Source organism: Onychomys torridus, chromosome 4 (genome assembly GCF_903995425.1).
Source record: "Onychomys torridus chromosome 4, mOncTor1.1, whole genome shotgun sequence".
Lineage (NCBI taxonomy): Eukaryota > Metazoa > Chordata > Mammalia > Rodentia > Cricetidae > Onychomys > Onychomys torridus.
In genome coordinates, this window is record NC_050446.1 from 123,170,704 (window position 1) to 123,284,974 (window position 114,271).

Sequence of the window (114,271 nt, forward strand, 5' to 3'; positions counted from 1 at the left end):
GGCGCCAGGCAGTTCAAATCCAGCAGGAGAGCAGCTTTGTGGGGTTGGTGCCTGGTTGGAGGGGTGGTTCTAGGTGGAGGCAGGCATTCTAACAGTTCTCACTTAGTTTCTAAGATTCACCAGCCCATCACCTGTGACCCAGAATCATGGCCCCAACATGCTTCCTACAAGATCCTCTGCAACCTCTGCAAAGGGGCAGTGAGGGCATGGGTGACCTCTGTGCCTTCCCCCTCTGGAAATGTCCCTACTTACCCCAGGATCCACTCACTTCCAACTTCCAGCCCTTGTATCTTAATGCTATACAGACCCTGCCAGCATTAGAAGGGCATGTCCTTTTCCCTTTAAAATTAGCCTAATTTTGAGTATTTCAGGAAAACTAAAAAGCCAGAGTTGAAAACCTAGATTAGTTAGAACTGAGCAGACCCTCCTGGAGAGTCACTTAGAGTGACCATGCAGGAGCCAGCTCCGTGGCCTGTAACCAAAAGGACACACCAAGTTATTAGATAAGAAGCTCCTTAAAATTTAATTGACTGCTTGTATTACATTCAGTATCTCGTGGGTTTCTTGTGGACGAAGGACAGGCATAAATACGAACAGCTCTGCACCTTCTTCCCAGGCTGACGCAGATTCAACACAGGCAGCGAGGGACACAGGCACACTTTCATATTTACATCTCCTTTACTTTACAGATCAGTGGCAGAAATATTTACAGAAAATACAATAGGAAAAAGATCCCATCTTGGCAATATACCGAAATTCATACAAATTGTAAATATGGTTTCGAGCAAATAATGATATTTAATTTTTAGCCACAGTTGCCAAGCCCTTCAGAGGAAGATGCCTTGGTCATTGTGGGGACAAAGAACTTGATTTGCTTCAACAAATAGGTATTGGGCGCCTACTGTATGCAAGGCACTGTGGAATCCCAAATGACACATTTTCCCTCATCACTAACAAACTTGTCTGAAGAACAAGGGTGGCTATTCTGAGAAAACCCTACACAGTGCATGGCTCTGCCAGCAGCGAGACCAGTGACTCCACTGTCCTGGTGGACTCCTCGGGAAGAGGGGATGTCAGGGAGTGCTGGGAACAGACCAGTGGATGCCAATGGTCACTGTTAACACAGAAGTTCCGGCCTGAACAGGCTTTTAATAATAAGGGACAACTGTTGCCAGGAGAGTGTCAAATGACCTCCAAGACAGTAGTCTCCATCTACCCAGCTCTGCCCAAGGCTGATGGTGTGTGTGTGTTGGGGGGGGGGGGGGGTGATGGGGAGGTTGTTCCACTTTTCAATAGGAACACTCCTGGAAAACTCATCATTGTAGAGGTCAGTCTGCAGAACCTGATTCTTCCCTAGCTCAGACAGGAAGCCATTCTTCCGGGCTGTCCTACTACCTGTGAGCCAGACACCAACAGGGCCAGCCAAAAGTGTAGGTATTTTTATAGGTAAGCCCAGAGATGGAGTTACCCTAAAATCGGGGAGCTAGAAGAGGGAGATGCTCATATACACATGTGCATGGCACATGCATCTGTATAGCTGGGGGAGGCGCTGCCCTGCTCCTGTAATGATTCTTTTCAAGGGGCCAAAGCCCAGGTCTTAAGAGGAAACTCTAGACAAATGAGAAAGGTGGCTGCCAGGTTCAAAGAGGCTAAGAGTCCTGTTTCTCGTCTCCCAGTCAAAGGAGCAACCCTCTTCCCATCCCCAGCTTCAGAAGTAAACAGGAGGGGCCACCAGCCCAAACAACCTTAAGAAATGTTTTCCTCTTTGAGATTGCTTCCAAGTATGGCAACTGAACAGTTAAGCCACAGTCCATTTTGATTCCAGTGTTTCCCCAAGTGTCTGAACCTATGTAGCAAATGTATCAAGTGAACGACTAAGACTATTGTAGGAACCAAATATATGTTCCTCTGACAAGATTCTGTTCAAAGTGATCTTAGCGCAGGCAGGAGGGTGAACTCAGCGGGCAGGATTCCAAACCATACTCTGAGGCCCAAGGCTCTTACCTCAGTGAGCAAATGGTGTGTGGAACAGAGGGAACCAGTGAGGGGGTGCATCCCAAGTTCTGATGGTTGTGCACACTAGGACTTCTCTGCCTTAGGGGTGTGTAGCCCTCCTTCCTTGGGGAACCACCACGTACCCCAGATTTCAAACTGCATCTGCCATGGTTGTTCTCTTACCAAAGTCATCAGAATTACAAAGAGTTAGAAATTAGAACCAACTGAAGGGGAAGGGCCAGTAAGCTCACCCCCAACACATATATCCCATACATTATCCGTTCTAGTATCATTTAAACAATATCCAAAGTAAAAGTTTTTCAGAAGAATCACAAGAAGGAAGTACATCTTTATATCAGTTATGTGTAGCCTCTGGAATGTTCTAAGTTGCACGTGTATGTATAGATTCTTTTTTCACCTCAGAACAAGAACCCATTTTCCCCATAAAGTGTCAATCTGGAAGCATCTTAAAAGTTGTTCAATTTCACCTCTTCTGAGTTACTAAAATATTTTTAGGGCAAAACTCACTACTAATTTTTACCATTCCTCACCCCATGGTATCACCTAGAAACCTTAGATTATTGCCTGACTTAAAAACAAACCAAAGACAGAGCACTATGTGCCTTGAGTGGAAACTGGACTCACAGCAGGGGTTCGAGGATGACACGAGGGACAAGCAAGACGAGGGGTGTCTGTACCTGAGCTGAGAAAAAGGGGGTGGTGGCAAAAGCAGACCACAGGCTGCTCCACCCATGGTTCTTGCTCCGAGACGGCAGAACACACACTTCTAGAATGGAGGTACCTGCACAGGGGGCAGGTCCAACACTGCCCAGATAGCCTAGGAAAAGAAGAGAACCTCAACCCAAACCGTGGAACCCTGACCTGCAGACTGTAATGACAACAGAGGGTCAGTGGGGGCACCCCTGTTCAACTAGGACTCTTCTTTGGACTATAAATGTCTCTTGTTTTCTAAGACAAATAATCTTACTGAAAGAGAAAGAACATAAAAATACACTGAGCACTGTAACAGGAGTCCTTCTAAAACAGTTTGGTTCTGGCCACCTCCTATGCGTTGTCCTTGGCACAAGAGACGCAGTCAGGTGACAGAAATAGTCCAGAGTCCCGGCAGGGACTTGTGCCTTCAGCTGGCTAAGGCCAGAGAAGAACAGCAGGCGCCACCTAAGGAAAGGACAGTGGTTCTGTGAACTGTGAACCAGGTGCTCTCTGAAAGAACTGAGTGAGTGACACTTCCTCCTGAACCAGGAACAGAACCCTCCCTCAACTACTGCAGCTTGCTGCTTGGTCCTGAAATAAAGGATGGATAAAGCCAAGTAATTTCCAGCCCCTGTTGTGAACTCACATTTTTTGGTATTTAATGGAGGAACCACGTCAACCTATCATCATGCCATCAAACTGAACAGTAATGGAGAAAGGAGGCACCACTGCTCGCTCACAGCTTTTAACCCCAAACATGACTACTATGCCATGAGAGAACACAGCTGTGCCTCCATTTCCATCTGTCTGCAAAGAAGCTGAAGCCATGTAACAGATCTCCATGGCAATGAGAGGGACAACTTGCTTAAATATGGAGAGAAAATAGGAAATATTTTAATGTCAGACTTATCTGAGCAAAACTCATTTATGTTTTACCCTGTCGGTGTGACAGGCGAGAAATGGATCAAAACGTGAGGACAAAGCTGCAGCCTCTTTCCTTCACGGTGTCAACTTGAGCCTTAAAAAGTTCTAGAAGATTCTGAGACTGATTTTAATTTTGAATACACCCTCCTAAAAAGCGAGGTATAAACTATCTTCAGCTCTAACTTGCAAGCCTGTTGACACTACCAATGCGTGTATTTAACTGATGCATACAAGCCTTCATCCTCAAAAGGCTTGCATTTTACTAAAACTGTCACTTTAAAAGAAAGTCTATGGCTAAAATGCTTGTCACTTTCAGCAGGAGTGTGACTGTGTGAGGGCCGTTCATCAGAACGCTGGCGCTCCTCCAGCCAGTAGCTTCACATCGTATTTCCTCTGGTGATTCAACAGTGAGTTCTTGGGAGTGATTTTTCAGGACTGTCGTGCTTTGATGACAGAGCCCATACTGCCGTCCACTGCCCTGGACAAACTGTGCTCTAGGAACTGCAGTTTTTCAGTCCAACCTCCTGGAAAAGGGCCGTATAAAACTCTGGCTCCAACTGCTTATTCCGGTACTTGTTGACAATGTCAGTGATTTTCTGTTTCCGTCGCACATGTGGTGGACTGTAGGAATCACTCTCCAGTCTCTTTCTTCTACAAATGTTTATTACAGTCTGCCGCACCAGAAAGCCTTGAAAACAGATAAGAACATCTGTCAATAGACTACCAGGTGAGCTGTGTTCAGGGAACCATTTTCTGAATCCTGGGACTCTTTCACTGCAATCCCATGATTTCCCACCTCAGAGATAAAACTGCTGAGAGACATTAGCACAGGACCAGAGCCAAAGCCTGCTTTTCCACAGCCTCTTGTCCTCTGTGCCAGAACAGCTGTTTTCCTCTTCAGTTAGTTCACTCAGTGAAGGCCACTTGTATCACCAGATTAAAGCTTAAACAGATGACAATACTACCCACCCACCCCCTTCTTTTTTTTCCAGTTTTCTTTTTCTTTTTCTTTTTTTTTTTTTTTGGTTTTTTTGAGACAGGGTTTCTCTGTGTAGCTTTGCGCCTGTCCTAGAACTCACTTGGTAGCCCAGGCTGGCCTCGAACTCACAGAGATCCACCTGGCTCTGCCTCCGAGTGCTGGGATTAAAGGCGTGCGCCACCACCGCCCGGCCTACCCACTCCCTTCTTATTAGGCAGGCAACATTTTCTACCTGCAGTGACTATTAAGACCACTTCCTTACTTATCTGTGGTTTATGAAACTGTTAAAGAAGGCATTCAGTGGTATAACTGCTGTTATTCTATGCTACAATAACCCCCCCCCCCAACATACACACACATATACAGGGAGCCCTATCTAAATTCAGTGAGTCACACAAGACATGAAAGGTTGGCAGAGCCTCAGCAGAACAAAGGGGAATGAGGCAAGATACTGTGAAGTGAAAATACATGTATCAGATTGTCAAAGAATAAGAATAAACTAAAATTTAAAGGTGAGGGAAACAAAGAAAGCTGGGACCACAGCCCTTCGGCACACAAAGCCCTTACCAAGTGCTCGCCGGCTGACTATCATCCCATCAACAAGGGGGATGACCATGTTAAATTTTCCAGTGGCTCCTTGGATTTTTATCCGGAACAATCCAGTGTTTAAAGGGTGGATGAAGATTACTGGGACTTCTTTTTCAAGAGTTGTAGATCTTAGGAAAGAAAGTCTTTTTAGTTCAGTCACAAGAATCTTTCCCATGAGGTTTAACAACACATACCAGGGCCTGGGGAGCAGAATCTGCCCAGAGTCCTCTTCCTGGAACCTGTGCTGCCTCGGCCTGGAACCACTGGCTGTAAGCACTTATTCCTGGGGTTAGGCTTTTTAAGTAAGAAATAGTCTGAAAAAAATTCTTAGAAGACCACTTCTAAGGATGTGGGCTAGAAAGACCAAGCAAGTATATTGCAGAAGGCTAAACATCTGGCTGCCAAATACATGACTTTCGCTCAGTCTACTGTTGCAGAAGTAGAAGCATGGCTGTTACAGTGTCAAGGCAGAGCCGGGAGCACAAGCAGGAACAGCAAAAGCTCAATGTGGGATATATATATATATATATATATATATATATATATAAATTTTTTTTAACAAGATAGGGGTTGGGATAAATCTGGAAAACAGTATGCTAAGAGAATTAAGTCAGGCATAAGAAGATAAATTCTACATAATAGCACTCCTCTGAAGAACATAAAGTCAGAGAGTACACCTTGCTTAAAGATGGAGACAGGAAGGTTTTTATTGGAGGAATACAAAATGTCAGTTATGCAGAATAAGTAAGTCCTAGAAATCAAGTGTCCACTGTACCAAGTAAGGCTATAATACGGCCTTGTGTTAAAAATCTAAGAAAGCAGAGCAAATACAACAACAACAACAAATGACACCATGGGTGGCAGAAGACTTCGGGAGATGATATGTATGTTTACAGAATATACTGTGGTGACGGGTTTATGTGTATACTATACCTCCAAACTTAACAGATTAAACTTGCCAAATATGTAGAACTTTTTTTTTTAATAACAACTGTATTTCAATAAGGTAAATTTTTAATTTTGTTTTTTTTCTAAGCATCTCATATGCTGGCTTTCCCTCCCCAGAGCTCCTGGGGAGACTGAGAATTAACTGGGAGACAAGTGGAACAGCTAACAACTGTATTCACTAGTCTATCAAATGTTCAAACATGGAAAACAGGGCCACAAGTGTGCTATCTTGCCAGCCCTTTGACTCTTTATTTAAAATTTTAATTTATTATTTCTATGAGTATTTTGCCTGCATGTAAGTATGTGCACATGTGTGCCTGGTGCCCTCAGAGGTCAGATGAGGAAGGTGGATCCCCTGGAATTGGAGTCACAGGTGGTTGTAAGCCACCATGTGGGGGCTGAGAACAAAAACGTGTTCTGCAAGAACAAGTGTTCCTGACCACTAAGCCACCTCTCCAGCTCCTTTAACTGCTGTTTGATTATAATCTTTTATCCTTTATTAAGCTGTAACCAACAGACAAAAACAGACATGCAGATGGACTCGAGCAAATGAGAGGCGATACCTCAGAGAAGTGCTGCTATTTGCAGTGGTCTCCACACCAGTGCTGATCTCTGTCATCAGATCTGAGAGGGGAAAGTTTTCTGGAAGAAAAGAACATGATTGTTACCACCACTTGATTCTCCCAAATTCATTTCCTAACCTCTTCACAGACAGCAACAAGTACCATCTGCACTACACCACATTGTAGAATCCTAATGCCTCCCACATAAAAACAATCGTCTTTTCACAATGTGTTTTGGCCGAGTTCACCTAAAGCAGAGGCTTTCAGAGAATATAAGCTGTGGCTGGGAGGGCTTGGTTAGAAGCAGCTGTAACACCTTCCTACAAACTCTGAGCTGGATAGGGTTCTAGGCCAAGCGTGCATTTCTGAGGTTCTTAAGTCACATATAAAAAAAATCCTAAGAAACTTTCCATTCAGAACTTTTAAGGACAAAGGAAGCAATTATATAAAAATGAGACAGCCTGTGCACATGGAAAAGGTGGCCCAGAGCCTCTGGGGAAGACTGGGAACATTGCTGGGAGACCAACGAAACAGCTAACAGCTTTGTATCTATTACTCTATCAAAACTAGAAGACAAGAGCCACCATGCCCAGTTAACAGGATTCTTGAAAATGGGTAGAGAGGCTGGAATAAAAACCCAGGTTTATGAATTGCAAGTCTCTGTATCTACCCTTTTCAGACATTTGGCAAGTCACTGTCATCTTAATCATTCTGAGAGAAACCCTCTTTCCTCATACAGTACCTATATCATCATAGCGTTCCACCCAGACTACAGACACTCTTGTCTCAGGTCCAAGGGGAGGCACAGGACGACCCTGAGGCAGCTTCTTCATTCTGGAACTGGGACTGAGCTATATGAAGAAGAGAGGATAAAAAAATTTTTTAAAACTACCTGGTCAAACACTTACTAAGATGCCTAGTGACATGTCTATGTCACCAAAGCCACTTGGGAAAAAAGTGTGAAATAAATTTGCCAAAATAAGCTCTTTTTCATTATCTCCACTTAGGAGCTAGAAAGGGAAATGAAGTTTATCAGCATGAGAGGAGGAGCCAGGGAGATGGCACTTGCCATCAAGTCTAATGACCCAAGTTCTAGAAGTCAGTTGTTCTCTGATGTCTACACACACATAATGGCATATATGCACACATGTGCAGATGGGATACACACACATACCAAGTAAATAAAAAAAGATACAACTTTTAAGTATCAAAGGAATACTAAACAATTACAATTTGCATGAATAGCAATAAACTTTGCATGTTTTTTTTGGTTTGGTTGTTTTTTTGTTTGTTTTTGAGATGGGGTTTCTCCATGTGGTTTTGATCTAGATCTCGAGCTGTAGACCAGGTTGGCCTTGAATTCACAGAGATCTGCCTAACTCTGCCTCCCAAGGGTGCTGGGATTAAAGGAATGCATCACCACTGCCCAGCTTAACTGGTTTATTTTTAATGAACTATTTTTGGTGTGTGTCTTAAGTCAATATTTTAAGGTGCATTTATTATTACGCATGATGTTCTTAGTACATAAATTTTATTATTTAATGATCCATAAGCCAGTGGCCATTGGGATCTTTTACTTTTTCTCCCCACTTCTGTTTGTTCCTTTTGTTGCTCCACATAATTTCATGTCTACTTTCTTTTTTATATACATACATAATTTTATGTGACTATTCAAAATCCAGAACCCACAAAAAAGAACATGTTTTTCTGAGACTAGCTTAGTTCTTTTAGTTGCAGCCATATTTTTTTTATTTATGTATCTGTGTGTCTTTGTGTGCCCTAGGATGACAGAGGAGTGTAGTAGTATCTGCTCCGCCCATGACCTTGGGCTATACAGGCCTGAAGGAGGTGGTGCTTCCTGCTGTTGTATGTGACCTCTTAAAGGAAAGGAAGAGGGTCACAAGCCCCTTCTCCCTGCTGCCTGCTTCCTGGTGTGATTGAACTGCCAGGTGGATTCACTCCCAGTCAGATCAGAAGATGACTTCAGCTGTCTACTCCATTCTGTATTGAGTATTGTGAGTGTATTTCCTCAATTTACCCTAACAAATTTCCCTAATACTCAGAACTTAAATGTGGATTTATCACATTAGAAGAGAGCACTGGATTCCCTGGAGCTGGGGTGATAGGCTGTTGTAAGGTACCCAACATGGATGCTGGGAACCAAAGCCAATCATCGCAAGAGCAGTAATTGCTTTAATCTCTGAACCATCTCTTCAGTCCCTCTTCAGGGCTTTTATCATGAAGGGATTCAGATCTTGTCATAAGGCTTTTCTCAATCTATTGAGGTGATCATCTGATTTCTATCCTTGAGAAAACGTTTATGTAGTATATTATTACATTTATTGATTTTTGTATGTAGAGCCATAGCTAAGTCTCTAGAATAAAGACAACTTGATCAAGATCAATGATCTTTTCAATGCAGTCTTGATTTGGACATGTAAATATTTTGTTGAGAATTTCTGTAGCTATGTAGCTTGGTCTATACTCTTCCTTCTGTTGTGTCTGTGTCTTGTTTTTGATATCAGAAAAGACTCTGGGAGTGCTCTGTCCTTTCCTGTTGTTAGCAGCCTGAGAAGCACTGGTGTTAGTTCTTTCAAAGTCAGTGTTTTCAGCAGTGAAGCTAATCCAGGCTGGCTCTCTTTTAGGAAAGATTTCTTTAAGTCTTTCAACAATGTTGCTTGTTCTAAATCTATTAAAATGATCTTACCTTGATTTAATTCTGGTATGCCTTATGTACCTAGAAAATTGTCCGTGTTTTTTTAGATTTTCTGTGTAATACACATTTTTAAGACATGTCCTGATGATTTTCTGAATTTCATCGTTATATGTTGTAAGAAACCATCTGCTTGGCTTTCAGTTCTAGTTTTATTCATTTGTGACTTCTCTTTCTTTCTCCTTTCTTCTTTTTCCTTTTTGTTTTTCCAGACAGGGTTTCTCTGTGTAGCCCTGACTGTCCTGGAACTCACTCTGTAGACCAGGCTGGCCTCAAACTCAGAGATCTACCTGCCTCTACCTCCCCAAGTGCTGGGATTAAAGTTGTGTGCCACCATCACCTGGCTTTCTTTCAGTTAGCTTGGCTGAAGGTTTGTCTATCTTGTGAAAGAACCAACTCTTTCTTGTAGTGATTCTTTGTACTGTTTTTCTATTTCCATTTCACTAATTTTTTTTTTTTTTTTGGTCTTGTTTTTTGTTTTTCGAGACAGGGTTTCTCTGTAGCTTTGGAGGCTGTCCTGGAACTCACTCTGTAGACCAGGCTGGCCTCGAACTCACAGAGATCTACCTGCCTCTGCCTCCTGAGTGCTGGGATTACAGGCATGCACCACCACCGCCCGGCCATTTCATTAATTTTTGCTCTCATCTTAATTTTTCTGTCTAAGGATTGTAGGTTTGGTCTGTTATTTTTCCAGGATCTCAGGGTAAAGTGTTAGTTTATCTGAAATCTATCTGATTTCTCATATGTGGGCACTTAACAGCTATAATCCTCCTCTTAGGCCTGCTTTCATTGTATCCCATATTTTTGGTATTGGTGTTTTCATTTTCAGTTGATACTAGGGATTTTTGTATTTCCTTATTCTTCAGTGACTTACTCATTATTCAATTGCCATTAGTTTTTATACCTGTTAAAATTTGCTTTAATATCCTATTAGATGATGTTTTCCTGTTTATTTTTTGTTTTATTTTTTGGGATGACCTGTTAAATGGTGAAAATTGGATACTTTTACTATGCTAGGGTTAATGTGTGAATTTACATTTAGTAGTATTTGCTTTATGAAACTGTGTGCATGCATTTTCAATGGATGTTTTAGAATTACAATGTCCCCTTAATGGACTGTTCCCTTGAAGAGTATGGAGGGAGTCTTCTGACTAATTTTGGTTTGAAGTGTATTTTTATCAGATTTAGAACAACAACAAAGGCTTTTTTCCTCATTCCATTTGAGTGGATTACCTTTCTCCATCCTTTAACCCTAAGGTAGTTAGTTAGTTTTATCTGTCTTTTGTGGTGTGTTTCTTGGCAGCACAACATTCTCTCTTTAAAATTCAATCTGTTGTCTGTGTTTTGATTGGAGAAATGAGACCACAATACTATTGAAGAGTATTATTAATAGGACAGCATTAAATCCTGTCATTTTGTTGGTCTTAGAATGGTGTTTTTGTATTTCTCTTTTGCTTAACTAAAAGTCTGCTCGCTCCTGTATCCTTGTAGATGTATTTAACTTTCTATTTAGCCCAAAGGATTCCTTTCAGTATCTTCTATGGAGCTAGTTTAGTGGTCATGAGTTCTTTTAGCCTGTTTTTACCACAGAAGTTTTTCTTTCAAATATGGCCATTTTGAGGCGTACACTAGTCTGAGTTGACGGTTGCCTTACAAAATACATCATTCTTTATGGTTTTAAAAAGTTTCTGTTGAGGATGGAGAGAGAAGTTAGCTTTAAAAAAAAAATGCCATGAATTTGAAAGAGAGCAAGGAGGGGTATTTGGGAAGACTTGGAGGGAGGAAAGAAGGGAAAATGATATAACTATATCATAATCTCAAAAATGAAAGAAAAAGAGCTGGGTGTTACAGCACACCCCTTTAATCCCAGCACTCCGAGAGGCAGAGGCAGGTGGATCTCTGAGTTTAGGCCAGAGTGGTCTACAAACTGAGTTCCAGGACAGCCAATGATACACAGAAAAAAACTTGTCTTGAAAACAAAAACAACCCCCACCTCAAAAAAAGAAAGAGAAAGACAGACAGAAAGAAAAAGAAAACAAAATTCTCTAAAAAGATCCTGTTGAAGAAATAAATCTGCATTTACCTAATGTTTCTTCCTTTATACATGATGTGGTGATTCTCTCTTGATGCTTTCAGTATTTTCTTTGTATGTGTATACATGTACATTTGGTTAGTGTGCACATGTGTGGAGGCCAGAGTACAAGCCATCGACTGTTACAGTTTTACTCTTTGCTTTCCGATTTTTATGTTTTGCCTTACTTCTCTGTGTTAGAACTCCACTCCTCCACCAAGAAGCAGGAGAAAGAGCAGACATCTTGGAGCTCCCCTCCACCTGCAGAGAGGACACTAGCTGCTCTTTATTCAGAGTACTTTATCATGTTTTGAGGCTTACTTCTGTTCAGGGTTTGCTGAGACAGTCTCCTCACCAAGTATTAAACAGTTTTGTTTTTTCCTTTATAAAAGATTTATTTATTTAATGTATGTCTGTATGAGGGTGTCAGATCCTCTGGAACTGGAGTTACAGATAGTTGTGAGCTGCCATGTGGTTGCTGGGAATTAAACCTGGGTCCTCTGGAAGTCAGTGCTCTTAATCTCTGAGCCATCTCTCCAGCCCAGTTTTTTGTTTTCCCTAGTCTGAAAAGAATACATAAAAAAAAGCAAGATACTTTAAGAGCTGTCACTCTGAGTGTGAGGGCACAACCGTTAGCACTCAGAACATGGAAGTTAGGGCAAGCAGCCACCACATGTCTGCATTCCTTACTCCTTTCCAACTGTGTTCTGTGAGGCCTCTTAACCTCTTCAAGTTTAAAATCAGTCTGTTAGTAGGAGTCATATAACTTGATATTTTTACTAAATAATTTTAATGGTGGAGACTTTTCTTTTTTCTCTTTTGTTTTTGTTTTTTTTGAGACAGGGTTTCTCTGTAGCTTTGGAAGCTGTCCTGGAACTCACTATGTAGACCAGGCTGGCCTCGAACTCACAGAGATCCGCCTGCCTCTGCCTCCCGAGTGCTGGGATTACAGGCGTGTGCCACCACCGCCCGGCCAAGACTTCTTATCATGCTGTGGGATGTCTTTCTGCTGTGAATATGTGTTGCTCTGACTAGTTGATAAAGCCGTTTGGCCCATGGCAGGGCAGGATGGAAAATCCAAGGGAGATAGTGAAAGGAGAAAGGAGGCAAAGAAGACGACATCCCACAGTCCAGGGAGCAGCATGTAATGGCACAGAGGTAACACCGTGGAACATGTGGCAAAGCACAGATTAATAGAAATGGGTTAATTTAAGTTATAAGAGCTAGCTAGCAAGAAGCCTGAGCCATTAGGTTATACAGTTTTTAAGTAACATAGGCATCTGTGTGTTTACTTGTCCAAGTGGCTGTGGGACCAAGCCGGACACAGGAAAACTTCCGACTACATTAACATGTATCTATGCTAAAAATAATCTTCACAGTTACATAGTGAGGCAGCTGAGGCAGGAAAACAATGCCTGAGCTACATAATGTGTTCCAGGTTAGCTGGGGCAACTTAGTAGATCCTGTCTCAAAATAAAAACAAGAGGACTGGGGTTATAACTTAGTAGAACATTTGGCTAGCATGTGTGAGTCTCTAAACTTAATCCCTAATACTGGGGGGCAGAGCGGAGGGGGCAGTAACAATTTTTGCTGTGTAAGGAACCAAACTAAAATCCCATATAAATTCAGGAATGACTTTGGTCAGGTTTACACTTCATCTTCTTTAGTATTTGTTTTAAATCAATCCTATTATTACAGCCTGATCATGAATTGTTACCACTTACTTGGTCATTTTTCAATAAAGATTAAGGGGTAAACACAGATAAAGAGATAACATTTGCTGATAAGTATAAAAGCAAAAGGCTCTTCCTATGTAGTAAGAGTTGTGTGCATACTTAATAGATTTAGCCATAAACAGTAGTACCCCCCTTATCCATGGGGGTACATCCAAAGACTCTCCATGGGTTCTTGAAATCACAGTTACTACCCAATACTATACATATTTTGTTTCCAGTGTACAACTACACACACACACACAGAGAGAGAGAGAGAGAGAGAGAGAGAGAGAGAGAGAAACACCCTTGAAATAAATGTAACAATAGTAAAACAGAACAATTACAGTATGTCTCAGTAAAAGCCTATGTGGATTTGGTCTCTCTTTCCCTCAAGAAACCTTACCATACTATATTCATCCCTCTTCCTGTGATGACAAAAGGTGATGCAATGCTCACATGAGACACAGTAAAACACTATGACAAAGAAAATAAGCATTGCAGAACTACATTCCATGACACCAAAGCAATACTAAAGCGATAGATGAGGGTGGGGTAGGGTAGCATATACGGTATACAGATACTGAACAAAAGGATGATTAACATCCCAGGTTGGAAGAAGCAGCATATTGTGAGATTTCACCAAGCTATCCAGAATGCTACATTATTTTAAACTTACAAATTGCTTATTTCTGCAATGCTCCTTTTAATGTTTTAGACCACAGTTGAGCATGGGTCTTAAATGGCTGAAAGCAAAGCACCAGACAAAGGAGAACTGCGGCACTGAGCCCCCCAGTGCCGCCAGCTTTGCAGTCAGTTCCTAGCTGAATAGTGTGAGATTACAAAATCCACAGACAGCTCCTGCTCTAATGCTTGTGGATACAGAATACTCAGCTTAAACAGGCGTGAGCAAGAGAAATGACCACGACACCAGAATGCCAAATACAAGGAAAACACTGTCTTAGAACCAACTATTCATTATAGATTAGAAAAATGAGAACTTCATGACTTCATTTTAAAATACTTCAGTTAATGAATCAGTACTCTTGCTACAACACCTCCTCCATTATGACAAATGAGAGACTTTCAGACTTGGTCCTACAATTACTGCCACTTCACCACAAAATCTGGGGTGAATCAATACAACAACTTACCCTCTGTGAGGAATTAAGACTGTCTGTGTGGTTGGGGACCAGCTCAAGTGTCAGGGGTGGCTGCTTCAGAATTCCAGGCATGAGATCCATATTTGAGTCACTATCTTGGTCTGAGATATTACTTTCCAAAGAATCAGCTACAAGATAAAGAAAAAAATATGGAGCAGAAGTTTAATATGTTAACTAGTCTAACTACCCTAAGTAACTGAAAGCAAAGCACTGTTTACATAGCAAGTCCTGGCAGACATCCTATGAAGGAGCAGGTGACCTTATTGTAGGATTTGCTGGTCATAGAGGTCTTTGCAGCATACTCTTCTTTGCATTTTATAACACTTGAAAAAATGTAAAACTTGAGACTGAAGAAACAGCTCAGCAGTTAAGAGCAATGGCTGCTCTTGCAGAGGAACTGGGTTTGGTTCCCAGCACCTACAAGGTAGCTTACAACCATCTTTAACTCCAAGGGATCCCTACCCTCTTCTAGCCTTCAGGGGCACAAAAGGTATGCATGAGTGCACATAATACACACAAGCAAAACAATCATACACATAAAAGAAATATCTTAATCTTTTAATAACCATAAAGCTCATCCTTGACGGAATCTGGTTTGTGTGCTATAGTTCGTCATATCCTGCTCTACAGGGTAACTAAGGTAAGCCTAAAAATCTACGAATTCAAAGCTAGCTGTTATTCTCTGAATTACTTATATATTCAATCAAAAGCACCATCCTAAGTAGACACTGAAACACCTGAAAGCCACAAGGACCTAGTCTGAATTTAAAGAACAATCTGGTGGGAGAAAAAAACAAACGAAATGAACAAAACCCCCAGGAAAATAGAGATATGTCATTTTATGCAAACAAATGTTTTGCCTGCACACATGTATATGCACTACATGTATGTTTGGTGCTCAAGGAAGTCAGAAGAGAGCATTGAATTCCCTGTAACTGGAGTTATAGATGGTTGTAGGGCTACCACATAGATACAGGAAATCAAACCCAGATCATCTGAAAGAGCAACAAATATTCTAAATCAGAGCCTTCTTTCTAGTCCCAGACTATGAATATGAATATTAACAGAAGCTGAGTCACAGCACACAAATGGCAAGTGGCATTAGGCATATATCATGATCACAGGCTAAGACCCAACTGTGGGAAGCCAGTGTGAGCGAAGGTTCTAGGTCTGGGAAGACTTGCTGGAGCAGGCTGTTCAACCAAAGAAACCAGGCAGGTACTCAACCCACAAAACAGCTGGGCCTCAACTGCTGGAATAAGGAGGCAGATCACAGCTTTGTATGGAAGGCAGATTAAACACTAAGATACTGATCATGGAAGGCCCATTCTATGAGGGACAAAAATGAGAGAGTATGAAACATGGGAACTTACAGTGAGAAATCAAGGTCAAGTACAAGTCTTTACTCTGGAGATGAGACTATCAAGTGTTATGTATATCTCACATTTCAAATGGTCTCAATGGAAAACGTGACATTTTCTACTTACTGTCTAGCCAGACAAGAAGAAATGGGCTTAATCTGCAAAAAGACCAATATTTTAAATTTATGTGTCTGTGTATATACCCAGAAAAGCCAGAAAAAGCTGTAGGATCTAGAACTGGAGTTACAGGTAGTTGAGCCACCCAGCATGGGTGCTGGGAACTGAACTCAGGTCTTCTGAAAGAGGTGTGCTTAAAGGCTGAGCCATCTCTTCAGGCCCACACAATATTTTAAGCAAAATAAACCTGTTACTTTAGATTAAGAAAGAGTAATCATACTTAATCCATAAGAACAGTGTGTGTGCCATTTTTTCTAGGCTGCTGAATGTCCAAAAATCATCATGATGTCATCATGAAGTCCTGCTAGCGGTTAAGTTTATATGGGGCTCCATATAAAAGTTCCCACATGGGAACCAAGGGCTTCATTCATAATCTAAGAAAGCAAAGCAGAAAGCAAAGCCTGTACAGACTAAGTTAGATGACAGACAAAACTAGGGCTGAAATGCGGTTGTACTTAAAGAATATTTGATACCTATCATTAGATGGATGCATAAAGAAAAATGAAATTATGCCACATACAGGAAATAAGATGGAATTAAAGATTCTGGTGTCCAATGAAATGACTACTAAAGACAACCATCTAATTTTCTCATGATAGCTAAACATACAAAAAATCTCTGACCTGAAGAACAAGAGAAAGGAATAAGCCTGATGTGAGAAGGGAACAAGAGAGTGTAATGGGGTGGGGGGAGATAGACAAGCTACAGCATGTTTTTTTCTCATGCTGAATTTCAAATTAACTATGTATATGGAGGGATATGCAAAAGGCTGGTAGGGAAATATACACACAGCACAACATATATTCATGAAAATGTAATAGCCAAAAAATAAGTTATCCTATTTAAGTATGCTCTGCTATGTTTTCAATATGTAACAGCCTTCACAGTCATGTTTGGAACCCTTCTTCATCAGTGGCACTATTCTGGCAGGCTGTGGAAGGGGTGAAGCTTTGCAGGGGAGACTAGGTCATTGGGAGCGGTCCTTTGAAGTACCTAGACATTGGTTCTGACCCTGCTGCCTGTTTCCTGATCTGCCATGGTGAGAAGTCATCTACTTGCTCCCATGGCCATAGAGTAAGCCACTGGGTCATGCCATTATCATCATGGGGATGAGAATTTCTGAACCATCAACCAAAAGTGAACCCTTCTCCCTCATTCCTGTCAGATATCTCTGTAATGAACACTGTCTAGGTTAGCTTTCCTCTCCACATGTCTGGGAAGAGGGAACCTCAAATGATCAACTGCCTTGATCAGACTGGCCTGCGGGCATGTCTTTAGGGTATTTTTAAATTGCTAATTGATTCAAGAGGGCTCACCCCACAGTGGATGTGACACCTCTCCACAAGTGGGCCTGAGCTGTTTAACAAAAGTAGCTGAATAGAAGCCTGGGATAGAGCCAGTAAGCAGCATCCCTATGTGGTTTCTGCTTTAATTTAGCACTGATTCCAGGTTCCTGCTTGAGCTCCTGCCCCGGCTTTCCTTGATGATGAACTCTCACCTTTAAGATGTAATAAACCTTTTCCTCCCGTCTTGATTTTTTGGTGTCATGTCACAGTAATAGAAAGCAAACGAGGTCAAACAAAAAACTATTACAGAAAACTGATAGCAAACAAGTAGAGTAGCTTCTGTGACCAAACTTGACCATGTGGTTCTTAGGACTTAAGAACTCATATGCAGGGGATGTTTGGAGATGCTCAAATGCTCTAAGTAGAGCTTAATGGTCATGTCTAGTAGGATCAGAAATGCCAACAGAGATTCAGACAGTAAGGACTGCTCATTGAGTTTCAGAACAAGGATTCTACTAGGGACTGACCAGAGGCCATTCATGTTACATTCTAGCAAAAAAAAAAAAAAAAAAAAAAAGCCTACATTCTATCCATGTCTTGAAAAACTCAATGAGACTGAAATTAAAAAATGGACTAATTTACTTGGCAGACAACAATTCAAACCAGCACAGCATCCGGTGGCATAGGGGTTAGTGCTGGCTGCTTCTAGCTAGATTACACAGGAACTGAGAGCAGAAGTAGTCAAGACTGGGACATGGTACCGTTCAGCCAGGAAAGGAACATGAATGTTATTAAAATCGTGGACAAAGCAATGAGAACAGCAGCACTAAGAAGAAGCTGTCACGTTATATGGGAGCAACAGGAGGAATGTGCTGTGAAGATACTCCAGGAAGGGGTCAGACCCCACCTAGCGCAGGCGCCAGTGTATGAAACTGAAAGCTCATCTGAAAAGGTTTTGTGTGAGAGGAGTACTGCTGGATGCCTGCTGGAAAAGGCCGGCTAAAGAATTTTTTCCCAGCCACCTGGTCCTTCAGAAACCACTGCATCTACCCTTGATTAGAAGCTAAAGAATGCCTCTGATGACTTCAAAATCTCCTCCAATGCATAACACACCAAATAGTGAATATACAAACAGATCCTAAAATAGCACTATGCAAAAGCATGCTCTTACTTAAGGACTCCACAGGAGAAGGAACCACGAAAGCTATTTCCGTCAGGGCATCAGCATAGTACAGCACCTTCTTCTGCCCATTGAAAATGCTAGCCCCAGCGTCTTCAGAGGAAGTTACTTCATCTGGGAATAAGGAACAATGTATCAGTACTTAAGAAAAGCTGGGCACCTTCACCTCCTGTTTATGAACCCCAGCCAGTTAATAAAGCAATGACAGTTCCAACGAGAACCAATCTGTAGGTGAAAAGAACAAACCATGAGTGTCATTTAAGTGTCCATACAGTAATTTTATATAATAATTTCCTAGTTTGTGAAATTACAGCAGACCTGGATACTCTCCCTTCTCTGGTAATCAGTGATGTAAAAACATACAGGGAGTTTTAGTAGGCAGAAAAAATGAGTTACAACAGTCTGAACTAGTCTAAGTATCAGTTAAAATGAGCATATAATAACCACAGTATGACATAAAAGACCAGGACCTTCACAGAAAGATGGCACATAGATTTTGGGGAAGGGAATAGTAGAATCAGAATCCACCCCTGGTGCATGAGGGGCTTTTTGGAGCCCACTACCTATGATGAGACACCTTATGCAGCCTTGAGGCAAGGGGAAGGGCTTAGACTAGCCTCTACTGGATGTGCTTCCCCTGGGAGGCTTTGCCTTCTTGTGGCGGGGGGAGTGGGAGGTCGGTTGGGGGAGAAGGCTGGAGGGGGAGAAGGCGGGAAGAGGGGATCTCTGATTGGTGTGTCAAATGAAAAAACAAAACTAAGAAAGATTTCACCTAACATATCAGAAGATACTTAATGCTGGTGAAGATGTGGAAGGCAAGAAATTTAGAGCAGAGGTTGACACAATTCTTTCTGCAAAGGATAAGATAGTGATTTTTTTCTGCAAAGGACCAGAATATCTACTCTGCCTGATCCTACTCTGGAGTAGGCCTGGAGCTGAAGTGTACTCTATCAGAGTCAGGGGTTAGGGAGAAAAGAGACTGCAGCCCAGCTATTCTCCTCTTCTTGCTATGGTGGTGTATGCATGTAAAGTCTGAAACTGCCATTTTTTTTTTACCTTTTAATAAAAAAATAACAATTTTACACATCAGCCATGGGTTCCCCTGTCCTCCCCCCTCCCGCCCCCACCGCCTTTCTTTACTAAGAAGATAAGTAGGGACTAAGCAAAAATTCAGAGAACAGATCTAACAGAAAATTGCAAATACAATGCATAAAAGACTTACATAAAACACTTAACCAATTTGGAATTTCTTCAAAATTTAAGCCAGGGCCCATGAGATTGGTTTAGTGGGTAAAAGTGCTTGCTGCAAAGCCTAACACCCTGAGCTCAAGCCCTAGAACCATGTGAAGGTGAAAGGAAAATTGACTCTACAGAATTATCCTCTTATCCTTACCTGTGTAGTGTGCCACGCATGTACACATGTACACACATATTTACACACACACACACACACACACACACACACACACACACACACACACACACACTTTTTTTAAAACAAGGTCTTACTACGCAGCCCTGGCTAGCCTAGAACTCTCTATAAGAACCAGGCTAGACTTGAACTCAGAGAAATCCACCTACTTCTGCCTCCCAAGTGCTGAGATTAAAGATATGAGTCACCATGCCGGGCCAATATTTTTTTTAATTAATAAAAATCTCAGGTAGTTTCATTCATGTTTTCTGTCACTTAAAACCATAAGTGTTAGAAGGACTTATTTATAAAATGGTGCAAAAAATTCTACTCAGTGGTAGTTTGCCTAGCACATGTGAGGCTGTAAGTTCAGCTCCCAATACCATATATACAAAAGCCCCACCATGCTTAGTGACCTATTTATAAAAATGAAAAATGTGCATATTCTTAATTCTACTTATAGTAATTTAATTTAATGGGTACATGGAAATTAAAATTATGATATATTCCAAAATACTTTACTCCAACTTGAGTAAAAATTAGAAGAAACTAGAGATCAGTTTACAATGAAGCTGAAGGGAAATTCTGAGCTAGTATATCTTGAGATAAGAATGCTGAAGATTGTTCACTTAACCTAAGGAGCCTAGGAACAGTGAGCTCAATTCTGCCTCAAGTTTCAGTCTGTACTGCTCCTTGTTAGCCTGGTTACAGATTCTCCAAAGGCTGTGTGGAGATGGGTAGGAACCTGAGATAGATTCAGACTACAGTGTATCAAACATTCTTTTTTCCCAAGACAAAGAGACACAGGCTGACCCCTCTGAGCTCCAAGCTAGCCTGGCATACACAGGGAGTCTCTCTCTCTTTAAAAAAAAAAAAAAAAAAAAAAAAAAATCCAGTAGCAAAAACCATTTATTAAACAGAAACTTTTGTTTATTAGACATATCTTAGGCTTATTAACATTTTATAGGAAGCTGTATTTATTTGTTCACATATAAACTGGGACACATCAGCACAGTGATAATTAAGAAGTTAATTTTGGATTAGTTTACCCTACCATTACAACTTTCACACACACAGAAGAAACATCTATAGAACAGACAAATTAGGGGTGGCAAGAAGGCTCTGAAGGTAAAAGCTCTTGCCTCCAAGCCCATCGACCTGTGTTCATACCTGCAACTCACACAGTGGAGAGAGTGAGCACTCCCTCAGGTGGTCCTGACATCCACAGGCTCATGCACTCCCCTCCTTACCCAACCCTCCTACACAAAATAGGTAACTTTAAAAATGAAGAATATACAAACTAAACGTGATCCATGAAGACTAGGACTGGGGAAAGAAGACTTTTCCTCCATATCATCTGTTTAACATGTAAAGGTTCATGGGAAAGGGGAGGGGGAGAAAGAGTAACCAAACAAGAAACACTTAACAGCTATTTACGAGCTTTACCTTGTTCCGACCCTTCGCCATCATCACAACTATTAATTGACCAACTGGTGGACACATGTCCCGTCCAACCAGGGTGTCTGCCCACATCTACTGACCAGCCAAGGGATAGCAAAAATTCTAGGAAATGTGGCTGAACATTTCTGGAAGACTCCACATTCTTTAAAATCTGAAAGGCATAGCAAGCATCAGTTATGAGGGGAATACAAGGACATGTTAAAAAACAAACATGGAAACTAATGAGCTTTGATACTTTTGACAAATCAAGGCCCAGTTCAGAGTGAATTTGGGAATACATGAGCACAGTGAAAATGCGTGTTCTGGAGTTGGTTGGCTGGACTGGCTGGCCCTTGCTTGTTTCTCCATAGCAAAGTAAGGATAATGACAGTTGTGAAGATTATACGAGACGATGTAAGCTATCCCTCTGGCAAGACAATTACTGAGGCAGGCCTATTTATTAAAAATAAACAATGTACAATGTCCTTGACTTCACAGTTAGCAGCCTACTAAGAAATGTTAATCATGTATGTGCTAACTGTTGTATTTTAAAAACGGTGTGGAGCGGGAAGGAGTCACACCACACAACAGGCCCACATGGGAGGTTTATTGAGGGGAGGGGAGAGAAGGCACAGAGACCAGTCCCTGGAGACGAGAGTGAAGGAAGAGAAAGAGATGGGAGGTGGACAAGGCCTTCCTTTTATAAGGAAGTGTAACTAATACACACAGGGGTGCTCTTAGTAGCTGCAGCTGAGGACATATCCTGTCAGGACCCTAAGGGTAGGACAGAAGATGCCTAAATGCTAACAGTAACAGCCTTGACAAACAGAATAAAACTACAAGTCTCCTACAAATTCAGTAAAGATTAGGTATACCTAATAAATGAATATGAAAATGCCGTTTCCTTAGTCCAAAGAAGGGAAGACAGGCAGTACAGGAAAACAAAGTAATCAGGAGGGTCCCTCTCCTACTGGCCACAGACAGGGGAAACCCTCATTCTCAACAGATTTTGAGGCTGGCAAAATGGCTCAGTGTGTAACGGAGCTTGTTAATAAGCCTGATGACCTGACTTTGATCCCAGAAACCCACATAATGGAAGGAGAGAACTAAGTCCCACAAGTTGGCCTCTGACAGCCATCTACATACCACGGCATGTGGATGGGCACATGTACACAAATAAATAGACAGGAAACCATGAGAAAAAATTAAAATAGTCATTCTCACCTGGAGGTCAAAATGACAATGGTAAGCCTAGAGACATGTTTGGCTGTCACAGTATGACGGTGTTAATTATCAACTTGACAAAATCTGGGAAGAGAATCTCTCTCAGTCTTGGCTATCCGGGAACTACCCTGTAGACCAGGCCTGCCCTGCCTCTGCCTCCCGAGTGCTGGGATTAATGGCTTGGGAAGAGAATCTCAATGAAGAACTGTCTAGATTAAGGTGGTCTATGGGCATGCCTATAAGGGCTTTTATTTATTTGTTTGTTTGTTTGTTTGTGGGATGGGGTTTCACTAGATAGCCCTGGCTATCCTGGAACTCATTATGTAAACCAGGCTGGCTTTGAACTACCAGAGATTCACCTGCTTCTGCCTCCAGAGTGCTGGGATTAAAGGTGTGCATCAACACCACCAACAAAGTATTTTCTTAATTGGGTTAACTGAGGTGGGAAGACCCACCTTGAATGCAGGAGGTTCCATTCATGAGCTCAATTCTGGACTGATGTAAAGGAGAAAGAATACAAGCCTGCATGCATTCATTGCTGGTTCCTGAGTATGGGTGAGATGTGACAGCCCCTTGTAGCCTGTCTGACTTCCTTACACAATGGACCTGCAACTATGAGCTAAATAAGCCCTTTCCCCTCACATTATTTCTGTCAGAGTATTTTATCACAGTAAATGGAAAAGAAACTAAGACACAGTGATAGACCAATGCTGGGATCCACAGCCAAAGACGCTGCTCAATGGTCTGAAATACACTAGGCAGCTCTCACAATAAACAAACAGCTGCTCTTAAGCGTTCTGTTCTAAAAGTAGAGAAAAAGGGATTCTTTTCCAAATTAAAAATGAGAAGAAAACAGGGAGAATGTGCCAAAACCATTTGGAGAATTATCTAAAAATAACTCTGTTGGCTTGCCCTAGGCCTACAAAGTTAGCAAAAGCAAGATCCTAAAACTGCCTTATTTAAAGGCTCTTTACAGATAACTAAAGCAGCTCATCCATAAATCTCTAGTCATTTATACAATACTAATTGATGGCAACACTATGCTCACACACATGGAAAAGCAAAAAACAACAACAACAACAACAAAAAAACAAAAAACAACAACAAAAACCCAGAGAAGTTATAGCCATTACATCTCAGTCTATTGTATGTCACTGCCACAATTATCTTTTGTACACAGAATTAATCTCTATATTTGTTTTATTCACCCATAGCTCTCAATTTTTTTTGACATTAACTTATTTATTTATTGTGTCAGAGAGCCAGAGAGCAAAAGAGAGTGAGAGAAAGTGCAAGTGTGCAAATTGCCACAGCAAGCATGTGAAGGTCAGAACACAATTCTGGGAGTCACTTTCTCTTTCCTGTAGGTCTAGGGATCCAACTCAAGACCACTAGACTTGGTTAGCAGTAAGCTCCTATATCCAAGACTCCATCTCACTAGCCCCTCCTTTGGTATCAGGAAACAGGGTCTCACTATATAACCAGGTTTCTTTGAAGTTTTGACCTTACACTGTAGCCTGGCTAGATGTGAAGTCTGTAAATAAGTAACTTAGGAAATTTAGTCAAGAAGCAGTAAGTGATTCAAATATATCTTGCAGCTTACCTGCTAGCATCCAGAAATTAATCTCCACTGACTAGGAAGAGAAAGGTTTCAGATATTCTTAAGAAGTCTCCAGAAACCTTCACTGTTTCCTGATCACCTACAGTTCCCAGAAGCTCAAGGAAACTAAAAGGGATTAGGAAGTGCCTCAGGGCCTATGTCTTTTATAGGCAGGAGAAGAATTACCTCATACTTTCATGTGAGCAACACCCTAGTCTTACTAATCCAATTTACTGGGGTTCTAACAAATTAACACAAAGTCTCATTGCTTGTTGCCACCATCCTCCCTTCTCAAAAGCTCCAAGCATATTGGCACCATGATGAATTTCATAAAGATGCAAATATTCTTTACCTCTGGAGAATTTATGCTGTGGTCAGTGTATATTCAGAAAATGCTGAAATGGTCTTGTCTCAGACCTTAAAATCAGGCTAGGTCTCTCAGGCTTCTAAGGCACAATATTACACCCCTGCTAACCTGCTAAACTATGAGTGCTTCTTCAGTGTCTGCCTTCCCTTAGATAAGTCTATGGCCTCCTTCATGGCTTCTGTTTACCAGTAACCCTGGAGCCTACCAGAAAGCAGAAACTTAATGAGTGTGTGCTGAGTCAGTAAGAGGATGAAAAGAACTTTCTCATGAACTCTTTAGCAGCTCACTAATGCACAATTTGAGACAGTGCTTCTTATGGAAACACTCTGTAATGCTGGTCAATTTCTACAGGTATTATTAATTTACATTAATAATTTATTAATGTATTAATACAATTTAATGACTTAGGTTAATGATACTGCAATTCCAATCCTTCGATCACAGCACCCTAACTAATCTTCCTTTGACCCTCTTCTCGTCACAGCCACCGTCTAGCCTGTCTCACTACTTGCTTCCAACAGAAACTTCAGATCCCCTGCCATTCCTCTGACTCAACGGTCACCTACATTACACATCCCTTCTTCACCTTCATAGTCTTTTCTGTAACCCACATCCAACTGTGTCTTCCTTCATCATGTTTTATGCTTTACCTCAGCTGAAATAGCTCAGTGTGAAGTTACCTGTAAGGAGAAAGCCTGTTGCTCACTTCTACCTGGCAGGAGCCCCAGGGAAGATGGTCAGGAAGTGTTTAAGGCTGCTGTCCTACTCTGAAGCTTCGGGCCTCGCTCTGGCTCCCTGTGGCTAACCTTCAGATGTTTTCGTTTCCTTTGCCTAGGAGTATGAATTCCTTAAGGAAAAGGACTGACTCCTACCTAGCCATGCTTCTGGAGGGTGGAAAGGCTCAGGACACTAGGCTTCAGAATCACGAGTGTTCAGTTTTTAGATGAAACAAGTCTTGAGCACAGAATAGAAAATTCTCATGTCAAGTACAAACTGCTGACATAAAAGTCTTGTATGTTTATAACACAGATGAGGGGGGAAATTTAGAGTTCTTACCTCTTGGTTTGTTTTCTGACCTGGTTTCATGTAGAAAATAAAAACTGTGTCAAAAGGACGACATGGCAAGAGATCCAGATACCCAATGTCATCAAAAAACCCAGGTATGGTAGAATCGAGTGCAATGAGGTGAGGAGGTAGACGACTATTTGCAGGTTCCTGTTACACAAAAGAGGAGCAATTGTTATCACATTACTCCAATCATAAAGCAGCATTTAGTTTCCATTCTAGTAGAGTGCCTCAGTATAGCTTGGCAGCCAGGGTAGCCTCCAACTCTCTTTGTAGCCTTGGATGTCCTTGAACTGGCACTCTTGCTTCAGCCTCTCAAGTACTAGGATTACAGATGTTTGTCATCATACCCATCTTTTCTCATTCAAATCAATCAATCAATCAATCAATCAATCAATAAATAAATGTAGCAGGGGTATAATCATGATCCTAAAGAAACTACTTAATGTGTTTATACTTCAAGGTATTTTTATTTGCTTCAGATAACTGACATTACAGTGTGAATATAATTTGAGAGCCTGTTATCTAGAAGATAATACTTTACAAAATGTAAAAAAAAAATTTTTTTAGATTAAATTATTTTACATGTGTTGTTTTGCCTGCATATATGTATGTGCACCACATGTGTGCCTGGTGCCCATGAGGCCAGAAGAGGGCATAGGATACTCTTGAGACTGGAGTTGTTAGCAGATGGTTGTTTGTAGCCATGTGGGTGCTGGGCATTCCTATCTGTGTCCTCTGTAAGAGTAGCCAGTGCTCTTAAAAGCTGAGCCATCTCTCTCCAGGCCCTCTAGAGCTTTCTAAAATGTATTTTAAAAACTCATCCATTGCTCACAGAGATGCAACACTACAGTTACTTTGGAAGATAATAAGTGACAGTTTCTTGCCAACATACTGTCTTAAATACAATGTAGCAACTGCATAGCTTGGTATTTTTTCCCCAATGAGAGAAAAGCTTAACCACAGAAAATGATGGACATGAATTTTATAGCAGCTTTATTCATAACTGCCAACATATACAAGCAGCCAAGATGTTTTTCAATAGGTGAATAAACAAACTTGCTTATTAATGAAAATAAATGCATAATAAATCCTAAAAAGACATGGAAGAATTTTAAATGCATTGTTGGTAAGTGAGTGGAAAAATAACAGTCTGAGACTGCATTTACAGGATTCCAACGATATGCCATTCTAGAACAGGCAAAACAACACAGAAAATAGCAGAGACCAGTGCATACAGGGATCTGTGGTGGCAATGGGGACTCTGCACATGATAGCATGCACATGCCAATACATGCATACACACACAAAACCTATGATATTTCAAGAACCTAAAAGTTCTTGAAAAATACAAAATCCATTAACTTTCAAAATTCATTTTTGTTTCATTTTTCTTCTAATCCCTTATCTTCTTTGATCTTGCAAAACAAAATTTTAACAAAACAAAGTTTTACTCACAGTTTATGACTTTGTTGTTATTTTAGAAAAGCCAGTCCCAGGGGAAGTAAGAATTACTCTTTTTCACACAGTAGAGGTTCTGAGCTTGATCTGTTAATATGATACTTAAGGGTTGGGAAACACTGACCACAGATTTTATCTTCCTGATATAAATGGAAGACAAGTAGTAGTAGAAGATTACAAACAGTTCCACGCCAATTCAAGGCAGATTTTTTTCATTTTGATTTTTAGGGATGAGGTCTTATGATGTGTCCTTGCCTAGTCTGGGTCTCTCTAAGGTGGCCTTGATCTCAGAGATCCACCTACCTCTGCTTCCCAAGTGCTGGGATTAAAAGTGTACTCAGATTTTTGCCACTCAATGAATTTTCTTGAAATATAATCAGAGGGCTGGAGAAGATGGCTCCGAGGTTAAGATCACCAACTACTCTTCCAAAGGATCCTGGTTCAATTCCTAGCACCCACATGGCAGCTCAACTATCTATACATCCAGTTCCAGGGGACCTGACACCCTCACACAGACATACATATAGGCAAAACATTAATGTTCATGAAATAAATAAAATTTTAAACAATAAAGCTAAAATATATATATATAGTCAGACCTCCCAGTTTTCCTTTTACTTTGAAATTGTAGATGAGGATCTGTGGGTGTTGGCATGCTGTAGACACCATGTGAGCAGTGTTCACATACCTGTGTTTTTCTGTTAAGTTTCTTCCTGTAGCTCTTGCACAAAGTTTTTTTTATTTTTTTTTAAGGTAAATGTATTTTGTGTTAGTATTTCAGTTGCAGATGGAGTATTTTCACATTCCTTGGGTTGTGTGTGTATTTGTTTTGTTGTTTATTTTTGAAACAGGATCTCACTATGTAGCCTCAACTAGGACTGAACCATGTAGACCAGGCTGGCCACAAACTCACAGAAATCTGCCTGCCCTTGCCTCCAAAGCGCTAGAATTAAAAGTGTACACTGCCACACCTAACTTCACAATGAAGTTAAAATTTTTATTTTTATTTTTTTTATTTTGTAAAGTGTATGCATGCACCTATGTGACAGTCAAAAAAGAACTTTTGGGGGTCAGCTTTCTACTACCCCTGTAGGATCCAGGATCAAACTGTTTGCACAGGCCTTTGCACATGCACCTCTCCCAGATAGGACATTAAGAATTCATCAATTACATTGTACTTTGAGGTGGATCTTACAAATAGCCATTAATTTCTTAACACATTTATTTTAAATATTTTAATGATGGTTACCTAGTTAAGAAGTCATACTCCCTTCAAACTGTCTCCTTTCTAATGAAATCTCTTATGTAGTTTATTTTCATTTTTATTTCTTCATTTTCCCATTGTAGTGTAAGATGTTTCCACAGGGGGAAATCTTCCTCAACATTTATCAACAATTACTTTAGGGCAAAAGTTAAAAAATTCACTGTCTGAAAATTTCTCATTGTTATATATTGCCATACGGTCAAGGTACAAATTACCTTATTTTTATAAAAGGTACCTCTAACTTGTTAGAGGGACTGACACTTCAAAGACCTTTAAGGTATGGACCCATACTACACATAAATTTGGGGGTAATTTTAAGATCAGACCAATATTGTTCTACAAGATCTTGATTTAGCCGGGCGGTGGTGGCGCACGCCTTTAATCCCAGCACTTGGGAGGCAGAGCCAGGTGGATCTCTGTGAGTTCGAGGCCAGCCTGGGCTACCAAGTGAGTTCCAGGAAAGGCGCGAAGCTACATAGAAGAAACCCTGTCTCAAAAAAACCAAAAAAAGATCTTGATTTACTTTATTGTTTGATGGAGTCAAATTATTTTCTTAGTAGTTTTACTAATATTTCCCAATAATCAATTCTCCTTACATCCTTTGACAAATCATACTACACTGTAAGAGAATTCATTTCACATGCTACTGACTCATAATTCAATTAGTATTCTAATACTTTTGTATATATATTCATAAAATTGGTTTGCAGTTGCTTTTTAAAGTATCTAATATCTTATTTAAATTATTAGAAATATGCTAAGATTCATAAGAATAAACTCTGGTAGAAAAATTTTTAATGAACATTATTTTTTTAAAACCTTAAATATTCTAAAATATTAACATGAATAGAACAACTATACTCTCAGGAACAAGGCTATTGAAGGATTTAATAATTTTCATCCTAAATATTTTGATTTACTGCTTCTACTATGATAATTTACTCCACTAGGAAGATCACTAATCATTTGTAGGCTGGATCTTTGTTTTGTACCTTCCTTATTTACTTCTGTATCAATTGTTTTGTACTAACTGATCATTTATTGTGCATTTATTTAATTTATTTGAAGATGGTCACACTATAAACTGGTTTGAAACCCACTTTGTAGATCAGGCTGGCCTCTAAGAGATTAAGCTACCTGCTTCTGCCTCTCAAACACTAGGAAGATTCAAGGCGTGTGCCATCATGGTTCTTTCCTTTTCCATTTTAAGAGGTTTTATGTTTACCACATACATCTCAAACTATTTTCTACATTATAAAATATATTCTCTCTACATGCTAAATCAAAATCGAACACCAATGTCTTTCTGCTTTCCTAAAAAAAATTAAATGACCTATGGCCAGGTCAGATGCACTTTTCAGGTAAGTTTTGTCTACCTACCTATCTACAGTACTAGGGCATACAGCCCCAGTCTATTTGAATTTTCTTTAAAAACAGGCTCTCACTATGTAGCCCAGGCTGGTCTTGAACTTTTGTCTCCACATGATAAGCACAAGCCACCATGATTAGCTAATCTTACCAACTATATAACATATAAATATGGCTTGTGTTACAATAGTACAAAATTGGGGCTGAGGGTGTAACTCACTGGCAGGGTGTTTGCCTAGCATGTGCACGACCCTGTATTCAATCCTTAGAACTATAAACCAAAGACCAGACATATTAAATTAACAGATGAAAATTTTAGAGTACTACAGAATTAACTTCATTCTTTTAAAGAGTACCATGAAAGAGCCAATTCGGAGCTGGACTTATCACTGAAGCAGTCCCTTCACAGGTGCCCTGTCCTGGAGCCCATACTGAACCCACAACAGCAGCACAGAACTCCACTGACTTTCATGCAGAATAAGTGTAAGCTGGGTTTTTTTGTTTGTTCACTTGTTTTAAACCATTCTTCATTTTGATAAAAGTATTACAGCTCGATGGTTAATTTGTGAATACATTTATTCATAGAATTTCCTAAAAATTACCTTTAATGCCTCTAAGGACAAAAATCCAAAGTGAGAAAGGAAAAGGCGGGCTGTCTGGAATTCCTGGGCAGGAGGTGGAGGCTTACAATCCGTAACAGGGTCAGGGAAGCTTCTCTTCTGCAATTCTCCCTCGCTCTGCTGTTCCAGGTGTATTTCATAAGCAATCTGCTGGGCCATACCACTTCTTAATTTTTCATGCCTCTCTTCTAACTGAAAGAAAGAAGTCCGATATTTTTAAAGGATTCCCTTACAATGAAGTAAGTTTCTTTTAATTTTAAAACAAAAACAAAGTAAAACACAACAAAGAAAACGCTAAGTTTTATTGGTCAACATTATGTTTCAGTTAAACATAGAGCACAGAATTAAACAAACATGGTTCAAAGTTAGATCTATATCCGAAAATTCTTCCCCAGACCCCAACCAATTGCTTCTTCATCTCCTGGCTGTTAAAGACACTAAAACTCTGCTCTTGGAGGGGCAGAGTTGTTTTCTCACTGGAGCCTGAATGGTTATCTGCACCCAGCAGTATCTATCCTTGGGTTTTAAACTTACCCATATGATTCCTTACCTTTTGATCAATCCTACTTTAAAGTTTCACCCCCTAATATGTGAAGATACTTCTAAACAAACTGGCTTAATTATGCAACCACCTCAACCTTAACTACTTAGATCACACATGAGCAAATGCTTCTGGGTCTCAGATGTGAGCCACTTTCAAGGGTTGTATTTCTCTTCAATCCCAACCACACTTCCTGTACTATCCAAATGTATGCCTTTACTACCAGAGTTTGGCCATGTTATCATATACTACTGAAACCTATTGTAAACAGCCTAGGCAGCCAAGGACCCTATCTCTAAAAGATGTTTAGTTCTTATCAACTGCCCAAATCTACACATCCATCCTCTGACATGTCAAGGTCCAGATGACAGAGACTCAAGTAGTCTTCTTCCTCTCCTCCCTAACACTAAAGGCAATGCCTCACCACATATACCATCTAAAAATGTTTACATTTATCCTTTTAGAAAGAGCTAACAGTAACTTGTCTTACTTCTTCAGTGACAATTTCATGTAAATCTGGAATGCTCAAATCTGCTTTTACAAAAGGAATCTTGTCCACCTCTTCAGGAAATGGTCGATGTTTCACAGAATATTTAAATCCAACATCATTTTTAGGAACTGGACGAGGTTCTGGCACAAAAAGCTGTTAAAATAACACAAATGACATTATGGGTATTACACATCATCCAATAACTACCTGTGATGATGTATCTTCTAGTCCTGGTTCATGTCGCTGGTCTGCTTTAATGCATCTATTTTCCTAAGCAGGCATATCACCAATGCTCAGCAAGAATCTGCACATGCTGTACTAATGGTACAAGTAAGAAACCTATATACTATGTACTGAATTTCATTTTTCTAAAAATGTTTGTCAATTTATAGATTTCATGACTAATAAATAGCTTGCAGACCTCTAGTGCCCAGGCCTCAGTCATCCACATTCAATTCTAAGTTAACGACTAAGGCAGTACAGAGTTTTAAGACTCAAACTTCCAGCCTGGAGTGGTGGCACATGCCTTTAATCCCAGCACTTAGGAGGCAGAGGCAGGCAGATCTCTGTGAGTTTGAGACCAGCCTGGTCTACAAAGCAAGTTCCAGGACAGCCAGGGCTGTTAGACAGAGAAACCCTGTCTCGAACAACACCCCAACCCCTCAAAAAAAAAAAAAAAAAAAAAAAAAGTAATAATTTAAAAAGCAGTATACCAAATGCTTATTTCTTTAAGCTGTTCATTTTATACAGAAAGAAAAGTGATTTGAAGGAAACTCAGTAAAACATGAACTATCAAACTATGGCTAGCTCTCACGGAAAAGTGACTACAAGTGTTTTAACATTTCTTTTCTTATCTGAACTTTCCAACAAGCAGAAAATAGCCACATAATTTTAAATACTATGAAATATTGCAGTAAATTGTATAGCATAGTAGCAATTATACAAAGTGAATCATGCAAAACAATGTGAAACTAAGTCCTACATGTTAGACCTCTCAAATTTTCCCCATATATGATGTGCATCTGACTTTTAAAGCTGCAAAGAAATGCCTGGGACCACTGTTTAGAATAGTAGTCCTTATTCCTAATTGAGCATCAGCATCACCAGGAAAACTTTGGAAAACTACCCTTGACTTACAGGTACCTGTAAGGAGTTAAGTAGTCCTGGAAGTCTAGGTTCCTAAGATGATTCTTAAGTAAATTCATTGACAGAGGACCTCGCTAGGGATAAGAAACATGTAACCTTTGACTTATTGTTGGTCTGTTATTTAGCCTTTAAATCACTCCCACACACGGATGCACACACACACACAATCAAATGCACTCATGTATATGTACTCTTGCACACACTGTAACTTCTGATGTACCTTCTGATTTGCTTTTGCTCCTCTGGGTAAAAGGCAAAGCTGCTGAGCCCAAGCAAGTCTTCCTGACATTCCCCGGACCAGCACAGTGACAGAGGGGAAAAAATCATCTAGAATAAAATGGATGTGTAAAAATTTTTACTTCAGATAACAACCATTTAATACATAACCTGCTATCACCTGTAGAACATTTCATGATCAAAGCCCTAGCACAGTGCCTCCTAAACTGCAATGCCACAGCAAAGTTCCACGAGTACTACTATCCCGCTCTGTACCAACCACTTTATTTTAACTTTCCTAACATCCTCACATACCTCTACACATGTTTTGGTGAAATGGTATCTATCATGGCAAACACTCTTAAACTTCCAGTGTTGAAGAGAACTTTGATGAAAGAAAACAGGCTGGTTATGTGCAGTGTTGACATACATTTGCTCACTGATTGGGGTCCTGCAACTACAGGGAGACACTGTTTCCTCCCAGCAGAAGTTTAGGGATGGAGACATGTAAAAATTCAGGATCCTTTTACTTTCCTTTCTTTGTCTCAGTTATGGGAAATAAAAATGGGTCAAACTCTTTCATTTCTTCTGTGATTAACTATTTCAATAAACAGAATGTTCTTAATTGTATAAAATTGTTAATTTTTTATTTTATTTTATTATTATTATTATTTTATTATTATTATTTTTTTTTTGTAGAGTACCTATGCAGTAAAATTACTTGGAATAAGAGTAAGGCAATCCTAAAAAAAACTTGCAAGAGAACTCAGAAGCTTAAAGGGATTTGAAGGATTTGAAAGGATTTTGCAGGCTGTTCAGCAGATGGCTTAGGGGTAGGAGGGTGGTGGAATAATGAAAAGAAGGCAGCAGGGAGAGAAAGCCAGGCAAGCCTAAGCTTGGGGTAAAGAAGGTAGAACTGACAGTGATGAATAGTGCCATTCTATTTCATATTATCGTCACTAAACTTAACCATAACATGATGGAAATAGTATCCTTCTATTGTAATCAGTTAGGTCTCTCTCTTTGTAGAATTATGACATCCTGCTTATAGTCAACAGAAGCTGTACAGCACTCAAAGACTCTGCTTATCTTTGCATGTGGCTTTAGTCACTGAGGAAGTCCTACTGTGGTGGGACAACAACAGAAAATAGCATTGTTTGGAAAACCTGAATTTGAATCCTAGTTATATACTTCTCAAGTTACCCTAAGCAAATCACATGCCCTCTGTGAGCCTCCTAACTGTGGGATAGTGCGTGTCCTGTCAATGAACAATCACTGAAGGTTTTTCAGCAGATCACATCTACATGCTTAAGGATGAACACTATGGTGCAAGGAGAGCAGTGGTAGGGCAAGCAGATTTTGAACTGCAAATGGGGTATCACACCAGGTAGAAAGAAAATGTAACAAATCAATGTAAGAAATTAATAAGGCCTTGCATTTAGATGTATTGGAAGGAATCCAGAGGGAAGATTCAAGAGTCACTGGGGCAGTAGAGACACTAAGACTAATGATATGAGGAAGGAACAGGAGGAGGAAGCAAAGATGACTTCTCAACTTTCTAGCTTGTGTGGGTAGTAGTAACCGAAACAGAACAATGATGGGTGAAGGGAAAGGGACAGAGGGGCAGGATCCAAGGTTCACAAGGAAAGACAGAATGGCAATGATTTTTATAAACAGTAAAAATAAAATATCTCACTAAGGTAAACTTTACATAAAAGTTTGAGACACTTTGCTATTTCAATCACACAAAAAGAATCTTTAAACAGTTCTACTTCATTTGCACAGACTATTTTTTGACCTCTGTTTCTCTAGTGATGTTATCCTATAGCTTCAAGTCTTTCTGACAAACAGTTATCTGGAAGTCACAGTCTTGGCTTCCCTGAGAGAACTGAGCACACACTACCTGAGCAGTAGAGAGAACCAAGAGTGCTCCAACTTACTCTGCTCATTTCCAAGCGGTTGCTCCAGCATTGCCAGGATGACACTGTTATCCAAGACAAAGTACCGGAAACTATGCTTGTTTATGGTTGGCAGCCTGGAGTATTTGATCAGAGTGGTCTCATTCACCAGACTACAAGGAGAGGCAGGACCACTGGGTGAAGGAAATGCGCCAAGCAACTGCATGATACTACGGAGAATGGAATAAAGAACAATTAATTCCCAAGGAAAACTCCAACTTTACCTCTTGGATCTATGTATCCTTCTGCTCCTCTGAATTAAGTAAACACAGCTATGCTTCCTGTTCACAGGTCAGATTTATTCCCTATGGCAAAAAAATTCCCTGGCATGCTGAGTGGAATCTGTACCCCAAGAATGAAAGGCCACTTTCCCAGATGCTGGGTAACAATAGCCACAGCTTTCAACTGTCCTAGGAACTGCCCTCAACAATGGATGCCTCACTAAGGACCACTCTTCTTCTTGGGACAGGCTACATCCAACACCTGTTTAGTGCAAGGTTCCTAGGTCCCAGTTCCCTCCCACTAGAAAGAACACTCAGGGTCAAGTCAGCTTGAGCATTGTGCTGCAACTGCCTCTATTGTCCAGCAGTTTTGTTCTTCTGCCTGCCCAGTCCTGCTTTGTCCCAACAAAAAACTGAAAGCAAATTTCTTTTACCCAGGAAATATGACTAACTATAACTCCAAATCAGGAAGCTCCTAAAGACACATTTAAAACTCTGCTTGTGTGCTCCAGGTTTCGGGATTATGATAGCCAAAGTATCTTAGGCCTAGAAAAGGACAAAAAGATCAGCCAGACCCCATCACATTTCAGGTAAGGAAACTTAAAGTTCCAAAGAGCTAAGTGATTGTTAAGAGGCTAAATCCCAGGGCATGCTGCCTTCTTCCTGCATGTCCAGGACTAGATAGATTCTCATTTCAAGTAAGGAATCTGAGGCACTAACAGTTAAATCTCAAAACTGTCATAAAGAAATCTATGATACAAATACTTTATAAAGCAGAGTTCCACTGATCAAGACTTACCATTCAGCAATGTTTGCATGTGTATACAAGGTGTGTATACACTTATGCACACACAGAAAGGGAATAAAGATTTATGCATATAAGCAATGAATTTAATAACTCATCTAGCTCTTTGTGTCAAGTACTGTTCTAGGCACTTTATATACATTTTATCATATAGTTTCATAGTAACCATATGAAATAGGTACCATCATTATTTCCATTTTTTATTACCCTCATTATAATAAGAAATTGATGCTCAAAGAAAAAGCATTCTAAATTTAACAGATTTTTACCATGTAATATCAACATGGCCTTTCACGTGCATCTCATACAGAAAACTATTTCTCAACACATTGTGTTTATATGTACATACATGAATGTGTGCTGCATATGTGTTGCATGCATACATGGGGGGTGCATATGTGGAGGGCAAGAAATGTCCTGTTCTATCATTTTCTACCTTAATCTCTGGAGATAATGTTTCTTGATGAATGTGGAACCAGGCTAGCAGCCAATAAACTCCAGTGATCCTCCTCTACCTGCCTTCCCTTCTAGCACTGAGATTCCAGGTACGAACACAGACAGCCATGTCTAGTTTTTCACATGGGTACAGGAGCTCTGAAGCCAGGCACTCAGGCTTGTACAGCAAGTGCTCTTACACAGTGAGTCATCTCCACAGCCCTCGACACCATTTATCCACCACTCTTCAGCTCTCTAAGCTCTCTGATGATGGAAGGCACTGTTGCCCAGCAGATGGCTTCCTCGCAGTGCAGGACTGCAATAACTCAAGGAGTGAGGGACTCAGTAAGTTCAGTATTCTAATGACTGTAGAAAACAGGAGCCAGCCCAGGAGACTAGCACTGAGAACAGAGAGAGATGCCACAAAGCACACAGGCCTGGTAAGCTTGTTGTCTTGTTCCATCTAAGATCTAGGATGTTATCAAACAGGCTTCTGGAAGAGGTTAGGCCAACTAGATGAAATCATTTCCAGCCTCACCACATTCTTCTCTTCCCAGAAGTGAGTAGACTGGAGTCTACTGGAGTCATTGGAGTAAACATCTCTAAAATTAAGACAAGTACTTGACTGTGTCATGATAAACCTGTAAATAAAGATTAAAAATCCTTGTGAACCTGAAGGAGTCTCTGCTAATATACTCTGAGGTTCAACCTCTGCTTTCTATAAGCAGTGTTCTGACAAGAACATAGAAAACAAGCTCAAAATGTTTGTTCATGCCTGTAATACCAACATCTAGGAAGCTGAGACAGGAGGATTGCCATGAATTTGAGGCCAGCCTGGGCTAAAAAGTAAGAATCAGCCTCAAAAACAAGGAAGTACCAGTAGGATGACTCAGTGGGCAAAGACTATTGCTATCAATCCCAACAACCAGAGTTGGATTTCCTAAAACTCACATGAAAAGGAGAAAAAGACTCTCAAAAGTTGTCTTCCAACACCCACATGCTCATGCACACGTTTTGCTTTGTTTTTTAAAAGAGCAGGTTGTGGAAGTGCATACCTTTATCCAAGCACTCAGGAGGCAGAGGCAAGAGAACTCTGAGAGTTCAAGGCCAGCCTGGTCTACAGAGTGAGTTCCAGGACAGCCAGGGCTACACAGTGAGACCCTATCTTAGGGAAGGAAGAAAGCAAAATAATTAAGAAAAAAAACCAAAACCCTACAACAGACTAAAACTTAACCTGCAAAGATCATATATCAGAATTAGAGTTAGGATTTTAAGACTACAGATAATGTGGAATATCCTACAAAAAGAAATTTCAGCGTTCCCAAACAAACAGGCACAGGATGAGAACAAGCACAGAAGAAAAGGAAACACGCAAAGACCCAAGAGTCCAGTTAACGTAATGTTTGAAGTCTTGCTGCTGTCTCCCAACAGAGGTTGATGAAATACACTGTTCTACGGAGTCTGAAGACATTCCGATCCCATGTAGAACACTGTACTCAGTGATCTATCTGTGAGAGATACACGCTCAAAGCTATACCAGTTGAGTGACAGTATGATAAAGGCATGCAAATCCATGTAATACGAAAACCACATGAAGGCACTAGCAGAAAGGAACCAGAGCAACATAAACATTATCTTTGTATACTGCTGCTGCCTGGAGAAAGAATTACTACCAAAAGTCTGAACAAGAACCAATGAGAACAAGTTAACATGAGAGTTTGATATAGAACATCAAGCTTTTAACAATTAAAACGAAGTGGGAAATCTTAGGGGCTAGACTCTAAACCCAAATTGAAGGCTAAGCTTTTAATAAATGCATCTTAGGCAGCAGGACCACTGAAATGACTTCTAAGAGCACAAATTCTGAATTTATACTTTAATATGCCATGGTCTAGAAACCCAACAAGTTAATATGTACTTTATGAATGTTATTGAAGACAGACTGGCATGTACCAAATAAACTCAGTATGACTGTGATAGTGTGGAACACAACACTACGTGAGACAGGCAGACAATGAGTGTACAGGTAGTGAAAAACATTGTCCTTCAGAAATCAGAGTAACAGAAAGAGGATTATACAATGAGCTAGATTTACCATGAGCATGGAACAGTATATGACGCTGCCTGAAATACAGGAGAGATGCATAAGCAGGTATGAACACGCCCAGTTCACCACTACAAGTGTCCAAACTATGGCAAGGGAGTACTAGGGAGCAGTGGTGGGAGCAATCAGATCATACCTGGCCCTCCACCAGAATTCAGACTTTGTAGAAAACAAGAGATCTACTCAAGGTTTTTAATCACTCAAACAGTAGGATGAAATAGTGTTGAAGAAGAGTTTAACCACAGAGAGTAAGACAAACAGGAAGAATTAAAAGACTAGAAACAGAAACCATGCAAGAAGTGAGGTGACCTAGTACAGAATACTATCTAAGGCTTCAGGGGACAGTGGGAAGTCCTTACAACGGTAAGTGTATTTCAGGCAGCGTCATATACTATTCCATGCTCATGGTAAATCTAGCTCATTGTATAAACCTCTTTCTGATATTCTGATTTCTGAAGGACAATGTTTTTCACTACCTGTACACTCATTGTCTGCCTGTCTCACGTAGTGTTGTGTTCCACACTATCACAGTCATACTGAGTTTATTTGGTACATGCCAGTTGCTGCTGGTCTCATGAGGAACGACAGAGACAAATCCGAGAAAAAAACAACTGAAAACAATGGTAACAGCATGCCTTTAGGAGGCAAAAGCAGATGGATCTCTGAGTTTGAGGCCAGCCTGGTCTATATAGTGAGTTTCGACAGCCAGAAACAGTGAAACCCTGCCTCGAAAAACGTCAAAACAGACCAGAACAACCAATGGTGATACTGACAAAAAGCAGTAACTGAGAGAGAACAGAAAAACTGGTTGGGAACATGCTCCAAGATGGAACTCTGCACTGTTCAAGAGTGGAAACCAAAGACATCCTGACGGACTTGGTAACAGAGACAAAACAGCAAAAAAATAAAATAAAACCAGAGCCATTCAGAGAACTATAGTCTGAGGGAGAAAGAGCCCAGGCACATAGCCAGTCCCCAGCAGTAACTATGCTCTCACAGGAACAATCAGGCTAGAGTGGAACAAACTTCTTGCAATACAAAGAACTCAAAAACTCCTAGTGAGCAAGATTCTCCCCGCTTATCTCCTAGCCTTCTTCCTCTTCCTGATACATTTGGCACTTCATGGCTTCCGGAGCCCACGTGCTGCACACACACACATGCTGTCATAGCTATCCTCATCAATTTTCTAGCTATTAGTTAAAGCTCAACATAGGTACGGAAAGTCTAGCTGTTACCAGAGTGCACGGTTCTAAAGAAAAGCAAGCATCCTGAAAAGTATGAGCTAAACCCAAGAACAACAGAAACAAATCCAACTAATCTGAATATAACCCAAAGAAAGGACACTGCACTCACAAAAGATGTCAGGATCTTAGGCAGAGCTGGTTTACACACAAATCTTCAAGCCAGCCCTTACTAACCTGACACTCTTCCTTCCTATGGCTGTTTTCCTAGGTTTTCATTCATATTCATCCTCGAATGAGCCACATAATCTATGACTCCATGCAATCTCTACTTATTCAGTCCCTTCAATCTGCAGATGGGCCCAAACTCAGTCCTCTTTCCAGGCCCCGATCCACCAAGTACAAAGGACTTTCTCAGCTCTTTCAGCCATTCTTTCAAAGAAACCACCCCTTGTTCCCATGTGACATACATTGTTAATTGCCTGCAATACTGCTCACAGCTCAAATGTTGCCCATCCTCTCAGTCGGGGTCAATGTGGCTCCATAAGCATGTTACTTTGCTTTCACTTTATCTCAAAGTTCTCACACTTCTTCCTCCCAGGTCCCTGCCATTTGATTTGTATCTCTTCTTTGGGGGCATTTATATCCACCTGATATTGAAGGACTTCGTGTTTCTATTCATCTCCCTACTCAACCAGATAATATTCATTCAGTAACTGAATCGGACTTATCAGTATGATTCTATTACCAAGCTTTGACAAGGGAGTTTAAATAAAAACAATCTTAGCTGAATAGAACATAAAAGATGTAGTAGAGACTGGCACTGGGTAGCAGATCTGATGCCGTGACATCTCTAGGCTTAGCCACCAAAGAAGGAGAAGAAGTAGCTCCAAGACAATGCCTGGCTCTAATATGAGCTGATCTGAGTTAGTTATCAGCCAGCATGGAAATACAAAGATCCCAATTTTTTGGTTTCTTGTTGGTCTAAGAATGAATACAAAAAGAGTATTTCATTCCATTTTGTGTTTGGAGATGTAGTACCCTACAGGGGCTATTACTCTGTGCTGGACAAGGAAGACAGAGCAACACAGACCACTGCTGTCCTGTCTGTTACAGCTCAGTCTTCAACAGCTGCTTCCATACCATGTTAAAGTGGCTTCTGCAGCATCCTTCACCCTCATGGATGCAGGGTTTGGCTCTTTATCACCTTTGTACTTGACCTCTTGCTCACTGTTCTTGGACTTGCTTCCTGAGATACCCAGTTCTACAATCTCCAGTACTTCCTTAAGGCAATCCTAGAAGGAGGAAAAGACAGAATGAGTTTTTAAAATGAGAACAACTCTGGAGAGTTGGTTCTCTTCTCCATACCATATGGGACTCAGTGATCGCACCCACATCATCAGACTTGGTGGCAAGCACTTTCACCTGCTGAGCCATCTCACCAACCCCAATCAATTTTTATACACATTACTTAAGAGAAGACATGGGAGCCATAACAGTGGTTATGTTTTGGGGCGGAGCTCATTTCTAATGCTCTTTAACAGATATGTTTGTACCATAATATAATAAACTTAAGCCTCCATCAAAAGAACTAAATTTGTGTGTTCAGAAGGAGACTAAAGACAGGTTTTAATTTGATCAGTTACAGAGCTCAGAAAATTGCCATGGATTGTCACAAACCCTGAAAGGCTAATAAGTAAAATAGATTTAGAAGTAATTTCGCCAAACCCAGATGGTTTAAGACACATCAGATTACCTAATATATCAAAGAGGTTAATTAATTATTTTTTTGAGGCAGGATCTCACTATGGAGCTCAGGCTGACCTCAAACTCACTATGTAGACAAAGCTGACACTGAACCCAAGACCTCTGCTTCTTCTTCTTTTCTTTTCTTTTTTTTTTTCTTTTTTTCTTTTTTGTTTTTGTTTTTGGTTTTGGTTTTTGAAGACAGGGTTTCTTTGTGCAACAGCCCTAGCTGTCCTGGTACTAGCTCTGTAGACCAGGCTAGCTTCGAACTCAGAGAGATCTACCTGCCTCTGCCTCCCAGGTGCTGGGATTAAAGATGTGCGTTACCACCACCGGGTCTATCTCTTTTTCTTAAGTGCTAGAATTGCAAGCAAGTGCCACCATCCCCAACAATTGACATCTTAAAATAATTTATATTTAAAACTATTTTGTGGGGCTGGAGAGATGGCTCAGGGGTTAAGAGCACTGTCTGCTCTTCCAGAGGTCCAGAGTTCAATTCCCAGCAACCACAGGGTGGCTCACAACCATCTGTAAATGAGATCTGGCGCCCTCTTCTGTATACATAATAAATAAATAAATCTTAAAAAAAAAAAAAGCCGGGTGGTGACAGTGCACACCTGTAATCCCAGCACTTGGGAGGCAGAGGCAAGCGGATCTCTGTGAGTTCAAGGCCAGCCTGGTCTCCAAAGTGAGTTCCAGGAAAGGCACAAAGCTCAACAGAGAAACCCTGTCTCAAAAAAACAAACAAACAAACAAACAAACAAAAAAACCAAAAAAACCACTATTTTGTGTAACAGATTTTCCTATGGCCCAGGCTGGTCTCTAAATCATTATGTAGCCAGGGATGACCTTGACCTTCTGCTCTTACTTCTACCTCCCAAGTACCTGGAATTACAAATAGGCACCATCATAGCCGCTGATTAATGTAGTGCTAGGGATCAAAATGAGCACTTCAGAAATGCTAAGCAAGCATTGTATTAAACTTGGCTACAAGTCTAGTCCTATAAACAATTTTGATATCATAACTTTAAAAGCTACAATGAAAATAACTCGCATCAACAATATTACTTACAAAGATCTCTATCTTTCTAAATAGCCAGTGACCTTGGGAAGCTCGCTGTCACTGAGCTCATATGCCTGCTTCCCTGTGAGGTACAGTGGCAGAGAAAACAGACTAGATACCTGTATCCATTTGAAAGTGCAGAAACCAGTGAGAAATACAATGTTTCAATAAAAGCAATGTTTACAGCTAAGCTGTACCCTCCCTTTGCAGATTCACAATTAAGTGCCCTTCTTTGTTTGATAACAGGAAACCAAGTAGCTTTAATAGCTATCTCCAGTCTGCCATCCTATCAAAAAAAAAAAAAAAAAAAAAGACTTTTCTAGATCCAGCAGTTGTACATATGGGCTTACAGCAACTGTGAACACATACAAAAGGCTTGAGCTTGCTCAATCAAAACTCCAGCACTGAGGTGTGGAAATAGGCAAAAATACTATCACTAGCTGGGGAGCTATTGGCATGTGTGATCATATATGATAACCACTGGGAGAGATAGAACCAACTTTCCGCAATGACATGATCAGTGGTAGGTGACTGTACTCCAGGGCAGGACCCACTTCCCATAGTAGCTAGGAAATACAAACTGGACTCAATATAGGGACAAAAGAGAGAGGGGAAAAAAATCTCAGAATTGGGTAGGTAAGGAAGTCAGGGTAGATCTTGGTAAGAGGTTGAGTATGTTCAAAATACACTTTGAATTTTTACAAGAATTAATGAGAATATTTTTTATAAAAGAAGTCTTGCTGTTTCAGAAAAATTAGGCAAGGTCTTTTCTTTCATAAAGCATTTCTCTGTGAGATTGTTTGGAAATAAATCTAAGCATTATGATAGTTTTCAAGTTATGCTCAAAAGAGAAAGTGTCCTACTGAAATCAAACAAGCACATTCAAAGTATATGACACTGTACTTAAATTCAGATATTCTCTTTTAAAAGGTATTTTCTCAACAAACCATTTTATTCCTACTTGGTGTTTCAAGACTGAATAAGCTCACCTTTTCATCCAGCATATCAGGGTGCTCTGTCAGCCAGACACAGAGACACTGAAATGCTGCCACTATCATGGAGTGCAGATCCCGGGAATGAAGAGGAGCTGGCCGACTGCACTGGTATACAATATAACTGCACACAGAACTGATGGCACGCTTTCGGTCTCCCAAGTCAACCATCACCTTCACCTAAGCATGTCCATTTAAGGAACAAAACCAGTTAGTTAGGAACCATTACACCAAGCATTTGCCCTGCAACTGAGCCTATCGGATAATGTGATACACAAGAGGCCTTGTTTTTAAATATTATTTATATACAGGAACAGAATATTACAGATAAACTACAAAAAAGCGGCATTCTCAAATCCTAAAACAGTACTTTAGCATGGTTGTTCACACCTTAAAACCTAAAGCTCTTGGATGCACTTACTCACATTGTAAAATGTGCAGGAATAGCCAGCAAAGGAACATGTGTGTGTTTTAAAGTCCCAAACACAACCTCATAGTGATGGTTTTTGCTCTGAACAAAGTCTAGAACAGCTTAGAAGGCTCAATTATCTATCACAGTAAGTTACACATGTTCAAAGTATGTAACCTCCAAGAACTGTCACTACAATCAGATAATAAATATAAGCATCACCCCCAAATGTCCTCATGCACCTCTGTAAGCCTCCTCCCATCCCTCTTATTCCCTTTTGTGAGTTGCTGCTTATCTGCTATATAGTAGATCAAACTATATTTCCTAAAATACAGTAAGTTCTATAATATCTATTTTGGGGAAAGGTATTTAGCTAGCTTCTATTTAGCATAATTACTTCCAGATGTATCTACTTTTTGTAATTTTTTTTACTTTGTATTGAGTGTATTCCAGTATATGAATACAGAACAATTTTTCTACCCAGTAACCTGTTAATGGACATCTGGGTTATTTCCATCCTGTGGATATTACAAATATAGTTGCTATGAATATTCACATCATTGACTAGATGTATGCTCTCTTATATATTGGGACTGGAATGACAGGGTCATTAGATACATGTATTATTAAATTTTTAAGGATCTGCCAAATTGTTTTCCAAAATGGTTATTACAATTAACATTCTCATTAACAGTTAGTTTCCCTATATCCTGATCAACATTTGACATGGTCAAGTCTTTTTAAATTTAGCCTGTGTTTGTTTGTTTGTTTCTTTCTTTCTTTCTTTCGTGTGTGTGTGTGTGTGTGTGTGTGTGTGTGTGTGTGTGTGTGTGTGGTGTATGCATATACATACATGTTTCTATGGGTACATGCATTTGTGTGCATGCGGAGGCCACAGGAGGACGGCTGGGTGCCTTTCTAACACAGTGTCTCTCAACCTTCCTAATGTTACAACCCATTAATACAGCTCCTTACGTTGTGGTGACTCAATAAAATTATTTTTTGTTGCTACTTCATAACTATAATTTTGCTACTGTTATGAATAGGAAAGTAAATATCTGTGTTTGCTGATGGTCTCAGGCGACCCCTGTGAAAGGGTCATTCAGCCCTCAAAGGGGTCTCAACCCACAGTTCTATTGCTTTCTACATTATTCCCTAGATGGGGTCTCTCACATGACCTAAAGCTTCTTGTTTCAGCTAAGCTGACAGGCTAGGAACTCCTGGAGTCTGCCTATTTCCACTGCCACTCTGAGGTCCATGTGGTCGTTCCTGGCTTTTTAAATGGGTGCTGGGAATATGAATTTAGGTCCTCTTGCTTGCACAGAAAGCACTCTTACCCTAAGCTATGCTTCTAGTCCTCAATTTTAGCCATTCTATTGCGTATATAATAGTATTTCAATGTGAATCTAATTACATTTCCCTAACAACTAATGATAGTGAGGTAGGAAAACTCACCTTAAAGGAGAGTGGCACTATTCCCTGGGTTTGGGTCCTGGACTGCATAAAAAGGAGGAAGCCAGCTGAGCACAAGCATTCATCTGCTCTCTTCTTCCTGACTGCAGACTCAATGTGACTAGCTGCTTCCAACTCCTGCCACCTTGACATCCCCACCATAGCAGACTGTACCCTTGAACTGTGAGCCAAAATAAATCCTTCTATCCTGAAGCTGCTTTTGTCAGGGCATTTTGTCACAGCATGAGACAAGTAACTAATACATTTTTACATTTAAGTCTACAATCCATTTTTAGCTGATTTTTGTACCTACCATATACAAAACAGCTATGAAACCAAGTTTTCTACCAGTACCACTAGTCAAAAAGACTACCCTTCTCCTTGCAGTTATCTTTGTACCTTTGTCAAAAACCAGACAGCCGGAGCTGGGCAGTGGTGGCACACGCCTTTAATCCCAACACTCGGGAGGCAGAGCCAGGCAGATCTCTGTGAGTTCAAGGCCAGCCTGGACTACAGAGTGAGTTCAAGGAAAGGTGCAAAGGTACATAGAAAAACCAAAAAAAAAAAAAAAAAAAAAAAAAAAAAAGCCAAACAGACAGCCACATAAGTGTGGTCATGAAGTCTCAATTATAGAACACTGATCTATTTATTCAACCCTGTTCTAATACCAGACTGTTTTAATCACTTTATCTTTACAGAGAGTCATGGAATCAGGTATTATATATGATAACCCAGGTCCAGAGCAGTGCTCCATCCAAGCTAACTGCATCTTAAACTGAAAATAGATCACAAGTCACAGGGAACAGCACCTTGCTCTCTGTATGGTTTACCATGTCTCATGAATGGCTATTCTAATGTTTAAATCAGCAATTGCTCCTCACATATCTATTACATTTGGGGATTTTTGAGTTAAGTTCCAAGTAGTGTTCAAAACACACTAAGTTTTCTTGTCTATTTTGTCTCTCACAGTTTGTAAAACAACTTTGAAGTAAAGGCCTATGCTTTATCTCAGACACTACCACTTCTGTGATGAGTACCACTATATGAGCACAATGTATTTTATATTTTCATCTCATCTGATCCTCACAATACCAAGTGGTATATGGAAAATAATCTTTTCCATTTTAATAGTAAAAAGTACTCAGATGCTAGTGAGGATATGGAAAAATTGGAATCCTTGTATGTTGATGAAAGGAACGAAAAAGAACTCAGTAGTTGTGGAAAACAATCTGCAGTTCTTCAAAAGCTAAACAGAATTACCATAAACCCAAGAATTTCACTCCTTAGTCCATACCCAAAAAACTGAAAACTGATATTCCAAATAAATACATGTTCCCATACACCCACAGCAGCTCTACTAGGAAGAGTCTAAACACCTCTCAATTAATGAGCAGGCAAACAGTGATAATTACTCAGGATGGTGCTGTGCAATCCAAAAAAAGGGCTGAAACTCAAAAAATGACACACATTACATGATTTTCCTACTGATCCCTTTCAGTGAATGATCCTGCGTAGGTAGAGCCAAAGAAACAAAATGAAGATCAGTGGGTGTCAGAGGAGGTGGTGGCCGGGAAAGTGGGCAAGAAAGCAACTGCTGTGAGTCTCAGGGATTTCCCTCCGAGGTGACAAAAACATTTAGAAATGGAGATGGTAGGTTGCAGTACACTGCAAATGTACTAACAGTCACTCAAGCACCTGCTTTAAAATGGTTAGTTTATGTTACATGAATTTCAGAGAGAGACTGAGGCTTAAGTGCAAGTGAACCCCATTTCTAAGGTTCCACAAAACTGAAATAACTGTGAGAGAAATATGAATATATAGTCAATTTTTGCTTAATACTGATAACAGAAAATAGTAATCACAGAAATACTTATGATAAATGCTCTTTATAAAAGCAATAACTACACCATCATGTGCAAAGAGTCATCAGTACTGAAATGTTTTCTGTACAAACATCCTTTGCACCTATTTTTCATTTTGCAAAATTTCACTTGGAGGCTCGATTTTATATACTCTGGATGTAAAATATGCACATGTACTGACAATCCTAAAATACCTACACAAAGGGGGTGGGTGTCAAAATACAAAAAAAAAAAAGGCATGACACAAGCCTGCTGAACTAAACTATGGGACAGTCCTCACCTTTGCCAGGCCAGAGAGGAGTTCTAGAGCAGCCAGGGATATGCTCATGTCTTGCCGCCACTGAGAGTTGAGTCTTTGGGTGACGAGATGAATGCTGCGAATCAGGAGCCCAGCAGCTGAATCTGTATTAAGAGCTAGGATATAACCCAATGCCACATCCACAGGGAGGGAAAACAACTAAGCATTAGTAACAGAAGCACAGCATTCCACCAGGCACAGACCACAGCAGCCACAGTGAGCACAATGGGCACCCACACGGAGCTATGCTCCCCACCCACCAGCCTGAGCACCAGGCCTGACTGATGGTGTGCAAGGCACACATGGGGCTGGACCAGCTTCTAGCTCCCAGTCCACACTCTGACAAAGAAAACTATGGACTTGGCAGTTTCAGTACCATCCTTATAATGAAAAATGGTGTCTTTAATTTCTAAATGCATAACTTGTAGAGTTTAATTTTCAAAAAGAACAGTGAAAAGGCAACCAAGTATTTCCTTAGAGTTTTACAGAGGCAAGAATTCATCCTGATAGCCTCCTCAGATGCTAGGAATTACCTTAAAGCATCTCTTGAAATGATAGGGTTTAAACCAGTAAAAAGCACATGCAATGCCTTTTCAAAACCCATGTTTACATTTAACTCTTAACCACTATTTTAATACCTTTAAAAAGGTTAAATAACCAAGTCACTGTTTTTACTTGCACTTCAATTTTATATTTAAAGTAATTATTACTTAGTTAGGAGTGAGTTCCAAGAAATTAAAGGAGGACAAATTAAATTGTAATTAAGGGGGCATTATACCTGTGGATCCTATCAGAAAGAGGGCAGTGACAACAGAAAAAGGAAGGATCATTAAAGAGACAGCCATGCGACACTGACACAAATCTGGATCTTTTAGTAAAAACTATGACATAACAAGCAGAGCTCACTGTTGGAACAATCAGTTCAAACACTAATATACGACACATGCGGTAACACGAAATAGCTTTAGTTTTAAAATGGCTTAGAAACAAGAATCAGTTCAACCTAGAGAATTCCTAAATCTACACAAGGAGTGACAATTTAAATGTACTGAATAGCCACATAATGACTCTATGTATTTGACATGTTGACAGGTAATGTATCATAAATTCAATTAAGAAAGCATGCCTCATGAACACGGCTCATGGATTCCCCAGATGATTACAAAGTTAGGCTCACATCTAGGGAATCAGATATTCTAATCTCAAGGAATAAACACAGATTCAATCACTATCAGCATTTGTGCATAAAAAACATTATAAAGTGCTCACTTTTATGTGAGCCTGTAATCACCAGCACCTGGTACAGAACTCAAACACCTCATGACCTCTCATCATACACATCTGTAAGATCTAACAAACTCCAAAATGAGCTACAAGAAATCATAACAATACTTTTTCCTTAGTTTTTTTTTTTTTTAAACTAACATCTTCTGTCAATTATACCTAAGTAGATAAAACTTTTATTTTTTATTTTTGTTTTCGATTCTTGGAAAGTTTTAATTTTGTTTATTTAGTAAATAGAGGATTAATACACGGGTACTGCTAACAGACTATTTTAAACACAGCTCACCGTAATCCCTTAGGAGAGCTTGAGCAGGTCTCTCACTATCAGGCGTCGTAGGTTCTGTGCTTCCTCCACTTGCTGAACTAATGCCACTGTTAGTGCGACTATGACTCTTCAGGTTGTTTTCTCCACCACCCTAGTCAAATGAAATGAACAGTTTACAAGTATAAAAATAAGTTATTAAAAATTGGTTAGATAGCCAAGTGTTGCTGGTGCATGCCTTTAATCCCAGCACTTGGGAAGCAGAGGCAGATGGTTCTCTGAGTTCAAGGCCATCCTGGTCTACAAATCAAGTTTTAGGACAACCAAGGATACACGGAGAAACCATTTTGAAAAATCAAAACAAACAAAAACTGTGAAGAGTTGGGGCTGCGGCTCAGGAGTACAGCATTTGCCTCACAAGCATGAGGCCCTAGGTTCATCCCAGTAATGCAAACCTAACAGGCTAGCTAGCACAAGGTGATACATAGAGAAACAGACAAGAGGTTAGAATCACTGTGGGGTTGTTGCTCTAATGCCATCTGTTAAACCGGTGTACAGGTTTGATAACTACAGGTATCTGTACTGGGGTCTCCCATGCTGTTTTTCAAAGGGCCACCTAAGAGCCCTTTACATACACTACAGTTCACTAGTTAATAACTCTGAGTCACTAAAGAAAATACTTGAAGTGCCTCTGGAGAAAAACCTCAGAACAGGAATATAATAAGACAACATGGGGCTGGGAGATTATCTCAGTCAATAAAGTGTTTACCACTCAAGCATGAAGATCAGTTTGATCGACAGAACCTACTTAAAAAAATTTAAAAAACAAAAATTAAAATAAAAAAAAAATGCCAGAGGGAAGGAAGGGTAAGGGAGACAGCTCAATGGGTAAGAGCACTCGCTATACAAGCATAATAACCTCAGTTCAAATCCCCAGACCTATGTAAAAAGCCAGTCATGGCCACCTACATGCCTATAATCTATAATGACAGCACTGTGCAGGGGGGAAACAGGAGCATCACTGGGCTTGTTAGCTGCCAGTTTAGCTCCAGGATCACCACAAGATGCTGTCATAAGGCAATAAGGCAAAGCAATAGTGCAGAATACCTGACATCCTCCAAGGTCACATCCACCTATACCCATTTGGACGGACGGACGGACATACCACACACACACACACACACACACACACACACACACACACACACCAGCAACTTTTAAATGTAGTTGTACCATAGAGTACAAACAATAAAATAACTAGTTAGTATAAATTCCCATACACATAAGAGCAAATAAACCCATTTTTTAAAGATTTCTTGCAACTTTCCCCATATAAACAGAACCTGCTGTATCCATCTACTAGAACATTAATGAATTTCCTGAATAATTTTTTCATGGGCTGGAGAGATGGCTCAGAGGATAAGAACACTGGCTATTCTTCTAGAGGTCCTGAGTTCAATTCCCAGCACCCATATGGTGGCTCACAACCATCTATAATGAGATCTGGCTCCCTCTTCTGGCCTGCAGGGATACATGCAGACAGAACACGGTATACACAACAAATAAATAAATCTTTTTTTAAAAAAAATAATTTTTTCATTTATCCAGCTCACCCCATTATACCTTATTACTTCCCCATACCTCAACCTACCCCAAGTATAATGATCACATATCTAGAAGGAAGAAGCAAGAGACACTGTCCATCTCTTGGGAGATTTTAAGTAATAGTGCTTTGAGCAGCTGTACACTTCTGTCTACAGGAACTACTGTAAAGACAGCAGATCTTACAGGTAGTCCTGTATCTGTTAGGGATAGCAGGAACTAGGAAGGCCTTTCCTAGAATATTCAGACAAAACAATCCCAGGTTGTTTTGGGTTTTTTTCATGCAGGATTACCCCAGGACCTGATGAGGTACTGAACAAGCAGAAATCTCAAAATGTGTGATGTTTTAAAATAGGACCCTTCTGAGTCTATAAGCTGAAATTTATAAACAAAACACCTTTAAAAACCAGGTGTGGCTAGTGGAAGTCCATGAACTGTAGACTGGTGGCTGTGGAGCCCCCATGGGACTGACGGGACTAGGCCCTCTGGATACAGAAGACGGTTGTTTGGCTTGAACTGTTTGGAGGGCACCCAGGCAGAGGGGTCAGGATCCATCCCTGGTGCCTGGGCAGGCTTTTGGGAATCCAGTGCCTGTGGTGTGATGCCTTGCGCAGCCTTGGTGCGGTGGGAAGGGGCTTAGACCTGCCTAGGCTCAGTGTGCCGGGCTCTGCTGACTCCCCATGGGAGACCTTGATTTGGGAGATGTGGGGATGTGGGGATGTGGGGTGGCTTGGGAGGGAGGGCTTGGGGGTGGGAGGAGGGAGGAAGTGGGATCTGTGGGTGGTATGTAGAGTGAATAGAAAATTTCTTAATAAAGAAAAATGGAAAAAAAAAAAAAAAAAAACAGGTGTGGTGGTGCACACCTGTGGAGACAGAAGGACCAAGAGTTTAAGGTCATCTTCAGCTAAATACACAATTTGAGACTTGCCTGGGCTACATGAGAGACTGCCTCAAAAAATAAAAACAATGGGTTGAGGATACAGCTCAGAGGTAGTTTGGTTAGCATGTGTGAGGCCTTAGGTTCAATTCTAGCACTGTTGAGTATGATTTAGATAAAATCAGAAGCAGATATTCTATGACATTATATAAGCTTCTTACCATCTCCATTTGGCAACCAATGGCTTCTAAAAGTGCAGAATCCTGAACAATATTTAACATTGCTCCTGCAATAACAAAACAAACAAGGCAGTTTACATGACATGTAATTACAGTCAATAGCTCAGTCAGAGCAAATATTTGGAGCCAGGAATGGTCATACACATAACCCTAGCACTCGGAGGCCTGAGGCAGGAAGGCTGCTATCAGCTAAAAACACTTGGGCTATACAAGACACTGTGTCTCTTCCCTCCCCCTAAAAAAAGAAAGGAGAAATTTTGGCAAAGCATTCCTGAAATTCTCTGAAGGTTATGAATAAATATATTAATGGGTTAAAAAAAAAAAGATAATGCTTTATAAGTCCCCAAATTCCCATATGCCTTCAAAGATTTTATTTTTTAATGGGTGGGAGGTGCATGCATATGCACGCCACAGTGTATGTAGATGTTAAATGACAACTTTGAGGAATCAGTTCTTTCCTTCCAAAGTAGGATCTGGGAATGAAGCACAGGTCATCAGTTCTTGCAAGACAAGAACTTTTAACCTAATGAACCATCTTGCTGACCAACTCCAAAGCATTCCCTCTCCCCTAAATGCACTGGATTAAACTTTTTACGTTCTTTTATTTCTGACAATGCCATCCATGTGAACATTTTTTTTCCCCTCTCTGGTTTAAAATATTCTTCTAACATGCAAAATCTATATGCACTTCCCAAGTACTGAATTTACATGGCTCAATTCTCTTGCATCCAGTTTTCCTCCTTGGCTTTTTTCCTGCTTCTACAACCACATGAGCACTAACACAAAAAGGTGTATGATTTAGATAAAACCTGTTCCTTCAGCTCCTTGCCAAACTAAACAATTCACAATCACTACTGAGTCCACCTTCTCACTGCCTACGTACCACACCAGACTTCCTAAGCACTCACCCCAACTACTAGAAGGAAAAAGGAAAGAGAGGGAAGAAAGCTAAGACAAAGGGGTGGGGAGGGGGACCATAAACAAGACAACTAAATGCTTTCTATCCCTCATCTCATCTCCTTAAGTCTTTTTTTTTTAATTGCTTACTACATTTATTTATTTATTTACTTATTTGGGGGAGAGAAGGGCTATGTGCATACCATCTCATTGTGTGGAGGTCAAAGGACAGCTAGAAAGAACCATTTTTCTCCTTTCACCATGTAGGACCTGCAGATCAAACTCAGGTCTTGGTGGCAAGCATCTTTAACCACTGAGCTATCTTGCCAGATCCCCTTAAATCTCTTTCTATAAAAAGCAAAAAATAAAAACAAAAACCCTCTACTTCTGTCAGAATCCTAAGAGTTGCATCAGGCTTAGGCTCCTCTCACTTGTGTCCCCAGCATGCCTGTGGTCATCAGTACCTGGGTTTCACTTAGCAAAAAAACAAGCAAGCAAACAAACAAACTGAACACAAACCTAGTATCATTTGGGTGTTGTTAGGGTCCGTTTCTGTTTGCAAGGCACCTATTAGTATATTCACAAGTCTCAACTTCAAGGACAAAAAAGTTATTGGTTTATCATAAGAAGAGCTGTCATCATTACTAAACTTTCCTTCTAGGACCACCTGGAGAAAAAAACAAATACTTCACATCAGCTCTTGTACATGACGCCCATTTAGAAACAGCAGGAGGGGACAGAAGGTGAAGAGGCTAATGATCAAAGCTTCCAGTCTAATTGTAACTCCCAGTCAACACCTGTAATCAGATGTCATTAGCTATAGACACATGAACAGTTAAGTCAAGGCATGTTGGCACTTCCAAAAGAAGAAATACCCAAACAGGAAAACTTCATTAATCTATTAGGAATATGTACTTATCCAATGAAATGTGTATTTTAAAATATTCATTTATTTATGTAATGTGAGGCAGGGTCTCACTGTATAGCCCTGGCTAGCTTCAAACCCACAAAGCTCCATCTGCCTCTGCCTCCAAGTGCTGGGATTAAAGGCCTGTGTGGCCACGTAGGGCTAAAAAGTCACTTTTCTAAAGCCCCTGTTCCATTTTGTTAAAAGTGCAATTTGACTTAAATTAGCATACAAAGACAATATATAGAATACCAAAAAAATGTTAATAAAGGTTGGCAGGATGCCGAGACAAAAGGGTTTCAAGTTTGCAACCAAACTGGGCGTCCTAGCAAGACTGTGCATCATGAAAAAAGGGGGGAGGAGTATATTTAAAGAAACATTACCTCAGATCTGACTGTGCCAAAATGATGAGGGAGGGGCAACAAAGAAAGCAGGATATTAATGGAGGATCTTCTCAATTCTGTTGGATTTACATAGCTTTTGAATTTTGAGAGTTCTCTGCCAAAAAATAAAAAGTTATTAGTAATTTTTAAGCTAAAGAGTATTTTTACCTACTGCCACATATATACTATGCCATTTTTTTTCCACAACCCAAGCATATATGAGGACTTCTATGTTACACTATTACTTGTATATATGAGAACATCTATGTTATACAATTACTGAATTAGGCTAGAATTTGACTGACAATGTAAGGCCTACATTATAACAGTAGGATCTCAGACTGGGTTTTTTCTGACCCATCTAGACCAAGCCAGAAAGGATCCAGTAAGCCCATGGTCATATCAGAACTGAAGGCATTCAGGGATTGGGAGGGTTTGGATGCTCTCTACTCAATTTAATGTAGCCTGGGTCCCACTGGACTGTGAAAACAACTAGATGGGATAAATTAGCAAACCAGAGGAAGTACAACAGACCAAGTCAAACTAGACAACTAACATGTAGTAGAAAATGACAGCTTACCTGTCAGGCAAAATGGTTTCAAGAGCTGAAATAAAGTAAGGAACCACAACATCAATCCCTTTCAAGTCACAGCAGAACAAAGGAGGGGAGTTTAGAATAACGCTGGCCAAGACAGGATGGCACACATAATCATTTATCTGCAAACCTTGAATTAAAAGCATGTAAAATCTAGGAAAGCAAGAAAAAAATTTTCAACAAACTGCTGATCAAATATTTCCAGAATTATTAATATTTTCTATATAGTGATCTGAAGAGCCTCTGTCCACTCTTCACTCTAGTATATAGACTTTAAAGGTACTACTAGGATTCAACAATTCAGAATCATAGATCTGTATCTATTACACTTTTTTAAAGTTTTAAATTTTTGTAAAACAAATTACAAGTGCCTGCAAATGAGGCACCCATAACAAAGCAAATGTCTGGTTACTTATCAATAAATTGGTGAATTCTAAAGCAATAAATTTTTGCAGCATTCACAATCCTAGGAAACAGAGGAGAGTTTGTATCTTTTCCTTCCTCCATCCACTGCTTCTGAGGGGTTAGTGAGAGAAAGGAACCACACTAACTAAACTCTGTATTCATCATAATATGAAAACTGTGCAGAGTCCTTCGAGGAATCTACCTGCACATATCTTCCTGACCCTACAAGCCTGAACCGAGTCACTAAGCATTAAGAGCAACTGCACTTCTGTATCTTCTTACCACTAGATACTACTTTCTTCTCTGCGAAACTCTGGGGCCTATTCAACTCATTTAAATCTGTACATGCATAGAATTCAACTAAAAACAGGAAACTTAGCGTGCAGTTCTGGATAAATATCCCACAAGCCCTTGAAATGCAAGACTGAAACTTAAATGCATCGCTTGTCCTCTCACAGATCTGCTTAGTTTGTCCCATGACCCCTCACCCAGTCTTCTGGACGAGACAGAAAGCTCATGTTCATAGCTTTCTCCTTTTTTTTAAGACTTATTTATTATGTATACAGTGAGTGTTCTGCCCGCAGGCCAGAAGAGGGTAGCAGATCTCATTGTAGATGGTCATGAGTCATCTTGTGAGTGCTGGGAATTGAACTCAGGACCTCTAGAAGAACAGCCAGTGTTCTTAACCTCTGAGCCATCTCTCCAGCCCATAGCTTTCTCCTTTATTGCTACTGATATAATTCGAGATATCTCTCCAGCCCAAGTTCTCCCTCAGAGAAACAGGTCCTCCTCGTGAGCAGTAAGCTCAAGCACCCTATGTGACCTTCCCTCACAGATAAATGCTGCTAGAGCAGAGATAGACGCCTAGTTAATCAGATCTTCTTTCCCAAGAATCTCACATGATTTCAGAGATATTAACTGACCCCACCAGTCTTAGACCAAGGCTATGACAACTAGGAACTTAGACTCACACTGTAGTATAAGGAAAAGGATCTACAGAGAAGAGTGAAGCACTCTGAGGAGACAAGCGGCACAGGAAGCACAAACTGCTCTGGTCCCTCAACACTTTCCAGTCCCTGGTTCCTACTTTTTCTAGTCTTTGTTGTACTACGTGATCTTAGACTCTGTTAAGTATCACTAGCATCTTGTAATTTATTCACTGACTCAAACCAGATTTAAAGATAAGAGCCCATGGTCAAGGTTGTTCTGACCAGTACACACCATGTTTTTCTATGCCTTATGTTTCAGATGTGGTTCCCTCTGCTGGAAGTCAATTTACCTAATCTTTTCTGAGCAGTACAGGTACCTTAATGTTCTACTTGAGTGTAACCTTACTTAAGCCGCTGTGTAAGTAAGTAGTGGAGAAGACCAAAGCAGAATCAAAAATTATAAATTTAGGAAGAATAACAAAAATCTGAAGTGCCATGGTGAGAACAGAGTGGAGAGAGAAATAAGAGAGTCAAATGCTACAAGGCAGGAGTTGAATAATCAACTCAACCTAGAGTAAGCAGAGGCTAATGATGCCTAAGCAGCTAAATGGACAACAGAGCCACTCACAGACGGTGGAAGCCAGAGATTTGGAAAAGACAATCCTACCCAACCTCCAAAAGTCTAATAAACACTATCCAACCTTTCTAAATCCAGCACAAACATCTAATAATATGCAGAACTCTTTACTGAGCCCTCTAGGCCAAGTCTGAGCTGCTACTTCCTCCAAACACTCAAAATCATTTATCTGTGTCTCTCCCCTGCCAACTTCTGGCTCCTACTGAATCACTGTTATTTTTGTATGAACCTATTCACCAGTCACTAAACTCCTTAAAGATTCATGGCTGACTATTTTTGGACTGTATACAGAACCTAATGTTGTGCCAAAAGTCTATTAACAAACTATTGTGGTGCTTCCAATCTCTCCAGAATTTATAAATGATAGAGTAAGTAATAGTTCTAGAATAGAACCTTAGAAGTCTTTACCAGATCTGATGAGGCAGATAAAATGGAAGAATTCAAGCAAGTTTCAATTATATAAAGACACTGGCAGGCACTTCAGACCAGTAATAGCTTATTGAATTAGCCTATCAAGCCATGCCACAATAGTGTTTCACCATCAAATGATATAAATGCAAAAATAAACAAAAAATTCTAAAACCTGGATAAATAAGCTGGCAGAATCTCTTCTCCAGTCTTCTTGCTACAAAAAATTCTACATAATGTCCCACAAGCCTCAGCTCTTCCTGCTTCATAGTTATCAGGAAATTCACTTGCATCAAACACAGGATTGGAAACCATGGTGTCTGTGGACATTTGGGACCCTTTTCGTCGAAACTCCATGCTAGCTTGTGTTGCAATGGCTGGGGAGAGAAAAGGAGCATTTTATTACTTTTGTCAAAATGCCAAATAGGCTCATGGGACCCTGGACACAAAGATCAAATACTAGTGTCATTACATAACTACTTCAATAGAATTCAATAATGCTTTTGTTTAGCAACTATGTCTTAATTTTTTTAAAAGGGCTCTCTGGCATCTTCTTTGAAATGGGTAACAATTTATAATAGCATTGTCAACTTAACAGATTCTACAAAAAGGATTTTTTCATTGAGTTTCTAGTCAGAAAACTACAATTGTATACATCTGAATACAGATATATACAGAATTTGCCTTTTCTATTATTTCTTTTCTGTTTTTTCCTCCTTCTGTAGAATGATGCTTAACATTAAGAAGAGTAACAATTACAATTTATACAATTAACCCAAATGGACAAAGTAATTAAGAGGGCAACTATATGCCAGTTTGAATACGGAGGGTAAGGATGAGAACTGAGTAAAGGAGGAAGAGAGGGCATTCCCACTCCCCCACCCCCAACACACACCAAAGAGCTGCCCAACCAAGCAAATGAGAATGAGTTTTAACAACCACAGACAGCAGCAAACTTGAGGCTGATAAGTCAGGAAACTGGGTTGGTAAGGAGGATCATGGTCATTCGTTGTCACCAAAACAGTAGCCCTTCGAAAGTTGCTTTTAACAAAAGATTTCATAGCACACAGATCATTCTGAAATCTTTTATTACTCTACATAAAATGTTTAAATTGTTTTGTAATGATAGGAGGCTTAATAGATGCAGAGTCAAGCATAAATCTTTATGCAACTTCCCATGAGCCATTTTAGTCCTGAATAAGCTATCCAGCAATAATACATTTGGAAAACACTACATGCAGAATGCATACAAATCAAACACTAAATCTGTATAAAAATAAGCTTAAAGCTTAAAAAAAAAGAAAAGAAAAGAAAAGAAAAAAAAGCCAAAACACAGTTAGTGCAAAGTCCTGGAATTCATGACATGACCAGACTAGTATACAGAAATAATGGGATTGATTCAGGCAGATTAATTTGCTTTTGCCAACAATCTTCCCCATTCAAAACACAGAAAAAATATTTTTCTTCCCAAGTGCAAAAACTACAATAGACAATGACAATCAAAAATTTTAATGGAATTATGGAAAAAATAAAAACATGACTGCAATTAAGGAGAAGCTTCTGGTTCCTACTTACAAGATTTATAAGAAAGAAGAATTTGGATAAAAGATGCTGCAAGATAATAGAAATAAATGGAAACAAATCAAAGGACAGCAGTAATTATAAAATACTTTAAAGATGGTGAAATTTTACAATAAATTAAGAAGCTTTTTAGCTTTTTAAAAGTTAGATTTAAAGTTTTATGATACCACAAGCTAGTTCAAAAGCATAGGAAATTGTGCATTCAGGTCCAAAATTATGATTTTGTATCATGCGAAACAATGAACAAAGAAAATTACACAGCTACAAAGAACTGAGGTTTTGAACTGCCCATAACGTGCACTAAAGTTTTTAGTTCATTAACCCTTCCCAGCTCAATGTTACTTTTATAAAGCATAGTGCATCAGGTAAATTGAAAGCTAACAAGTTCAAAGAAGCAAATATTTGAGGTAAAGGTGAACTGCATGGCAGAATTCCCTGATGGCAGCCAGTACTTAGAAAATATCCGAACCCCTCCACCTCCCATCCAAGACTTCAAGACTGGCACCCAAGAGCACTCTAAATTCACTTTAACTATTTGGACACCTCAAATGTCCTGTGTAATGTAACAGCCTTTAGCAAGTCTGGACATAGACAGGAGTGTCTCTCCTTCTTCCACCAGGCAGAAGGCTAAGAATGAAGGGAGAGTGAGATGTTACTCACTCGCCATTTGAATTCTGGTTCTATCTTCTAGTGCAATGAGGAAACAACGCTGTTACAAACTCCCCAGAGACAGAAATCTCTAGATTCTCATTATACAAGCCCAGCAGAAAGCAGCAGATTGAGCCATGCTAGACTCAAGAGATTACAAAGCCAACAGCTCCACACTCAACAGTTAGGTTGCGTTTTAAGAATTATACCTTACCAAAAATAAATAAATAAATAACAGTCTGACTCACTCTGGACAATACCATATAAATTAGTAAACATGGTTCAGAAAATTTAAAATATATAGCACATAACATAATGAAAATATACCGTGAATGGTTTTTAAAACTTTTCATTTAATCAAGCTCATGAATAAAACCATAATGTGGAAAATATAAAGTGCCTGAATCTGAACAAAATAAAGCAAGCAAAAGAATCTCTAACTCATTCATGCAACCTCACATCCCATAACATCTTCATACTTAAAATTTTTCTAAATTATTTAAGATTTGTAAAAACATCCAAAATAATTACACTTATAAAATATTCACAGGCATAAACCTAGCTGTGAGTGAGTTTCTGAGAAAAAGCAGAGACCCCATGAACACTGTTAATTTTATCAATGAATTCAACAGTCTCCCTGGAGACTAATACTATCAGAAAGTAATACTACCAGAAATCTTTTTATCTCATCTGTCTCCAACCCCTGTACAAAAGTATTTTTTAGAAAACAACTAATGCACTCATTAATGCATAAACATGGGACCTGGCACATACTAACAGCAGCTCAATAAATGCCAGCCACTATTATTATTCAACTGTGTAAGACAGATGATAACTATTCAAAATATTCTGCCCTGCTTCATCCATCCATCTGGCACTCGTTCCAAGCATAACAGTAAGATGACAAAATAAATCCAATTTCATTTAGACAATTTCATTCTATAGTAAAATCTAATGAAGATACTGGGGTTGATTTATTGATTCTCTGCAAATCTTACAAAGTTACAGAGCAGACATTTTCTCTATACTAAAACCTGAGAGGTTAGAGTCTACCACAAAGAAAACAGAAAATTCTTGATATTTACATGCAATGACGATTATATGGCTGTGAAAAATCTAAGATAACATTTCAATGAGTAAATTTTTACTCAAAATCTTTAATTGTCCATATATCTATTATTATCCTGGCTGACATGAAGGGAATTTCCAGATCACCTACAAAAAGGAATTTGATTCAACAAAAAGAGGCTAACCTGAAGTGTCCCTAATAAAACCAGACAAAGGGTCAAACTTCTAAAGTATACATAAAAAGGACAGATAGGAATGCTTCACAAGTTTCTACTGGTTCAGCTGGAAGGGGTTAAGCACAATATATTGCTTAGTGAGAAACAGGGTGCTTTTCAAGAACCATATTAATCTTGCAGGTAGGAAAGACTAAGGAGAAAGAAACAGAAAGGGAATAATGACTACATGTTTCTGGGCATATTTACCAGTCATGCTGCTGTCTCTGTTTATTCCATTATGGAGTTTGCAGTGAACAAATGCTGCATCGAATAACCACGATCCAAAGAGATTCAAGATGCTGTTAACTTTTGGTCTCCGAGGGGCAGGCAGCGGCCTGGGTTCTGAACTAGTCTGATTCGGACTTGACAGAGGAGAAGTGGAGGATGCCTGGTGCTGGACTTTTGAGGTGTGAACAGTAGTAACCTACCAGAAGAACACAAGTAAGTGTCCATACTCATGAAAAGTTGGAGAAAGTTGAGGGCTTGTCTCAAAACAATGATGAAGGTTCTTACCGCAGTCGTCTTCATGGTGGCCTTGTTCACAGTAACAGCCCGGTGCCTGCGGTTATGTGGTGGTGTGGTATTCACAGCAGTGCTCTGAGGCATACTTAATCTATTCACGGGGGTTGGGGGAGCGCTGTCTGATCTTGGTCGAGAAATGCCTTTTGAAAAAAAAAGGTTTTGTTTTTGTTTTTAAGAAAGATAGAGCTGCCCCCTAAGATTCACATACCTTTTCTTCTGAGTAACAGAACCCTATTTCAGTTGGACGGGGAAGCCAAAATAAATGACCACATTTTCAAGCTTCCCTTACAACAGGGGGTGGCCATGTTTAAGCTTAGAGAAGCAGGTGACTATTGGATAGTCTCCCAGAAAATCTTACAAAAGACAAGCAGGTTTCCCTGTCCTTCCCAACCCCTGGAGTAAGCTGCTGGGCTCCTCATGAATGAAGGTCCATCAGGATGTGCACAACAAAATGGACACCCACCAGAGAGAAGGGCCTCGACCCATGACGGCGATGAAACTACTACAGCAACCACACTGCCTGGCCTGCTGCACACATGTGCACACAAACTGACGTGTCAGCCATGGAGAGCTTAGGCTGTTATGTGGCAGCAATCTAATCAGAACAAGTATGTTTTTACTATTTTTAAAAACTTTAATAAACTTTATTATTTAAAGCAGAGGCAGAAGCTCTGTGAGTTCAAGGCCAGCCTGGTCTACAGAGGATGTTCCAGGACAGCCAGGGCTACACAGAGAAACCCTGTCTCAAAAAAACAAACAAACAAAATTAACCTGAAACCAAAGTCTACACATCTCAATGACCATCTAGCCATTCTGTACAATCCAGTCTACAGCTTCTCACTATATTTTACATTTTCACTATCAAACATTTTAGTGCACTTATTCACCACCAAAAACAAAAATTCCAGGACAGAGGAAAAACCCTCACCTGTGCGATACATTTAACACATATACATACCAACTGTTTTAGAAAATGACAGCTATTAAACATCACTCCTTTTCAACAGATTAAAAATACACAAAAAGATACTGTTTTTGTGTATCAACCCTAAGAAAAACTAAACACTGGTTCACAAAAGGTACAGTTTACCAATGATATCTTTGAAAAAAGTCAATTGAACATTTGAAACTATTTTTGTGGGTAACTCGTGGAATGAGTTTTGCAATTTACAATCTGTTCTGCAAATTATTTGTGTCTTTTCTCCATCTATCTTAGCTTACTGTCCTTTTCATGATGTTTTTGTTTGATTTACAAAAAGACAGTAGCATTCTAGCTATCACTATTTGCTGAAAATCATTTTTCCTAAATTGTTATTTGCCAGGAAGTTTGTTCCTCTTTCTCCAGACTTTCCTAAGAGCTTCCAGCATTAAACTGTAGAAGAAAATATCTAAACAGTTCTTCAAACATCTAAGAAACATACACAAAATTCACCTAAGAATGCATCCACCAGACAGCTGATTCCACGCATGGCACGAAAGAATATCTGAGGCAGATGTTTAAGGCAGGGGTACTGGCTCAGTTCCTGCGGCATCCCACTCACACTCAAGAACTGTTCCTGAAACTTGGGGGTTGAGCTTATAATGGCTGGGTTACTCAGATCCACAGGATTACTAGTGAAAAGGAGAAAGAATTAATTACACACTTAAAAATGTCTATAGCAACAAAAATGCAAGCAATCCAATTTAAGAATTAGGACTATCACCCACACATGGTGACGCACACCTCTAACCCCATCACTTTGGAGGCAAAGGCAGGCAGATCTGTGAGTTTGAGGCCAGTCTGAGCTATACAGTGAGTTAATTCCAAGACAGCCAGGACTCCAGAGGACAACTGTCTCAAAAAACAAGAAACAAAAGAAACAAAACAAGAAAAAAAGAATAGGACTATTTGTGTCTGTTTCTTTGACGTGAAGAGGAAACTGAATTTATTTGATCTGTTAGGGATATTAATGCTTCTCTACAGGCCAGCCTGGTCTACAGAGCGATTCAGGACAGCTCGAGCATTACACAAGATAAACTCTCTCAGGAGCAAAAAAAGAAAGGAGAGAGAGAATTTTTTTTTCTTATGTTTGGAACTAATATAAAACTAAAGTCAACAAGAAGTTCACAGAGAAAATTTTAATATAAACATCTATTCTAGCTGAGCTGTGGTGGCACTTGCCTTTAATCCCAGCACTCACTTGGAAGGCAGAGGCAGGCGGATCTCTGTGAGTTCGAGGCCAGCTTGGTCACACAGTGAAACCCTGTCTCAAAAAAAAAAAAAAAAAAAAAACCCACCAACAAACCTGTCTGTGTGTTTGGACATACCAACAAATGCAAGTAAGAATAACATTGGTAAAAATCAATGGAAACTGTGGTGTTTTCCAGGAAAAAGATGATTCTACCATACTAAAGATTCTGTTTACAGCCCTCTTCCCAGGAAATCTGCCAATGGATAGTGGCCCCTCCTGAGTAATCCTCACTTAAATAAAGACATAAAACTTATCCAAAGGGAGTCCATCCAAAGGTCTGTGAGAAACCCATGACCACTTTAGCCTAAATAACAAAAGTAATTTGGTCTAATGTATCTCTTTTTGGGAGTCTGAGCAAAGGGAATGCCCCAGTAACCTAAAAGAGCTAGAAGTGGAGCTACACAGTGTTCACAGCTATTCATACTGAATCACATACTCCTGAAAGACACGGGGATCCAGAGACAGGGAAACAGTCTGCCAGAGATAGTATATATGTACAAGAGAAGTAAGAAAGCTGAGAAAAAGAAGTCTGAGTCTTCTTGATTCAAGAATAGGATTAAAGGCTTGACTTTGTGTGTGTGTGTGTGTGTGTGTGTGTGTGTGTGTGTGTGTGTGTGTGTATGAGAGAGAGAGACAGACAGACAGACAGACCAAGGTTTCTATTATTTATAAGGAAACAACCCCTGACTAAAATATCAATGTCATCCCAGGAACAAAGCTAAAACCTAATAGATCAATAAGGAATGGAGAAATTAGAAAATATTATGCAACAATTTTTTAATTAAAAGAGAATATTTTTGGAAACAGGGTCTTAACAATGAAGTTATAGAATAGTGTGAAACTCACTACATAGCCCATGCTGGTTTCAAACTTGTGATGCTCCTGCCTCATATAAGGATATAGCTACATAAAAAAGGCTAGCTTCCCACTATCTTAGCAATGCGTAAAAACAATGAAGTAAGAAATATGCAAAATTTGTGAATAAAATGCTTCTGTTAGCTATGTAAGAGTCTTATAAAAGGGGAATGCAGGGTAACTGAGCATAGTGGCTCAATACCCAGTACTCAGAAAGCTAAGGTAAGTATGGTTAAGTTCAAGGCCTGCCTGAGCTACACAGCAAGGCCCAGTCTCAAAAAGATAAATAATAAAGGAAGGAAGTATGTCTCAGTAGTAGACTACATGCTTAGCATGTCAAACCCAAGTTCAATTCCTAGCACCAAATCAACAAGATGTTTGAAAAGAGGCTAGAAAGATGGCTCAATGGTCCAAAGTGCATAATGCTCTTCCAAGGACCTGAGTTTGGTTCCCAGCATCCACATTGTGACTCACAACCTCCTGTAACTCCAGTTCTGTAGATGTGATGCTTTCTTTTGCCATTTAAGGATCCCCAAATACACAGCATACACTCACACACAGAAATACATATACATAAACATAAATAAAAATATTTTTTTATTTAAAAGTGGATCCTACACATACCACAGTTCTTATATTTGGTAGAGGCTAGCTATCTTCTACTTTCCTTTTCTTCTTCTGTTCTCTTTCTAAAATTTTTATTTTATTGAGCCAGTGAGATGGTTGTGGGATAAAGCACTTGCCACTCACTGGATGACGCAAACATGATGGCTTAAGTTCAAGCTACAGAACCCATGTAAAGGAGGAGAGAACCAACTTTACAAGGTTGGCTTTGGGGCTCCACACATGTGCCATGGCACAGGTATCTGCATACACACACACACACCCCTTAATACACACACAACAAATAAATGTCATTTTTAAAAAAGAAATAGCAGGAGGGGAGGGAGATTTGCTCTTCGGTGAAATTTAAGGTTTATTTTTCAGAGAAATTTTAAACAAAGCTGCTAGAGAGTACTGAGATCAAGACTGATGAACCAGTACTGACAGAGAGGAGCATGGCATGGTGACATGGTCTCTAAAGAATGTGACAAAAGTCCTGGGAGAAACACCATCATCTACGATGCAGCAACAAGCAAGAAAACAAATTTCTAGAGAGGGTTCCAAGAACAGCTGAGGGAACGGAGAGAGCAGGAGACGTACACTGCAGATATGCATCACAATGGATGTTGTCATTCAGCTCCCTCCAATGGACTGTACTTAGCACTCACATGTCGCATTCCAACAGAAGCAGTGTGGCTCTTGTCCTAAGACACTTATTGGGTAAAGAACACATGAAATAACATGACAATACCTTAACATGTGCAAAAATCGAAACCATGTTTGTGCAACACACTCATTGTCCATTTCTGGAGGGATCAGATTGGCATCTTCATCAGGAACTTTAAACGGAGGAAATGAAGGGCCGTATGTAAAGCGGAGCAATCTGTAAAACAGAGCCACACACCACTAAGTCCATTTCTCTTTCAGGTTCTTGTTTTGTTTTTCTTTTGATGGTATGGAGAATTGAACCTAGCTCCAACGTTCTAGGCAAGCACTCTACCACTGAGCTATTTTAATTTAATTCAATTCCAGCCCATTATAATTTTTTATTTTGAGATAAGATCTCACTCATTTGCAGAAGCTAGCCATGAACTTCTAATCCTACTGTCTCTTCCTGATGAACAAAGGGATAGTCCTATACCATTAGGTCCAGCTACCAAGTCCATTATTAACAAAATTAAACATATATCCAACTGTTATATGAGAAAATAGATTAAACATACCTTAGCAAAGTAAAACAGCTGTATGAAAACCCTGATTTGTAAAACTGATAAACTGCAAGGGATGTCCAGCTTTTAAAAGATGATTTAAACTTTTATCTGAAATATTCACACTATTTACGTTAACTTATTATTTATATTACTTGCAAGTAATAAATTATGTATGTTTGTTATTGTACCTCTATAATTACATCATTAAACATGGAAGTAGTACATAAATTATTTCTTTCCTGTTGTTTTGTTTAGATGGTAGTGGCTTTTGTGTTTGTCTGTTTTGAGATAGGGTCTTACTATGTAGCTCTGGTTGGCATGGAACCCACTATGTAGACCAGGCTGGACTCAAACTCAAGAGATCTGCCTGCTCCTTCCTCCTGAATGCTGGGATTAAAGGTGTGTGCTATCACACTCAGCTTTCTATTATTTAAAAAAAACTGATAACACTATAAATCCTTCAATAAACTAAGGTATAATTTATTCAGAACAACTTCACATGAAGTTCAGAATTTAGTATTTATATGTTTAGAATACAGTAAATTTTCTGATGTACCATAAAAGCTAACTGAATTCAACAACTTAGTTATTTACCTAATAGTAATATTCTACATGTACTAGTACTTTTCAAAACCATTTGACTCAATTACTCTGTATCTAAGAATTTTATCTTAATAAAACACCAAAATATATATAAAACTGTATGAAGTATTCCTTCAACAAAATTTCTAAAGTTAAAAAAAACTCAAAACAGCATATTTATCAAAATAGAAATTATTAAATTATCTGACTATAAAGCTAACTAAAAATGCAACCTCAAAAATTATTTACAAATAAATACAGGTAATTAAAATGACTCGAGTAGGGCATCAAATAAAAAAAAAGGTTACAATACTATCATAAACTGGTTTTTTTTGTTTTGTTTTGTTTTTAATAATTTATCTGTTTTTATTTATATGCACTGGTGTTTTATCTACATGTATCTCAAATATGTCTGTTTGAGAACGTTGGATCCCTTGGAACTGGAGTTACAGACAGTTGTGAGTTGCCATGTGGGTATGGGGAATTGAACCCAGTCCTTTGGAAAAGCAGCCAGTGCTCTTAACTGCTAAGCCATCTCTCCAGCACCATTTTGTTTTTAATAAAAGGAAACTAGATAGGGGAACATTACATTAAAAAACATTTCTGTACATTTAAAAACTTTTTTATTTTGGGTTTTTTGTTTGTTTATTTTTTTTAAACACAGGATTTCACTGTGTAGCTTTGGAGCCTGTCCTGGAACTCACTCTGTAGACCAGGCTGACCTTGAACTCACAGAGATCTGCCTGCCTCTGCCTCCCGAGTACTGGAATTAAAGGCACGCACCAGCACTGCCTGGCTTAAAAACATTTTTAAGTGATGGGATGTTTCTTTCACTCTACATTTTCCAACTTTTCTATTATCAGTACATATGGCTTTTGCATCGAAACTAATTAAAAGACACAGTATTAGCCATCACTATGACATACCACAATGTAGAAGTCAGAGAAAACTCTGGAATCTGTTCTCTCCTTTCACCTTTTACATGGGTTTTGGGGATTAAACTCAGGTTGTGAGGCTTGGCAAGTGCCTATACCATGAGACATCTACCTGAGTTCTTTATTTCTTTTAAATTGGCTTAGTCTATAAAGTACAATAATCATAGATCCAGGCTTTTCAAAATACATTTCATCAACCCCATAAAGACACAGAACCAGAGAAGAGTTGCCCCAAGGTCAGAGGGATGAGGAAGACAATGACCTACCTGGAAGTGAGTGCACAGATGACCTTGCTCCACTGCTCCACCACTGCAGGGTGGTGCCTCCAGTTAGCCACCATCTCCTTGGCTGTCTTCCAATAAGGAGGTGTTGGGAAGCACCGGGTACAAGCTAGTAACCAAACTTCAAAGAGAACACCAATCAGCTTCTCTGCTAGATTCTCAGCAATGCCACCTAGCCAATGAAAAGAAACATATCTTTGGCATACTCATTTTTAAAACAGACTCTTCCATTTTGTATTTGGGAAACTGATAAAAGATTAAATAGCTGTAATGTTAATATCAATTTTTCTAATAACTAAATTGAGAAGCTTAGGAGCAAGCTCCTATGGAGGAATCACAGAGAACATCAATGATTACTTGTTGAGAATTTTCAAACTGTCCTGCTAATTTTTTAGTGCAGAACTTAAGGTTCCAGCTAAGGGAAAAGGAAAAGGAGAAAAGAACAGAAAAAGGAGAAAGGAAAAGATGAATGCCAACAATAAGTGACCACTAGAAGTCACCTTCCATGCCAAGCAGTTCACACATGCCCTCACCTAATCTTCTCATTTATTTCTGCAGGACAGGTATTTGTAAATACCTATTAGCTTTTTGTTTAAAGACACGGTCCTGAAATATAACTCAAGTTAACCTGGAACTTAACTATGTGGCAAAGGGTAACCCCAAACTTCCAATCTTTCTGCTTCCACCTCTCCAGTGCTGGGGTTATAGGTGTAAGCCACCATGCCAGTATGTCCCCATTCCATACAGCTAATGAAAAATGAATCAGAGCAAATACCAAGGTCTTCCTGACTCCAAAGTTTGCAACAAAATGCTCCAGGTACTTAAAGCTGCCCCTGAGTGGAGAAAGACAAAAGGAAAGCTAAGCTATGGCACCAGGCAAGGGCAAACTTTAAACAGAATGCAGAGCTGTCCTTCTAGTCAAAGTCCTGAATTAGGACTAGAAGGAAAAGTAATTAGAATGCACCTAACAAACAAGCAAAAATCAAAGTTCCAATAATAAAGAGCCCAAAGAGGGGAGGGGGGGGGGGGAGTTGCCTGACTCACACTTCTGAGATCAGTCACTGGCATGGGGAACCAATAGCAGAGAGCCAATGAATCAGTGCTGTGACTGGCAAGCTACTGTCAATACCAGATCATATTCCTATCCATTCTTTTCCCACATTACAATTCCTTGATTCCTTCTAAACATTTCCTTGGTCACTGCATCTATCTGACAACACAAGCACTAACTTATCTTAGTAGAGAGAATATAAAGAGAATAAGAACAACAGAACCTGGAACTCGAATATCAACTTATAGTTTATGTATACTCTGCTTTAATGTACAAAGCAGAGCTTCTGAAATGCTGCAAAACTACATACAACTAGAGGCTTTTAATGGCTAGCTAATAAATGTCATGCTTTCAAACCAAACACCTTAAGACTTTGGAGGTTCTATTTGCCAAACAAGATGTTTTCTGGGCTGGGAGTAAAGCTCAGTCTCAGTGGTTAAGTGCTTGTCCAGCAAGGACAAGGCTCTGGGCCATTTCTTTACCTCAGGGGACAAAAACAAAAACAAAAGGCATCTCACTAGCATCACTATCAAGCATTTAGACTCTACTTTGATAAGAACTTTTTCATCTAGTACATTATCTGTAGAACCTAATTTAGCATTTTCTGTTCCTATAGAGGCTCCATACTCCTGCACAAAACAAGCTGTTGTTCCTATCCTTCTCCAATATGCTTAGTTACAAATCCTTCTCTACGTTAGCAAAATAATCACTGAAGGTAACATAGCCTAGACACATACATACTATGTCTCTTTTTTTTTCAAGACAGAGTTTCTCTGTGTAGCCATGGCTGTCCTGGAACTGGATTTGTAGACCAGGCTGCCCTGAAACTCAGAGATCTACCTGCCTCTGCCTCCCAAGTGCTAGGATTAAAGGTGTGTGCCACCAAACCCAACCCATATTGTGTCTTTCCAGTATAAACTGGTAACTTGGGTTTGTCAACAATCTTACCGAAATTTAAAAATTCCACTGATTCTATCACTCACTGAGTTTAAATGTGAACTATATTTTGAGTACAGAAATACAAGGGGGAAAACTTCATTAACAAACCTTGAACAGTTGGTGGGGCCAGAAGTATGTCATTAATTTGCAGAAGAAACAACAGTAAGACTTCCCAGGTTTCCCGAGCCATGATGGATGACTCACGGGCCAGTTTCTGAATGGCTCTCAGAACCTGTAAGCATAGTCGGATCTGACTGGAGCCCTGTTCCTGTCTGAAGAAGACAGACAGATATCACTGACAGGCCTGGAAGAGAGACAGCAACAGCCAAAGAACAGGAAACTTACTGACGCAGAACAGTGGTCCAATGACATTACCTAAGCATCAGTGGGCAGGCAGGGCTAAGCACAACCCTCCTCAGCGTACAAGTCTCCCCCACTATTCAGTTCAGCACCCTGAGATCTCTATCTACCTCTCCTGTGAGAAACTAGCTTCTGTGAGAAAGAGAAAACTAGAAGGTAGACTTCACCTCTGGATTTCCTTTTTGAAATGTGTCTGGCACATAAAAGCAGGTAATCAACTAGTTCCTGCTAGATGAGAGCATACCTAGTTACCTTTGCTCTTCACCCTGGAGCAGAAAAGCCCTTATATTCTTTTCAATTTTCTGAAACACACATTTACAAGAACTCTTCAAGCTTTTACAGTTCTCACAGTCACCTGAAAGCTGACATCTGTTACAAGGCCCAATGGAATGTCCAAAATTGACAAGGCATGTCAGCATTTCCTCGAAGAGGACCTGCTACTATTGCTCTAATAAAACACAGGCATTCCAAAGGGACCTTAGACAACAGCTGCAAAATTCTCTTTAGTTACTAGGACATTTTTGCTCTTTAAGAGAAGACTTGCTAAGTGGAGTGGTGCACCTCTTCAATATCAGCACTTGGGAGGCAGAGGCAAGTGGATCTCGATGAGTTCAAGGCCAGCCTGGTCTAGAGAGCGAGTACTAGGACAGCCAGAGCTAGACACAGTAAGACCCTGTCTTGACAGGGGGCAAGAAGAGGAGGAAGACGACAGCGACTATTCCACAAAATGGGGCAGAAAAGAAAGCTAGAAATCCAGGACCTAGCTCTTGCCTCACTTCCCAAGACAGCTTTAATGACTGGTGAGCTGGCCTCCAGTTTTCTCATAATAAACCCAACGCAATACTGATGTAAACGCTGAAGTCAAGTTTCTATAAATTGAGACTTGACACAAAGAGCTGGAGTGTCCTGAAAAAATGTCAGCAAGTCATCTACTCCCCAAACTCCCGAAAACTGGACCCTACCTTGAAGTTGCAGACAAATGACACAACTAAATAACTAAATCTTCCCTAGAGAAGTCAAAGCTGGGCCAGAGAGATGGCTCAATAGGCAAGATCATTCACTGCAGGTCCATCATAGAAGGACCTAAGCTCGAACCCCCAGGACCTAAGTTTGACTCCCTAGCACCCACATAAAAAGCTGTGCATGGCTGTGCATAGCTGAAACCCCAATATTGTGGAGTGGAGACAGTGGATTCTGGAAGCTCACTAGTCAGGCAACTTAGCTGAAGTGGCAAGCTTCTGATTCTCAAAAGGCTGTCGCAATGCAGTAAGGCACAGAGCAATAGGAGAGGACACCAATTTCCTCCTCTGACCTCTGGAAGTGGGTGCACCCACGCTCATGCATGCATCACACAGACACACACATGGAGAAGGAGGTGTCCATCCCACATTCATCTAGAGGGGAAGCTAGTTACAAACTGCCTTAGACAACTTGACTAACACTTACCTTTGTAGTACTCTGTTTTTTATGTATTTATTGTTATATGGGCATTCTGCCTGCAGGTATGTCTGTGTACCAGGTATGTACATTGCCCACAGAGGCCAGAAGAACACATTAGATCCCCTAGACTAGAGTTCCAGATGGTTGTGAGCCACCATGTGGAATGCTAGGAATCAAACCCAGGTCCTCTAGAAGAACAGCCAGTGTACTTAACTGCTGAGCCATCTCCCCAGTTGCCTCTGTAAGTAAAGTTCTTGTTTCTTTAAATTTAGGAATCTATGGCCACTTTTCTGGTCTACCACAGAGCTGAGGACTTGCAACACCATATGGCCTGTAATATAGGAAACATTTACTAGCTTGCTTTAAAAAAAAAAAATATTGTGGACCACTGCTTTAGGAGACATGTACACATGGATAGGGGGAGGGGACAGGAAGATATTGCTTTTTGAGACAGGGTTTCTCTGTGTAACCCTGGCTGTCCCCTGGAACTCTCTCTGTACACCAGTGTAGACCAGGCAAACTCACTGAGATCTGCCTGCCTGTGCCTCCTGAGTGCTGGGATTAAAGACCTGTGCTACCATGCCTGGCTGATACTCCATTTCTTATAGTGCAGTGTATCTAAGCAATTAAAAGTCCAATCAACTTCAACAGATAGTACACTCTTCACTCGATTATGAAAAAATATCAGACTAATGGGCAAGAGAAAGTCATATTTATTTAATCTCTAGCAAAAGGTAAAGGCAGTTTCCTCTATTTTGAGTCAGTTTGATATAAAAACAACTAATTAAGTAAGCTCTGATGACATTTGATGAACTATTTAAATTTCAACTCAAACTTCTTGAAGATTAGATCAGAAGTCCCAATATATAGCATTAACAATATTCACCTAATCTTCATATACTATCACTGGCCAAGAGAACTCTAACACTTAAATTCACTGACCTGTATACACACACACACACACACACACACACACACACACACACACACACACACACTCACTCTCTCTCTCTCTCTCTCTCTCTCTCTCTTTCTCTCTTCTGAGGAACAAGCTAATTATCAAATAGTAAAAAAATTACAGTCATACTTTTCAAGAGAGAAAAGTAAAAACAAAAGCACAATTTATTCAAATGCCATTACTTATTTTTTCAGTGATACAAACTGAGCATTAAAAGATGGTAAAGGGAAAGAGATGAAAGAGATATAGTGAACTTTCAAACAAGATCATTTCATACACACAGGAAAAAAATAATATAAATCAATCTTCTGACATGGCAAGAAAAATTAAAACTATACCATTTTAGAGACATGGTTTTCATTTAAGATCAACAAACATTTAATCTGTACCTAAGGCCAGTACTGCATTATACTTAGTGTAGATGCCCCCAAATACAGAAAGCTAGCTGAGTTCCTGTCTTCAAGTTGGTTAGATGGAAAATGAAACAGAACAAGTTAGAGGATATGGAACAAAACAATGAGAGATAAGAGAGTAAAATGGGAAGTACCAAGCAAATTCCAAGGAGGTGTGATCACAGAGGGTCTGTATGGTCATATAAGACTTCTAAGACAGACTTTACTAGAAACCAGGAAGACTAAGTTAGACAGCCAAGCAATAGACAGGGGAGAAAAAAAATGACATAAGGACAAGTGAAGACAGGAAAGAGCCTTGAGGGGACTTAGGGGAATGTTTTATGAGTCTGACTGAAGAGCAAGACTCATACAAACTTAGCAGTGGCTAGTAAAGTAAGGCCAGAAGGCCCTAGATGGCACTTTGCATGGGGGATATCTGACCCATAAAACAGAGTTCTACAGACCTCTCTTTTTCAATTTGGATTTTCTAAAACAAAAACTTCCTTCTAAATTTACAAAGCTAAAAATTTAAAGAGCTGGTTTTTGAGTAATTCAAAGTCCTTCACCATCAGACAGACTGAAAGCTCTAGCAAAAACTTTTCCATGAGGAGACGAGCCCCATGGCCTCTTTCACAAACACAAAACAGCCGAAAACACTCTCATGAACTGGTGGGGAACTACTGCTTTTTTCTTCCACACATGCGTTTCTCTGTTTCTCAAAGATCTGCCATAAGGATACATACATTTCTCGGTGATGCTAAGGATGGAAGCCATAGCTCTTGGGTATACAGGTAAAAGGCTGGCTAAGCTATAGCATTAGACTCAGAGTGTAACATTCCGTTGTTGTTGTTGTTGTTGTTGTTGTTTGTATGTTTTTTGAGACAGGGTCTCTGTATATAGCCCAGGCAATCCTAGAACTCACTATATAGACCAGGCTAGCCTCATGAGTCTTAGGATTAAATGCATGAGCTACCACATAGGGCTGGAATGTAAAATTCTTAAAAATCAGGAAAAAATATTAAGTAAGATAAATAACTTACATTTTGGCATTTAACACCTTTGCCTCAGAAGATGGAGAAGGAATTAACAACAAACTTTCAAGGGTGATCTTTTGGTTTACCATAAACGTCTGAAACTCTAGTTTGCTCACCAGGTGTTGGGGCACACAGGTTTAATCCCAGCATTTGGGAGGCATAAGCATGTAAATCTCTATGAGTTCAAGGCCAGCCTGGCCTACATACTGAATTTCAGGCCAGTGATATATATACAGTGAGACTTTAAAAAAATATATCCAATTTCTTTATTTCTTCTTCTTCTTTTTAGTTAGGTTGCTTTTTTAAAGGAGATTTTAAGTTTTATTTCAAACTTAACTTTTACACTTGTGTATGTGGGGGGTGAACATATTCATGCCACGTCACTCATGTGAAAGGCTACTGGCGGCAGTCAGTTCTCTCCTTCTTCCATGTAGACTCCAAGAACTGAACTCAGGTCATCAGGCTTGGTAACAAGCATCTTTACCCCTGATCTATCTCACTGGTCTTTTTGAGTTTCTTTGAGACAGGGTCACATGATATATTCAGGTTTGCCTTCAACTCCTTCTATAGAGAAAGCTGTCTTCAACTCCTGATCTTGACTCCACCTCTAAAGTAATGAGATTATAGGTATGAGCCACCATGCCTGACCTGTTTGCTTAATTCTATGCCTTTATACTCTACAGGATAATTTTAAGGTAAGAACAATTCTGTTGAGTGTACATGGAGACAAGAATTATGATATACAAAAATATACACAAATTGAGTGGGTTTTTTTTTAATATTTAATTAGTGTGCATGTGTGTATACTCCACAAGTATACTCCTCTCCTTCCACCATATAAGTCCCATTGACCAAACTCTGATCAATGAATGGTTTAGTGGCTATACCTTTAACCACTGAGCCATCATGCAAGGGTCCCCTTCCCCCCAAAAAAAGTTTAACAAGGGAAGGAAATATGTCACCATCACCATATTTTAATATCCAACATCTACAAAGTTCAGAAACAAGGCCAAATAGTATTTAAAATAAAGATACATCTATTAAAAAATTGTGGCAGGTCCAAGAGTGGTAGAACACCCCTGTAATCTCAGAACTCAAAAGGCTAAGACAGGAGGATTATAAATTTGGGTCAACATAGGCTACATAGAAAGTTCAAGACCAGTCTGGGCTACACAATGAGATGCTATCTCAAAAGACAAACAAAAACCAATTGGCAAATATTATATAATCCTGTAAGCCTATCTCTTTTAGTCATATTAATAGAATCTATAAGTGAATGAATAATGTTCAAAGAACTAACAAAATCAGCTTCTATATTTAATAAAGTAACATTTATAAATACTTTATTATGATCTTGATAATGACTAGATAGGTATAACTTACCTTGGTACAAAAAGATTTTGTAGGTGTTTTAAAATACTTTGAACATATAGATTAGGCTCTTTAGTAACTGGTAATGGAATAGAATCTTTGGGCAATACCAAAGCCATAATCCAATCTGTATATACATCAACACAATATTTTACAGTCTCTCCATCCAATGGAAGGGTCAGTCCATAGCAAATTACTTCCATGGTCCATTTTACCTAAGCAAAAGAAAAAATTCACAAAGATTATAGATCTTTATCTGTATTTCATTAGACTAATTTAAAATATAACCTCTCCTAATACCCAGATGCTTTAAGTTGAAGATACAGTCATCTCAACATACACAACAAATTTACTCTAGACACATACTTTCTATGTATTTATTAGACAGATTCATGTATTTGCCATGCAAATTTCAAGAGAAATTAAATTCATTATTTTTAAATATTAAGCCTATGCATGCTTTTACCCTTTCAATATCATTTCCATTCACTCTGTGAAATGATTCTTTCAATTTTCTACAGATACCAGAAATATAAAAATAGAAAATGTAGCATTTTTCATCTGCTTAACTTGAATATGTAAATATGTATCATTTAAGAAATCAAATATATAAATTCAATTACATTCCATCTTTAGATTATGCAATAGGAACAAATGACAGGAAGGAAGATGAATCGTTCAACTTATACAACTTGTTTTCTCTGTCAAAAAAATCTAACACTAAAAAGGACAGACAAGAATACATACAGGTGAAGAGGGACTGAATGGGTAAGGTCTGAACTAGGCATCTAGCCGCACTTAATCTGACCACCTGAAATACTTATTTGTGCTGTGAGAAATAAGATGCTAAGAGAAAGGAAAAATCTCCCAATTTGGAAAAGAAAATGAAACTATATTTTTAGGCACCAAAGCCTAGAAAGTTGAAGTGAATTCTAGACAAAAATATGGGACAAATACTAAGCAGATGATCAGTAAACACTTAACAAAAGGAATGTATGATCACTGACAACCAGGCTGCTCAAAAAGACCACATCAAGCCAGATAAATTTCAGGCCTTTACTAATAGTCTTATTTTGAAGACATCAACAACTGTATAATCATTGCAGTTAAAACAGTACCTTCATAAATGTCACCACAAAAACCCTGGCATAACAGGGTAAACTGGCCTGATTTCATACATCAGAAAAATAAAATTTAGCATGTTTAAGTAATTCAGCCCACCACTGGTTTATAAATAGTGAAGCTGAAGACGAACCTTGTCTTCCAATGAGAAACACGAACCCAGTTTTCCAACTACAAGTTTTGAAGTGTCTCACCAATCCATTAACGGGTGTTTCTGGCATAGGGGTATCCAATGGGCTGCAGAATGGCCAGATTTATAAGTGGCCAAAATACCACCCAAGACAGTAACAGGATGAAGGTTCTGAAATTATATGGGGAAATGATGCCACTGGCTTACCAAAGGCCACACCAAGTTCCAGTTGTCTGCTGTTTTGTGGTGCTAGGAATTAAAGCCAGGGCCCTAAGCACAGCAGGGAAGCACTCTACTCACAAGCTATACCACCAGCCTACCCTGACAAAATTTTTATTTGATTGGTGCTGCATGCCTATAACCCCAGCACTCGTGATGCTAAAGCAGGGAGATCTCAAGCTCAAGGCAGCCTGAGCTACACACTGAGTCCAAGTTAGACTGAACTAAACAGAAAGATCCGATCTCAAAATAATAATAATAATAATAATAATAATAATAATAATAATAAATAATGGGTAATCGTGTGTAAATATCATGAAGACAAAAAGGACAGACAGCTTTCGAGATAGAATTCAGGATTCAAAAATACTTTAAAGGCTTGCTAAATTTGAATCTGATGAGATAAATACATATATGGAGGTAGAGGATAGGAGGAACTGGAACAGGATCTTGCTAGATGGCCCTGGCTATCTGACACTCAGGATTCTCTTTCCAAAGCCTGCCAAAGGCTGAGACTTCAGACTATACCAAGCTTATATTAAATGTCTTTGGCTCAAAAACAACTACAAAAGGCTCAAGGTAGGCAATTTACGGTTAGCAGTGATAAGTACTGAAAGAAACTGTAACCACGGTGAAACTGGCAAATTCAGAGCAGAGTGTTGGATGTTAAGCCACATATGAGAACACGTGTAGACGTGTTCATATATACATGGGTATATGCATGTGTACCTATGCCTGCATGTAGAAGCCAAAGGTGTAGCATGAATCTTAAAGGGTCTTATTAATAAAAACAAACCCAGTGCCAGTTATTGGGGTGAATGCTGGAAGATCAACAGCTACCTCATCTTGCCAAGTCAGCTGATCCTGTTTCCTCAGACTGGAAGCCTATGAGTCCTCATCCAGAATGAATCTCAGGTGAACTGCTGCTAAAAACCTAAAAGCTTAACCAGGCTCTAGTTCCTGGTCCTTATGCTTTATATACCTTTCTGCTTCCTGCCACCACTTTCTAGGATTAAAGGCATGTGTCACCATGCCTGGCTGTTTTCAGTGTGGCTTTGAACTCACAGAGATCTGGATAGATCTTTGCCTTTGGAATGCTAGGATTAAAGGTGTGTGTGCCACCATTTTCTGGCCTCTATATCTAGTGGCTTTCTGTTCTCTGACCCCAGATAAGTTTATTAGTGTGCACAATATATTGGGGAACACAATATCACCATACAGAGGTCTGCATCAGATGTTACTGCTCAGGTGCTGTCCACCTTGTTTGTTGAGACAAGGTGTGTCACTGACCTGGGGCTTGCCTTTAGCCTAGGCTGGCTGGCCAGTGAGCCCCAGGAACCCTCCTGTCTTTTCAACCCCAGTGCTGGAATGAAAGTGATTAAAGTTCATGCCACTATGCTGGTTTTTTGTTTGTTTGTATTTACATGGTTCCCCATCCCCCACCTCCGGCGTGGCAGGGTCCCACTATGTACCCCTGGCTGGCCTAGAACTTTCTATGTAGACCAGACTGGCCTCAAACTCAAAGATCTGCAAGCCTCTGCCTCTGGCATGCTGTAATTAAAATTAAAAGTGTGTGCCACCATGCCCAGCTTGCATGGGTTCTAAGAATTAAACTTAGATCTCTATGCTCCACAGCAAGCAGTTTACCAACAAAGAGCTCAAGTCCAAGGCAGTCTGAGCTACACAGTCATCTCCCCAGCCCGAGAAAGGAATCTGAAAAGGAGCTATAGGTTCCTAATAATTAGATGAAAGAAAAAAGACAAGTTATCTTTGGCAATAATGTCAAAGCAGTTTAAAGGGAAAGTACCTATGATGGCTCAGTGGGTAAAACCATCTGCTGCTCATCTGTAGCCTGAGTTTGGTTCTGAGGACCAAAAGTGGGAGAAATGACTTCTACAAGCTGTCCTCTGATCTCCACATAGTCACCAAGGCACAGATGGCCCCCTGCCCCACATGCCTCCCCTCACAATAATAAATAAAATTTGAAAAACAGTACCTTCTCATCATCCCCTGAAGGTAGTAAAGACAATAACCGAGGGCTACACTAGAGCACTTTCTATCTACATGACATTTCATCTAAGAAGGCAGCAAGGGATCATAACTAAAGTCAGAGCAGAGTGTCAGGGCTTATGAGGATCCTCAGAGGAAGGTAGGGTACTCTAACAAGAAAACTACAAAGACTGAAGGATTTCAATCTTTGGCCATTGCAGGATAAACAACCTGCCTCTGGAGCTGAAGGCTTTAGTTTCAGCTAAGTCTGATATTCCATGAATGATCAAAAGTAAGAAGAGCTAGGTTGGCATGCTACCTCATCCCTGTAATCCCAACACTTGAGAGGCTGAGACTGGAGAATGACTGTAAGTGCCGGCTTGCCGGGCCCCCCACCACCACCCCCCACCCCACCCCCTGGGTAAGCAAGCCTATGGAGCATTTTCTTAATTAGTGATTGATGGGGGAGGGCCACTTCTGGGCTCGTGATTCTGGGTTCTGTAAGGAAGCAGGCAGAGCTAGCCACAATGAGCAGCCCAGTAAGCAGCATTCTTCCATGGCATCTGCATCAGCTCCTGCCTCCAGGTTCCTGCCCTATTTGAGTTCCTACCTTGGTTTTCCTCAATGGACTGTGGCACTGGATACCCAAGACAAACTCTTTCCTCCTCAGGCTGATTTTGGTCATGGTGTTCCATCACAACAATAGTATCCCTAACCAGACAGAGATTTCAAATAGAAACAGACATCTGAAGACTGGGCCTAGTGCATGTCACACATGGAGAACTAGGTGTAGCCAATGAGAAGTGTCAGCAGCAAAAAGGTACAACCCTTCTTTATATCGCCCATGGGCCCCAAGCCCCAGCATACAACCCAAATAAGATAAAAGCTAAAACTCTCACTACATCAGGCAGCAATCCATTAAAAAGTCAGCATAGTAACAGTGCATACTGCTCCTACAGAGAACCCAAGTTTGATTCCCATCAACCATGTCCTATTTAGCTTACAACTGTCCCTAACTCCAGCTGCAGAGGGAACCAACAGCACTGGCTTCCACAGGCACCTGCATTCATGTGCACATACTCACACAGAGACTTACGTACATATACAAAATTAAAAATAATAAAATAAATAAACCTTTGTTAAAATATAACATGCGCCAGATGGCGGTGGCACACGCCTTTAATCCCAGCACTCGGGAGGCAGAGCCAGGCGGATCTCTGTGAGTTTGAGGCCAGCCTGATCTACAGAGTGAGATCCAGGATAGGCACCAAAAAACTAAAATAGTAATAATAATAATAATAATAATAAACAATTTTAACTATTACTTTTTAAAAGGTCAACACTAAATACAATTTTTAGTAAACAATTCATATTTTCTTCATACAATAGAATGAAATGAAGAAACACTTACTTCTTTGTCAGTTTTTAACAAACTCTCACTACCAGCCACTGAAGAGGTACCTAATGCCTGCCCAAGAGGACGGACCACTGCATTCGCCACCTCTCTCCCAACACTCTCTGGATAGCTATGTAGCACACTGGTATGGCCTTGATCATTCTGAATCACCAAATGCAGTGACCGCCACTCAGAGTACATTGTGCCACTAAAGTACTATCCAAACGGCACCTGGAAAGACAAAACAGACATGCATGTCAAATTATGCTTATTGCTAATACAAAAAAAGTAAAAGATTTATACTAGACAACATAATAATATGGACTAAAACACACTGATTCTAAAAAAATATTGTTTCAGAAAAATAAAAAATGTATCTAGAGGGGCTGAAGAGATGGCTCAGAGGTTAGGAGGGCTTACTGCTCTTCTAGAGGACCTGAGTTCAATTCTCAGCACCTGTAATCAGGTGGCTCACTTCCTGTAACTCCAGTTCAAGGAAATCCAATCTCCTCTTCTGGCCTCCACAAGCACCCACATTTCCATGTACATACCTCACACAGACACACACAAGTATGTATAATTAAATATAAATAAATTGTAAAACATATCTAAATGTTTTGAGCTATTGTGAGATCAGGTGACAAGATGGACCCTGAAAGGTAGTTGTATGAGCACCTAAACTACAGAGCCACTCTGCTTCTGAGTGAATTCAAGGCCAGCCTAGGCAATTTAGTAAGACCCTGTCTCAAAAACAAATGTTTTTTAAATAAAAGGAGAGACTGAGAATATACACCAGTGACAGAATATTTGCCTGGAATGCTCAAGACCCTAGATTCAAAACATTAGTACTGGAAAGAAAACTAACACAAAAGCCCTCAGACTCCCTGAAGCAAACTTGAGGAAGAGGCCATTATGCAAAGAAATGGAAAGATAAGATCCAGAAGCCCCATAGGTGAGGACTTCTCCCCTTCAACAGTCCTAAGACAGAAAACAAATGGGAGTGCACTACGGGGCTAAGGGAGATTTATGTGTACACAGTCTCTCAGGTTTTCCTTCAATGTTCTTCACAAATACACATCTACTTCCACAAATAATGTAAGAAAGACTGTCTTTCAGATGTGCAGTTGGGTGGGCATTGTCTATTCAGAATAGTGTCACCCATCCCTCTGCCTCTTACCATCTTCCCACCTCCTCTTCTGCACAGCTCCTAGATCCCTGAGTGGAGCAGTTTGATGAAGACATACCATTTTGAACTGAGTGTTCCAAAACTCACTCTCTACACATTGTGCAGTTGTGGGTCTCTATCTCCAATTGACAACAGCTTGTAAAGGAAAAATCAGTTTTCTCCAATGCAGTCTCATTGGATATATAAACTACATTTAAGGGGAGGCCCAACGTCCAACACAAAAACAAAGCCAATGACATCTGTGTGGACCGTTTTGGTCTCATATTGCTTTGTCTGGCATTTTTTTATCTTACTGGTCTTTTGCTTGTATATTACAATTTTGGATATTGTGTTTTTATGGGTTTCATTTGTGTATCTATATGTTTCTTACTTTCTCATTTTGTTTTGGGGTTTTTTATTCTGGTTGGTCTCCCCCATCCTTTTTCTTTTCTTTTTTTTTTTCTTTTTCTTTTTTTGGTTTTTAGAGACAGGGTCTATCGGTATAGTTCTGACTGTCCTGGAACTCTGTAGCCCAGGCTGGCTTTGAACTCACAGAGCTCCACCTGCCTCTGCCTCCCCAGTATGAAGACTAAAGGCATGTGCCACCACTGCCCGGCTTATTTGTCTTTTTTCTTTGCCTGTTTATTTTCTAAAGAGAAAAAAAAAGAGGTGTAGAGTTGAGTGGGTGGGGAGGTGAGGATCTGGAAGGAGATGGTGGAGGGGAAACCATGATCAGAATATACTGTATGAATTTTCAATTTAAAAAAATACATTCTTATGTCATTAAAATGAACTAATATTTTCTTTGTCATGTACTATGCCAAAAACATGATTTAATTTCAGTAGCGTTACAGGATTATTTTAAAACTGCAAAGAGAATCTCCCCATCATTCATATTAAAATTTTTATTAGCTAGTCTACGTATCTGTCCTTTTATGTAAAATTCATGGACTTTTTCTAATTAAAAAAAGTATAATTAAAACTTGCTAGAAATCTAATTGAAATTGCCTACACACTATGCTGGGGATCAAACCCGGGGCTTTGCACATGTTAGGCAACTCTTCTACCACTGAGTCACAACTCTAGTCCTTGAAATTGCTCAGATTATTTTGTTTGCCAGTGTCCCACAATCCCTGCCTCCATACTACAGCTTCAAAGGACTACTGGTCACTGCCTGAGCACACCAATTCTACCATACTCTGTAGAACTGTTTTTTGCTACTTCTACTGACTGATCATTTTGACCCACCTTATAAAGTTTCATTCTTCAAAGTTCAGCTCAGATACCAACCATCCTTTTGCTAAAACTTTTACTCCTAAAACCAGCTCCTCCCCATTCTGAGTGCCTATTAGTCTGTTTACGGAACTTCACATTCAAATACTCAATACTTGTGTATAAGTTCTCCACCAAGGCTACTTCAGTCTTCAGTAGAAACTCCAACTCCTAACATACAGTGGATATGGGATATTTGAGAATGCCAAGGTTTGCTGTACCAGTGAAGAAAGAGGTGAGTGGGTATCTATTTTACTAAAGTATGCCCAAAGATGTTTTTATTTATTTATATTTTATGTATGAGTGCTCGGCACGTGTAACTGCATGCCAGAAGAGGGCATCATATCCTATTACAGATGGTTGTGAGCCACCATGTGGTTGCTGGGAATTGAACTCAGGACCTCTGGGAGAGCAGCCAGTGCTTTTAACCATTGAGCCATCTCTCCATCCCCCCCAAATTTTATACTGTCATATACAAATAAGTGAAAATGTCTGTTTCAAGCTAAGTTATTAGTAAAACTACATCAGTCTCCAAATGTCAAAAAAATAGTTAAAATTTAAATTGATATTATAAATTATTATTAGAGAGAACAAAAGTTTTAAGACAACTTTTTATTTAAAAAAAGTTACACTAGCTATCAAATCTAATATACACATAAGAATTATCCATGGCACTTTGGCTGGAAAATGCAGTTTCCTGGTCCTCAACTTTAGAAATAATGATTCCATAGGTTTTAGGCTAGAGCATGGGGACATTTATTATTATTATTATTATAGATTTATTTATCATTATTTTATACACATGGTTCTTTTGCCTATGTCTGTCTGTTCACCTAGTGCATGCAATGCCCATAGAGGCCAGAAGGAGGTGTCAGGTTCTCTGCAACTAGAATTACAAATGGTTATTAGCAGCTCTGTGGTGGTAAGAACTGAACCCAGGTCCTCTACAAAAGAAACAAGTGCTCTTAACCTGAGCCATCTCTCCTGTCCCTAAAAAGTTACTTGTCCCCTATGTCTGAGTATCCTTACCTATAAAAAGGAATACTCATGGGATAATAGTGGGCTTCACTGGTGTTGCAAGAATTCAAGAATCATATACACGTTATATTTAGGTATTGTCCTAGTTAATAGTAAAGAACCAGTAAATGATAGTTATTAAGTGTAGAAAACCATATATTATGATAACAACTAAGCAAACATGTATAACTCCAGATTAGAAATATGAAAGACAAATGAAGGTAGTACTATTAGTACAATTTGATGCAATAAATTTATACTAATATTTCAGAGAATTGATAAAAATGTCAACATCCTGATTACTTGTGATCATTCAGTCACTGGCAAAAATCACCAAGTTAACTGTTATTTACCATCTATTACATACAATGAACCATGATAACACCATTTAAATGACTAAGAGATGTGGTTCCTGTTTTCAATTAGGTTACAGTTTAACATACAATAACTATGATGCAAATTGTAACATTAAGGTGCTAAATGGAAAAAATTATAAGCAACTATAAAAATTCAGGGGAAAGATTACTTTTGATTCAAGAGAGTGAATGAAAACAGGGTAGATTCAAGGTAAAAGGATATGGGCATAAATTGGACACTATTACAAGAAAATTCGGTGGATAAGAATGAGAGTAAAAAAGAGCAACCATAAAGGACAAGACATAAAACAGGGAGCAGAGTATAATGAATAAAGAACAGAGTATAATGGCAGGCAGACACCTGGAATTCCAACACTTGAAAGGCCAAGGCAAAGACTGCAAGTTCAAAGCTACCATAGGCTACACAGTAAGATTCTTTTGTTAAAAAACTAAAAAAGAAAAACAAAAAGTAAACAGGACCAGCGAGATGGCTCAGCAGTTAAAAACACTGCTCTTCTAGGGACCTGAGTTCAAACACCAACACCCACATCAGGTGGGTCACAACTGCCTGAACTCAAACTCCAGGGATCTAATATGTTTTTCTGCCTTCCCTGGGTACCTGCATACCTATGGCATACTATATATAACTCAGACAGACAGACAGACAGACAGACAGACAGACAGACAGACAGACACACACACACACACACACACACACACACATACACACACATTCTTTCTAATGTTTTAAAACAAATTCACATCAAGAGCAAGATGCTCAAAGTGGAAGGTGTCCTGTTGTAGAAGGTAACAGGATTTTTTGTTTGTTTTTGTTTTCAAGATAGGGCTTCTCTGTGTATCCCTGGCTGTCCTGGAACTCACGCTGTACTGAATATTGGCCTCAAACTCAGAGATATGACTGCCCCTGTCTCCTGAGTACTGGGGTTAAAGGCATGTACCACCACCACAGACCAGGATTTTTTTTCTTTTTAAGGGATAGATTGGTGGTACATGCCTTTAATCTCAACACCAGGGAGATGGAGGCTAACCCATCTTTGTAAATTCAGGCCAGTCTAGTCTACATGATGAGTTCTAGGCTAGAAGTGAGACCCTGCCTCAAAAACAATTTTTTTTTTAAAGTAAGCAATGCCCAATTTTGAAAGACTTTAAGCTAGAATTGGAGATTTGTAATTAATTAAATAAAAACTGGAGGTAAGGCTTTTGAGATGACTCAGCAAGGCACTTCCTATGAAGACTGAGCAAGCTCAATCATAGGATCCACACAGTGAAAGGAAAGAACAGACTCCTGCAAATTATCTTCTAACCAAATTGCACAATGGCGTACATTCACTCAATTAAAAAATAAAAACAAAAGACTCGGGTCAGACTATGTCCACATGAACTAAAACTTTCCAACAAGAGAAAAGTGCAAGTACATCCAATTGCAGACATGGGATTCAGAAAATTAAATCAAAAGCCACCCTCCAAAGATATACCCTGGAGGCCCAGCTCATCAGCCCCTTCTGAAACATCATCAGTCATTCATGTACAATGTTCTAGAAGAACTCTACACACCTATCTATCAGAACCAGTGGATGTATACAGGGACTGAACAGCCATCTGGGAAGCAGTCAATGAATCCACTGCCGAATACCAGTATAGAGATATTCCAGGGGTTCAAGCCTGACATATCCCTTTATACAGGATTAGACATGATTAGAGTGTGCAGCTGTGGGGAGTTGTGCTGGTAGACTGAAGGGCATCAAGTGACCCAAAAGTCTATAACTTGTTCCCTTCTCCAACTCCCTCCTATCCAGTTAAGTTTACTTTACCTCAGGAATGATGCGACAGGACTGAACTTCCATAAAGCAATTTGATGGAAGTGTCCAAGACAAGCAGGAAATCAGCAAACTTCAATGTCACTAATATACTGGGTAGGACAGTCGCTGTAGCTCATGAGACAATGAAGGTAACTGAAGACAGATGATGACCTCCTCCTATAGTCTATCTGCTATCAACCTCAGCTACTAGCAGTCTTGTCTCAACCTTCAAGTGTTCTAGAAGCAAGCACTATGGGAAGAAGATACGGTGCACTCTGCGGATCCCTAGTTTCCTTCTCAACTCCACATGGATCCTTTTCCAAGCATCTTCTCTAAAGGTTGTCATCTTATGACTTTGTGCTGCTTACCAGCTCACAGTTTATAAACACTCCACAGTAACAATTAAGTCCAGTCTAAATGACAATAACCAAAGCAATCAATACAGTGGTGACCCACAAAGACCACAGCCGAGTACTAGTCACCTCAACTGACTCAAGCAATAGTCATCACATGTATTCTATACAGCAAACACGGTGAGTTCCACAATAATAATCAAACTATTCCCAAGGAGCTTCAAATCAAACAATAAAGAACAATTGTTTGCAAACTTTCTGAAGTAAATCTAGACATCAGTTATGTCACTGAGCAAATACTATTAAACACCTGTATGCATCAGGTTGTCCTAGGATTTAGGTATGAAGATGTAAACAGAACACAATGGCTGTCCAAAACAAAGTTTTATAATGATGAAGACAGAAATCAATGAGACATCATCATACAATAGCATTTAATATGACCAATGAAGTGATCAGCTGTAAGGCAGCAGATTAGAACTACCAGAGATCTTGACTTAATAATGTGCCTTTGTGTAACTGTAATTGACCAATTTCCAAAAGAACTTTCACATGTTACTTCATTTTATTCCAACAACTACCCTAGATGCTTAAATTAGAAGACCCACTAGCCATTAAAAAGCAGACAAAGATTATGACTTGCTCAGGGTCATATTAAGTAATTGCAATGTTGGGACAAGAAAATCTACCTCTTGCCTCAAGGTCCAACACTTCTGACTCTGTGACTCACCATATGACCTTGGACAAGTCACTTTACATTTATTTTTTGGTCTCCCTGTCTCACTGTGTGCCTATCTAAAGTGCCTATCAGTGCCTATCTAGAGCAACTAGGGAGAAGGATCAAATAAAGCAGCCTAAGTCAACACACTTCAGGACATACAAATAAAGGTACATGTTAAGCTATGCCTGTTTCTCTGGAGAAAAACTGGGTACAGGGAGGGTACCAACGTGCTGAGTAAATAGTTACTGGACAGAAGCACCACATTTCTTAATTCTGTTGTGGTCTCAATGATTTCACAAGGCAAACATCTATCAAGCTGGCACTTAAAAAAAAAAAAAAAAAAAAAAAGGAATGGACTCACCTATGCACCAGAATGTAACTGCTAAGGATCCTATCAAACACTTGAATTACAAGAGAGAGACAGGTTCTGCCTGCATTTCTTCCCAAAGATGAAAACAGATGGGTTTTGCTAGTCTATGAAAGAAAATGTGAATACATTGCCTGCTAACAGCCAGCATCCTTAACAACTATCATCTGTCTCTAGCCTGATAGTCCCAGTGTCATATCTACTGGCATGGGTAACTATAAATTTAGAGCTCAGTTCCTTTATTGCATTTAAAGTGTTTAGTAAGCACACAGAACTAGTAAACAGTGTATTGGACTGATCAGACATGACAGATAATTCTACTTCACAAGGATGCTTAAGATACTATACTTTTACATTTATTACAATTCTAACTATAGAACTTCTTAAGACAGAAGCTATGTCTTATACTCAGTACCTCCAGTTTATACAACAAAATGCATATCACATACTAAACATTCCCTACACTTCTAATTGGTTAACTTAAAATACAGCACTTTTGGGGTTGGGGATTTAGCTCAGCGGTAGAGTGTTTGCCTAGCAAGCGAAGGCCCTGGGTTCGGTCCTCAGCTCCGGCAAAATATATATATACATACAGCACTCTTCCCATCCCCAATTTTCTCTCAACAAAAAGAGCATCTCACATGAGGGGCAACAGAGATGATATGGAAGATAACATTGAGTCTAGAGGGAGAAGGCCCATTTTTCAGTTCTGGGTGTGCCAGAAGCTCACCATAGAGCTGTAGGCATGATAATTCACCTATAAAAAATTAAAATTAAACTATGCAGACATTAACTTTAAAACTTCATCTTGGGAGAGGGAAGTCAGACAGGCTCTCACTATATTACCCAGGCTGGCCTCAAAGTTGCCCCAATCCTCCTATTTTAGCTGAGATTACAGGTTTATGCAGAATGTCCAGTTTAAAACTATCTTACACCACAAGAAATCATTCATTCTGTCTAAAAGACCTTTGTCTGTGTCAAGAACATACCAACAGGTACCTCAAATTAGACAGAGTTCTTGTCAAAGTCCTAGGTTATTGTGATTAGAACTACTTCTGATCACTAACTGAGAATGTGAACATTTTCACCCATACACTAGAAGTCAACTAAAATTTAAACCTCAAGCTTAAAAAAACTGAGTTTCAGCCGGGCAGTGGCGACACACATCTTTAATCCCAGCTCAGGAGGCAGAGCCAGGCGGATCTCTGTGAGTTCCAGGCCAGCCTGGTCTACAGAGCAAGTTCCATGACAAACTCTAAAGCTACACAGAGAAACCCTATCTCAAGAGAGAAGAAAAACAAAACAAAACAAAACAAAAACCTGAGTTTCTTCCATGTGCCAGGACAAGAACTGGATACTCTGTCCATATCTGATCAGAGAAACAAGGGCAAGTTTCTTGAGCAGCTGAATTTAACACCTTTTGTCCCATTACCTTCTACAGTAGCCTCAGCCTAAAAACCAAGTAAACAGTACATAAGTGAGACGAGAAAACCTCCCCCTAACAGTATTATACTGTAAAAAATTGTTTTATGAAACATGTATTTTTATTCAATCTTCACATTTAACTGGAGGAAAAAAATCTCATCTAGGCAGACCTACAATTCCAGCTACTCAGGAAGCTGAGCCAGGAAGATCTTAAATTCAAGGCCTGTTTGGACTACAGACTAAGTTCAAGGTCAACCCAGGAAGCTTGGTATGACCTTGTTTCAAAGTAAAAAATACAGCCAGGTATGGTGGCACATGCCTTTAATCCCTTGGGAGGCAGAGGCAGACAAATCTCTGGACACCCTGGTCTACACTGCCATTTCTAGGTCAGCCAGGCTACATGTATATAATAGGAATGGAAACACAGTGGTAGAGCATTGTGTAGAAGGCCCTGGGTTCAACACCTAGTATCAACATAAGAAGTGGAGGAGGGGGAATCTTCATTGTCAACAACGCTCTTCATAATGACCTTCCTATAATATTTAACCTCCTTACTTGTATAAACTTTATATGGCTTAAAGGGGACCCAGATTTAATTCCCAGCATCCAAATGGAAGCTCACAACTCTGTAACTTCAGTTTCAGAGGATCTGACACCCTCTTCTGGCCTCTGCAAGCACCAGGCATCCAACTGGTGCACATATATGCATGCAGGCAAAACACCCATACTCTTAAAAATAAATTTTAAAAAGGGGACCCAAAACAGATGCAATGTGAATTATTGCCTTGACTTCCTTTAAAGTTGGTAAACATGTGCAGCAATGGCAGTTCAGACATTATGTAATAAAATTACACCAAGTTTGTCAGTTGCTGATACTAAGGTTTTACGCTGTCTCCCACTGAATGGGATGAACTATAACTGAGAATTATCCCATCTGCTTGTGTTTATACATACTCATAAGGCAATAGCTTTTAGATGACACTTCTTTCAGACGGACAAGGAAAGAACACATGCAAAACCCTAGTGGCAATAAAAAGTCTCCCACTATAGAAACGACAGTCTGAGATGAAGTTAACATTAAAACCCACCCAATGTTTTTGTTTTGTTTTTGTGTGTGGGGTAGGTGAGTGGAGTTTGTTTGTTTGAGGCAGGTCTACACTTGCTATGTAGACCAGGCTGGCCCGCCTCCTGAGTGCTGGGATTAGTGTGTGTCACCTCACTCAGATAAACTAATGTTGTTGGAACAGCCACACATAGTGCCGTGCCATGGATAAGAATTCAACATTTTATTCATCTGCTGAATAAATGAATAAAACCTAGAGTATTCCTAAGGAAAAAAAGAACAAAACTCCAATGCTAAGAACATCAAGTATCTCTTACAAAAATAGAAACAGACGTCTCTGCAGCAGGAGGGCTATCTGTCACATAAAGGGACTAAATGAGTATTGTATTCAAAACAGGTTTGTCAGCCTCTACTCCAAGAAATAGTGACCAAGAAGGCATGGTCCCTGCCTGAAAGCCCATCAAAATCTCAAAGAAGAGCTAGAACTATGAGACACACACACACACACACACACACACACACACACACACACATCCGTGTGATAGTACCAAAGGCTGATAGGAGAAATGAAGGTAGTCAGGGGTCAGGGGAGGGGCAGAAGGCATCTTGAAGGGAATGTTGAGAGCTAGGCAGCAGACAGAAATAATTATGTGTATGAGAGAAAGAAGTGTATGTGCTTGGGTAGAGTGCTGAGAAAGCATGAGGAATTGCCTTGGAGAAAGAACAGTATACGCAAAAGCCCAGAGGCAAGAGAAACCATAACCACGAGTACTGTATATTAAGGAAAATTTGCAAACCAAAAGTTTTTGAGGGGACTTATACTCTTTAAAAAAAAAAGCTCAGCTGACTAAGAATTCATAATTACTTCTCACCCTCAAGGAGGCAAACCTACCAAAGGAGTGGTAGTCAATGGACCTAAGGACAAGCTCTCTAGTGGCATAGAGCTACCATCCTAGCACTCGGGAGGCTGAGGCAGAGAAAAGGAGAGTTCCAGCAATAGAACGAAAGCACGCTGGGGGGAGGGGAGTGACAATATGAATCTCTGCCAATGGAGCCCGCATTTTTAACAAGCATCCTCCTGAACACCTCAACTGGAGAGACACTCACGAACCTCTGGGATGAAGATCACCTACATTCACAGTTGCCAAACCTTACAACACCCCAGAACCACTAGGAGATCTCCGGAAAGATACTGGTATTTGCCCCCCCCTCCACCTCCCGCCCTCTAGGCATGGTAGTTTAACTAGTTTGAGGTGCTGTGGTACTTGGAATCTTTTCAAAACTCCCCCAAGTGATTTTACCGTGCATCAAAGTTGGAGATGCTATGACCTAATTGTTAAGAACCTGGACTGGACTGTCAAGGCTACTAGAGTTCAAATTACCCAGCTCTATGACCTTGGGCACCGAAGGCGCCCGATCGCTCTGGGCCTCGCCTGCCTGGTCGGTAGAATGGGGTAACAGTCCTGCCATGCAGGGTAGTCAAGTTCCCCGTCTAGCCTGGGCCTGGCCGACAGCACGCGCTTGCTAAAGGTGGCTGTTTACTCTCCCCCGAGCGTCACCGTGCCCCCGGCAGCAGCATCCTCACCGGACGGCAGCAACTCCACCAGCCCCACCGCCGACCGCATTCTCCTCGGAGTTGCCGCCGCCACTCCAGACCCGCCCCTGTCCCCAGGCTGCCAGGGGCGCGCGCGGCCAGTCCGACCCTCCAGGGTCCGCTCCCACCCGGCCGACTGCGCTCCCGCGCCCGGTGCGTCCGCTTCAGAACCCAGAAAGGAGCTTGCCACGGCCCGGCTCCGGGAGCACCGCAGGGCGAGAGGGCCCCCGCCTCGGTGGCCGCCGAGGGAAAAAAAAAAAAAGAAGAAGAAAAAAAAAAACAGCGAGAGGGGAGGGTCCGGCCGGCGGCCGCCGCGTACCTGAGGCGACGGGCGGGGCCCGCATCGCTGGGCGGGCGCACCGCGGGCCGCACTCGGCCTGCCGCCTCACGCGACCCGCGCCATCGGGCCCGCGCTGCCACCGCCCAGGCCGGCCCTCCTCCGGCGGTCAGTCCGTCCACCCGTCGGTGACTCTCACGGGGCGCCCGGGGGACGACGAAGACCGGTCTCTCGGCCGGCCGGCTGGGCTCCGTTCAAGCAACTTCCGACTGCCAGGGGCGGTGGCGTCAAATAATTCCCCCGCCGAAGGGACCACCGCGCCTGCGCGGCGCGACTGACCCGAGACTTCTGAGGGAGCCGACCGGGCGGCGTCAAATAAATCTCGAAGCCAGGAGCCGGAAGCTGCGCGTGCGCAGCCGTCCCAGAGGTCCGCGCGAAGCGCGGCTCTCCACCCCCTCCCTTTCGGACTCCAGTGGAGGAGGAGCAGTGAAGTGACGGGCCAGTTGCCTCATCGCGGTGCCAGCTTAGGAGGCAACCTGGCTTCTGCTTGTTCACAGTGCGCAAGAGTTAGGGTCTTCTCTGTGAAAAGTCGGCTGCCATTCAGGCTCAAGGAGTATCTCGCGTGCCAGCATTGTAGCTCTTCTCTTGCTCAGCCCCTTATTACATGGGCGCAGCATTATAATGAGCAATGCCCTCGCCAGGCCTGGTGTGCGTTAAAAGGATGAATCAGACTTAAGATGCAGAACCTGTCATCGACCAGTTGAATCCATCCTAGGAGATAAGATATTTATAGCGAGAGATACAAGTTTGAGCACCTGCAACGTCCGGTTTCGCCAACAGTACCACTTTCAATAATTTGGTTTCAAATTCCACGAAGAAAGTAACAGCATTAGAGAGGTACTTCCCGTGTCAGGCTGAAAGGAAAGAGGGGTGGTGAAGTCTTCGTGCAGGGCCTGGCCTTGTAACTGGCCTTGGAATTAAAGGGGTGGAAGGATCAGTAAGTCAGGTTGTGCAAAGAAACATGTTTGTGTGGAAAGAGCAGAGAAGATGGTGACTCTCACCCTCAGAAGAGACCATGGACCACAGCAGGAGTGAAGAAACTGGTGCCCTTGTGGAAGAGAGAAAACAAGAATTTCTTCAAGACCACAGCCCCACCTACCTCCCCCCACACCCCCATGAAAGTAGCTTAAAGAAGGAAGAGGAGAATGGTGGGTAAGAATGTGCCAGAACAGTGTGTAGATGAAACAATATAGTTCAGTTAAAAATAGTTGTGACAAGTACTTTAAGAAACTCAGTCATTACTCCAAGCATCTCTTCTTCCCTTTTCTACACTACAGAGGCCAAAAAGCAAATCTCCCTGGCCCCTTGACAGAACGTAGCAATGAAACAAAGTCCTACTCTATAAAGCATAAACCAAAGTTCCAAGAGAGAACCTGGATGTAAAGGAAGTCCTGGAGAAAAGTGTGTCCTTCAACTTTCCCCTACTTCATGATTGGAGCCATGATATCACACAGTACCAGGAGATGTGCCGTCATTTTGAGACCTTGAAAAAGACTGTATGAAGAAGTATAAACCAAGGCAAGGAAGCCTGCTTCTCTGAGATATGCCTAAGTAGATACACAGCCCCTGTACTACTTTCCTGCTTTAAGGAGAGAGTGGTGGATCTAATTTATACCATTTGCAACCACATTCCTAATACTGTGATTATTGACTATCTATAGTATATCAGACAGTTATGAATGATAGATTTGAAGAGCAGCAGGTGATAGGAATTGTAAAAGTGACAGACACAGCATACTTGGAACCTCTTTAAAGTACATGGGTGTAGCTTAGTTGGTAGAGTGCTTGCTTGGTGTGCATGAAGTCCTGGGTTTGATTCCCAGCACTGCACAAACCATACATGGTGGCGTATTTGTCTTTGAACTTGTTACACAGAGTGTTTTAGGCCCGCTTGCGCTACATGAAATCATGTCTCAGAAAAAAAAAAAGAATACTTGGGAAAGTGAAAATATGTCTGCCCCTCCACCTTCTTTAATTCATGGCCAATGTTGTTCCTTTAAGGGTAGCTATGGGGAAGGGTTATTTCTATTACTTTAAATAGGAAAAAGAAGTTGTATTCAATTCTGACTTGAGGCAACTAGACTTTTTTTTATCGTTTTTATCCCCGCCCCCGCAAAGAATTGTAAAAGAGAATAGAAATAAAACAAATAGAAGCTTTAAAACTCATAACTACACAGATATAAATCACCTAGTTGTTTTTTCTGATCAAGTTCAGTTTGTAACTGCACTTGTCAGAATAGATACAAATTAGAATTGGGATTCTTTCCTACTCTCTAACATTTAATTTATATCATGTTATAATATTCTTCTTGATTGACACCTAGTAATTGTACATGGTATACATATTTATGAAGTCCAGTGTGACATTTCATTGTGTACGTGTATTCATGCAAACAATGGATAATGAACAGATAGAATGCTTTAACTTCGTATCTTGCTGTGGTAAAATATTGGCAAGCAACTTAGATGAGAAAGCATTTCTTTTACTTCATAATTCCAAGTTACAGTCCACCATCTGTGGGGAAGTTGAGGCAGGAGGAACTTGAAGCAGCTAGTCACATCAACAGTGGAGAGCAGAAAGAGAATGAATGAATGCATGCATGTTTACGTTTAGCTCCAGTTCACACTAACACAGTCCAGGACCCATGCCTGAGAGAATAGTGCTGTCTACCGTGTGCTGGGTCCTCCCATATCGATTCATTTCATCAGTACAATCCCCCACAGGCCAATCTGATCCAGACAGTTTGTCACTGAGACTCTCCTCAGGTGATCTAGCAAGTTGACAATCAAAACTGACCATCACACAGGGTTTAGCATATCTGTTATCAGATACACAGCAGTGTGTGTGTGTGTGTGTGTGTGTGTGTGTGTGTGTGTGTGTGTGTGTTGTGAGTGCTCAGTTTCTCTCCCCTAGGTATTTTGAAGTTTAACTGTTGTCAACTATCGTTATTCCACTATCAAGGTAGATCATAAATGTTACTCCTACCCAACTGCATCTCAGTACTACTAGTTGCCCTTTCTCCATCAGCCCCTGCCATGCCCCCTTCTACTTTGAGATTGACTTTCTAGCTGCCATGTGTATATAAGGACGTGTGGTCTTTGTCTATCTGTGCCTGTCTTATTTTTCTTCCCATAATGGCATCCAGTTCTCCCCATGTTACTGTAAAGAGTGGAATGTCATACTCTTTATGGCTCTTAACTATTCCATTGCGTTTTGTACTGGCTGGTTTTGTGAGTCAGCTTGGCAGAAGCTAGAGTCATCAGAGAAGAAGTAGCCTCCGTTGAGGAAATGCCCCCATGAGATCCAGCTGAAAGACATCTTCTCAATTAGTGATCAAAGTGAGAGGACCCAGTCCTTGGTGCGGGGTGCCATCCTGAGTGGTGCTGAGTTCTATAGAAAGCGGGCTGAGCAAGCCCAGGGGAAGCCAGGGAGTTTGCAGCACTCCTCCGTGGCCTCTGCATCAGTTCCTGCCTCTAGGTTCCAGCCCTGCTTGAGTTCCTGTTCTGACTTCCTCCAATGATGAACTGTGATCTGGAAGTGTAAACCAAATAAATCCTTTCCTCCCCAAGCTGCTTTTTGCCCGTGGTGTTTTGCTACAGCAATAGAAACCCTAAGACAGGTGTGCATGCCACACTGTCTTCACTTACTCGGACATCATAGATAGCGAGGCTGGTTCCATATGTTGGTGGCTGTGAACAGTGCTACCATAATGTGCAGGTAGGTGTCCCTTTGACGTTCTGATTTCAGTTCCTTTAAATGTGTTCTCTCCCAGCAGTGGGGTTGTTAGATCAGATATTTTTTCTGCTTTTTTAAAGGAACTTTCCATAATAATTTCTATTTCCTCATATGGTGTATGAGAGTTGCCTTTCTCTCTGTCTCACCAGCACTTACTTTTAATTTTTAAAATGTTTTATTTTGTGTGTATGGATGTTTTGGATGCATGTATGTCTGTGCACCACTTTTGTAACTGGTACCCATGGAGGCCAGAGTAGGGTAGCTCACAACTGGGAGACACCATGTGGGTGCTGGGACTCAAACCCTGGTCTTCTGGGAGAGCAGCCAGTGTTTTTAACTAATGAGCCATCTCTCCAGCCCTACCTTTAGTCTCTTTTAAGACAGACATTCTAAATTGGGTAAGATGGCATCTTCCCATAGTTGTCATGTAGTTTTGTTTTTTTTTTGGGGGGGGTTGATGGGTTTTTTGATATTTTGGTTTTTGTTTTCTTTTCTTTTCTTTTTTCGAGACAGGGTTTCTCTGTGTTGTTTTGATGCCTGTTCTGTGTCTCATTCTGTAGCCCAGGCTGGCCTCAAACTCACAGAGATCCGCCTGCCTCTGCCTCCCGAGTACTGGGATTAAAGACGTGTGCCACCATCACCCAGCTTTGTTTTGTTTTTTGTTTTTGTTTTTGGTTGATTGGGTGGTTTTGGGAGTGGTTTTTGTTGCTGTTTTTAGATTTTTTTCTTTTATGTGTATGAATGGTTTCAACTGCATTGTGTATGTGCACCATGTGTGTGCCTGTGGCTGCAGAGAAAAGAAGAGAATGTCAGATTCCATGGAAGTGGAGTTACAAATGGTGTGAGACACCATGTTGGTGCTGGGTACCAAACCTGGGTCCTCTACAAGAGTAAAAAGTGCTCTTAACTGCTGAGCCATCTCCGCCACCCCTTAAGCTATTTTTTTATGTAGTGAGAGATAGAAATTTAGTTTCTCTCTTCTACATATTAATATCCAAATTTCTTGTAATTTTTAAAAATAGGATGTTATACTCCCAGGCTGGCCTCCAGCTCATGATCAACCCAAAACAACCTCCCAGCTTAAAGGTTATAGGTATGTATCACCACACCTATGGATTGGTAGTTAAAAGTATGTCTTGCTCTTCCAGAGGACCTAGGTTCATTTCTCAGCACCCACATATCAGCTCACAAACTTCTGTAACTCCAGTTCCAGAGAATGCAACCCCCCCTCCTCACCACCAGGCATGCATACACACATACATGCATGCAAGCTAAATATTCATATACATAAAATAAATCTTTTTTTAATCAATTGGCTAAAATCATGTGCATTTATTTCTGGATTCTCTATTCTGTCTCCTTGGTCTGTGTGTCTGTTTTTATGCCAGTACCTGTTCTGGTTACCATTACTTTGTAATATATATATCATATATCATATATATATATATATATATATGTGTGTGTGTGTGTGTGTGTGTGTGTGTGTGTGTGTGTGTGTTTGTTTGTTGTTTTTTGTTTTTCAAGACAGGGTTTCTCTGTGTAACAGCTCTGGCTGTCCTGGAACTCACTTTGTAGACCAGGCTGGCCTTGAACTCACAGAGATCTACCTGCCTCTGTCTCCTGAGTGCTTGAATTACAGGCATGCATGCCTGTCATATTTAAAGCATGGTATTATAATGGAATGCCGTTAATGCTTGTTTTTTTTTCCTTTTTTTTCTCACCTAACTATTTGACCAAAAAATTATATCAATGTAACAATGCAAATAGACACCATAAACTTACTGATCTTAAAATATGGCTTTTAAGGATAAAGACTTACTGTGTGGTTGAGAAGATAAAGTTTAGTATCAGGGATTGATGTAAGAGAAATTCAAATGAATTGTTCTGTAAATGGTGATTTTTTTTTATATTTACTTTTTTTTAAAATTTGTGAGAGCTTAACTTAAACCAACATAAAACACATACACATGCACACCTATTCCTTGAGGGAAAGTTAAGGATTAAATACCTGAACACTTTGAAACATGAGGACGGCAAACATATAATAAACTGACATGGGAGACTGAAGACGGAGTAAAACAGTTTTCTTTGTGCACAGTGTTGTGATTCTCATTTGTTCCACAGCAGCCACTGCCGAGAAATGCAGAATAAACGGGAGATGTGTTTGTATGGAACCACAATGTCAAAATCCCACTTTGTACAGTGTTTGAAAGAAGGAAGGACCAATAGTAGGAGCTCTCAGAACAGACTGTTTTCCAAAGATGGCCATCAACTGTATGACCCATCCTACAGGTTTCATTACGGTGTAATGGATGCTTCTCCCATGAGAGGCCCCTCAGGGTTTCAGCTCTCTTTGGATCGAGCTGAATTCATTCCAATCCACAGGACAGAAGTGATGCTATCAAAAAGAGACAGGTGACTTTCTGGAGCCCGTTACAGCATCTAGGAAGGGTGCCTGAAGTTCTTCCCATGTTGTGCACTGGACATGTTAGCCAGGGTTTCATACCTTAAAATTTTCTCAGTCCCATGATTGGGCTGGCCAGGGCCATGAGTGCCAGATTGCAGAATAATAGGGCTCCAGACCAAGTCCACACCCTGTGGGTCCCAACTGCCATGTTTGCCTCTTGAGAGTACTGTGTGCAGAGTGAATTTGTGTGGATGTGTTGACTGACTGACTCTCACATTCCACTCAGGATGAGTTTAAGGCTCCATGCTACAAATTTTTGGGAAGGATGGTCCCAGTCTTGGCTTTTACCTTTGTGTTAAAAATTCATCACCACAGCTAGGTGGTGGTGGCGCATGCCTTTAATCCCAGCACTAGGGAGACAGAGGCAGGTGGATCTCTGAGTATGAGGCCAGTCTGGTCTACAGAGTGAGTTCCAGGACAGCCAGGGCTGTTATACAGAGAAACCCTGTCTTGGAAAAAAACATTCATCACCACACCTGACTTGTTGCAGCCCAGATGGTGTGCCCCAGGCATCCTTTGCCTATGTAGGCCTTTGGCAGACCCCAATTCTTAGGTCAGTCTGTCCTCCCAGAACAGCAAGCCTGTTCTCTGTCTCAGTCTGCTCTGGCTGCTGTGACAAACACAACAGACTGAGCAGCTTATTTCTCAAAGTTCTGGAAGCCCAGAGTCCAAGTTTAAGGTGCTATCCAACTGAGTTCCTGGTTTGCCTTCTTGCTGTGTCTGTATTTGGTAGAGGAAGGGAACTCTGGTGTCTCTCTCTCTCCTTAGGAAGACACTAAACCCATCATTAAAGCCCTATTGAAAATTACCTTCTGAGATGATTAGTGTTGTCAGCTTTATAGGATCTAGAATCACCTGGGAGATAGGCCTCATAGGTCAATTGATATGGGAAGATCCATCTCAATTGTGGGCAGGACCGTTCCCTGGGTAGGGCTCCTAGACTGAAGAAATGGAGAAAGCAAGCTGAGCAGCATGCATCTGTCCCTTTCTGCTTTTTGACTACAGATGCAACATGACCAGCTTTCTTGCCCCAGCCCCTGTGACTTCCAACTGTGTTACAGTGATGCAATGTAAGTCAGAATATCCCCTACTCCATTAAGATACTTTGTCAAATTATTTTATCACAGCTACAGGAAAAGAAACAGACACCTTCCAAGGCCCTGCTTCCTAATTAAGCCACAGTGGGGCACTGGATGTCAACATACACATCAGAGGCCATACATGTCCAGCCCATAATGCCTATCTTAATCACTGTTCTATGGCTGTGAAGAGACACCATGACCAAGGCAACTCTTATAAAAGAAAGCATTTAACCAGGGCCTTGCTTACAGTTTTAGAGGGTTAGTCCATTATCATCAAGGAAGGAAGCAGACAGGCATGGTGCTAGAGCAGTAGCTGAGAGCTTTATTTACATCCTGATCCACAGGCAGGAGAGAGAGAGAGAGAGAGAGAGAGAGAGAGAGAGAGAGAGAGAGAGCCTGGCACAGGCTTTTGAAACCCCAAATCCCAATGACACAGCTTCTCCAACAAGGCCACACCTCTTAGTCTTTCCCAAACAATTTTACTAACTGGAGAGCAAGTATTCAAACATGAGCTCATGGCAATCATTTTCATTTAAATCAACACAATTGCTGTGGAATAATCCTTTACACTGTGACAATATGTTGCTCTCATTGTTAATAAAGAAATGACTGGCTGGTAGCCAGGCAGGAAATATAAGCAGGACAGCCAAACTGAGAATGCTGGGAGGAAGAAGGGCAGAGTCCATGGTGCCGCTAGAAGACACAGAGGGAGGAAGATATGCTGGAGGACAGGTAAAGCTGCAAGCCACGTGGCAATACATAGATTAATAGAAATGGATTAATTTAAGTTGTAAGACTAGTTAATAATAAGCCTAAGCTATCAACCAAGCATTTATAATTTATATTAAGTCTCTTGTGGTTATTTGGAAGCAACTGCCAGGGCACAGAAAAACTACACCTACACACAATGCCAGTATTTGGAGGCTTTTTTGAGAGACTTCACAACACTAAGGTGTACCTCCCACAGCTGTACTCCAAATGTCTCCAAATTACACAATGGCATTCTCTCAATGACCTTGAGTTGTATGAATCCTAAATGGTTTTATAATAAAACCCCAGAGCCAGATATTGGGATAAATGCTGAAAGATCAGAGAGACAAAGGATAAGCCACAGCCACTTCTCACCTCACCAAGTCCACAAATCCTCTGACTAAATGTCCCTGAGTCCTCAGTCAAAAGGAGCTCTAGTTCCTGTCTCCTTATGACTTATATGCCTTTCTTAACCCAGCCATTTCATTTCCTGTCTCAAACTTCCTAGTGCTGGGATCAATGGTGTGTGTTTTTCCCAATACTGGTAGCAAAAGCATGAGATCTCAAGTGCTGGGATTAAAGGTATGTGCCACCACTGCCTGGCTGTTTCTTTTAGACTGGATTAATCTTGTGTAGTCTAGGGTGACCTTGAACTCACAGAGATCCAGACAGATCTCTGCCTTTGCCTCCTAAGTGCCAGGATTAAAGGTATGTGCCACCACTTCCTGACCTCTGTAGCTAAATCTGTGGCTAGCTCTGTCCTCTGATCTTCAGACAAGCTTTATTACAGTACAACAAAATATCACCACATTTCTCTTTTTTGTCTAAAATGATAAAATAAGGTTATAACCAATATAAAAAACTATATACAGTATGTACAATAACTATATACAATATATACAGTCAAGAATTACATTAACAATGTCTAATCCATTAACATTTGACAGATTCAGAGAAAATACTCTATTGATTATCCTGTTTTGGTGAGTCCAAAGTGTTTTACCTAATTCACTTTCTATCCTAACTTGTATTACCAATCCAAAACTATCTTTTATTGTCTTTTAAACTTATACACTTTACACCTCTTTAACGAGTTTCTTTTCTGAATTTGTTAACAAGGAAAACTATAACTATCAAGTCTTCAACTCCATCAGGCCAGGCTCAGGCCCAGGCTCCAAACATGTCAGAGTTAGTTGCTTTCACCTGTTCCCGGTGCAGACTGCTGGCTTGTTGGGCCTGACCCAAGAAGGAAATAATATTACCGAAGTAAACAGGAAGTGTAGGCAAATGACTTCCAAAAAATGTGAGAAATGACAGAAACAGTTGGCTGCCTGGACAGTCACCCAAGGTTCCTCTGCAATGTGGGGGCATCCATCCTTTGCCTACAGGCCTAGCATATCTGACAGACTTATCTGTGAAGCAGGATATTCTGAAGGACCTTTCTACCTTGTCTTGGCAAGGTTTGGCAGTCCTTTCTTTTGTGTCCTGCTTGTCCATTTGGACAGCATACAGTCAGCAATTCAGACAAAGGCACTTTCTTGACCAGTGGCTAACTTTTGCCACAAAAAAAGCAAATTCCATATAGAGTTTCTTCGATGCCCATCATATTCTCTGAAGTAGATTGGTGCTACCAGGAACACCAATTGTCATTTTAAAAAAGAATCTATGTTACTAAAACATCTTAAATGACATATTCTGTAGCTCCCTGAAGTATTTGAATATGACCTGCCTATCTAAAATATATCTGTTTGACCTTGAAAACATAACTAACATGACTACAAGTTCAACTGTAATAGGTGACTAACTACTAACCTGTATTTTTTTTTATTATCCTAAATGGTTTGTAATAATAACTTTCAAGGACTAGCAATTTGTATTACATTGTTAAATGAACTGTATAGGTACAATACTTTGAACCAGAGTAGAAATATATGTACAGTATGTTCCAACAAAAATAATCTCAACTTTGTATCAATATACACAATTTGTATACAATATACAAAAATCCTATCCAATGTAAAATATTTAAAACGTGTGGTTGCCTTGAAACATTTGATATTACTATTTTTCGTCAAACCTCTGGAAATCACCTCTCCTATCCAAGTGTCATCATGGTCATGTGCTGTGGGATAATGCTTTTGTATACTGGTTCAATAAAACTCTGATTGACCAGTAGCCAGGCAGGAAGTATAAGCAGGGCAAGCCGACGAGGAGAATTCTGGGAAGAGGAAGAGTTGAGTCAGGAGTTGCCAGCCAGACACAGAGGAAGCAAGATGATAAGGCAGAACTGAGAAAAGGTACGAAGCCACTTGGCTAAACGTAAATAAAAATTATGGGTTAATTTAAGTGTAAGAGCTAGTCAGTAATAAGCCTGAGCTAATGGCCAAGCAGTTATAATTAATATAAGCCTCTGTGTGCTTACTTCAGGGACACAGTGGGAGAGATTTGTCCCCCACTGGCCAGGCAGGACACAGGAAAACTTCCAACACAATCATGAGATTCAATATTGATTGTATCTCGGATCCATTCCTCCAAAGGTATGGATCTTGCCTTTAATGGCCTAATTACCCTTTTGCATTATGCATTAGCATTTTCTTTTTTAAAAAATATTTTATTATTATTTATTTATTTATATTGTATGTGCATTGGTGTTTTGCCATGGGTGTCAGGTCCCCTGTAACGGGAGTTACAGACCTTTGTGAGCTGCCATGTGGGTGCTGGGAATTGAATCTGGGTCCTCTAGAACAGCAGGCAGTGCTCTTAACCACTAAGCCATCTCTCCAGCCCTGCATTAGCATTTTCAAAAGCTAGAGATTCAATTATTATCTGTCTGGCTTTTGAATTTGGTATCATTCTATTTATTGCTGAAGTCAGTCTTTGTAAGAAATCAGTGAATGTTTCTTTTGGACCTGTATACCTTTTGTAAATGACTCAATTTTCTTTCCTACTTTTTCAATTCTGTCCCAACCATTCAAGGCTGCCATGTGGCATGAAGCTAGGGTATGGACATCATATAAAGATTGTCTTTGTATATCAGCATGATTGCCTTCCCCAAGAAGTTGATCTTGGCAAATTTCAATACCTCTAGCCCTACTCTTATGTTCAATGGTCTTAGCCTCATCCTCCTACTAGGTACTCCATTGTCATTGGGGACCAGCCTCTAAGACACCTGTAACCAAATCTCTCCAGTTTTGAGGGATAATTCTATTACAAGTTGACTGCAAGTTTAACATCTGCTTCACAAAGAGTGAGTGCATACCATATGAGACTATCACTTCTTTGAATTTTCTCAAATCTAACATTTGCACAGGAGTCCATTCAGCTCATACACATTCTGGGGGATCTATCATTTGGCAGTTCCTGTAAGGTTACTGGAAAAATTAAGGTTGTCTATTTGAAAGCCTTAGGCTATTTCTCTGTAACTTTATAATACAATGCTGAAATTGGTTCTCCTTTAAATTCCTCTGTCTGGGTTTGAATATCTATGATCTGTTTTAATGAGTTTTTCTAAAACTTGTATCTTGACACTCATATCAACCAACTTGACACTCACATAAACCAGCTTTTTAGTAAAAAAATGAAAATGATCAAACCGATAATGTTTATAATTGACATTACACCATTCCCATCTAAGTTAATTATTCTCTCATTTAATTGTTCAATTTTCAGAACATTTATTATCAGAGACCAAACTCCTTCCATTGTAAGTATTTCTCTCTCTCTTTTTTTTAATGTGTGTGTGTGGAAACATCTTTCAACTAATTTCTCCCTTTAAGAAGTCCCAATTGACTCATCAAATCTGCTGACAATGATGATTCAGAAGATGGTGTGGCAGCAGCCCAAGGAGGGCGTCCAAAGAAAGCCAGGACCCACTGGGAGAGGGGAGAAGCCAATGAGCCAGCAGTCTGTACAGGGAACTGGTGAAAGCAACTAACTTTGGCATGTTTGGAGCCTGGGCCTGAGCCTGGCCTGGGGTCTGCGCCTGTGGAGTCAGCTGTCTGCACAGAGGAGTGTGCAAAAGTGGCTAACTCCTGTGGTTTATGGAGCTCCTACAGAGTGTGCTACAGAGAGGCTGCAACAGAAACTGAGCAGGCAGGGTGAGGACTCTGGCCCAGGCGGGATGGAGATTCCCGGCCATGTGTAGCTTCAGCCTGTGCTGGTGGCTGCAAAGCCCACAGGCAGGTGGCTTTTCCTGAATTCGTGCCCCAAAAGTTGGACACCAGATGTTGCACGAATTCTAAATAGTCTTTTAATAGAAACCAGGAGCCAGATATTGGGGTCAACGCTGAAAGATTAGAGAGACAAAGGAACAAGCCACAGCCACTTCTCACCTTGCCAACTCCACAAATCCACTGACTGAATCCCTCTGGGTCCTCAGCTGAAAGGGCTCTCTGAGGCTCACTAGCTCTTCCAGCGGAGGATCATCTGCCAGAGAGTTAATCTTTATGTACAGGGTCTGGTTCTTGAAGGAGGTCGCCAGGTTCTCCAGTTGATCCATGTCCACTTTCCCCATGAAGGCATTCATAGCATAGTCCCTGAAGAAAGGCCCCTTTGTGCCCAGCAGCAGGACATGGAGAGGGGACAGGTGTATTTTGTAAACCTTGAACATATAGAATGCACACCTGCTATGCTGGCTACTGGTGGCCACAAATGGGAGGCAGAGACAAAGTCAACACTGGAAGCAATCAACTGAAGGAAGGCAGCAATCTTGAACTAAAAAGTTCATGACAATGTTGGAAAATGTGTTCCTGTATGTCCACATGTTCTTTTTTTTTATTTTTAATTTTCACAGGGCTAGAGATTGAATCCAGGGTCTATACACGCTGCTAGGTAAGTGCCCTGCTGAGCTTCATCCCCAGCTCCTTTTCCTATGACTCTGAAATGAAATCTAAATGATGTATGTGGTATGACCAATAGAGAATAATTGACATTTTCTCACAGACTCTGGATAAAATGTCTATCTGGTGTCTCCCTCAGGGAAGCATAGCATTCTGGTTTCCTTTTCTATGGCTGTGATAATACCAAAGCAATCCAGGAGAGGAAGGGCTTATTTTAGTTCACCATCCCAGGTCACAGGCCTTCATTTTGGGGAAGTCAAGGCAGGAACTCAAGCAGCTGTCACATCACCTCCATGGTCAAGAACAGAGAGACGCACCCTTGCTGCCTGTTTGCTTAGAGCTCTCTGGGTTTTCACCCAGTGCAGGACCCAGTTAGTAAGATGTTGCCGCCCATACTTATAGCAGGACTTCTCATTTCAATTAACAAGGCAATCCTCAACAGACACTCCCTCAGACTAACCTGATCAAGATAATTCCTTCCAGAGACTCTAGTCCCAGGTGATTCTACATTTGCCAAGTTGACATTAAAACTAAGTAGCCTACACAGTAACTTTGTTTGTTTGTTTGTTTGTTTGAGACAGAGTCATGTATTCCATAAAGGCCTTGAACTTGCCACATTGTCAAAGATGTTGGTTAATTTCTGATCCTCCTGCCTCGACTTCCTGATTGCTGAATTTTTTTTAAAGGCATATGGCACCTTGCCCAGTTTCACAGTCTTTAAGAAAAAGTCATCCACCCATATGTAATGAAACATGAGAAGTAATGATGCATTCTCATTAAAGAAATGTGAGGGCCATACAAAGCCATGGCCATCTATGCTGCCTCCATAATAAATAAATTTTGTGTTAAGAAATAAGAGATGGGGGCTGGGGATTTAGCTCAGTGGTAGGGTGCTTGCTCAAAAGGTTTTGAGCTGAGGTCAGTCCTCAGCTCAAAAAAAAAAAAAGAAAGAAAGGAAGGAAGGAAGGAAGGAAGGAAGGAAGGAAAAGAAAGAGAGAGAGAGAGAGAGAGAGAGAGAGAGAGAGAGAGAGAGAAAGAAAGAAAGAAAGAAAGAAAGAAAGAAAAAGAAAGAAAGATGAAGCAGGAAGGCAGGAGAGATGGCTCAGTAGTTAAGAACACTGTCTGCTCTTTCAGAGGACCTGGTTCAATTTCCAGTACACACATGGCAGCTCACTGTAGTGGGAAGTTGTTTGTGCCATGCCCTGAAGTGCCACCCCTAGTGAGGCAGCAGGTAGCTACTAGGTATCTGCTCTTTGGGTGTGGCCATCAGGGACCTTTAAGACCTGGGATGCACATACGAGTATGTAGCTGAAAGTTGTCCTGGGCCCACCCAGCTCCTGTGGCCTCTTGGTCCCGCAGCTGCTCAGACCCAAATGAACATAATTATATTAATTATGAACTGTGTGGCCTATTGGCTCAGGCTTCTTGATAGCTAGATCTTTTCACCACCTCGTGGATTTGGGATGCTGGTGTGGATCAAGGCAGAGTTCTCCAGAGAACCACAATGGACCGTGCCCCACTCCTCCAGGATTCTGCGACCAACTCCTTTATTCTGGTTGTGAGTTATCCCCCAAATTAATTCCTTTGATTATTAAGCTGATTCTGTGGGTTGATAGTGATTAAATCACATTAGCTCACAACTGTCTGTAACTTCAGTTCTGGGACATCCAACACCCTCACAGACATACATGCAGGAAAAAATACCAATGCACATGAAATAAAAACAAATAAATTTGAAAAAATAAATGAAGCAGGAATGGAATATTTTAAAACAAGATTGAATCATTTGGAGACTTGAACAGGAAAAGATAGGAGCCCCACAAAATAGCAGCCAAGAGCCTTGGACATGAAGGTCTGCCTTGGCTGATGTCTCCTCTTCTACCCACAATCCCCTCAAATTCACCTGAGTTCATGTCTCAATTGCCTATCTAAGCACTCATTTGTAACTCAGAATAACAAAACACCCAAAATGCCCAGTTCACAATACCTCTGCTTTGAGGAAATGGGGCTGCAATTGTGTGTGTGTGTGTGTGTGTGTGTGTGTGTGTGTGTGTGTGTGTTACATATCTATGTACTTGTGTGTAGGTGTACAGGCACATACACATGGAGACCAGAGATCAATATCTGATGTCTGCATCACTCTCCACCTTATCTTTGAGACAAGGTTTCTCACTAAACCTGAAGCCATTGATTCAATGACTGACCGATGAGCTGGAGGATCTACCTGTCCCTATGCCTGCACCCCTAGCTCTGGGGTTATATATGCACCCTGCTGCACCAATCTGTTGTTGTTTTGTTTTGTTTTGTTTTGTTTTGTTTTGTTTTGAAGACAGGGTTTCTCTGTGTAGCTTTGTGCTGTTCCTGGAGCTTGCTCTGTAGCCCAGGCTGGCCTCGAACTCACAGAGATCCACCTGCCTCTGCCTCCCGAGTGCTGGGATTATAGGCGTGCACCACCACCGCCTGGCATTTTTTTTTTAATGTGGATACTGTAAATCCAAGCCCAGATCCTCATGCATGCTCAGTAGGTACTTTACAGACTGAGCCAGCTCTCCATCCCACTAAGCCGCATTTATGATGCCTGCAGATGTGTTTTGGGGTCAGTTTGAGTACAGGAGAGTCACTGAAGATAGTCTGAGCACTGCATGCAAAGGCCACAGAGCAGGTTCACCATAAGATCCCGGCCTGCTCTTCTGTTTTCTGGAATCTCGAGGTGGGTAGGTCAGTGTCACATGTGGTTTGAGGAAGTCACCTAGATAGGCAAAGTGTCCACAAGCTGTCACATGACAGCCACATCCTGATGACACATCTTAATGACTGACCATCTGGGGCAAGTGAAACAAAGGTTTTAACCAGGACTCCTGGGTGAAGGGGAAAGGCAAGTAGTTACTGGAATGTTTGTGTTCAAAGATGAGAAGGAGAGCAAAGGTTAGGCTGGATTTGCAAGTCAACCTCAGAGAGCAGAATCCTACTGGACTTCCTGTCCTATATCATGGCCCTTGGTGTGTGTGGACCTCTGGTTTCATACTTACTCTGGTTCCTTGTATAGATGAGAAATGCTGGGTTTGCTCCATCTCTACCCATTTTCTGCTGAGGGAAGGACAGACTGCCAGGCATAGTTGGGCAGTTGCTACAATACACAGCTCATCTGAGGAACTTGCTGATGTGATGAGGGACCTTGGGGTAATCTCCCCCTAAACCTTCAACCTCCAGTATGATTGTGAGAAAACAGCAGAAGAACCCAAGCTGAGCAGCACCCTGCAGGACCCTTGGCTATCCTTCTGACATCATGGTCAACTAGACATGGTGGCACCTACCTGTAATCCCAGCACTTGAGAGGCCGAGGCCATCGGATCACTACCTCCAGACTAGCTCATGCTACACAGTGAGACTTAGTCTCAATAAAAAAAAAAAAAAAAAAATCAGTTGTCATGGTCAGGAAAAGCAAAACTGACTCCAACTGCAGGAGACAATGGAGACACCATAATTCAATGCTTCGATGTTTTGAGATGGGATCCTGGCAAAGAAAATAGGCATCAGTGGAGAAACTGGTAGAATCCAGATACAGCCTGTATTTCAGGTGATGGAATATGGTGATACAGATTCCTTAGTTTTGAGAAATGTTGCATGGTTTCATAGGACACTGACCTTAGGGGAAGCTGGGTAGAGGCTATATGAAAGTTCTCTGTATTAAGTTTTAAATTTTTCTATAAATATAAAATTATTCTAAAATACAAGGCTTCATAATAAAATTATTTTATGTGTATGGGTGTTTTGTTTGTATGTGTGTCGGCATACCACATTCATGCCTGCTGCCCTCTGAGGCCAGGAGAGGACGTCAGTCCCCTTGCACTGGAGTTACAGATGGTTATAAGCTAGCATCATGAGTGCTTGGAATCTAAAGGACTCCCGTCCTCTAGAAGAGCAGCAACTGCGCTTAACCATTGATCCATCTCTCCAGACCTCACAAGGTTTGTCTTTTTTAAAACAATCAAGTTTTCGAGGCAGGTAAGATGGTTCTGGGCGTAAAGGGTGCTTGCTGTCAAGTTTGACTCCCTGAATTTGATTCTGGGGCTCACATGGTAGAAGGAAAGAACCAATACCTGCAAATCATCCTCTGATTTCCACATGTGCATCATGGAACATACATGCATGCAAATAAACAAATGGAATAAAAATTGTCAATCAAGCTTGCTGGTTGCATAGCCCAAATATTTATTAATATTTTAAAATATTTATTGTGTGTTGATATGTGTGTGTGCATAGTTGTCCTCAGAGGCCAGAAGGTGGCTTCAGAAACCTCAAAAGCTGGAGTTACTGGGCATTTGTGAGTCACCATGTGGGTGATGGAAACTAAATTTGTATCCTCAGAAAGAGCACACACACTCTTAACCACTGAGTAGTCTCTCCAGCCCCTATTCAAATCATTTAATGAAAATAGAATAAGGGCTAGGTAGTGGTAGAGTGTGTCTTTAATCCCAGCACTCTGGAGGCAGATTCTAGTGGACCTCTATGAGTTCAAGGCCAGCCAAAGGTCTACAGGTCGAGTTCCAGGACAGCCAAAGCTGATGCACAGAGAAACCCTGTCTTGAAAAAAATAAATAAAAATAAATAAATAAATAAATAAATAAATAAATAAATACTAGAATAAGGGGCCTGGATGTGGTTGGGCATGTCTGTAATTGCAGTGCTCAAAAGGCAGAGGCAGAGGCAGGCTGCTCTTGGTGAGTTCAACGCCAACCTGGTCTAAATAGCCAAGTTCCAGGCTAGCCAGGGCTACATAATGAAAAACCTCAAAAAAAAAAAAAGTGAATAATCTATTCATTAAGGGGAGCCAGGCCTGGTAATACAGGCAGGACTGAGGCAGGAGGATCTCAAGTTCAAAGCCTACCTGGGATACAGAATAAGTCCAGCCTCAGCAACTTAATGAGATCTTGTCTCAAAAGGTCAAAAGAGGCGGGGGCTATAGCTCAGTGGTGTTTGCCTTGGGTATACATGGCCCAAGCCCTCAAGACATGGAAACAGACATAAAAGCTCTACAGATAATAGCACAGTGGTTTGCCGGTGGAGTGGGCTATTTGTGGACTAAAAGCTTTCATATGCCAGGACTGATGTAAAGCACAACTTTCATCCCAAAGAAAATAAAAGAGAATTTATTCTGAGCCAGATCTGAATGACCATGACTTGTGTTGTCCCAAATTACATGTTCCTCTTTTGAGAGAAATTGCATGGATTTTCTGTTTTGTTCTGTTTTGAGACAGGGCTTCTCTGTGTAGTCTTGGCCTTTCCTGGAAATAGCTCTGTAGACCAGGCTGGCCTCGAACTCACATAGATCTGCCTGCCTCTGCCTCCCAAGTACTGGGATTAAAGGCGTGCGCCACCACCGCCAGAGCTGGATGTGTTGCAGAAGAAAAGAAAGAGATGAATTAGTGTGCAAACCAGACCCACTAGTGAAAACTTGGGGTAAAACAAGTGACAGCAAAATGGAGACACTTCTGTTACAGGTTTTAGATGTTACCTGGCAACTCTCTAAGCTTGAGGCTGGTTGGAGCTAGTGGTCTGCTAAGTTAATGCATTTCAAAGGTTTTGCCCAGTAGTCAAAAGGGATGTTGGTTCAGAGACAGACACGGGTGGTGTAGGTGCTGTGAAGGGGACTTGATCTGCAACATTCAAGCTCTCTATAGTCAATCAGTCTCCAGAACCTTCAACAGAGGTGTTGTTTTTCTGAGCCTCACCCCTCTACAGGGTAATTGAGAGACAGAGAGGTCACCCCCCGTCCCCGCTGGGTCAGACAAGCCTGCATGGCTCTGAATCCAGGACTCTTACTACACACTTTGGGTGCATGCACATTCTGCAGGCTTGTGTCCCTCACCCTTGAAGCTGCTGTAGTAAACGAACCCCTCCTTTATCAAGTTAAATCTCCTTTCCTTAGGTCAGAGGTCAGGGGCCCTAAACTAGTCTCAAAACTTCCCTTTCAATTCTGTTATGTTTCCCAAGGCTGGTAATGGTTTCTTTGTTGGTAGCTAATTTCTTTTAAATTTTTGGCATTTACTCTCTCTCTCTCTCTCTCTCTCTCTCTCTCTCTCTCTCTCTGTGTGTGTGTGTGTGTGTGTGTGTGTGTGTGTGTGTGTGTGTGTGTGCATGTAAGCAGCAGTGAAAGTGTGGGTCAGAAGACACCTTTGAGAATTGGTTCTCTTCAAATACCACATGAGGGTTCTAGGGGTGGAACTGAGGTATTGGGGTTTCATGGTACATGCCTTCATTTGCTGAGCCATCAGGAACCAGCCCCAGCAGGTAACTCCTTTACCTTGACAAGATAGCAATCGGCTATTCATGTTGTTAGAAACTAGTTAGATACTAGTTAGATACTAGAGGCTTGGAAGACTCTGAAGCTAGATTCCCTCCCTCATAATCATCAATCTGTAAAGCTGGGGTCTAGAATTGCAATTGACTGCTCAAAAGAATGGGATCTGGGCCCTATCTCTGGCCCTGAGGCTCGGTGGGTGCTTGGGGGTAAGGGTTGTGATGGGCATCATGACATCCTGAACTGCCTGGAAGATCGTTATGGCAACTATGTAAACCTGGCTTCCAGAAGCATCAACCCTCATGAGATACTGTCTAGTGGGCAGTTCTAAAAACAAAGACATACCAAAAATTACTCACCCCTGGGAGAGTCAATCCAAATGAGTCTATCAGTCATCTGGATAGAAAAGGGCCCCTCAGGTTAGAAACAGTATAAAGCCAATCTAAAATGTAGATTGCAACAGAAGTCCTTTTGGTCATTGTCCACTCTCATCCTACAAGATTGGTCCACATTACTCCTCAATACATTCTTACCTTCTTTTTTTGTTTTTGTTTTTTCAAGATAGGGTTTCTCTATGTAGCCCTGGCTGTCTTGGAACTCACTCTGTAGACCAGGCTGGCCTCTCCATTCTATCTTCTACACTATGCTGTGGGTTCCTTCTTTCATTGAAGATCACAAAGACTGGAAACCAAGAAAAACCCAGACTAAGAGCCTGGTAACAAGATGGAAAATAACTGGGGAAAAGTTCTAGAGAGTTCCAAAAATCAGAATTTGAATTTTCTATTTGCTGAGCACTATGCCAAATCTGTGAATGGCATGATTTGTGGGCATACCCTGCTGTAGCCTCATGCCATTCCATAAACTATCAGTCTTTCTCCAGCCATTGTTTGAGCATTTCTCATTTTGAGTCTCATTCATGGGCTCTGTGGTTTGGTCTATGATGCTGATCGGATGCTTAGAGTAGATTGCCAGCTGACAGAATCAGAGATCTCCATGACAAACATGCACATCTGTGAGAGATTGTCTTGCTCAGTTTGGCTTCTGGCCATGTTTGTGAGGGATTCTGTTGATTGAGCTAATCAAGGTGGGAAGACCCACCCTAAAAGTGGGCAGCACCATTCCATGCCCTCGGGTCTGGACTGGATAAAAAAGAGGAAATTAGGTAAATACATGTATTCACTGTTCTCTTCTTCCTGACTATCATAGTTACTCTTCTCTTGCTGTGATTTAGTTGTAGTTGGACCTTTAGTAGCTCCCAATAATGACACGGAGACTTATTATTAATTATAAAAGCTTGGCCAATAGCTTAGGCTTGTTACTAACTAGCCTTTACAACTTAAATTAACCCATTTCTATTAATTTGCTTTCTGCCTTGTGGATTTATTACCTTTACTCTGCTCATGCTGCTTCCTCTGAGTCCTAAAGTCTCCTCACGACTCCGCCCTTTTTCTTCCCATCCTCCTCTGTGTCTGGCTGTTCCTTCTATACCTCCTGCCTAGCTAACAGCCATTTAGCTTTTTATTAAACCAATAAGAAGGTGTCTTGGCGAAGACACATCTTCATGGTGTACAAAAAGATTATTCCACAACACTGTGTTGCTGTGGATATCGCTCTGTGTAAATAAAGTTCTGATTGGCCAGTGGCCAGGCAGGAAGTATAAGGCGGGTCAAGAGAGAAGAGAATTCTGGGAAGTAGAGGGCTGGGGAGAGACACTGCCAGCCGCCGCCATGAAAAGCAACATGTAAAGACACTGATAAGCCACAAGCCATGTGACAAAGTATAGACTAACAGAAATGGGTTAATTTAAGATAGAAGAAGTAGATAATAAGAAGCCTGCCTCGGCCATACAGTTTCTAAACAATGTAAGTTTCTGTGTGCTTTCTTGGTTGGGTCTGAGCGACTGTGGGACTGGCGGGTAAGAGAGATTTGTCCTGACTGGGCCAGGCAGGAAAACTCTAACTACACTGTGACAAAACACTATGACCAAGGTGACTTATAAAAGAAAGCATTTAATTAGGTTTACAGTTTTGGAGAATTAAAGTCCATGAATGGCAGAGCAAAGGCATGAAGGCAGGAATAGCTGAGAGCTCACATCTTAATGCACAAGCAAGAGGCAGAGTACACACTGGGAATGGCATAAGTTCTTTGTATCCTCAAAGCCTACTGTGGTGGTTTTAATAAGAATGGGGCCCATAGGCTTATATATTTGAATGCTTAGTCACCAGAGAGTGGCACTTTTTGAAAGATTTAGAAGAGTTAAGAAGTGTGGTCTTATTGGAGGAAGTGTGTCACTGGATGTTTTAAAAGTCCATGCCAATTCTAGATCTTTCTTTCTGTCTACCAAATGGGATGTAGTTCACAGCTACTGCTCCAGAGACTGCCTGCATGCCTCCATCCTCCCTGCCGTGATGACAATGGACTAAATCTCTGAAACTATAAGCAAGGCCCCAATTTAATGCTTTCTCTTAGAATAGTGGCCTTGGTTATAGTGTCTCTTCACACTTAGTCAGAACACTAAGACACCTATCCCTAGTAACACACCTTCTCCAACAAGACCAGACCTCCTAATCCTTCCCAAATACCTCTACCAACTGGAGACCAAATATGCAAACACATGAGCCTATTGGAACCATTCTCGTTCAAACCACTGACCATGGCCAGCTGCCTTGACTTGCCCACCATGATGGACTGTACCCTTGAGCCATGAGCCAAAATAAACCATTCCTTCCTTAGGTTTCTTTCATCAAAGTAGTTACACTTTTTTAGGTTTACTATCTTATCTGGTGTTGGGACAGCACACACACACACACACACACACACACACACACACACACACACACACAGTGCAAGTGGAGGTCAGAAGGCAACTTTTGGGAGCTGGTTCTCTTCCTCCGCCATGTGGGTTCCAAGGAATAAACTCAAGCCATTAGGCTTGGGAACAAGTACCTTAACCCCTTGTCAAAGTATTCTTATCACAGCTGCACAAGTACTAAGATATACCTATACTGAAGACAAAGAACATTTTCCTGAAATACATAGTGTTTACATTGTATTGCATGTTATGAGCAGTTGAGAGGTAATGTACAGGAGGATGCCCTTGGATTAGTGTCCTAATCACTGTTCTGTTGCTGTGCAGAGACACTACGACCATGGCAGCTCTTATAAAAGAAAGCATTTAACTAGGGCTTACTTAGTTTCAGAGGCTTAGGTAATCCATCACTGTGGGAAGCAGTCATAGTGCTGAAGAAGTAGCTGAGAGTTCTACATCCAGATCTGTAGGCAGCAGAAATAGAGAGTCATTGGGCCTGGCTTGAGCTTTTGAAACACAAAGCCCACCCCCAGTAATACACTTCTGTTGCACAAATCCTAAATGGCCTTAAAATAAAAACCTGAGCCAGATGTTGGGGTAAACACTGAAAGATCAGAGAGACAAAGGAACAAACCATAGCTACTTCTCACCTCAACAACTCCACAAATCCTCTGACTGAATGCCCTGAGTCCTCAGTCGAAAGGCCTCAGCTCCTGTCTCCTCACACCTTATATGCCTTTCTCCACCCAGCCATATCACTTCCTGTCTCAACCTTCCTAGTGCTGGCCTGAAACTCATTATATAGATCAGGCTAGCCTTGAACTCACAGAGCTCTACCTCCCTCTGCCTCTAGAATGCTGAGACTAAAGGCATGCACCATCATGCTTGGCTAGATAGGGCCTTTCTTATTCACCAGCTTAACTCTATTCTCAATGTAGAAACTAATGTCTTTTGCGGGGAGGGGTGTCTCTACATACCCCTGGCTGTCCCAGAACTCACTACGTAAACCAAGCTGGCCTGGAACTCGCAGAGATCCCCATGCCTCTGAGTGCTGAGTCCTGAGTGCTGGAACTAAAGGTGTGTGCTACCACGCCCAATAAAACTAATATCTCTATAGGTGGGGGCAG

At 40.7% G+C, this 114,271-nt stretch overlaps 1 protein-coding gene across 12 annotated transcripts; it reads right to left on the reverse strand.

The window, feature by feature from the left end:
- Positions 1 to 659: 659 nt before the first annotated feature.
- Ralgapb (Ral GTPase activating protein non-catalytic subunit beta) lies at positions 660 to 91,448 on the reverse strand. Of its 12 annotated transcripts, none has more exons than XM_036183185.1 (33): positions 91,144 to 91,448; positions 79,687 to 79,902; positions 74,828 to 75,030; positions 69,369 to 69,532; positions 67,256 to 67,442; positions 65,013 to 65,144; positions 62,005 to 62,183; positions 60,564 to 60,712; positions 60,258 to 60,474; positions 58,114 to 58,149; positions 56,714 to 56,915; positions 54,145 to 54,312; positions 53,565 to 53,679; positions 52,794 to 52,941; positions 51,360 to 51,424; positions 48,684 to 48,813; positions 47,892 to 47,900; positions 47,096 to 47,217; positions 44,957 to 44,998; positions 43,090 to 43,272; positions 40,435 to 40,586; positions 34,528 to 34,715; positions 32,592 to 32,698; positions 31,226 to 31,378; positions 30,177 to 30,386; positions 25,473 to 25,631; positions 21,232 to 21,397; positions 18,366 to 18,488; positions 14,362 to 14,498; positions 7,454 to 7,562; positions 6,712 to 6,790; positions 5,180 to 5,328; positions 660 to 4,321 (listed from the first exon to the last, which is right to left on the reverse strand). In XM_036183185.1, exons 2-33 carry the CDS (start codon positions 79,870 to 79,872, stop codon positions 4,128 to 4,130), a joined length of 4,563 nt encoding a protein of 1,520 aa, XP_036039078.1. In that variant the 5' UTR covers positions 79,873 to 79,902; positions 91,144 to 91,448; the 3' UTR covers positions 660 to 4,127. The 12 variants fall into 12 exon arrangements, with proteins under 12 accessions (XP_036039078.1, XP_036039075.1, XP_036039076.1 ...); XM_036183182.1 differs by having other exon boundaries at positions 47,096 to 47,229; XM_036183183.1 differs by lacking the exon at positions 91,144 to 91,448 and adding an exon at positions 90,816 to 90,941 and having other exon boundaries at positions 47,096 to 47,229.
- Between the last annotated feature and the right edge of the window lie 22,823 nt (positions 91,449 to 114,271).

Excerpts from the sequence above, each read along its gene's own strand:
- Ralgapb (XM_036183182.1), bottom strand. The coding sequence starts at position 79,872 with ATGTACTCTGAGTGGCGGTCACTGCATTTGGTGATTCAGAATGATCAA. Across the intron at positions 25,632-30,176 it reads TGTCCTTAGAGGCATTAAAG|GAACCTGCAAATAGTCGTCT; the intron begins GTAATTTTTAGG and ends TTTGTGTAACAG. Across the intron at positions 4,322-5,179 it reads AGTCAGCCGGCGAGCACTTG|GCTTTCTGGTGCGGCAGACT; the intron begins GTAAGGGCTTTG and ends TCTGTTTTCAAG.